Genomic DNA, 144,179 nt, shown 5'->3' on the forward strand with positions numbered 1-144,179 from the left:
TGAGAAAAGCAGCTATTGCCATGCTTTGCTAGGGACAGTATACATAAGCCCAGTATTTCTGGAAAGCAATTTGGCAGTTTATAATATCAAAGATCTGAAATATCTTATCTTTTGATGTGGTAATTCAACTTCTTAGGATTAATCCTAAGGAAAGGAGCAGAAATGAGGAGAGAAAATTATATATGAACATTTTCTTTATAAGGATTATAATATCTTAATGTTTAAAATGGCCTACATACCTAACAAATGAGAAATGGGTAAATTATAATATACCCAACACTGTAAATTTTAAGTAATAAAAAAAAAGTGAGAAGCAGGTTATAAAACCTTATGGACAAGAAGGTAGAACAGAATTAAAACTTTGGAGTCTGAACATCTGAGTTAAAATCTGATGCCACAATTTGCTGTGTGACCTCAAGCAAGTTAATCTCTGTGCCTCGGTTCCCTCATCTGTTAAATAAGCATGAACCCAGTAACTACCTCACTGGGCTTTTGTGAAGGTTCACTGAGATAACACAAAGTGCTTAACTGTCTTTGGTAAGTAGCAAACACATTATTAATAATCTGTATTACATTTGGCATGACTGGCACAAAAAGGAATAGTTTTGGCCGGGCGCAGTGGCTCATGCCTGTAATCCCAGTGCTTTGGGAGGCCGAGGTGGGTGGATCACTTGAGGTCAGGAGTTTGAGATCAGCCTGGCTAACATGGTGAAACCCCGTCTCTACTAAAAATACAAAAATTAGCTGGGTGTGGTGGCATGTGCCTGTAATCCCAGCTACTGGAAAGGCTGAGGCAAGAGAATCACTTGAAGCTGGGAGGTGGAGGTTGCAATGAGCCTAGATCGTGCCACTGCACTCCAGCCTGGGCGACAGAGTAAGACTGTCTCAAAAAAAAAAGAAGAACAGTTTCTAGGTGAAACAATTATGGTGGGTTTTAATTTTCTTCTTTGCCATTGTTTTCCAAATTGATAATCAGGTGTGTGAACTTTTTGATTTTCTTAAAAGTATCAATAAAAACAAAGGGGACTGTTTTTTATTATGTATATGGGCACATTCAGTAATTAAATGCAAGAACATCTGGAAGCCCTTGGCACACTGCCTGGCATACCATAGTTCTTCCAGACACTTGTTGGAATGGCACCATTGGGTGTTCTAACCAAGGGTCAGCAATGCCAAAGTGTAATTCACATCCAAGACTGCTGAGTGCTGCCTGCCCATCGTTACTGTTGGTTTTCTTAGGGCCATGCCTCACCACATCCCCTCTATCACCATCAGCAGATTCTTCCCCAACTTCCTTCTTTGGAATAACTCCATCTTAGTCATCAGCCCAGTGACCACCCTGCTTTAGTCAAATGGCTGGTTGACTGAATCTAATATGATAATTTGAAGGACAACACTCTGTCAAGTCAGCAGCTTACTGTTTTACACAGTTAGGTATTCCAATTTTCAAGGAATGATTTCTAACTCTGCATCACCACTCCAGTTAAACACCATGAACATTTTTGTGGCCTCCACGTTAGGTCCTTGTGGTATGTTTTCCAAACCTCCACAGACTCACATTGATTTATGTCTAAGAAGGAAGCAACATTTTTAAGAACTCAATTATTGTAGGGCTCTTATAGTACTCTGCTTCAAAAGTTAGTTTTGGGCAGAGACTACTCAAAGAACAGATGTCAAGCAACTTCAAAACGGTAAGCCTTACACTTTATTGCCATTTTCCTTTTAATCTTCAGCCTCAAACTCTCAAATACTGAGAGGGTTCCAGTCTTTAGGAAATATTAATATACTCTCACAGTTTATTAAATTGATGGCTCTGTTGTAAAGATTATTATGCCAGATCACTAGTTCTCAAAGTGTGGTCCCCAGTCCAGCAGTCTCAGGACCACCTGGGAACTCACTTTAGAAATGCAAATTCTCGGGTCCCAACATGGCCTACTGAAACAGAAACTCTGAGACTGGGGTCCAGAAATCTGAATTTTAACTAGTGATGCTGATGCAGACGAAAGTTTGACAACTTCTCCAGAAACGTGAACCTGATTAAGAACAAAATATTTAACTGTTTATTAAGTGCTAGTTTAAAATATGAGGCAAAAAAGCTTTGGATATCTGGACAGTAAATTCCCCGGGGCAGAAAATGACCCTTATATGAGCTTCATCTTGCTCAGGGAAGCCTGAAATTGTGGTGATCTGCTGATGTCACTGCCACGTGAAGAGGGGACAATCCCCTCTTGAGAAGTAAACAATCCACACACCCGAGCAGAGAGTTTGAAATGTCACCACTCAACTTCCTCGCCATGATGACAGAGGCAGCAGTCTCTTGAGGGAATTAAACAACATGCTGAAATTAAGAATCTGATCCCTTTCTCTGATCTGTTGGCAAATCTGGGAAAAGTCAAAACTATTAGCAAAAGTGTAATTTTAAAAATCCCCATATGGACTGAGCATGGTGGCTCACTCCTGAAATCCCAGCACTTTGGGAGGCCAAGGCAGGCAGATTACCTTGGTCAGGAGTTCCAGACCAGCCTGGCCAACATGGTGAAACCCCCGCCTCTACAAAAAACACAAAAAATAAAATAAAAATAAAAATCCTCATATGAATGTTCTCAGCTTTGGGGCAGCTGCTATTTACCAGTCACATCTTAAAAGAGCCCATCAAAATCCCATCCATCAGCCACCACAAAAATTAGAATTTATGTCAAACCCCTACCCTATCACCTCACAAACAACAGAAACTTAATGAATGGTAATTATATTGATGCAATATTTTCTTATTATATAATAGGTGCTAGAAACATCTAGCTATGAAAAAAGTATTACAAAACCAATCTCACTAGGACTTTGATTTTTCAACCCAATTCCATAGATGAGTTACATGGTAGAAACATACTTGCAAGGCATGAGTAAAGACTGTGATTTAAAACATCAATATTAAATATATATGATTTGTTGGTAAAGAACGAGGAAAACAAACATTTACATAAATTAGGTTATGAATTAGTGAACACGAACATATTTATACACCTAATATTACATAAGAGTGCTACTTAAGGGAACTGTGCAAATTATAAATATATTTTTTTTGAGACGGAGTATCACTCTGTCGCACAGGCTGGAGTGCAGTGGCGTGATCTCGGCTCACTGCAAGCTCTGCCTCCCGGGTTCTGGGTTCACACCATTCTCCTGCCTCAGCCTCCCGAGTAGCTGGGACTACAGGCGCCCGACACCACGCCTGGCTAATTTTTGTATTTTTAGTAGAGACGGGGTTTCACCGTGTTAGCCAGGATGGTCTTGATCTCCTGACCTCGTGATCCGCCCGCCTCGGCCTCCCAAAGTGCTGGGATTACAGGCGTGAGCCACCGCGCCCGGCCACAAACTATAAATCTTTAAAATGAAATAAAGAGGGAATTTGGAGAACTAGGGGGAAAAACAAAAATCACAGCCCACTCGGCTGGGTGCAGTGGCTCACGCCTGTAATCCCAGCACTTTGGGAGGCCGAGGCGGGCGGATCACAAGGCCAGGAGATCAAGACCATCCTGGCTAACACGGTGAAACCGTCTCTACTAAAAAAAAAATGCAAAAAATTAGCCGGGCATGGTGGCACACGCCTGTAGTCCCAGCTACTCGGGAGGCTGAGGCAGGAGAATGGTGTGAACCCGGGAGGCAGAACTTGCAGTGAGCCAAGATCATGCCACTGCACTCCAGCCTGGGCGACAGAGCAAGACTTCAACTCAAAAAAAAAAAATAAATAAATAAAAATCACAGCCCACTCTATGAAATTTGAAAGAGCACAGACAAGGCTCATGGCAGAACCTGCATTTGGTCTGTCCTGTGAGGCCATGGGGACACAGCTTCCCTGACCCTTGGTTATATGAGGATAATGATAACCACCTTCTGACATTTTTATATGCGAAACTGCCACATAGCTCTTGGCACATGGTGACCAAAGAATCTGAATTTGTTGAAACTTACTTTGTAACTCATATTCAGGGCAAAAGGTATACAAATATTTGGCTTACTAGATCTCAACAATCACATGATTCCAGTCTCCTGGGGGACAGGAGTGGTGACTCCTATGGTCACAGCTTAGGAAGAAATTGCTCTCCCACTTGCACTCGCATTTGTGAGACAGTCACCACTCACAACCCTGTTCTCATACCTACCGCCATCCTCCAGACCCTGAAAGGTAGATACAATTTTTACTGTTCCCATTTTCCAAGTGGGAAACACTCAATTGTCTGGGCAATTTCCTAAGACTCTAACCCTTCTGCAGCTGAGCTTGCACTAGTCATCTCCAGGACTCTTGCCACCAACACAGCCAGAGCCTCTTCCAAAATCAAATAGAAGCGGCTTCATCGATTCAAGATGATCTATGACTTGATAAAAGTTTCAGAAAAATACCGTTACAGAAAGAATGTCACAAGTTTGGGAACTATAAAGTATGAGGGAAAATGAAGGGAGAAAATCCACTAACAGAAAACAGGAGTATCTCTTTAACCCACACACATGCGTCCCCCTTCTCCACGGGCATATGGCTGCAAAGCAAGACATCGCATTTCCAGTCTCCCTTGTGGCCACCGTGTGACAAACTCCCTGCCGATGGACTGGCAAATAAAAGTGATGGAACAAATTCTAGTCACCTGCTTAAAAACACATCCCTTTCCCTGGACTTCTGCTCTTTCCCCACTGCTGGCTGGAAGTGGTGGCAACTAGAGAGGCCTTACAAGTGCAGAGCCGCATTGTGGGCCTGGGTCTCTGGGTTGCAGGTAGGAGGGAGACAAACTCTAATGGTCTTTAAGCTACTTCATTGCTGGTATTAGAGAAAATAGGGAAGTAAAGCAGGGAGGGAGAGAGAACAGAAAAGATAAACACTCCATTACTCCATTAACAAACCATCTGAGTCCGTCGGATAGAAACCTACTTTGTTATACAAGGAAGGGATGACAGCATAATCAGCTTTAGTAATGGGGGTTTGCCATTCACTTAATGAGAAGTGAAAATATTTAACTCAGTACATAAACTTTTTTTTTTTGGCAAAAAGCAAACAAAGTAATGTTTTTGAATATATAAAGAACAAGGTCTTGGTAACAAATGAAAAATATTAAGACAAACTGCCAACAACTCGCTGGATCATAAGAGAACAAGAACATTAAAAATAGCACCTAAGGAATTTTTAAACAGCCAGGAACACTGCCTTAAAATTATTAGGTATTACTTTATAAAATAATAGAAAATAATGCTATGTAATAGTATATAGTATACAAAAAATAAGCCATGTAGCTTTTTCAGAAGGAAACATGGATGGTAACTTATTAAAAGCCCAGGGTTACAGATTTCATCTAATCAAATTAGTAAAAGCATGTCCACAAAGATAAAGACCAAAGACTAATGATAGATAATAATGGCTAGAGCTGCAGGGAGGGCCTTAATGAGAAGAATGCGGAGAAGTGATGGGTATGGTTGGCTTAAGTAAATTAATATAATAGACTAAATAAGTATTAATGAAGACAAAACCAGCTGACTTTCCACCTTTTACAGGTTAATGAACTCTGCAGCTTTCTGTGTATCATAGATCATAACACAAAACCCAAGTGAAGCTTGTGAAGAGAATACAGATTTGAAACTACTGAGGCTGGCATGTAGTGGGTCATGCCTTTAATCCTAGCACTTTAGGAGACCAAGGCAGGAAGATCACTTGAGGCCAGGAGGTCGAGACCAGCCTGGGCAACAAAGTGAGACTCTGCCTCTACAAAAAATAAAAATTAAAAAAAAAAAAAAAAATTAGCCTGGCTATTCAGGAGGCTGAGGTGGGAGGATTGCTTAAGCCCAGGAGTTCAAGGCTGCAGTGAGATGTGATCATGCCATTGCACTCCAACCTGGGTAACAAACAGTGTGAACCCAAATCTTTAAACAAACAAACAAAAAACAACCAAAAAAAAAAAAAAAGGAGACAGAGAGAGAACGAAAGAAAGAGAGAAAGGGAAAGAGAAAGGGAAAAGAAAGAGGAGATTGGGTCTTCCTAGAAAAAGGAATATTTTACCTTCCAATGAATCACCAGAAAAAAGTAGAGCTTTAATTTGTGACCCTGAATCACAATAGTATCATAACAAAAGAACAAATCTTGATGAAGTAATTTTACCTTCCTAAAAAAACTGTCATTAGTAAACCTTCAATTACTCACAATTCCTAGTCTTGAGTTCCCAGTAACTCAAGCTTGTGAAGGATTAGGTTCTAATGCAATGGGAGCCTACCACCAAATATATTTATAAAATAAGCAGTGCAATTCAAAACTTCCTCTAACAAATGTATAATCTTTGCTTATAAAACCCACACTGATGATCCCAAAGCTTTAATAAAAAACAATAAAGAAAGAAAAGGAAAACCACTTATTGGTACTAAAGCCTTTACTGTAATAAACCAAATATATTTACAATTTATACAAATGTTTAACCTTCAACAAAAATACAAAAAAACATTTCACAAGATGCAAAACCAGGTAACAAGTTCATTGGAGATACCACTGCTCTACAAAGGACGGAAAGTGAGGTGAACTGCAAGGAACAGAAAGGTAATCTCACACTTGGGCAAGGCGTGATCCCCAGATCACCCAGAAAGAAAGAATGGGCTGTCACGTGAGTCAGCAGATTCCGTTCCTCAATCCTACAACCCATGGCCCCTCTGTCCGCTTGGCCTTGGTGCTCCATTTGGTCTATGTAGACAGGTGACTTTCTGCTGATGGACTTGTCGCCTCCTCTTTGTAGACTCAAAGTAGTTTTGTGTCAAGGTTTGGAAACAGGTGTTTGTAATTTTTTTTCTCTTTTAAAGTTACAACTTTTCTATTTCTACAAATTCAAAACATTTTGGCCCAATTCAACTATAAACGTTAAACCACATAATGTTTTCAGTAGATGACTTCATAGACTGTAGCCTTCTTGTCCCCTGAGCCAGTGACTATGTACTTATCATCCACAGAGATGTCACAGCTAAGCACTGACGAGGACTCTTTGGACTGGAAGAGAAAACAATGGACATGTGTTTAACGTGGAACAACGGTACTCAGAGGCCCTGCTCCCTCGGAGGCACCTTCACTCCTGGCTTCAGAGGCGACACTGTGGTCAAACTGGGGATCTAGGTGAGGAGTACTTACTCACCTGGAATATGCTGGCTCCGTAGGGGGTCCGCCAAGCATTGAGGAGGTTATCTTTTCCAGTACTCACAAACCATTTACCTAGAATTAGCAAAGGAATATCTAGTTTTCACAAGGTTAAAATTCCTACTATACAATTAGCAACTTGGACTTAATCAAACTAAGAACATTTTTAATATATGAACTATCATGCCCTAAGGACTGGTCCATGATATGAACAGAGGTTTTAATCTGGGCTCCTCAGTGATTTATCAGTGATCTTGGGTATAATCTAAGAGGTATCAGCCTCCTTAGTCACTGGATACAGGACTAGTAGCATCACATCCAACACATGGTAACCCTCAAATATAGAAATCAATGAAGAATGTGTTCTATTTTAGTCAGTCTCCTCATGATAAAATGGGATTAAAGATTCCCATCTTTAATGAGAATTAAAGGATTAAACATCCAACTTAAGTAAAATGCCAGTCACATCATATATAGCATGAAGAAAAATGCTCAATAAGTGATAGGCACTCATCCACCCATCCATCCATCCATCCATCCATCTATGCATACTGTGAACAGGTATCTGCCCATCTGCAGCACACAAGAAGGGTCTCCACATGAACTTCTTCCCTCTTCATCCTCACTGTAGAGTATAACTAAGTGTCTGCGTATACCTAAATATCGACTTCTCTAACCCTGGATTCCTCATCATGGCCAGCTCATAATGACTTCCACTGCCCATGCTCCATTCTTCAATAAATCCCCACCCACCCCTCTTCAGAGTAGAAACTCATTGTCGTCTCCCAACCCCCCACCAAAACAAACTTGTGTCCAAACTGTGCATTAGGCAATCACATTGCCTGCTGACTTTTCTCAAATTAGCAAAACAGACTGAAACAGACATTGCTGTGCTCTGAAGGGCATATTAAAACAATAGAATTATTGCATCCAGCTGCTCGGAGAACAACATTTTTTCCAGATTATGATCTCTACCATATTTTTTTAAGAAGCATTTTCCATTTGGGCCATCAACGGCCTCCAGTTTCCTTTTGCCTGAACTCACCACAGTAAGCAAATTTCAGGGACAGCACGCAGCTCTCGTGCAGGTGCAGCTGGTACTTGTCAGGCTTGTTCACGTGCAGCACCTCCACATTGCTGCTCTCCATGCCCACCGCCAGCCACTCCCCAGTGGGGCAGTACCCCAGGGAGAAGATCTACAAGGAGCAAGACAGGCTCACTCATGATTCCGCCTGATACACTTAGGAAGGGAAGATGCAATGTGAAAAGTGGGGAAATAGCAAGAATGGGGGGAAGTAATCAGCCAAGTCCAGACCGTGGGGAGGTCCACAGGGCAAGTGATCTAATGCAGATGAACCAAGTGTCAAAACCTTTAGGAAACTGGAAACATCTGAACCCCTCTGTCCTTTGGGATAAAATTAAGAAATGATTCCTAATAATAATGGCATTCATCTGTACATTTTAAAGGAGGTTTTTACCTTTTAGAGACACTAACTGAAATATGATCATATATCACCTATCAAGGGGGATACGTTCTGAGAAACGTGTCGTTAGGTGACTTTTTTTTTTTTTTTTTTTTTGAGACGGAGTCTCGCTCTGTCGCCCAGGCTGGAGTGAAGCGGCATGATCTCGGCTCACTGCAAGCTCTGCCTCTCGGGTTCACGCCATTCTCCTGCCTCAGCCTCCCGAGTAGCTGGGACTACAGGCGCCTGCCACCATGCCCGGCTAAGTTTTTATATTTTTAGTAGAGACGGGGTTTCACCATGTTGGCCAGGATGGTCTCAATCTGACCTCATGATCCGCCTGCCTCAGCCTCCCAAAGTGCTGGGATTACAGGCATTAGCCACCGTGGCTGGCCTCGTTAGGTGACTTCATTGTGTGAACTTCAGAGAGTGCACTTACACACACCTAGAAAGTGGAGCCTATCACTCGTAGGCTAGGCTACAACCCTGCACAGCATGTTACTGTACTGAGTACTGTAGGCAACTGTAGCATAATGGGAAGTATTTGTACATCCAGATACATCTAAACATTGAAAAGGTACAGTAAAAATATGGTATTATAATCTTAAGGGACCACTGTCACATATGCGGTCTGCCCTTGGCTAAAAGGTTATATGGTGCATGACTGTGCTTATGGATAAAATGATATGCTGGAGTTTATTTTAAAATAATCCAGTGTTTGGGGTGGGAATGAGAGTTATCATATGGCCAAATAACTTAAAGCTGAGCGATGGGCATGTGGCATTTATTGTACAATTCTCTGTACTTTCATAAATGCTTGGACATTTGCTGTACTCATATGTATTTGAGAATTTCTCTAAGAAGTTTAAAAAAAAAAGGCAGAACAAAAATTGTATCCTGCTTATGTTGGGAAAGAGTGAAAACAGCAAGACTAAGAAACTCAACAAAATGTTAACAGGAATATGAAATTTAGAAGTATATATGCTTGTTTTCTGTTTCTGTCCTAGTTTTCTGAGTAGAATTATTTTTATTACAAAACAAGGTAAAAAATAAATGCCAAGTCATGATCAAAAGAACAATTCTACCACCAGAAAGCATTTGAAATGGCAAACACTGTTTTTTCCAAAACAAGTCTACATTCAGACATTGGACATCAAAATACTTTTCACAATCTACAAAGCTGCCATTTATATATTATTCCAAAAGTCTGCAAACCTAGTCAGCCACCAGTTCATTTTCTAAAGGATGAGGAATAAAACGGGTATCACTGAGGTATCTGTGCATTTTTTTTGAGCTCTCTGGTGCAGGGTAAATAAATGAACTTTCAGAGGAGCTGTGACTTTTCTCTACTCTTAGTGACATTCTGCAGATTTCTCAAGTTCTATTTATTTGGGAATCAAAAAATCATCTCCTACTCCTGCATTGGATGGTGAGAACATGTGCCACAGATCAAACACTGCTGAAGGAAAACTATACATTCTTCAACGTACAAATCCCTTAAACAAACTCATATGTAAATATAACAGAGAACACGCCTTAACCTACAGGATTCTAAAAACCACTCTAGGAGTTTTGGGGAAGGTAGGGGGAGGGTTGTGAAGGAGGAGGAGGTGGTGGTCATTGTTTTAAATTAGTTATCTCAAATTCAGCCCCGATCTGTTTGTCCAGCCACTACCATCCCAGGGTAAGGAGGGAGGGTTGTGAGGAGGAAGACACACCCCAGCCACCTCCCAGACTCCAGGGCAGGCAGAAGCCACTCAGTCACCTGGGAGGTGAAGTCGTGCTGCTGCAGCTGCCGCCCCTCGCGCAGGTCCCAGGACCTGACTGTGTTGTCCAAACCGCCCGTCCAGAGCTTGGTGCCATCATTAGAAATGTCAATACAGCTGGCTCCGTCTGTGTGGCCCTGGAATTGCCTGATAAAACAAACCAGATTGAATAATGATTTCCTGCCAGAGCTCAAGGTAAACACTGTTGTGTTGTTAGTTTTGGACCGTGTGTGTGTGTGTGTGTGTGTGTCATCCCGCCAGTGTCTGCTGATGTGCAAGATCAAACTAACCTTCCCCTGAGGAGGAGGGGAAACAGCACCTGCGATTGTCTTTCCCTTTTTTCACGATCCAAGTGCTAAAGAAATGGAATGCCACTGCAGGTCACTACCCAGAACTTAAATATGCTACTCTGACAAATCCGTCTGGAAGGTAAAATTCTTCCCCAGGTCTGGAAAAGTGTTTAATTGTTAAATAGAAAATAAAAGACAAACACACAAAATCCCAATTGTATTCCTTATGGGAAGATAAAGGTCTTTTCTTTAATCGTGCAGGCCTGAGTCTGTGAGAGAAAGAAATGGGGACGTTACAAGCACAGGGTGTACAGAAGCATTCCTGTTTCCATGAGTGAATCAACACAGCAATGCCCTACGTGCCAACAGAGCATGAGCTCATGTATTTACTCAACCTTGCTTTCTGTGTTAGAAAGAGCCCTGCATTAGGAAATCTGGACCCCCAGAGACAAAGGGTCACGCATGCTGGCCTCCTGACCTCAGAGGCATTGGGCAGAGACAGAGGTAATTGCTCAGGCAGACCCATGGGCACCTCAGCAAGACTCTGCCTCCAAGCGGAGCACAAGGTTGTTCTTTAAAGAACCTTGTGCTTCATTCAAAAATTGCCACCAGAAACGATCAGCCAACAGGGATCTGCTGAGCACAGATGCTGTGCAAGGCAACAAACAGAGCTGCTGAGGGGAGGTCAGTGTATGCCCCAGGAGGAACGGTGACTGGTGGACTCAGTTCTGCATACTGAGAGGGAGCTGGTGGGGGAGCGGCCAGAAAAGGCGAGCAAAGTCTAGACCCACCCTCAGAACCAGGCGGGATCCAGTAAAGAACTGTGTGGGAATTTCAACACCGAGAAGAAAGTTACCATGCTGCTTCTTCCACCAGGATGCCCACACCTTATCATTCCTGTAGAGCTCCAAACTTTTAATCTGAGCTTGGATTTTAAAGAGTGCAAGGGAAGGAAAAAGCACCACACTGCCCTAAATTCTAAGCCAAGACGTGAACCATCACTTTTAAAATCTTCTCTCTGCAAGCCATCCCCAACTTCTGCACTTTAGGATCCAGGTTGAGTCCTCTCCTGCGGCCATGCAGGTGGACCTCCAGTGTTTCTGCTTGCTTCCCAGATGTCCCCACAGAACACCCAGGCCTGGAGCAGTCCCTGCTTCACTTGGTCAAAGTGTTGCTTTTCTTCCCTTCAAACAGCTCTGGAAATCTAGTGACCCTCTGACTTCTTTTGACCTTTCTAACTCATTAAATGCTGTTCCTCCTTGACTGAAAACACCTTCCTCTGCTGACATACAGTACCTGGGGGCTGCTCCTCCATCCCTCTGCCTTCTTTCCATCCATATACTTCAGCATTACTCTCAGGCACATCCTATGACTGTTCAGAACATGCTGGGTTACAGTGGATACAAAGACATTCAATAGGCTGTACATGGCCCTGTTACATGCAGCAGCCACTAGCCACCTGTGGGTGGTCCAGAGAAAGATTTGTAAGACGCTACCCCATTCTATCCAACAGGTATTTACTCCCCAGGAGCCGGCACGGAGCAAGGGTTCAGAGCACAGACAAGAGAGCAGAACGCCTGGGCCTCAACTTGGCTCCACCACATCTGACTGTGTGACCTGAAGCCAGTAACTTACCCTCTCTGAGCCTCAGGCACTTCATCTATAAAATGGGGCAAATAGCAGGGCAGATGTTATGAGGACTAAGTGGAGGAATATTTGAAAAGTGCTTAGAATTGATATTTTGAAAATGCTACTTATGGAGTTTAAAAAAAAGAAAAAAACAAGTAACTTGCTAGGATAAAAGGTTGAGAGGGCGTTCGGCTCTGGCTCCATTATTCCATTTTGCTCACCTACACTACCCAGCAAACAGAAGAGGAAAGTAACTGCCGCATTGTCACCCACACGCAGGGACCGGGCCCGGCTCAATGACACTTAATGGATTTCTACAGCGGAGGTTTGAAGAGAGTGAGCTGTCATGATGACTTCTGGAGCCCGTCCCTTCTCTGTGCAGCATGAGAGGGGACTTACCAAACAAGCCACAGACCCCAAACTGTGCCATCTGCAAGGATGGCTTCCCAGCGAAGATGAAACAAGAGTAAAACACATGCTCATTTTACCTTTCATGTTTCATTCGTGCTTACTTTAAAAAGACTTTTTGAGAACAGCTCTGGTGTGAGCAATGACTTCTGAAGGGGGCATTTGGTGGGGGAGCTGAGGAGAGACACAAGGGTACCAGAACTGCAGCTGCTGCTATGGTGATGGGGCCGATGCCAGGACGCCAGGCAGAGGCCTGCAGGCTCCTGGGTGGAACCACCGCTGGGCAGGTCTCCTATTTCATTATTGAGATACTTTAAAACCATTTTGTGGGCAAAATTCATAGAATCTCCTCTTCTCATGTCCCTTTGTTGATTTTCTGTTATCTTTTATCAGCTGGCTCTTGTCTGCACCAAGTTCTAGCCAAAGCCCAAAACATCTAGTATCAAGGGCCTTTTGTGCTGCTGTGTCATCCACATTAGGCCACTCCTTGGCAAAAGCCAGAAATATTTTTGGAACAAGTTTGGAGTCTGTATGTGGGCTGAAGAATTGGCACATTAACAAGATAGAAAGTCTCGGGTGACACCAGGCATAGTAATAAGACTGTAAGCCCCCCAAAGGCAGCAACACAGTTGTCTTTGTTCCCTCATCACCTAGCCCCATGCCTGGCATTCAAGAGGCTCTTACTGTGTGGGCTGCGGGCAGCCAGAGAGAAGCAGAGGTGATAGGCCCAGCTGCTAAAGAAGCGAACCCCTCCTTAGACGACCATCTCTGCTCACCTCACTAGTGTCTGGTTGTGCAGATCCCACACAGCGATGTTGCCGTCGCTGCAGCATGAGAAGCAGACCTTGGAATCGGGGCTGATGGCCAGGGCGTAGCAGGCGGGGGCCGAGGACGTCAGCTCCGCCTTGATGCGCGGGGTCGGAGCCGCCAGGTCCCAAATGGACAAAGTACTGGCTTCCCCTCCCACTATGAGAGTGCAGCCATCAGGTAGCAATTTACAGGAACGGATATAATTGTCTCTGTTCTGCAAAATAAACATAATCCATTGCTATAAGGAATTACCAAGCAATCATAGCACCATGTTCTCTAATGGCTGTCTTGGTTTTTTGAGTTAAGAGTGGCGTTTCATGGACACTCTAACAGAGCAAGAGTTCTCTAGTCAAGATTGGAGTCCAAGTACAACTGTCTCCTTCAAAATAGTAAACAAAACAAATTCACAGGAGCTTAGGTAACTGCTTCTGGTGTCCTGCATCACAGAGCTGAAACCATCTAGGTATGAGGTACAGGTGTACACATAGTTCCCTGAGAAGAAACCACTTTTCCAAGCTACTTTATAAATCTACCTCATCGCCCTGCATTATTTACTGCTTGGAAACTGCAGGCCCACCCTCTATGTTTCGGTCTTCGTTATGCTGAGCACATTACCTCATTAGTCAGATGGATTCTTGCTAAGAATTTACCAGAGCTGCTTTCTCAAGTTGTCATGTGGCTGCTGTTATATTTAAGCCCCTCAATGCAAAGGCCAAAGAACCTGATAAAAGCAGGCATCTTTCCATCAAAACCAACACATATGAAGGGGCTAGGGGTGGGGGGCCCTCATATGATCAACCCCTGAAAGATGCAGATATGGCTGAAGTTTGCTTACATGCTTTTAACGATGGACTATCTTTCAAAGATTAAAGAAACTTTAAGCACGTGACTTCAACAAAGGATACTCCTACTGCTATAGAATATTGGGCCATATTTAAATACGAATTTCATGAATGAACATATTTTGAAGTTATTTGGTTTTTTTTAAAAATGCGCTAATAATTACTCTAAAAAAAGTCTGTGTTTCAAAAACACTGCCACTCTGCTTTTTGGAAACACTTTCTCCAGAATCCTTACAATTTTCCAGGCAGGCAGTGGGTACGTGGCACCATCTGCAACAGCAGAGTGCAGGCAGATACCACGCCAGGGCAGGGCAGGGCAGGGCAGCTCAGAGTCTGCTTAAGGCCAGTAGTATGTGCTCTGTAAATCCTGGGGTTATGGTTTAGAGATCGGAACATGGCCGGGCGCAGTGGTTCACGCCTATAATCCCAGCACTTTGGGAGGCCGAGGTGGGCGGATCACAAGGTCAGGAGATCGAGACCATCCTGGCTAACACGGTGAAACCCCATCTCTACTAAAAATACAAAAAATTAGCCGGGCGTGGTGGTGGGTGCCTGTAGTCCCAGCTACTCGGGAGGCTGAGGCAGGAGAATGGCGTAAACACGGGAGGCGGAGCCTGCAGTGAGCCGAGATCTTGCCACTGCACTCCAGCCTGGGCGACAGAGCGAGACTCCATCTCAAAAAAAAAAAAAAAAAAAAAGAGAGAGATCGGAACATGTCCCAACATGTTTTATGTCCCTGAAAAATGCTAAATGGTATTCTCAGGCTCTGAGCGGACGTGGCTTAGGTACTCTGGGAAAGCCTTCTCACTGCTCTCTTTCGTTGATGGCTGCCCCGGGTCTTTGCAGTGACAGCCTTTAACCCTTTCCTGAAGTTAAGGTCATAAAACCTAACCAGCTCTCTCAGGTCTCCCTTAAAAACACAGACCCTGTTCAGAATGGTTTTTATGCCATGTTATCAAATATTTACTATTCTATATTTATCTAAAGGCTATAGGTCAATTAAAAACCGAGTGGATGGCAGAGATCAGAGTTCAGGCCAAGGTGTGCTTTTGTCCATTAAATGGGAAACTCTCTTTTGTAATACACATCCATACATGAGGAGAGCCTCTGTAAACCACTGTAAACTATTTTTTAAAAAGAAATCCATCAACTCTGGGATTTAGCCAGTACAACAAATGAAACCTTCGCATTTAAATGGGAAGCCGAGGGGGTTAAATACCCAACACAGGAAACAGAAGGGGCTTCTATTTCCTTATAATGGGAATAAAACCCAGGCCCACACAGCTATTTCCTTATTGAATCTCCAGGGAGAAATTGCCCTTGTGCACCAGTTCCTGTTCACTCACCAGACAGTCAAGCTGGGAGACAGGACTCTTATTGCCAGGGTGGCTGATGTCCCAGACCTTGACACAGCCCTTCCCGCCCGTGTACACGTGTCTCGTGGGGTTGCTGATGGTCACTGCGCACACCACCTCCCCGTGGTTGAGGGTGTTGATCTGGCGAGCATGCCGGGGGATTCCGGGTCCGATGAGGGCGTCGGGGGGAAAAGGGACAGGCTGCATCTGACCGTCTGCAGTAACGTGGAAGGAGTATGCACTTTTGGAAAAATGATTGGAGAGAAGACAGAAAACACATTTACAGAGGAAGCAGTCGTTATCTCGGCAATGTGCTACAACTATGAAAAAGATGAGAAAAAGGAAAGATTCTCTTGTATAGTTTCCTTTGAAATCAATACAAATTGAAGTATTTACTGATGGTGTAAATTTAAAATAATTAATAGCAGAAATCTAGCGTGTACCAAATGACATATATATTGAACTGTATTTAAAAATTTTTTAAGGGTTTTAAATTGTTCTTACCCATTCTGTAAAGCATTCCCTCAAATCTCATTATAAGACACTTAATGTACTTCCAAATGAACATAAAATACCTCCTTCCATGTATCTTGTGTAATTGTATGATTTCTTAGTATAATTTTAAATGATTACTTTCCCTGCTAAAGATGCACTAATAATAACTAAACAGAGTAGATAGTGTATTTCAACAGCAAAAACAACCCCCCATAAAACAGCTTTCTAAAAATACCAGTTTATGGTTTGGACTTCAACTTTCTTCTGCTTAAGGAAGAGAAAATAAGATATTATCTTATATGGCTTTAAACAGAGATTCTAGGTTTCCTACTCAACAATCTTCCTTGCCTACCTTGGTCAGGAACGCCATCATATAAAACAGCAAAGTGCCCAGCTAAAAAACTACTCTTCCCTGGTCTCCTTTAGCCTGGCCTGCCTATGTTCTGACCAATGAGGTGTAAGAAGAAGCTGTTGGATGGCAATTTGAGGAAGTTCTGAACTTGAAAGAGGGGAGAGGGATGGGGGATATGGGAACTCTCTGTAACTTTCCACTCTATTTTGCCAAGAACCTGTAACTGCTCTAAAAAAATAAATAGGGAGAGAGCATACCTGCCCTCTTCTCTTCTTCCTTCCCACTGCCTGAGCTAAGAGCAAGACGACTGGTACTCCTATGGCCCCTCTGGGCCACAAGTTGATTTCAAAGACAGAAATCAATTGCTGGATAGCAAAGACTTGGAATCAACCCAAATGCCCATCAATGACAGACTGGATAAAGAAAATGTGGCACATATACACCATAGAATACTATGCAGCCATAAAAAAAAAAAAAAAGGATGAGTCCATGTCCCTTGCAGGGACATGGATGAAACTGGAAACCATCATTCCCAGCAAACTAACACAGGAACAGAAAACCAAATCCTGCATGTTCTCACTCATAAATGGGAGTTAGACAATGAGAACAATGAGATCGTGCCACTGCACTCTAGCCCAGGCGACAAGAGCGAGACTCCGTCTTAAAAAAAAAAAAAAAAAAAAATTATGCACATTCTACTTTGAAGACCACTACTTCCACTTTCTTAACTTGAAATCACTAGGAGAGCTAGAAGTTCAAACCATAAACAATAAGTGAAGCACGCACTGCTTCCTCCTTCCCATTACCCTCGAGAAAGTCTGGGCCCTTTCTGGAGCTTGTCATTGGCAGCTTTAAATATAATGTAAACACCATGAGTACTAACACAGAGCTTAAATTTTCATTTTAATACAAACTCAAATTTTGTAAAGTAACTTAGCAAGCACAAAACTGAAAACCGATTATGCCAGGTCTCTACCACCCTGCACTTTAAACCCACATACATTTGCTTGAAAATAAAATGCATGCTATTATCTTCCCTCCATAAAAGCAAAACATCAGACACATGAAGACTTTTAAACTTCCCCTCCACTCAACCACAGGACACAATCTCAATCTGTTATCTGCTGGCAAATTGGTTCCAGTAACTAATAGTAAATAGCTTTTTGGCCCAAATCCTTAATGTTACTCTTAATTTGAATGAATAAGCACATATAATGGGAACCATGGAGACAGTCCTGGGAAATAAATACACATATAAAAACAACATAGCTCAAAGCTCTCACATCACCAAACCACTCAATCTCATTTTTTATCCAACAGGATTATTTGGTGTCCTTAGCAATATATCGGGTCCACATGATATTTCAACATGCACATTATAGTTAGTTGAACAGGAACCTATGACACTTACTATGGGATATTTGGAGTCATAATCAAATAGCATTTTGTTGCCCTTGAAGACTGCCACAGAACTATGGGAGTTTAAGTCTATTCATATCCTACAAGAATTCTAGGCTTTGAAGAATACTCAACGAACAAAGTCCAGTAGCCAAGTTCTATGACTCAGAATCAGGCTCCATGCTCTGGGTCCAAAAACAACAAAAAAATAGCTAGGTGATACTGAAGAAATGACAAGTAAATTTCCATAAAATTAAACAATTGAGGCTGGGCGCGGTGGCTCATGCCTGTAATCCCAGCACTCTGGGAGGCCAAGGTGGGTGGATCACGAGATCAGGAGATCAAAACCATCCTGGCTAACAGAGTGAAACCCCATCTCTACTAAAAATACAAAAAAATTAGCCGGGTGTGGTGGTGGGCGCCTGTAGTCCCAGCTACTCGGGAGGCTGAGGCAGGAGAATGGCGTGAACCCGGGAGGCGGAGCTTGCAGCTTGCAGTGAGCCAAGATCGTGCCACTGCACTCCAGCCTGGGCAACAGAGACTCTGTCTCAAAAAATAATAATAATTTTTAAAAAAAAGTAAAACAATTGAGTTGCACATGATTTATAAGGATGGTGGTTAAGATGGAAAAACTGCTTCTCAAAGATCTCGGTGCTATGAGAGAAATGACACATGTGAGGATTAGTTTTTCTCTGTGTACCACAAATCAAGCTGGGCGCCTCCAGGTAAGGCCAGGTTTTCATGAGGCACCCTTTCAGCAATCTCAGATTTTTCAGAGAAAGGAAATTTTATCTTCCTCCAACTGGAAGCCTGCTTATCATAGAGTTAAATGTTCCAGATTAAATAGATGCACCGAGTAACAGACGGGAGATCTGTCTGCTGATCTTTGGAAGACACCCACTTCTCTCCCAGGTGTCCTCTTCTTTAAACTGCACAGGAGGCCTGCGATCATCATACGGAGGCAATTTAAAATTGATTCACAATGCAGCGAGCTGCTGTCAGAAGCTGTGAACACTCATCCGTCCCACGGGAAACCCATATGGATGTTAATACATCAGTCAAAGGGGGCCTTGCAGGAAGCTGGTGCTGCCCACTGTGCTGGAGAGCCAAATCAAATGAACACACCAGAGCAACACAAAGGGCGGGTGGGTCTTTAGGAGGGATCAACTGGAAGGAAAAAACCAAGGGAGGAAATTATTCACCTACAATAATAACAGAGCTTTTTCAATAAAAGGCCACACTGAGGGCTCATCATGACAATGGTGAAGGGATCCCAGAAGGAAACTTAACTTTCTCTACTGGTTGAGGAACTAGGAAAAGTAAAACCAATCAGAAAGAGGAATGTATAAACAGATAGTGAGCATTCATGAATATCGCTCACACCTGAATTCAGAATGAAGCCAGATACAAAATAATGGACATGGAAATGACTGCATTTCTAGAATTTTGAACACAGGCAAAATTCATCTGCAGTACTGAAAGTCAAGGTGGTGGTTAACCTTGGTGACTGCAAGGGGCATGGGAGGGGTTTCTGGGCAATGATCCTGCTCTGTTCCTTGATCTAAGGGCTGGTTACACAGGTGGCTGCCTTTGGTGAAAAGTCACTGAGCTAGACACGTATGATTCATGCACTTTTCTGTATGTGTATGGTATTCCAATATTTAAAGTTTAGATTCATTTACTTATTCAAGAGAAAGTTGAGGGGAAGGCTCTTAACCAGTTAACACATTAGATTAGGTCCACAGCCAAATCAAGTGCCCAAACTTTGCTGTTAAATGAACCTCTCTCTGGTTCTCTGGCCACATCAACTGCAGTCTTGCCAATCAGCCAGCCTGCAGTCTAGAATGTGTCCGTTTCGTGATCCATAAGATAGGAATAATAATAAAACATAGAGGTCGCAGGGGTTGCTGTAAGGATTAAAGTGGTAACAGCTGCAAAACAGTTAACACAGCACTTGACACCTGCAGTGAGTCTTCAGGAAATGACAGTATTGTTATCGCACCACCACGACTTAAAAAAAAAGCCAAGTGAAGATACGTTGAATTGAGGGCTTTATCTCAACCAGTGGACAAGTATGTGGGTCAGGGAATGCGGAAAGGGAGGAAGACGCAGGGTGGGGATCAGGAAAGCACAAGGGCAGTGACGAGGCAACAAAAAACACAAAATTCTTAAGTCATCAAAGGTGAGAGTGGGGGAAATGGCACACGGCAAAGACTAGAACAAACGCCCAAAGAGTAGAGATGGATGTTTGGAAAGAATCGTGGCAAACTGCGGGGCAGAAAGTCAGTCCTGGATCCCTCCTTAGGGGCCATACAGCGAAGCCCACCTGCATCTCAGAAAGCCTCAGAACTGAGCCCCAGCCCCCACCTAGCTTTCTGAATCAAGCTCCTACAGATCAGGATCGCTTCTGCTTCTGAAGTCTGGTGTCAGAATTGAAAAGAATAAAGCCCACTCGACTTCACAGATGTAAAACGTGAATGAAATAAAAACCTATTAAGAGCAAGGGGCTTTTCATTTACTGGGCACACAGCAGAGGTGAAGGAACTAAAAGCAAAGAGTCCCCACCGGGCTCCTTCGCAGCTGCGGTGAACTGGAAAACAAGACTGTGTTCCAAGGGGGCAGGTTGTTTTTTCCTAGCAGACCAGGCTCCTGTTAATAAAACTATGCTGTGTTCTGTGGTCAAAGGAAAACAGGTGTTTACAGGGTTGTTGGTTTCCTGGAAATAGGAACTGCAGTGGCAGAATCAAGTAAACAATAACGAAGAACCACAGACCCCAGAGATGACAGCTGTGGTCAAGCCCTGCTGCCTATGGACTTGGCACTCTGGATGTGAAATTGTTAGCTATATTAACAAGGATCAAAAATCCGATCGTGTCAAAAACCTTCATTCGCTCTTCAAGCTCTTTAGGGCTCATGAAGCCCTTTACAATTTAGTGCCAACAAGTCTTACTTCATGTGACCTTAAACTCCCAGCCACACAGGACAACAGGCCAGTCCCCTAAAATATCACATGCTGTCACATCTCCAAGTTGCGCACAAACTGTTCCCTCCTGCCAGAACAGCACCGCCTCCCTCCCAAGTACACACCGCTTCCTCCCTCCCTCTGCCTGCCACGAACTCCCCAGCCTTGATGATTCTTTCCCAGGGTCCTAACCTCTCCTATTAACCTCTCTAATAGTATTTCTCATATGGTGAACATTTATGTCTTTTCCATTCCAGAGTTCTTCAGGGGCAGGCAGAAGGTTTCACCAGCCGGCACTCCATCAAAGGATCAGAACACCACAAGCTGTCTACTGTTACCTAATCACTTACATATTGAGGAAAAGTTGCCCTGGTAAGGAAAATCTGCTAAAATAAGGTGGGCATTCCTCTCTAAGCCCCTGGGTTATGCCAGCCAACTTTTCCCAGGCAACGTCTAGCAATTATACCAAATGTCACTAAGAGATGGTAGCAGTTTTCCTAAGGGGGAAAGGCAGTCTCTAGAGAGCTGACTTAGACCACAAAAAAGACAATGAAAGCAATGACAATAATGAAGTGAAATCCACAGCTTTCCCCTAAGCCAGCTAAATCCAGTGGATGCTGGGCCCTTCCCAAGCAAGCTGTGGCAGAAGCAACCAGAGGTCACATGGAACAAGCTCCATCCTGCATCTGGGCCCTGGAAAGCAGGACCCACACAGTCAAGTGCAAGAAGTCAGAAGGCACAAGCAACTGCTTCAGTTTAATGACCAGTAATACGTGGGCACCAAGCCTAACTAACTTGAGCCTCATTTCCCCATTTTTACAATGTGCCCTGACAAAACTTAGCCTATGAACAGGACTGCTGAGGTGTGAAGTAATGAAGCCACATGGGAAAGTACTTCAAGAAAACTATGAAGCGCAATATAGTCAACCTTTGTTTGCCACGTCACAGGAGGGGGCTCACTATCCCTTACTGTTTAGAGATGAGGGAAGGTGGCATAGGAGAGGCTAAGTAACTCACCCATAACCACAGCTAGTAAGCTGCAGACCAACTCCAGCTCAGCCCAGCTGCAAAAGTGGAGCTGTTAATCTTTACTTTAGCTTCCACATCAGCACTACCTGTGACGTTATCCCCTCAAGAGGGATATCATGGGACCCACCAGGACAAAGACACCTACCCCACACATCGTGAGCAACATAAGGCATGTCGACATCGTGAGTGTGACTGTGGGGGCTGGGGGAACCGGGCTCCTTATAGAATGGATGAGAATAATGTAATTTATGATTCCGGAGGATACTCTTAGCCTGAAAACTAATAAAGGTGGTGGCTGGGAGGAATAGTGACATGGGGCTCATAAGAAAATCAGTCTTATTATTCTAAGATTTTAGAAGAAAGTATAATTTACTTGCTATGGGTAAAACCTTCCTCTGTCAATTTTTTTTAAGGGTCTGCACATCTAACCCATAACATCTACAAAATTTTTCCAGTTTGGCCATTCGCATATTCTTCCAAATAGAAAATATGCAGAACAGGGTATAATTCCCACCTTATTTGGAAGACAGCATTTCTGCGTTAACGGAGGGCTTTATTAACAACTAACTTGAAAGTAGTAAACTTCAAAGCATTAAGTTGGGAGACTCTTTGTTTCCTTATTTAGATGCATACACTCTATTTTCATTTATTTTTTTTAAAGGCAAATACAAAACTTCTTAAAATGGATGTGTAAAAGAAGATTACAAGCAAAGAAAACAAGAAACAGATGACCTAAGTTGATAAATGAGGAAGTATTCCAGCCAAAGTCAACATTTAAGATTCTGAGTTCTAGGACCTAACTTCCTCTATCAATTACACGTTTCCAAACTTCTCAATGTGCTGGGGCAGGAACAAGGCTCCTAAACAGGACAAAGATACAAATGGAGAAATTCTTGGATGGAAAGTAAAACAAAAAGAGGCTTAATATATTGCTATTTCAAAGCTAAACTAAAAAATTCCAGCAAAGGAACTATCACTACAGACAAAAATGAGCATTATCCAAGCAAGAAATATACACACTATATTTATATCCCATAAACCAAAAGTCATTTCTGACAAGGTGAAGACGGAGAGAGAGAAGTAAAGTGAGGAATTATTATAGCTAAACACAACTGACATCAAAAGGAAGGTCCTCCCACCTACTCAGGAGGCTGAGGCAGGAGGATCCCCTGAGCTCAGGAGTTCGAGGTCACCCTGGAGATTCCCATCTCATTTTTCTTTTTAAAAAGGAAGGGCCTCACCTCAACTTAATTTCAAAAAATTAAGCTACATATTCCTATATCAGAAGGTAGAAAAACGGAAATTAAACTAATACCCATATGGCAATAATAAGGAACAAAACTGGCATGTTATTTTTAGCATTTAACAGACCAAAAAAAAAAAAAACCTACCTAAATATCACTGTGATGGTCAATTTTATATGTTAACTTGATTAAATCAACTAAGGGACACCAGGGTGGCTGATAAAACTATTTCTAGGTGTGCCTCTGAGGCTGTTTCTAGAAGAGATTAGCATTTGAATAGGTAACCTGAGTAAAGAAGGTCCCCTCACCAATGCAGGTGGGTATCACTGAAGGCCTGGACAGGACAGAAAGTTAGAGGAGGGGCAAATGTGCTCTTCGCTTGAGCTGGAACATCTACCTGCTGCTCTCGATTATCAGTGCTACTGGTTCTCGGGCCTCAGCTTGGAGTAGAATTACTCCAGCTTTCCCGGGCCTCCAGCTTGCAGACAATAAATCATGGGATTTCTCAGTCTACACAGTCATGTGAGCCAATCCCTCCAAATAACTCCTTCTCCATATCCGTATCTATAGTTTATTGGTTCTGTTTCTCTGGAGAACCCAGAGTCATACAACCCCATCAAATAAAAAGAAGGCTGAATCAATTTTCAAGTTCACTAAATAAGCGAGCTGTGGAATCTAGACAAAAACAGAGAAACCAGAAGATCAGAAACAGAAAAAGTGGGGTGAAAGGGAGAAGCCCCTGGCCACTGAAACTTTTTCTTGGCTAAAAGCCTGGAAAGGGTCTCTAATCACTGCTGCAAGTGTTTTCCTATGAGGCAATTTTACCCCAAATATAGTTAAGATTTTTCTTTTCCCTTTAGGCTCTAAACCAAAAAGGTACTTTAAAGATTTATTTAAACACTAAACAAGTGGGTAGAAGATTTCTAAATTACATGTCTGGCATTAAAACATAGGGTGAAAGGACCTGTAACTACCTTAGACTCTTAAGCCAAACTATTATTAGCCTGAGTTATTACTGACCTCTAGGTGCTAATATATAAGGCAGGTAGAGCACAGCCCCCAGGTATTTATAGGGAGAACAGCAGTGCTACAGTGCCAGAAAAAAAAAAAAAAAAAAGACTAACTAAACTTTGGAATTTCTCTTACCAATGATCTCCACAGAGCGCAGGGGAATAAATGTCCTAAAACTAAAACTGAATTCAAGTTATGCTGAACTAAACAATACCAATTAAATCCAGCCTTGAGGGTGTGAAAACAAGCTCAGGGTTACCTCTTATAAACCAACACTACTTAATAATTCGAAAATGCGAACCAAGATCTCCTTTAGAAAAGAATGAATCACGGGGTCTTACACAATCCTGGACCTGTCTCCCACCTATTCAAGGCAATGAACATTTGTTTCCTGGGTGTCTATGCTCAAGGGACAAGACTTCGGGAACTTCCATCCTCCTGGGGAGGAAGCAGATAGAAACACGGCTTGTACACGACTATAATCCAAGCTCTCAAAGTGTGAGAAGTGTCATAAGATGTTTCACAGTGCAACTGGAGGGAGACCATAGATGGGAAGGCATCCATGAAGGCTTCATGAAGGAGGCAGCAACTCAAGTGGGCTTTGAAGGACAGAAAATACTTCAACAGGAAGAGACCAGTGAGAAGGGAAGCTGCTCCAGGGAGCAGGGGCTGGAGTCATCAGGGAACAGAGGCTCATCCCACTGGGTTAGCACAGGATGTAAAGCACACAGGACATGGCACCGGAAAAGCAGGCTGGGGGGATATTACCAGCGCGGCCTTGAGGGGCACGTCGGTTTATACAGGTCGAACATCCCTTATCCAAAATGCTTCAGGACCAGAAGTGTTTCTGATCTCGGATTTTTTTCAGACTTCAGAATATTTACATATATATAAATGAGTTATCTTGGGGATGGGACCCAGACTAAACACAAAATCCGTTTCTGTTTCATACAGATCTTATGCACTTAGCCTGAAGGTGATTTTAGTTTTCCCTTGGGGATGCCAAATAAACTGTGTGTTTTGTGTTTTGACCGCACCTTGTCACATGAGGTCAGGTGTGGAATTTTCCATGTGTGGCATCATGTCGGTACTCAAAAAGTTTCAGATTTTGAAGCATTTTGGGTTTTGAATTTTCGAATTAAGATGCTCAATCTGTATTCAACTTTTGAAGATCTCTGTGCAACACACGGACCTGATAAGTGCTTTACAATAAAGAATACACTGACAGCAATTTGATGAGGAAGGAAGACAACACTCAGCTAGGACCTTACTGACAAAACTGGGCATGAGAAAGGTGAGAATTTTAACAAAGAATAAGACTGTTGAAAAGAAAAAACGAGTTAAATGGGGAAGAATCTAACACTAAAGTTTGGGCTCAGATGTCAGAGGGAACGGGAATGATGCTTTAACAAAGAGAAGAAGTTTGGGGAGGCTGGAATGGGTATGAGAGAGGAGGGAAGGTGACCAGGGTGGTTGGGAAACCCATCTTGTCATCTTAACACCGGAAACAGGAGTGTGGAATGGTAGCACTACAAGTCATCTTGCTCTGTTCCACTCTGATTGACAACAGTGTGAAGCCACCGGGCCTTTGCCCATGCTGGACTCTCCACCTAGAGGTTCAGCCTCTTCCCCTATTGGGTTAGTGCAGCTCTGAAAACCCTTCTGCAGGGAATCCCTGCTTGACCCTTCCCAATGGGATCAGTCCCCCATGCCGTGTCATAGGCTTTCTAGGACACTGTTCCTCTGTAATAGCTCTGTGGTAGCCTCAGGGTCTACAATTCTGCCTTGGATTTCGTGATTATTTAACTCATGTTCCCCTTGAAGGATCCTGTTCGGGATATGCCACACCAAATATGCCCTTTCAGTATACTGGTTATATTGAGCTGAAAACACTTGAGAAATGAGAGATCCAGGAAAGACTTTCTGACCTCTCTCTTTCTATACAAAAACAGGCCATGAAATTTCCCATGAGAAAGGTGCCCTCCCTGTATTAGAAACAGAAGAACAGCCTTATCACCAGAGTCTGGGAATCAACACTAAAAGGGATGTCCACAAATAAACTTACCAAAATAACCTTTGTCTCCCACAAGTTTTCCCCCAATATATCTATCTCTTAGTTACTTCCCCACAATTTACTGCCTCCAGCCCAAAACTCTTTTTCTTGTCATGTCTTCGCAAATTTGTCATTTCTTTGTATAAAAGTGATACAAGGTCAGGCGTGGTGGCTCATGCCTGTAATCCCAGCACTTTGGGAGGCCAAGGCGGGTGGATCACCTGAGGTTATGAATTCAAGACCAGCCTGGCCAACATGGTGAAACCCCGTCTCTACTAAAAATACAAAAATTAGCCAGACATGGTGGTGTACGCTTGTAATCCCAGCTACTCGGGAGGCTGAGGCAGGAGAATCGCTTGAACCCAGGAGGTAGAGGTTGCAGTGAGCCGAGATTGGGCCACTACACTTCAGCCTGGATGACAGAACGAGACTTTGTCTCAAAAAAACAAAACAAAACAAAACAAAAAGGTGATACAAGCTGTCTGCTCTGGTCACTTCTTCGGGTCTTCATTTCCTTGTGAAGACTCCCATGTACACCTAAATTCTTAATAAGACTTGCCTGCATTTCTCCTGTTAATCTATCTTATGTCACTTTGATTCTCAGGCCCAGCAGCAGACTCTGAGAGGGCAAAGGAGAATTTTTCTGTCCCTGCACCCCATCCTAGGCTGTGAGCTCCCAGTGGGGTCCCCTATGCCTATGCAGGAGGTCTCAATAAAATCTGTGAAAGTGTGGATGGAAAGGAAGTGACAGGGTCTGGATCTCAGTGAGCAGGTGATGTGGGAACCCTAAACCATGGCCCACAAGAGAGGGCTGAAGCGACAGACAAATTCTAGCCAGAAGAGAAGCCTCAGGGTGGTGTGGAGGTCTCCAAACACTGAAAAGCTGCCATGAGGATGATAGATTAGCAGTGTGCTGTGTGGTCTCAGCGGGTAGGAAAGAGCCAGGATTGATGAGTCAAAGTTCCAGGGAGACAGATTCAGCTCAAGGGCTAGAAGAGTTTTCACACAGTCATGGAAAATGCATTGTTCTGGGCAGCAGTGGGTCCCCCATCCTTGGACACGCATGGTCAGAGGCACACAGTCACTGCACAAGGCTATCTTAGCAGACTTGAACCATGGATGAGCATTTATACTAAAGGGACATTAAGGTCCCTCCTGCCCCAACTGAACTCTTCTGGCTGTAACACTCAGGAGGCACTCATCCACCTGCACATGGATCCCTCAAGCTCTCTCTCTGTGCATGACACAGACTGTGCCTCCCCAGTTCCCTGGGAAACTTATTCCTTCCCGCATGCGCTTCAGCTTCACCCCACGAAGTCTTTCTGACCCTAATTTTGGTCACTTCTTTACATGTCTCCCTACCACCCACTGCTCTGCCTCAAGAGCACATATCACAAGTTAAACTAGGATATTTACTTTTCTTTTAATGACATCATCAAGCCCCCACGGGCAGAGAAGGCTGAGAGCACCCTCTTTCCTGGAGCACGCCTGGCATCGCACACAAAGCCTGACAGTTCACACTCAGTCTATGAATGGCAACTGTGCCTTCCGTCTGCCTCACCCAAGCATTCTTTCCATGGGTTTTTTTCAGAGAATTATTTGTATAACTTTTAGTGCCTTGTTCACTCTACCCTGGACACATGAGTTTGCCCTCATTTCTCTTAAGTGCCTCAGACCAGCCCTACTCAACGTGTGGTCAGCAAACACTGGCTACTGTTTGCAGTGAGATGAGTGCAGTCATCAAGAGTGAGCAACAGCAACCTGAGGACTTAGGGCTGTTGACTCTTGTAACAACAAAAAACGGACTTGGATTTTGTATCTTTTTCCTCCTATTCATTTGTATTGTATGTTACAAATGTATCTATCTTTGACTTACTGGGGGGTCCAGGAACTGGTCTGTCACCATAAATAGTTTGAGCAGCACTGCCTCAGGCAATATTACTTTACTAAATAGTAAGAACAAGTCCTCTCATACTAATTAATAGATAAATATGGGCAGTCATATGTAGAAAGCTGAAACTGAATCCCTTCCTTACACCTTATACAAAAGTTAATTCAAGATGGATTAAAGATTTAAATATTACACCTAAAACCATAAAAACCCTAGAAGAAAACCTAGGCAATACCATTCAGGACATAGGCATGGGCAAAGACTTCATGTCTAAAACACCAAAAGCAATGGCAACAAAAGCCAAAATAGACAAATGGGATCTAATTAAACTAGAGTTTCTGCACGGCAAAAAAAAAAAAACTACCATCAGAGTGAACAGGCAACCTACAGAATGGGAGAAAAATTTTGCAATCTACCCATCTGACAAAGGGCTAATATCCAGAATCTACAAAGACCTTAAACAAATTTACAAGAAAAAAACAAACAACCCCATCAAAAAGTGGGCAAAGGATATGAACAGACACTTCTCAAAAGAAGACATTTATGCAGCCAACAGACACATGAAAAAATCCTCATCATCACTGGCCATCAGGGAAATGCAAATCAAAACCACAATGAGATACCATCTCATGCCAGTTAGAATGGCGATCATTAAAAAGTCAGGAGACAACAGATGCTGGAGAGGATGTGGAGAAACAGGAACACTTTTACACTGTTGATGGGACTGTAAACTAGTTCAACCATTGTGGAAGACAGTGTGGCAATTCCTCAAGGATCTAGAACTAGAAATACCATTTGACCCAGCCATCCCATTACTGGGTGTATACCCAAAGGATTATAAATCATGCTGCTATAAAGACACATGCACACATATGTTTATTGTAGCACTATTCAAAATAGCAAAGACTTGGAACCAACCCAAATGTCCATCAATGATAGACTGGATTAAGAAAATGTGGCACATATACACCATGGAATACTATGCAGCCATAAAAAAGGATGAGTTCATGTCCTTTGCAGGGACCTGGATGAAGCTGGAAACCATCATTCTCAGCAAACTATCACAAGCACAAGGACAGAAAACCAAACACCGCATGTTTTCACTCACAGGTGGGAGCTGAACAATGAGAGCACTTGGACACAGGTGGGGAACATCACACACTGGAGCCTGTCAGCAGGTGGGGGACTGGGGGAGGGATAGCATTAGGAGAAATACCTAATGTAAATAACAAGTTGATGGGTGCAGAAAACCAACATGGCACATGTATACCTATGTAACAAACCTGCACATTGCACACATGTACCCTAGAACTTAAAGTATAATAATAAAAAAACATATATATAGAGAGAGGCAGTAAGATTGTATATAACCCAGATCCTGGCAACAATGGCAAAGTTCATTTTTCCTTCTGATATTAAGTCTATCTTCCTCACATAATATGGCTCAAACATGAAAGAGAATCCTAAAAAATATATTTTAGGCCGGGCATGGTGGCTCATGCCTGTAGTCCCAGCACTTTGGGAGGCCATGGCAAGAGGATCACTTGAGCCCAGGAGTTCGAAACCAGCCTAGGCAACCCAGGGAGACCCAGTGTCTCTTAAAAAAAAAAAAAAAAAAAAAAGAGAGAGAGAGATTTTAATTATTTTAGAGAGAGCAATGATTGCCAAAGGCCAATGGCGATTTTGACCAAGATGAGAAAAGTACCCTGACATAGTATCACAGCATTGGCCACTGTGTCCACTATCCTTGTCCTTAGGCACATTGTGATTCTAGTTTGCATGGCTTTGAACACAAAGAAATGCAAGGTGCTCACAAGCCAAGGACATGAATACTTAACTCTAATAAGCATGATATTACTTCTGTCTTACAACTGACCCTGTTAATACACACACACACATATAAGGAACAGGGTCCAATTTAACTGTGCCCACCCACCAGCCTTCCACCCTAGCATCACAGCTCACAGCTCTGCTCACCCGCCTTTCTCCTCTGCATCTTCTATTACACCCAAGGTGGGGGCTTAGCAGCTGAACACATGCCCCGTACCTCTAACTCTTGAAGCTAGCTTTTTCCCTAAGGGTCAGCTGAACTTGGCCTTATTTGCCTATTATTCCACCAAAGGTTCATTGGTTACTGGTATTACTGCTTCTCATCACAACTTTACTGGTTTGCTGTTTATCCACTCACCAATCAGTAGAACACAACAGCTATAACACCGCTGGCAACCACAGATAGGAAATGCTCACAAGTGCCCCAAGGACCTCCCAGGCTGGAAGCAGGGGGGCATTCCCAAATTCCCAAGAAAACATACCAGGTAGTAACTAGTTCATGGGTACTCAACTGGAAGAGAACCACCAGCTAAGTGAACATTAAGCAATACTACCCCTGACTCCCTTCATTGGGCACAGATGTCATCATAAATTCGTAACATCGCTACTGATTCCTAGTGTAGACAAAAACCTCATTTCATAATCAATCAAATTATTGTGAAAGAGATATTATAATATATGAAAAGTTGAGCAATGGGAATCAGCTTTCCTAAAAAGCAGGTGACAGGGTAAGAAATTCAATTTTATCTCATGCTGGTGGTTTATTTGAAACAAGGCTCTTATCAAAACCACACAAGGATGACCGGGCAGCTGAGTGGACTGCTCAAAATAATTCACCATGCTGGGCGTGGTGGCTCATGCCTGTAATCCAAGCACTTTGGGAGGCCAAGGCAGGAGGACTGTGTGAAGCCAGGTCCTCACAACTTTACTGGTTTGCCCTTTATCCACTCACCAATCAGCAGAATACAATAGCTACAACACCGCTGGCAACCACAGATAGGAAATGCTCACAAGTGCCCCAACAACCAGCCTGGGCAACATAGGGAGACCCTGTCATTACAAAAATAAATTTAAAAATTGGCCAGATATGGTGACACACGCCTGTAGTCTTAGCTACTCAGGAAGCCAAGGCAGGAGGATGGCTGGAGCCCAGGAGGTCGAGGCTGCAGTGAGCTGTGATTGTGCCACTGCATTTCAGCCTGGGCAACAGAGCAAGACCCTGTTTCTAAAAATAAAAAACTCACTAATGTGACATGCAAGTGACGTACTGATAAAAGCTGAAAGCAACCACATGAAGGCAAGGGTATGACAAAAACAAACTGAAGGCCTAAGACATGTAGCACCAGTACCTTTATTGAAAAAAAATCAGCTGGGCACTGTGGCTCATGCCTGTAATCCCAGCACTTTGGGAGGCTGAGCCGGGCAGATCAGCTGAGGTCAGGAGTTCAAGACCAGCCTGACCAATATGATGAAACCCCATCTCTACTAAAAATACAAAAATTAGCCAGGCATAGTGGCATGCACCCGTAATCCCAGCTACTCGAGAGGCTGAGACAGGAGAATTGCTTGAACCCGGGAGGCAGAGGTTGCAGTGAGCCGAGATTGCACCACTGCACTCCAGCCTCAGCAACGAATGACACTCCGTCTCAATAAAAAAAAAAGAAAAAGAAAAAAAGCAACAACATTTGCAAAGACCTGCTGCCTTAAAGAAAAAGAAAAAGAAAAAAAACAACATTTGCAAAGACCTGCCCCCTCCCCTTCCCTCCCCTTTCCTCTCCTCTCCTGTCCTTTCCTTTTTGAGACAGAGTCTCCTTCTGTCACCCAGGCTGGAGTGCAGTGGCATGATCTTCACTCACTGCAACCTCCGCCACCCAGGTTCAAGTGATTCTCCGGTCTCAGCCTCCCGAGTAGCTGGGATTACAGGCACATACCACCACGCCCAGCTAATTTTTGTATTTTTAGTAGAGACGGGGTTTCGCCACGTTGGCCAGGCTGGTCTCGAACCCCCGACCTTAGGTGATCCACCCGCCTCAGCCTCCCAAAGTGCTAGGATTATAGGCGTGAGCCACTGCGCCTGGCCTCTGCTATTTTCTGTCTTAGGAGAAGGCAGAGTTTTGCTGCTAAGCAAAACAGACCTTCACATTTCAATTCTGCTGTTTAAAAAATTTGAGAACTTTAGCAATTCTTTGAAATCACACTTCTAATTACTAACATTATGAAAATGAGGCAATTTTTAAAGTGACCCAGGAAGAACAGCCAATTGAGTTTTTTTTAATTCCAATTCTTTTGTGCACTGGACACAAAATGAACATTAACTTTTCCTGCTTCCCCACGAAGCCACTTTGCTTTTTATAATTCTAGATCTCTTGGAGCACTCATCAAAACTTTACTTGGGGGTAAACCCGGGGTGCTGGCATCCAACACAACCTACCCTTCAAATAATTCTTGTTTCCACCAAAATAAGAAAAAGGTGGCACAGAGCTGGTTAAAGAGATGACACATTTCAAAAAAGTGTCTAAGCCTGCAAGAGTTCGTGACAGCTGACTGCCCACAGCACAGCACTGTTGGGAATCTCCAGCAGCTGCCCTCTAACCAAATGGCAGAGCAGAGCAGCTTTCTGAGGGGTCCGGCAAAGAGGGCCAGCCACCTCCAGCGCTTTCCTCCCACCTCGTCCTCATCTCCGACAGTTTCTCTCCAGAAATAACTAAACTTAGGAGATCACCCCCAGGGAGAAGACAGAGGCATGACACCTACAAGCTGCCTATTTATAGAAAGTGTTAACACTCCTCAGGAAAAGACACCAGAAATCTCCTTGGAAACGCCCAAGCCTGTACTCCCTTTGGAATTCTAGTCTGCTAATACCAATGACTGAGTAACCACCTTTAAAACAAAACCAAGGTCTTTGAGGTACTTACGGTTTCCCCCCAGGGATTCCTGCCAGGTTTGGAGGAATGGTAGGTACTCTCATGTGAGGGGGAGGATCAAACCCCACCTGGAAACAAAAATAAGGCATTGCAGACTCAGTTTATTGCAGCAGGCACTTTGTGAACATCAGTACCATTCATTAGAAACTCACAGATCCCCAAAGCAACATAAATGGGAACAGTAACATGGCCTAGTATTTTTCTTTTTAATTACTATGCAAGAGGTAATATAAGCACCCTGAACGCCACAAGACCCACTTCCTTTTTGGGAGGTAGAGAGGAGATGTGATCTATTTGTGCACTGAGAACCACTTCCCCATGGTAAATACTTCCCTCAGACTTGCAAGCAAGTTCACAGAGCAGTATGTTGTATTAGGATTTCTCAACCTCAGCACTACTGACATTTGGGGCCAAACAGTTCTTTTCTTTGTTAGGGGCCATCCTGGGAGTTGAGGGATGCTGAACAGCATTCCTGGCCCCTACTGTTCATGTGCCAAGAGGAATCCACACCTGCCCCCCTCCCACCCCCAGTTATGATAATCAAAAGTGTCTCCAGATATTATCAAATGTCCTCAAGGGACAAAATCATCCCCAGTTGCATACCATGGGTCTAATTTAACGCTTAAGGGTTCACACATGGATTCCCTACTTTGTGCAGTGTAAGGACAGCATGCAGTCTCTCAGCTGACCACCTTACTTTCAACACTTTGCCCGCCACTGCACAGCCTCTCCTACAAGTGCAATATCAGGAAAAACAAATGAATCTTAATGTCACTGCAAACTAGTAGAGGTAATGCTATGTGAAGAGGGGACAAGAGAGAAAGGTAGCGGACATTTTTCAAACAGCCAAGAGAAATGACGGTGGGACTTTATACCCTTAATGCAATCAACGATCACAGAGCCAATTGTACCCTTCAAATGCAGTTTTGTTTCTTCTTGGTCAAAAATTAGATCATTTGCACAGTGGCAAGAGGCAGGGCAAACAGACGAGAGACAGCCTGCCCCCGTGGTTCAATCTGTCCAGAATTCTACCTGTTTACAGAGACCGCTGCTTATATATAAGTCATGCTATTGGGTTTAAAGTGTAACATCCGCATAGAAAGAGAAAGCGATGGCTTCTCAGACATTTTTTCCTAAGGTTTAATGAGAAAAAAAAAAGTTCAAGAAAATGAATGAAAAGGCTTCTGTGAGCCACTTGAATCATTTCATCGCCTTCAAATAAAAAAAAATCGACTTTGGTGGGAGAAAACCAGATGTCCCCTGAACCACTGAAGGAGCTTCTAAACACTGCCTTTTTCATCCACAAAAACAGTAAAACAAAAAACGTTTGGCCCTCACTTAATGAAGCAGCATGCTGATGAAAGCTGACAAGAGGAAGGCGAGTGTGTGGCTGGGACACTGGGCGTCTTTGTCTCCGAGGTGTGTGGGGCTGGCTGCTCCTGCCCACGCAGCGCAGAGAGGCCTGGCCCCAAACCTGACAGTGCTCAATGGAGCATGCAGCGTTCCTACCCCAACCACAGCCCACCCGACAGCGGCCTACCATGGGGGAGCGCCCGTAGGCCACCACGGCGGCTGCGGCAGCTGCGGCGCTCATCTGGGGCGACATGTTGTGTAAACTGGCATAGGCAGCGCCTGGGCTGGTCAGCTCGCCATTCATGCCAGCGTGGGGGACCATCCCAAAAGGAGCAGGGTATGGGCCGGGCACTGCCAGGGGTGTCCTCAAGCCAGCTGCTGAAAGGAAACACAAGCCGCACATCACTCAACTGACCCACTCCCTCAAACCTGACCAGCAAGTCTGGCCTCATCATTTGTTAGTGTCACTCATGGGGAGAGAGAAAGAGGTAAGGCTTCTATGGGAGGGGAGAAATCACCTCCAATTTATACACTGGATCCCTCCTTCCCCAGAGCGAATTCATCTCCAGGAAAGAAAAAGACTCCAGGGGAAGCACAACCCACACATTTTTTCATTCGTGTAAATGGCAGCACTGGGAAGCCAGGGGAATTAAGCGTATTCCATACCCAATTTACAGAGGGCAAACCAAGGCACAGCCACTAAGTGTTTACCTGACTTAATCTCAGAAGAAGATTTTCTCGATAAAATCCAAGATTTCTCTTTCAGTCCGAACTTTCCATTCCCTGGTACCAATTCCAAATGAAAACCCAATCCTGGATTTACGTAAACCAAAGCACGGGTTTAGGAGGAATATTCTGTTGCCCATTTTCCTTTGGGCCCAGGTTGTTGCTTTTTTCCTTTCCCACTGGGGAATGTCAGGTTGCAAATTACAAGTTTTTTAAGGGCTGGAGTCACAGAGAAACCCTCCTAATTTCTACTGAAGGAGAGACCACTGATTCCTGAAGCCTCCCCTAGCAGAAAACCAGTAAACTATAGTCTGCAAGGAGCATGGCTGGGCCGGCCAAACTGCTATTTCAGCCAGTATTAGCAAAGTCAGACGCACAATGCTAGTTAGGTAGGGAGGCTTGTGTTCAAAATAATTATCAGAAACTTTACCGAAGTCCCTAGGATTTGAATTATTTAAAACTAAAAGAAGGCTGGGCAAGGTAGCTCACGCCTGTAATCCCAGCACTTTGGGAGGCCAAGATGGGCAGATCACCTGAGGTCAGGAGTTTGAGACCAGCCTGGCCAACACGGTGAAAACCCGTCTCTACTAAAAATACAAAAATTAGCCAGGCGTGGTGGCAGGCGCCTGTAATCCCAGCTCTTTAGGAGGCTGAGGCAAGAGAATCGCTTGAACCCAGGAGGCAGAGGTTGCAGTGAGCTGAGATCCCGCCATTGCATTCCAGCCTGGGGGGACAAGAGCAAGACTTTCGTCTCAAAGCCCAGGAGGCAGAGGTTGCAGTGAGCTGAGATCGTGCCATTGCATTCCAGCCTGGGGGGACAAGAGCGAGACTTCGTCTCAAAGAAAAAAAAAAAAGCAAGCTGAATGTAAACAGTTGGAGACTGAACAGAGTGCAGCTGCTGAAACCCAAGGACAAACATCTGTTTCTTATCATGGCTTTTTCAGGGATAGGAAGGAGGGTGGCCCTAAGTACATTTCATATTTGTAGGGCAATTGCGTCACAACATTAACAGACAACAAATCAAGCTGGGAATGGGAGAAACCAAACAAAGCACAACAAGAGGCGATGCTGTACCCGCTTGGTTAACGAGGGGGTCTATGGCTGGAGGCTTGCCGAGGCCTGGACGGAGGCCTGGAGTGGCGCTGGTGCCCGGCGTTGGCATGTCGCTCCGAGGGGTTGGTGTGCTGGATTTCAGAACAGGCGTGCTGGCTTTTTCATGCTGGTGTCATTAAACAAATTAAATGAGTATTATTTTTAATCCGAGCCATATTACACAATTTATCACAACAGCAGCTGGGGCACTGGGCACCTTCTAGCTACTCCCTCAGCCAATTTTCATAAATCCACACAATGTTGACAGCATTAACTTGTGAGCGAGAAATGTTGACCTTTCCTCTTCCTGCCAGAATTAAAACTCGAGCTAGAGACACAGAACATGATCACACTTCTTCCTCCGCAGATTTTATTTTAAAAGTATTTTCCATTAGCCTTGTGGACTTTGGGTCTACGCCAAGTTAGAAAGATGACCACCCAGAGAATATTTCCCAGGCACTCAGAAACACATGCCCTGGCCGCCAAGAAAGTCCAAGGAAGACCCCTTTTCTTTTCTTTTTTTTTTTTTTGAGATGGAGTCTCGCTCTGTCACCCAAGCTGGAGTGCAGTGGCACAATCTCAGCTCATTGCAAGCTCCGCCTCCCGGGTTCACGCCATTCTCCTGCCTCTGCCTCCTGAGTAGCTGGGACTACAGGCGCCTGCCACCACGCCCAGCTAATTTTTTGTATTTTTAGTGGAGACGGGGTTTCACCATGTTAGCCAGGATGGTCTCGATCTCCTGACCTCGTGATCTACCCGCCTTGGCCTCCCAAAGTGCTGAGATTACAGGCCTGAGCCACCGCGCCCAGCCAGAAGACCCCTTTTCAAGTCTCCTTTTTAGGTAGCCCTGGGATTGAAACAAATGGTGAGAGTGGGGCCAGTATCTCAGAGACAAAAGCCCCAGGGCTAACCTTACCAATACGCCTAAAAAGAACACCACTTTGGAGTTAAGTGTCACTGCCCACTTGCCTACATAACCAAAGTGGACCCACCAGTGCAGACCAGAGACTGAACACCAGCAAGGGGCCTTTCGGAGTCCAGACAGTAACAGGGTTACAGGGCACCTTCTCTGGCCTTTCAACCTTTCATGTGCTTTACAATACAGTCCAAGAACCACTACAGTGTGGCAAAGAGCACAGGCTAAAGAGAACTCTTTCTGACCTTGGATCATGAGCCACGGCTGTGTAGCCTTGTTAAGTTATTCATTCCCCACAACCGGTAAAATAGGATAATGCCTACCGGGACCAGGTAAGGATTAACTGCAGGGTTGTTATGAAATGTTATTGTTAAAAGATGACGCAGTCCACAAAGTTTGATTGAATGAGTGACCACATGAGTGGGTTCTGATGCACCAGTTCCTGGCTTCCCCTGGAGCCTCCCTTGTGCATCACTGATCTGATGAGCTCCATAATATCGGGGCATGCTCTACGACATGCCCCGATATTAGGGATCAGTCTACCAGGTAAATGGCCAGCCTAAGAAAATGAAGACTTAAGAATCTCGGAAGTTTGAGGCCAGGTGCGGTGGCTCACACCTGTAATCCCAGCACTTTGGGAGGCCGAGGCGGGCAGATTGCCTGAGGTCAGGAGTTCAAGACCAGCATGGCCAATATGAAACCCTGTTATAAGCCAAGACTGCACCACTGCACTCCAGCCTGGGTGACAGAGTGAGACTCCATCTAAAAAAAAAAAAAAAAAAAAAAAAAGAAGAAGAAGGCAATGAACATGGATGCGTGTACACCCTCACCCTCTCTAATGTGTGGTAGTACCAGGCGTGGTGGTGAGTGCCTGTAATCCCAGCTACTGAGGAGGCTGAGGCAGGAGAATTGTTTGAACCTGGGAGGTGGAGGTGCCAGTGTGCCGAGATCACACCACTGCACTCCAGCCTGGGCAACAGAGTGAGACTCCGTCTCAGAAAAAAAAAAAAAGAATCTCAGAAGTTTGAACTATTTGTCAACTGGGAAGTTTCAGAGAGCTGTGTGGCAAGAACATATCCCCCAAGTAAGAAGGCAATGAGGCTGGGCTTGTAATCCCAACACTTTGGGAGGTTGAGGCGGGTGGATCAAAGAGGTCAGGAGTTCCAGACCAGCCTGACAAACATGGTGAAACCCCATCTCTACTAAAAATACAAAAAAAAAAAAAAAAATTAGCTGGGCATGGTGGTGCGTGCCTGTAATCCCAGCTACTCAGGAGGCTGAGGCAGGAGAATCGCTTGAACCCAGGAGGCAGAGGCTGCAGTGAGCTGAGATTGCACCACTGCACTCCAGCCTGGGTGACAGAGTGAGACTCCATCTCAAAAAAAATAAATAAATAAAATTAAAAAAGAAGAAGAAGAAGAAGGCAACGAACATGGATGCGTGTACACCTTCTAATCATGGCCGAACAGAGATGACCGAGAGGAGAAAAAGTAAACCCTGAATGGTGACAAAGAACAGAAGGATGAGTTTCACTATTAAACTCTTAAAAATACAACCCTCAAGCAGCAAAACCCCCACATTTCCAATACTTCAGGGTCCTCCAGTCCACAATGAAAAACACACTGCCAAATAGGCAAGTGTCCGTTTTCTTTACCTACCAAGCTCATTTCTTTGGATTTCAAAGAAGTGGAACTTGCCGAGGAGGCAGTGGAAGCTGGACTGCTAGAAGCATCCTTCTTTAGCAGGCGATTTTTGTCGATTCCATTTTCCCGGGGCGAGTGGGCAGGGCTTGCTCGCGGAGAAGAAGGGTCCTCAACAAGCATAATCAAAAGTTTTCGTGATTTAGCTTGTAACAGACAGACTTTTCTCCTTCCACACTCATTCTCTAAATTTAAGGACAGAGCTGAAAGTCCTTCGGGTTGGGGTTGTACAAGGTGACCAACACCATGTTATAAACGAGCAATATGGTGTCTACAAACATACCTGCAAACATGCCATAGAAAACAACACCACAGTCATATCCCTCTTTGTGCCTCAGGCTTAAGAACTTTGCCTAGAGGGCACTGGAAGGAAAGGGGAGCCAAACATCCAACTTAGGCATTCAAAATGTCTAGAGAAATATGTTTTTTTAAAGGAAATAAAACTTTATGTCAGTTAGACCATTATTGCTCCATACATGAGCAACCATTAACTTCTTAATGTAAAAAGTTGCAAGAGGTCCCCCCACCGAGGGGCTCTACTTCCTTCATTCACTGTTAGTTTTTTTCATAACATTATTCAAATCATTCTGAAGATAAACTTTGATGAAAAGAATGGTTACCTCATTAGACACATCCACAACTAAGTTGTCATCGCTTTTGTCACCATCACTGTCCTGGAAAAAAGAAACATTAACGCCATTTACTAAAAGCTAAGAATAGGTTTGAGGCACAGTTAGATTTCTTCCTATAGTTCTTGGTAGCAGACAGACTAAAAAAACTACCTGGGACAGGCCTGCAGGCTCTCTATCAGTTTGCCAGCCCTAGTAATTATCATCATCTTCCCCCTCTTCTCATCTGACCTGGGGCTAGGCAAAGCTTCAGGCAGGAATTCTGTAGCAGTAGCAAACCAACTATCCAATCACAACTTGTTTACAGGTGACGGCAAGTTGCAAATACTTGGCAGATTGTAAGAGCTCAGTAAATGGTTGCAACAGCTGAATTTCTCTTGAGGGCTGAAATCTCTAATTTGAGATCTGCACACCCTCGTATCAGAGTTTTTCCATATGATTTCAAGGGAAACCATTTTCCCATGGGATTACTAGTTAATGCAAAAAAAAAAAAAAAAAAGAATCACGCAAAGCTAGCTGGTGGATCGAATAAGCAAACAAAATCCAATCTTTTTCTCTTAAGTAACAAAAAAGTAAATTAAAAATAAACCTTTTTAGCAATCAGCTTGAAGTATTTTTGGAAAGATAATAGATGGCAATATTTGAAGGGCACTGGCATTCTGCAATAGGGCTCTCATTGTCCCTTCATAAAGCTATGATATTTACTAATCAGAGGAAACTCCAAGGTAGCACTGGGTTTGGAAAAGATTCAGAAAAGCTGTTCAGCCAGGCATGGTGGCTCACGCCTGTAATCCCAGCACTTTGGGAGGCCGAGGCGGGCAGATGGATCGCTTGAGGCCAGGAGTTCAAGACCAGCCTGGCCAACATGGTGAAACCCTGTCTCTACTAAAAATACAAAAATTAGCCGGGTGTGGTGGTGCATGCCTGCAGTTATAGCTATTCAGGTGGCTGAGGCACAAGGATCATTTGAACCCAGGAGGTGCAGGTTGCAGTGAGTTGAGATCGTGCCACTGCACTCTGGCCTAGCCGACAGAGCAAGACTCTGTCGCAAAAAAATAAATAAAGACTGTTCAATTTAATGATGCGGGCTGGGTGTGGTGGCCCAAGCCTATAATCCCAGCACTTTGGGAGGCCAAGGCAGGTGGATCACGAGGTCAGGAGCTCGAGACCAGCCTGGACAACATGGTGAAACCCTGTCTCCACTAAAAATACAAAAATTAGCTGGGTTTAGTGGTGTGCATCTGTTAATCCCAGCTACTCGGGAGGCTGAGGCAGGAGAATCGCTTGAACCTGGGAGGCGGAGGTTGCAGTGACCCGAGATTGTGCCATTGCACTCCAGCTTGAGTGACAAGAGCAAGACTCTGTCTCAAAACAACAACAACAACAACAAAAACAATTCAATGATGCCATCATCCCTACATCAAGTTTGAGGCAGGCTGAAAAAGTCTACCTTCTTAGCCAAAACGTCTCATGTCCTTTAGGGCAGAGTAATACATTATACAATGTAGGCATATGGAAAAAGCAGGACATCTCAATGGGTTCGAATTCTTGGAAAGGAAGAGGTCTTGAATTTATGATCTAAACAATTCTTTTACTGATGTTGTTGTCAGTGAAGAATATAGAAATAATACCTGAAAAATATTAGTACAAACAAGTGCAAATATTATCCACATTGGCCTTCTGAAGTAGGCCCACAAATCTAGTCTAGAAAGTTTACCCTCAACTCTAAATTCAGGTCTTCAATGATTTGTTTCCTAATCATACCCAGAGCACTACACGTGGGAGACCCAATTTATTTTCTTCAATAGTGTGTTACAAGATATATTTTAGCCATGGTTACAGGACCATGCAATTCACTAGTAACAACTTCAAATTACAACGAATGAGGAAGCCTGGGTAATCCTAAATAACAGTCTACTGAAATAAATATTTTCATGCAATAAAGAACAAAACTAATACTAACGAAAATTTGTTTTCTCTTGGTAAAGCCCACAGCAAAGCACAAATGTTTCCAGGTATTAAGGGTGGTGGTGGTGAAAAAATATAAACTAAAAGAGTTTCTCTTCTAAAAAGAAAATTATGAAAATGGCTAATTTAGTACACAGAAGGAACTAGCAAAAAGTAGCAAACTATTCCTTTGTTACAATGGAACTCTGAAGTGAGTTTACTGTAATTTAAATCTTAGCTTTGTACTGGACCCTTCTGCAAATATAAACCTTCACAGGACAGTACATGTCTATCATCAGTGATCTAAAGTCTGAGGCCTTTGTTCCAGATTCTCCAACATACTCTCCACACATGGTCCCTAACCATCTATCCAACCAGACAAACCTAGTACATGCAGGTTACAAAACTGCCATGCCAAGCTTTATGGAATCTAGAGCACTCATTACTAAATAACTTACTATACACAACAGCCTCATGAAGGGCAATTCAGAATTCTACATCAGCAAATCTCTGCATGTCATAAACCTTCCAACTTTCTTATTAACACTGAAAGTACACAATGAAAGTACATGCATGGGACATCACCTCTGGGCAACAGGCAAGGGGAGAATGATATGTGCTAAAAAGTGTTGGGCTAGGGTGGGGAGAACCAACAGCTTTGTTTCTTAGTATGTTATTAAAGCATAGTGCAAAGTGTGAACTAATTTGAGGATCTCTGGTAAAATAATCCAATACTGGAGCTGGGTTTGGGCATCTTAGCATAGTGCCGAAGAGCAGAGATACTACAGCTGGCTCCAGCAAATCACTGGGATGTTATAAGAGTTAAATGAAATAATCCATGTAAAAATCACAAGGTACCTGGCACTAACTCCAGGTGGTACTCAAAAAGATGTACCTATCGTCAGCTATAGGCTTAGGCCAGCCAGCAGGAGACACTATCCTCTGTGTAGTGTTTAGACCTCCACATAGCCTGCACAGTAGACACCTCTTCCTCCAAGGGCATCAGGGACGTAGCCCCAATTCAGCAACTTTACTTTCATACTGTTCCTGAGAATGCAACCATCCTGAAACAGACACTCGGGGACACACAGGCAACTCCAAGTCATACATCGGCTGCAATGTTTATAACCCTGAGAACAGAGCCAATGGCCATCTGGCTTGGTTTGGTTTCCTTTTGGAATGTGGTTTTAGCTGGATCTGTGACAAGAGCCCTCACTCCATCAACCAGTAGAGTGATCTCATCTACAGAATTTAAACGAGATGCCTCTGGGGTTTCTTCCATTTTGACCATGAACTTAGATCACTAGAATGCTCACTATGGAAGACATTGAGCTCTGCCTTGAGAAGTAGCATGAGCCTATATTATCAGAACAGCATCCACAAAGCTTTTGTGACACTATAATTTTTACTCTATTTTAGCAGGAGTGGCTACTAAATTCACAGAGTCCAGGACAAAATGAAAAATGCAGAGACCTTATTCAAAAATTGAGAACGCAAAGATGGTGAGATCAGAGCATTACACTAAGGGAGGAGGGGGGCCGGGGGGACTCCTAACAAGAGCAGGGCCCTGAGCAACCGCACAGCCCACAAAGCCAGCCCTGCATTTTCATATTCCCTTTTGAGTAACAAAGGCAGGAAGTCTAAAGCTTAACACTGAGCCCGGCAGAAGCATAATTTACAGCCCCAAAGGGAATACTATCCTACAATGTAAGAACCTCTCCTCTTTACAGTATTATTTTTAAGGACATGGAATTATCACTAAGATCTTAGAGTACACTTGGATACTCAGGTGAGCAGTAAGCAAACAAATATTATTTCAAGTCCTTCAATTACTTACATAGTGGCTGGAGTCCTTATCATCCACCTTCCTTTTCTTGATGTCATTGGAGAATTCAGGCCCATTTCTGCGTTTATCTGTGCCTCTTAGACTGTCTGGGACCAGGAGGGAATTACTCTGCAAGACAAAAAAATTAATCAAAGATTTCTTCCCAAGCCTCTTTGTACACATGAAAACCCAACCTCGATGTGAGAACTATTTTTGAAAGGTGATACCTACACAGCCTTTCATTCCATTTAATTCATCTCATCTAAAGACTTTGATGGCAAACGTATCTACAGGTTTACACACTTAAAAGGGAGACCCTGACTTTGCAATCAAACCATCCAAAGCTAGGTGGATTCTTCAGGCCTCCTTGGAAATGTGCTTCTGTTCTATTTACTGTTTGAGAAATAGGAGCTTGCTGTGTTGTATGTGGATGTGTTTTTATTCTTTCCCACTGCGACTTCCTGGTCAGGAATATGAATGGCCTATGAGCAAATCTTGAGATTACTCTATTAGACATATTCTTTAACTGTAAGAGTCAATGTGTACCACTCTAAAAAGGCACAAAGGAAGCGGTGGGATTAACAGCATGGTTTCCTAAAAGGCAAATCACATTTTCCACAGCAACAATGAAGGAACTCTTTTGAATTCTTTTAATTTATTGTTGAAAATAAGACTTGGTGTTCCTCGCCAATAGCACTGAAATTTAAGACCCAAGGGGGGAATTTCAGCCAGTGAATCTTCAATAGCAAGGCCAGCTCCCACACACAAAAGCAGGAACAAGGACTAATCTTTTCCACAAACCACACAGGATACTTTCATTCGCATATGCCGAGTAGGAACTGTTGACCCAAAGAAAACAGGCATTTTAGATATTTTGGGGTCACATGACATGATCTGACATCTCTTCAATTCCCATCTCCCCTCAGGCTAAAGCATCAGAACATGTTACAATGAGTTCTTTTAAGTGTGGGATTAGCATATGCAAGGGGGCAATTTGTTCAGTGATGTGTTACTGCCCTGAACAATGTTGAATGAGCTGTGCAAAAACCTCCTTTCACAAAGCCCAGATAACCCCAATCTCTGAAAGATGTTTGAGAACTAAGAGGACAGTCTCCAGGGCCAACAGACAATTATGTTACCTTTCTCTGCCGCAATTTAAAATAGAAGGGGCTGGGGGATACCTTTAAGTTAGACCACATCTAATGCAACAGTATACAACAGGAGCAAATATTTTATGGTACCTTTTTAAAAGCCGTGAGTTTCATTCCTAACCAGCCAGAGGTAATCAGCCAGGTGGCCAGCCCTCAAAGCTCCCCTGAAAACCATGGACCCCACCATGGGAGGATTGTTCCCAGCTCAACTATATGCAGGAGGAAATCAAAACTGGGGACCAGAAGGCAATCCCAAGCCTCTTGGCCCGCCTCAGGGACTGACTCTAAAGGAGCTGGGCTCTTTTATTCATGACTGTTCAAGCTACACAAATGCCAGGAGGCTTAGATAAAAGCAGCTGGGAGGGACCAATGCAATTCAATATAGAGAAGCTCAAAGTAATGTCTTTACCACAGTGTTTGGGGCTGAAAGGTGAGCCGGCTGGATCCCTGAACTAATTACCTAGATACATGTCCGCTAAAAGCTAACCCCTCCAACCCAGACCCACAGCTGACAAGGCTGCAGGAGACCTAACTCTTGCAAAGTGCTAACACGCCCTCTGAAAAGCTGGGCCGGGGCAGCAGCTGCTTGTTCACACATGGGAAACGTGTTTAAATACACCCCTCCTAGTTTACTTCAGACCCAAGATCTCCTCCTCCAGACTCTGAGCAGCATCCAGGGCAGGGCTGTATCTTATTCAACTTTAAATCCGCCCAAGTGCCCAGCAAAATGGGGCACAGAGTCTGTGTGTGCTGACCAGTTTTAAGTTCAAGTCTCTCTCCCCAGCCTTCCAAGCCCTCCTGCTGTCATCAGCACTGCGCATCCACGCCACAGGGCCATTCCAAGACAGCTTCTTAATGTCTTGTTTTTTTTGTTGTTGTTTAATGATGTCAAGCGGTACTGTGAACGTAAAAGTAAACTACACTTCTGTTAGAAACAATACAATTTCTGTTAGAAACAATAACCTTTCCGTGGCTGGACCTTTAAGACTGTCAAGCTTTGAGGCCTCTGTGTCTATGTGTTCAAAGTTACTACTGTAATTTCCACTTGAGCGGCTTAAATGAAGCTTATAATCTGAATAGGTTTTGAAAAGCTCTGAAAGTTCCTCCAAATGTGGTGGACAGGGCTAGTAATTAGCACCCCTGCTTATCTGAAAATGGGCCCCATTAACAGCAGACTTCAACAAGTTACAAAACAAGATGCCTCATCATACCTTTGATGCTGTAAAACTGACTCAAGGCAGCAGAGTGTGGGCTGGAAAGGCCCAGAAACGCCACACTCAGACCCAGGGATCCCTGGCCCACACAGCTGCCGGACGCCCGGCAGGCTTTCTACCTAAAGGCTACCCCACCAAAAACAGACCGCTTCCTTTTACTCTTGCTCCCATGAACCCAGTTTTCTGTGTATAATTGCCCCTGACTTCTTCCAGCCCTGACGCGGCTTTCATTGTTGTTCTTGATATGAGCAAACAGTTCCAGCCTAATGAGCTTCACTGGCAGCAACAGCAAACATTCTGGTTTTTAAACTACTGCCTGGGGGACCCTTACCTTCATGATTCCCTCATTTGTTCCCAGAAACCTAAAATTGACTTTGTGGGTACTGCATTTCTTGAGGTGTTTTTCCCTCATGTTGTGATTTCTCCTCGTGCACCCCCTACTGTGTGTTGCTTATGGCTCCAGGGTAGAATACAGTCATTTTGATGGCCATTAAGAGGTACTTTATACATATTTTGAGAATTCAGAGATTAAACCTGGGTATTGACTAAATTGTCATTTTGATCCTCCAAAATTTTGAAAGCTATGTTGTCTGGGTCCAAGTCTAACAAATCGAGGCAACATTTATGAGGACACCATTTGCAGAAGAATGAAACAGAGGTTGCTTTGCATTAAGCTATTTAAAAATGGTCATGAGGCCGGGCACAGTGGCTCATGCCTGTAATCCCAGCACTTAGGGAGGCCGAGGCAGGCGGATCGCCTGAGGACAGGAGTTCGAGACCGGCCTGGCCAACATGGTGAAACCATCTGTACTAAAAAAAAAAAAAAAAAAAAAAATTTAGCCAGGTGGTGGCAGACACCTGTAATCCCAGATACTCAGGAGGCTGCAGCACGAGAATCGCTTGAACCTGGGAGGTGGAGGTTGCAATGAGCAGAGATCGTGCCACTGCACTCCAGCCTGGGTGACAGAGTGAGACTCTGCCTCAAAAAAATAATAAAATGAAAAATAAAAATCAAAAAAATAAAAATGGTCATGCATTCTAAACACAGAAAATAACTGGAATCAAACCTGAGAAGAGGCCAAAGCAACCATTGAGACATTTCGTTCCTCCTCCTCCTCCTGCTCCTTTAATCTGGAGGACTAGGATGTCCAGAGACAGAGGTGATTTGCCTGAGGCCAAGCGGCTCTGTCCACCACCTGCTGATTCCTATTACAGCCAAAGTGCCTCCCCTCTCAGAAGAGTGATTTTTAAACTCAAGTTTACATACATGGAACACTTGTACCCAAAAATTTATTTGAAATCCACCCTGGCTCTTTCAACTACTGCACTTAACATTCTAATGTGACGTAATACCTGACGCATGGTTTCTCTGACCCACCTCCTAACCAACAGAATGCCTTGCTTTAATCAGGTTAGATACCTTCCATACCAAAAATAGAAACGTGTAATTTTTAAATGAACATTTTAAAGTCTACTTTAAAATGAACCAGGAATAGTCCCAAATTCCTGCCTTGACACTCAGAACCCAAAATTAACACTGAAAAAGGCCTCAGCAGAGAGTGACAAAGCAGCCCAGGTACACACAGGCTTCATGGCATGCCAGTCACCACAGGTAATCATCCTACAGACCTATTTGCCACTGCAGACACCTCTTCCTAGAGTCTACATTTTGAGAGATTTTAATCTACCAAATAGGATTCATCAAGTAGAATTCATTTTTCAAATATTTATTTGCCAAATAAATATTTAATCGAGAATCAGCTTTTTGATCAACATGAGAACCAGTGTTACTATACTGACTGATATACTCTAATTCCAGCCAAGAAACCCAATGTTTTATTTCACCTTGCAGCTGGTAAAATGTAAATATCTGCCAGGATTTTTTTAAAGACTGTAAATGTTGGACAGACTTCTATTACAAGTGTCCCAAGGACTGAGGTTTCTAGACTGTATGTAAGTTTTCCTTTATTTAAAATTAGAAAATAAACAAAATCACCTTATTTACGTCTTCTACAGAAACTCAAAATAGGAGTAATAGAGCCCACGGAGGACATTACAAACCTGGGCAAATCAGCTGAAAACACACTGTTCAAAACAAACTAAAATTCTAAAACCAAATAATTTTCTACACCTACGTGTGGCATACACTTGTGGGTACAGGGTCAAGTACCCTGTACATAAAGGGAGAAGCATATCTGAGAAGTCTAAAAGAAAAGATCCTCCTAGAATGCTCAGTATCAGAAACATAAAGAGGGTCCAGAAATGGGCAGAACTGGCATAACTTTTATATAGAAAGTACTTGAGATGATTAGATGAGGTGCAAGAACAGAGAAACCATATACTCCATAAGAAGAGACTCTCTCTCTCATGAAAATCTGGAATTCTGTGAGAACACCAGATCTCAAGAGGGCATCTTCACTGGCAACAAGCAAATTGCTATTTATTAATATATGCTTCCTAAGGGTTACATCTAACTTGCACTGATAGGATGACAGAATAGAATGGCTATGACAGCAAAAGAGCTGGTCAGAAGAAAAGAGGAATGGCAGATCTTCTGATATTACAGCCTGTGTGCATTCTGAGACAAATTCTGAGCACAATTTCCTAACTGTGGGAACCATGTTTTATTAAACACACACCAGGATCTTTCCCTGTGGTAGCTCAATGGCCTCAAGGTAACCAGATAATTGGCGAAGTGTTTGAATTTCCTGGATGTGAGAGGCCAATATATTCTTTTAAAATAAAAAAAACTAAACATTCCAACACAATTATGAAACCATACCTTCATGTAAGAACTTACAATGTAAGTAGGTGTGTTGACTGAACCTCAGAGAGCACCCAGTGGCATCAAAAGAAAATGTTAAGATTGGGACTCTGTATTACTTTATCCTGACCATTCAACACAAGTGATGTGTCTATTTCATGCTCCAAACACCTATTCAAGACCAAGGCAGCAAAGACCCAGCCACTTCAATAAGGATAAAAACCGGTCTTTATAGTCTTGTTCCAAGAATTTGACTTTTCTTTAGCAATTTAACAGTAATGGTTGTTCACATCTACTATGAACTATCTAGTATCACCATAAACTATGGGAAAAAAAAAAAAAGCAACTTTAATAAAATGCTGCCCTGTCAATGCTATCAAACACTAGTTACAGAGGCCTTCATGAATCCTAAGACCTCCAAGCAACTTCTCTGCCAGCAAGTTCGAACCCTGAAACCACCAGCAGCAAAATGGAAAAGAAAACCCATTCATGCATACAGCAAAAGCAAGACAGGTTTCCCTAATGCAAAAATAAAGCACATTATTCAAATGGATTTTTTTAGCTGCCATGCTGATTCCCCTTGGGAACTTCCTCCTCCCCGCAGGAAAAGTGTTTGTGTCAGAGGTACAGATTGGAAACTCGTGACACCTCATTTATCCTCAGTTACACTAAGGCAGTAGGAACCTAATTTACTAGCACACTCCACACTGACAATTAACTTCTCGGTGAACATTAAAACAATTAGGTAACGACACACCCCATCACATCTGTGTGCCTTCTCCATCTACACCTGGTGTCAATTAAGCCATCACCCTGCGCTGTACTCTTTGCTACGGTCCAATTGGTCATTCACGTACTCTGCCTAACACTTCGACTAATGTATTTTTAACCCATAAAACTAATGAGATCCCCACTTGTTAACAACATGGACAAAGTTGAAAATCTGTCCACTGGCAACCATATCATATCTCAGAACCCTGCCTGTGCAGCCAGTCTGAAGGGCACACATTGATGTTTCACACAGTTTAAATGCAAACTATGGGAAAGAACCAGCGCATTCCTGCAACTCGATTTTGCAACTCATCACTGTAGAATGCAGGTGGGTGACTCAGTCAGGAGGACTCATGGAAAGATAGCCGTGCAGGTGACATACAGGGCCGGTTAATGTTGAGGCTGGACAGGGTGCTAAAACCACGATGCCTTCGTCACCACCCTCTCATTTGTAGCTGGCCCTTCTCCCTCCTCCAGGCAAAGCAAAACAAACTCTGGAGCAGACAATAAATACAATTATTTAAAATTAATTTTTAAATAACCTCATGACACTGCCATTCCCCAACTCAGGACCTAATCACAGCAAAAACAAAATCTCTATGTCAAAGCTTTTTTGAAAGCATGGTTTCTAAGAGCTGCTTAGCTGTTTCTGTGCCTCTTTGCTCTCCAGCCCCTTTTGAGATACTTGCTAATGCAAGAAATGGCCCTGAAACTAAAAAACCATTAGATCAGAGCTTGACTAAGTCATCTTGTGTATCTGACAGCACTTACAATTTATACCTCCTCATCTCAGATGAGGACACAGAGTTTTTGTCCACCCATGTCCCAGTGAGGAAATGATAAAAAGATTATAGGGACAAAAGAAAAAAACCTGCTCACAATTGTAGGTTTTCTAATTACAGAGCACAAACTCAAGTCAAAAAGAGGTTTTGGAGGGAAAATTTTTTTTTTTTTTTTTTTTAAAGATGCCCTATTTTCACCGTAATCACAGTGAGATAAAACCTGAACGTTAATCCAGTCCCACCAAGGCCCTGATATCCACCTGACTTATTGCAACCACAGTAAACAGACACCTCTACCTGGTACAGGCTCCTGACAATCTAGAAACCACTGGGGCTTTCAAGGGTTCACCCTACTCACAGCAGTGATGCCAACTTTCTCAAAGAAGAACCATTTTTTTAAGCAGTTTTAAACTTGGCCAGAAGGGAAACCTGCCCAGGAGACTGCTTAAGAAAACTTAAGTGTTTTCCATTGTGCCCAAAAATTGAAATTTTAGGTGACTCATCTCAGTTTTAGCCTTTATTTCCAGGCAATCTCTTAACATGTCAGGTCAAGATTAATTCATAAATATTTAGGCAAAAACAGCACCTCCTAGGCTGTGTCTACTTTTGAGAAATTTGATTATCAGGAAAGTGATCACGTTAACAAGCAGCTGAGATCAGTTTCACGGTGCTGACATGCTGAGAACCATCAGTAACTGCCACCTTGGTTCGTGGACCCTTATTTCCATAACTGCCTGTGTAATGTGTATTTTAAAAAGGAAGAGAAAACCAAGGCTGGGTGCGGTGACTCATGCCTGTAATCTCAGCACTTTGGGAGACCAAGGTGGGAGAATCACTTGAAGCCAGGAATTTGAGACCAGCCTAGGAAACATACTGAGACTCTGACTACAAAAATTAAAAGAAAATTGTTTTAATTTAAAAAACAAATAGGAGAGAAACCCAGAAGTAACTGCATTGAGTGTAATGAATGATGCATTCACTGCTGTCGTGCTACTCTGCAAACGGCAGTGGGAGGAGGGCATTCCCTAAGCACCTTCTATGCTGTCTGCTACCCTCCCACCTGAGGCCTCCTAACCCCCTCCCTGTGAGGCAACCACTACTATCACCATTTATAGATGGGACTAGGAAGGCACAAAAGGATGAAAAAGCCTTGCCTGTGTAGCCAGAATTCCACTGAAGTCTGCCTTTGTACAAAACTCATGTTCATTCTACCATCCCTGATGCCACCATGGTTCCCATGGTCCTCTGGGAATGAATGTGATTTTTCTTTTTTTTCCAGAAAAAGACCAACAGTATTCTTTTCCAAAGCAAGTCTCACATCTGAACTCCTCCTTGCCTTCTATAATGTTGTCATTTTGAGAAAAAGTGATGGATGGGTGGTCCTAACTAGGATTTGGTCCTGCCTCTGACAAAATTAACTAGTCAAGAACAGCTAGAGAAGAGTAACAAAAGAAAGAAACCACTTTATATAAAACAAGGTGATGTTTGTGATAATTATCTCTAGGCAAGTTCTAAATACAAACTCCTGGTGATTTTAGAAGTCAATTACAGAGTGACAACATGGTCCCTCAGATTACTAACTCTCAATCTCTGTTAACTAAGTAACTATGTGACCGGATGCACCCAGCCTCCTTGATAAAACCATGGTGCTGTGCCATGTGACCTGAAAGACAGATGAGTGGTGCTTAGACTGTTCTGAGTTAGGAACCCCTTTTTGAGAATTTGATGAGTTATAATCTCTCCCCAGAATTCTGCAAATGAGCACAGACCCACCCAGTCCATCCATGAATACCACTGCGTAGGTCTACACACCGTCTGTTCTGGAGTCTCCCCCAGAGTCTCCTCCCTTTTCCAAACAGTGATCACACTAGCTAGGTATTTCAGTGCCTTACATTCAACATATGTTTAACTGTGACATAAAACGGATCACTGAAAAATGATAGCAAACATACGCAGTACCTCAAACAGTACTTGGGCACATAGTCAGGGCTCAACAAATATTTGTCAAACGACTCAAAGTATTTAAAAGCATGCCCTATTATAAATTTTTTTAAACCATACAACTTTTTGTCAATTCTTTCAAGCAGATAAAAATAGCATTCCCTTCAGCCAAAATTTAATGTAATTTATCCTTAAATTAATTAAAATATCTAAAGTTATGTTTTTATTACTACTGAATGCTACTAAGAAATAATGGCCTTTCTTAGGTCATTTCATATTTCTCTACTCAAGAGCTGCACTTATATAAGAAAAAACAGATATCAAAATTTTAAAACAGCCAAAATAATTTTTTAAACCAAAGCCAAACCTCTATAAAGTTGCTAGCTTTATCATTCATCCCTTTCAGAAATAAGAAACTTTAAGGTAGTTTCCATAAGAACTTTCACTCTTAGAACAGCCACGTGTCACTAAACAACAGGGATACTTTGTAAGAAAGCCATGTCAGGCAATTTCATCATTGTGCAAATATCGAATAGTGTGTTTACACAAACCTGGGTGGTATAGCCTACTACACACCTAGGCTACTGCTCCTAGGCTACAAACCTGTACATGTTACTGTCCTGAATATTACAGGCAGCTACAACACAATGTAAGTATTTGTGTATCTAAACACACCTAAACATAGAAAAGGTACAGTAAAAATACGGTGTTATACACTTATGGGACCACCATTATATATGCATTCCACTGTTGACGGAAGTGTTGTTATGCAGTGCACTGATTGCACTTCTATTTCCTAGGCTTCACATTAAAACAGATTGCTTATTTAAGGCTCATTTGTTTTCCTACCATAAAATCTTTAACTAGCAAATTAATTTCTGCCACTAAAAATAAACAAACTACCTACCAACCAGTTTTAAGCTCACAGATAAAAATCCATACACACCCACATTCTCTGTGGATCCCATCAGTCTCTGATTTCTGCACTTGGTATAAATAATATGTTCAATATAGAAAGACAAAGAAGAAGAAAAAAAAAAAACAGTAAGGAGTTTGTCTTATTTATGGCCAAGGTTCTTAGACTTTGGTCCAAGGCTCCCTTAAGGGTCCCAGAGACCCTCGCAAATCTATGAGGGCAGATTTTCTTCCTAAACGTCAACTAAATACCACAAAAGAGCGAATGCAGAAGATGAGAATCCAGCTATCCTCTTTAAAACTTTATAATAAACTACAAGGCATTCAAGACATTTGTAGACATACATAACAATGCCACTCTTCCCACTATAATTTTTTTTGCTTTGGAAAAGTTATTTTTCACTAATAATGTTATTTGTATTAACACAATTTAAATTAAGTAGCTCTTCATCTGTTTAAGTGATTTACTTTTTTTTATTTCTTACCCAGTAAATATCAAAAATCAAAATATTAACCCAGTAAATATCAAAATATAACCCAGATAAACAAAAAGTTCTTCAGGGTCCTCAATAATTTGATTTCAAGGGTATCAAGATCATGAGGCCATAAGGCTTTGAAAATCACTGGCCTGTAGCAACCATCCTTAACCTTTCACTGGATTAAAAAACAGCAGCAAACAGCAATTGGCTGACTTAATCTGCCAAGTAAAATTAGACTTTCTAATTCAACCCACTTTATTAAATAGATAAGTACTATAGTATTTTAGGCACTAATAGTACACATCATCTCATTATCCACTGCTTTTCATACTCATTTTTATACAAAGTTTGAAGAGCTACTTAATTTTATATAACTGTAGCAAAATCCCACTTATGTCGACAGTGAACAATTTAATTCCTCTCTATGGACTGAATTAAATGTTTAGGTTACAATTAGTGTAGTTTTCCCATTTTAATCATCACTGCCCAACAGTTTTCTGCAGTAATTAGGCAGGAAACACAGCATATATACTTGTTCTGAAAATATTCATTGAAATGATTAGAACTTGTTAAAAATTTGATATAAAAAAGGATACATGTCCAAAACACATAAATCCACATTTGAACTAGAAAGTTCGTTGACTGCTAACCCTAACTTATAGACTTAAAAATAACCCACAGTTGCCTGTAACTCAAGAACTGCTTCATACTTCTTGAAGGGGCAACCAATAACCCTCCCTCCACCCACTCCAATGAACCCATGAATTAAGTACTTGCATATATTTTTCTGTCAAAAATACCAACAGGAGGTTATCGGACACATTCGGAAATTCAGAAAGACACAGAGGTATAAAATACATCTCTACTAGCTTAAGCATACAAACCTCTGCCTATTCACACCCCTGGCATTTCAGAGAGGCACATACCATGTGGTATCACTTCCACAATTCTGATACCAGTAAGTTATAGAACTTTTGCTGAAACTTTCTCCAGTCTTGCTTCTTTTAGTAATTGTGTCACTCACTCCTCCTCGATTCTCTGGGAAAGGGCTTTGTTGCATGCTTACATACCTCGAATTGCAGATGCGTGTCCCATAATGCCTTACATATATGGTATGCACTCAATGAACATAGCCATTTAAGGTGGAACAAGAGTACTGAAGAAAACATGTTAAATTGAAGTCCCAAAGCTAGAATAAGTTCAATAGATTTAGAACACATAACAGCCTAAAGGGCATGGGGTTTCCCCAAATTTCTTCTGTGATTTCATCCAGGGTTAGGTTTTTTAATTTGACACTCTACTGAACAGACATAAAAGATGACTATCTCACCGGGCATGGTGGCTCAGGCCTGCAATCCCAGCACGTTGGGAAGCTGAGGCAGACGGATCACCTGAGGTCGGGAGTTCCAGACCAGCCTGACCAACATGGAGAAACCCCGTCTCTACTAAAAATACAAAATTAGCCAGGTGTGGTGGCACAGGCCTGTAATCCCAGCTGAGGCGGAAAAGTCGCTTGAACCCAGGAGGCGGAGGTTGCAGCGAGCCAAGATAGTGCTACTGCACTCCAGCCTGGATGACAGAGCGAAGACTCCATCTCAAAAAAAAAAGACTATGTATAGGAACCCTGGAATGGCAAAACAATAAGGCTTCCTCCATAAACTAAAGCCAGTTTACTTATCTGTACTCTGTGTGTAGAATATTTTATTTCCTAGCTATAATTTTTTGTCCCCCCAACCCCCTCTCAACATTTTCCAGAGCAATTTATAGGACAAGAATTTTAAAACTAGCTACCTTTTCCTTCAACCACTCCCCACTCCTCCAAGCACATCCAGATACATGAAATATACCAAGATCTGTCTCAAAGACAATTTTAAAAGTAGCTACTATTCTACACAGAAGAGGGGGAAAAAAAACCCCTGAACTTTTATCTTCCCCCCAAAACTTATACCAAAAAAGTTATCAGAATTATTTAAATGTTCAGTATCCCGGTGTTTTTTTTGTTTTGTTTTGTTTTTTACCATATTAAACACGGTCAAAATACTGCTATGTTCACAAAGAAGGAAAGGAGGCAAAACCTGTAGGCTATCCCAGCTGAAAAGGGGCTGAATTCTATTTGCTACACAACATTTGAGACACACTTTAAGTACAGGTCTCTCCAGAGCTAACTGGCAGATGCATGTACGGATCAAATGTACACATGAAAAATGAGTGTGACTTAGGCTGGTGAAAACATGAACTCTATGCACACAGCCCTGTCCACTGAATTTCCTTCTTTTTAAGAGCTTACTGGTACGCTCAGTTCTTATGTCTAAAATAGACATAAGATCAAGTTCACATTCCAAGGACAATTATGCAAAGAAAACAAGATATGGAAACCTAGCAACCAAGATGCATCCGCAGAGGATAATGACTGGTTTAAGTAGAAATAGTACATTACTAACCAACTTGACAAAGGGATTGTGATCTCTTGCCTCTAAAACTGATTTAAGATATAAAAATGAATATTCTTTTAAACCACAGCCAACCAGACTTAGAATGCAACCATTAACACTTTTAAAGTGAGGCAGGGGAATATACAGATCAAAGTGTATTTCCAAGTAAGTAATCACAGCAAATAGTGTTGCCTCCAAATTATGCCCCTCTTGTCTGATGCAAGTTTTATAAAAAGACAAGAGCAGAGCAAACAGTCATATAAGAAAAAGAAATTTTACAGGAAAAAAAGTAAAAGAAAAAAGCCAGGTCACTGAGAGAGACAGGGAGAGTATGCATGTCTGTCTGTGCCTGTGTGAAGAAGTGTTGTCAGAAGGGGACCATATGGGCGTGTGTGTGTGTGTGTGTGCAGCAGGCGTTTGAGTACTTACTGTGCCCGGCTCTCTGTCTGCTCCCGAGGTTACCAAGAAACGCACAGACATGCCCGTTCAGACACAGAGGCAAGAACAGAAATAAAAAAAAGGGGGGAATAATTAGAACACAAGCCCCAAACAGTTTTAAAAATGGCTTTTATTTATATAAGTCATTGCACATTCCTAATACAGTGATTTCCTGAAAATTACAGTATTTTGTAAACATAAGATTTACAGTTTAACCATACACAAAGCCTATTTTTTTATTTCTTGACAGAATAAATTACTTTTCTTCAAAAAATTAGTCAAGTGCAATTTTGCCCAATATTTAATGCATACTAGAATTAAAGCCTATGAAACTAAGTAGTAACAGATGCAATTATCAAACCTTTCATTTGAACACATTCACTTTCAAATTTAACTTCTTATTTCGCCCCATTTAACAACATTACTTTCTTTGAAAATTACCCAATTAAGCAGTTAACAGTTTTCCATAATATGGTACAGGCCACTGGCATTAACTAGGCAGTTGCCAAGATGTCAAGATGCCTGCAATCTAACGAGATCGAGAAATCTACAGATGCCCACAGCAAACCCTGCAAACTTCCAGGGTGACCTGTGTTTCAGTGGAAAGCTTTGCGACAGTTCCTCTTATCTCATTGTTTGCTCTCTGTATAGGTTGGGGCTCTCTTTAGCGATGCACACAACTTTGCAGCACTGTAAGAGTATGAGGACAAAGTCCTAATCTGGCTTGCCCGGCCTCTCACCTCTGTGGTGCTCTGCATCGTGGTGCTTCTTGTCATCTTTTATTGCCAAGTGAGACTGCCCACTCAGAGCACTAGACAGTGCAAGAAGGCCGGCACTGCCCCCGAGGGGCGGGATTCCAGGAGGCTGAAGTCCCGAAGGGTGAGGCGTAAGGGGAACTGGGGGTCCGTGGCCATGAGAAAGATGCTGAGCTTGCAACTGCTGCTGCTGTTGGTGGTGATGAGAGAGAAAAAGGAGGAGGAGGAGGAGGTAGTGGTGACAGTGATGGCGATGGAGGCGGCATCCAGGGGAAAACAGACATGACAGGAGGGGAAGGCGGAAACAGAACAGGAGGTTCAACAAACACACAAAAGGAGCCAAGAAAGAGAGGAAAGGGAAAAAAATGCAATTAGTGCTTTCAGTTCATCAAAAGCTTTCACCTGCTCAATTACCTCTCCCATCTTCCCAAAATATAATCCTCACATCTACACTGTCACTTTCTGGTATCACTCACCCCAAGAGGGGAGCTGTTTATTATTAAGCAAGGCTGGCTACATCAGTAAGTAAACATGAGCTAGTTCTGTCTTCATGCGCCTCCAGGGATGAGATCCAGCATGTCACTGAATGTAAGATGCCACAGATTTTCAAACTCACGCTGTTTTCAGAGGGTTTAAAATGGGGGTGGGGATGCATCCCACAATATAGTAGCCATACTCTCAACCTGTCACCAGGTAACTCCATTTCACCCTACACCCTTGCATTGACTTACCAACAGTAGTATGATGAGACAAAACCAAAATACTATCACTAAGGAACAGAATTTGGAAAGGAAGACACAGTAATCTGGGTGGGTGTTTCATGCACCACCAAGGCACTTGTGCCCCCTTATTCCATCAATCCCTCTCAGTACTGTGAGGAAGTATGGCAACTCCCATTTCCCAGAAGGAATGAAGGCTCAAAGGCATTGACTAAATTGCTGAAACTCTATCCCTAGGCGACAGGGGACTGCAGTCAGTACAGGAGCAACTCTTAAGACTGCTGTTTACCATGCCGCCATAGACAGGGGAGAGGATCTCAGGGAGCCAGGCTTGTGGCCGCTGGAAGAAACATTAGAGACGAAACTCCGTTTATCCTTTCCTTCCTACCAAGCTCCACACCTCAAACCCACTCTTTCATTGTGACTGATGAAAATACTGAGACCTAGAATGGGTAGGACCGTGGATGAGGAAAGCACTTATGTGTGGGACTCCAGCCAGTGAGCCAAGCCCCCGTTCCCAAATGCCTTTTCCATGACTGCACTCTGCCCCCATCACTTAGCCCATTCCAGAAGTTCTAAGTCTGTTCTCATTACACAGTATCATTGCTCTTATACATTATATTTAAAAGCACATTGTATGAAATGAAAAAGTGTCCAAGAAATGGCCCCTGCACCATGAATCTGGCCACATTTCAGCTGTCCAATATAAAACTTATTTTTGATGAGACAGTAAAAACGATTAAGGCTCAATTTCTAAGGTGTAATGTTAGAAAATTCTTCAGATTCTGATTTGTGCTCACTTCCTTGGGACTCAATTACTCATTTTATTTATTATCCCTTTGCGTGCACTGAATATATTAAATCTTCATGCCAGATCTTCAGTCATTTCTACCCAGCCCACTGATTTTTAACGGAATCCCAAACACAGTTCCTAGCCTCAAAAGTTAGAGAAAACACCATCTTAAGGCCAGAAATCAGTGTCTGTGGAAATTTTACAATGAATTTTCAAGCACTCCAATCTTTCTAAAAATGTTTAGGGTCAGGCACAGTGGCTCACTATAATCCTATAATCCCAACACTTCGGAGGCCAAGGCAGGAAGACCACTGCAGCCCAAGAGTTTGAGACCAGCCTGGGCAACATAGGGAGATTCCATCTCTATTTAAAAATAAATACATAAAAATGTCTAAGAGCTAGCCAACCATCTTTATAAACTTTCATTCTTTTCAAAGAGAGCACAGTTCTAATTAGAAGCAAAATGGAAAAGGGGGTGAGGTCAGAACAGGCAGCATTCATAGCATTCTTGGAAAGTATAAACTACTCATTCACCATTTGAGATCATAATAATTTCTTTATGCATAAAATCACCTTCCTGTCATCCCAAAGACACTAATTCTTGCTCTGTCACCTTTTAAGAGCTTGGCAATAGTGAGACATAAAACTGAAGGAGCTTGCAGTGGCATCACGGTCCACTAGGCATGCTCATTAGCACTTAATTAGGAACTAGACACCTGCCATAAGAAATGTGCTTGGAGAAGGATGAGGAACAGGACTGCCCTACCAGCAATTACTATCATTACTTGGAGAGTAAGAGCTATGTCCGGCTTCTGGGGGGGGAAATGCAATGATGCATACACAAGCAAGTGCAGCGGGTAATTAAGCACAGCACTAATTAAAAGAAGATGAGAGAGGCTAAGCAGAGGGGAAGGAATCTAACTACAGGGTGGAGGATGCCACCCTCTCACCCCTCTCCCTGCTTCCCCCACTCCCCTAAAAATCTAGAATGGAGTCACCAGAAGATGACTTCAGAGGTGGGATTCTTATGTCAGACCAAACATACTCTGGTAATATTTAGATACTAAGAAAGTAAAGATTTCCGGCCAGGCACAGTGGCTCACCCCCATAATCCCAACACTTTGGGAGCCCAAGGCGAGTGGATCACGAGGTCAGGAGTTCAAGACCAGCCTGGCCAAGATGGTGAAACCCTGTCTCTACTAAAAATACAAAAATTAGCCAGGTGTGGTGGCGGATGCCTGTAATCCCAGCTACTCGGGAGGCTGAGGCAGGAGAATCACTTGAACCCGAGTGGCAGAGGTTGCAGTCAGCTGAGATCACGCCACTGTACTACAGCCTGGACGACAGAGTGAGACTCTGTCTCAAAAAAAAAAAGAAAAGAAAAAAAAAGATTTCCCCTCCCATAAATCCAAGCTAGCTTTCAGAAAGATGAACTGGGGAAGGTGGGTCATGTCTGTAATCCCAGCACTTTGGGAAGCTGAGGCAGGTGGATCACTTGAGGTCAGGAGTTTGAGACCAGCCTGACCAACATGGTGAAACCCTGTCTCTACTAAAAATAAACAAATTAGCCGGGCGTGGTGGTGCATGCCTGTAATCCCAGCTACTTGAAAGGCTGAGGTGGGAGAATCGCTTGAACCTGGAAAGCAGAGGCTGTAGTGAGCTGAGATCGTGCCACTGCACTCCAGCCTGGGTGACAAGAGTGAGACTCGGTCTCCAAAAAAAAAAAAAAAGATGAACTGGGAGCAGATTCTGATATCTTACTGTGAAGAGGTGTTGGCTTGCATAATGGGGCTTTGCCACAGCTGTGAAGTAAACTTTTGTGGTTAAACCCAACAGTTTGACTAATATCTATCAACAGCAACATTCAACAGCCTAACTGGCCATGGGTAACTTCCACCTCTACCCTAATCTGACCTTCTAGGTCCCCTGAACAAACAGCTCACTGTCTGTTATTAGAGGTAACTGGGTTCTTCCATCCATTGCTTGGCTACAATGAAAGCTTCTTTTTTTTTATTAAGCAAAATCCTATCAAATTGAAAGGAGTACTAAGTAACAATCAAATGGACCACAACTGCTGAAGATGTCGTGATTCTAGGAAATGTGGCCATTCCACCTCATATTTGACTTCTTGTTTCTGCAGGGCAGTGCTCCTAGATAATATCTAAGTGTCCATCGTCTGGCACAAGCTTGGAACACATCTGAGGCAGGAAGGGTAGGTATCATGATACCTACCCATTTCACAGATGATACTGGCTCAAAACCAAGAGGCTTGCTACGGGGCTCAGAGCCAGAATGAGGGCTACAAACCTTTTGTTTCCTAGGACATTTCTCCTGTAACCCCAGCAGCTCAATCATGTTCTCCAGAATAGGAAAGGAAAAGGGCAAAGTCGTTCTCTACTGAAGACTTCGCATTTCCCCCACTGCTCAGCTAACCAAATGCTCTTGAGAACGCCTGATACTACATACACAGAGACAAATCCACCCTCACCAACAGGCCTAATGGCAGTGATGGGGGAGTCTACGCTTAGACTGCGTTGAGTACCATCTCCTGTCCCCCCTTCTCAATGCCTGTCCTATATCTGCAAAAGGACACTATCCCTTGCCCCCAGCTCTCTTCCAAAGAAGCATGTTAAGAAGAATCACGCCTAACAGTGTCGGCTCTGGCTTTTCTCAGAAGTAGATGCTTAACATTATAAAGTGTCATTCCTAAGATAAAATATATATTTAAATGAGTAGAGGGGCCAAATCTAGAAGAATAAAACAGCTATCTCCAAAAGGACAGTGCTCCTCTGTCCCATCTGTCTTTGGAAGCCCATTTTCTCTCAACAAGGCTTACCTGAGACAATCTTGTACTTATCACCTTCAACAAAAGGAAAAAGTATGGATGCTACTTGAATATATTTTAGGAAAAAGTGATACTGATACTACTATATAGCCAAAACCCAATAGCTCTGCCAATCAGGAGAATTTACGCACACTTTTTTTTTTTTTTGAGACAGTCTTCACTGTCGCCCAGGCTGGAGTACAGTGGCGCAATCTTGGCTCACTACAATCTCCTCCTTCTGGGTTCAAGCGATTCTCCTGCCTCAGCCACTCAAATACCTGGGATTCCAGGTGCACACCACCACACCCAGCTAATTTTTGTATTTTTAGTAGAGATGAAGTTTTACCACATTGGCCAGGCTGGTCTGGAACTCCTGACCTCAAGTGATCCTCCCACTTCGGCCTCCCAAAGTGCTGAGATTACAAGCGTGCGCCACCACACCAGCCGATACATGCATTTTTTTTGAGGCAAAGTCTCACTGTGTCACCCAGGCTGGAGTGCAGCAGTGCAATCATGGCTCACTGCAGCTCAAATGCCTGGGCTCAAGCAATCCTCCCACCTCAGCCTCCTAAGTACATACTTAGCTGGGACTACAGGTGTGCACCACTACACTTGGCTAATTTTTTTTATAGAGATGGGGTCTCACCATGTTGCCCAGGCTGGTCTGGAACTCCTGTTTTCAAGCAATCCTCCTGCCTCAGCCTCCCAAAGTGCTGGGATTACAGGTGTGGGCCACTGTGCCTGGTCATGACTTGGCTAATTTTTTTTTACAGAGATGGGGTCTCACCATGTTGCCCAGGCTGGTCTAGAACTCCTGGCTTCAAGCAATCCTCCTGCCTCAGCCTTCCGAAGTGCTAGATTACAAGCATAAGCTACCATAGCTGGCCTGCATCTCTCCTCTCTAACCAAAACCTGCCCCTATCATTTGGAAAACTGCAAGATGTTTTTTTCAACATGACAGGAAGGATGAAGAAATTTATTCTTCTATCTAGGCATTAGTTTATAGTAATTAGGAAATTTGTTTAAAAGTCAAAATGCTTGTAGATTTATACAACATAGAACACACATGCAAAAGTTCTTAAAGTGATTAGTAAAAGGTTTTTTTTTTTTTGAGACAGTCTCGCTCTGTCGCCCAGGCTGGAGTGTAGTGGTGCAGGCTCGGCTCACTGCAACCTCCACCTCCCAGGTTCAAGCTATTCTTGTGCCTCAGCCTCCATAGTAGCTGGGATTACAGGTGAGCACCAACACACCCAGCTAATTTTTGTATTTTTAATAGAGATGGGTTTTTGCCATGTTGGCCAGGCTAGTCTCGAACTCCTGGCTTCGAGTGATCAGCCCACCTCGGCCTCCCAAAGTACTGGGATTATAGGCATGAACCACCGCGCCCAGCCGAGAAAAACATTTTTGATAAGCAATGACAGTTTCTAGCAATATAGCTGGTTTCTCAGGCTATGATTCTAGACCACTGGTTCTCAAGCAGAACCAATTTTGACACCCCTCCCCTCCCTGCTTCAGGGACATATGGCCATGTGTGGAGGTCACTGCGGGGGAGGGAAAAGAATGCTACTGGTGCATCTAGTGGGTGAAGGCCAAGGATGCTGTGAACATCCTACAATGCACAGGACAGCCCTCACCACAGAGAATTATCCTGCCCAAAATGTCAACAGTGCTAAGGTTCACTAACTTGAATTTAGACCTAAGCTGAGATTCTGTGCCATTAATTAGAATTCATGTTCTTGTATGCTAAGTGACTTGCCAAATTCTTGTTTAAAAAATAAAAATACTATTCAACATTCAATCACATTCACTGTCCCTTCATCGCCATCTGAGTACACTGTCACAACACAAAAAAATGAACATCTGCTTTCTTAAGCTGATTCCACTAACAATTTCAAAAATTAAAAAAAAAAAAAAGCCTTGTATTTTACAAAGCAATCTGAGAAAGGACTACATTGGGAAATTTTACATACTGGTGTTCTGGGGCCCTAAAGGGAATGACAAACGTTCAGATTTGGGGATAAAGAGATCATTGCACTTGTTCTAACCAAAATCATTTGAATAGGCTGAGAGTGAGACAAATAAAACAAATGCCAAACCCTGAGTTAATGATACTGAAAACCCACAAGGAATAAAGCGACCTCATCCATGTCAAACAACAGCCACGCATTGAGAATTTTAATTCACATTTTACTTAGTGCAGCTTGGGTCAATTATATTACTATAATGAAACTGACTTTGCTGTTTACATTCAGAGTGTTACTGTAATGGTATAGTTTCTACACACAGTCACAGCACATGGCTTATCACCATGTTGTTGTAGCCTCTAACAACTGGGAAGGACACCCAGTATGAAAACACAGGCCAATGCCCACCTTCTCCTGACCGGAAGCTAAGCTCCTTACCACCAACCATGGAATCAACTTTAATTTCTGAAACTTCACCTGCTTTGTAACCCCAAGAAAAACTATGTCATAAAAATCACAGACTTAACCCAACCCAAACTAAAACCATGCCCCTAAACGGCACCTCTGATGCTAAGAGTGACAGTAAGTGGCATTTATAGCACCCGGTATTTAAACACTTTTTTTAAGGGGACAAAAACGTGAAAAGGAGCATTTGTTGACAGTTCTCTCCAAATCACTCTTCCTTCATTTCTGCTATTTCCCTGTTCTTTAAAACACTCAATTCCTATCCTGGGAGACAGCAAAATAAATAAATAAATAAATAAAAATAAAGAAGAAGAAAACTGGTATGCTACGTAAACACGTGGAAAAGAGCTGTCTGGCAGCAGAAAACATCAAGGACACTACTGCAGGAGTTATCGCAAAACCTCCCATTATGTGAATGGCCTCTCACGTAAAGAGGAGCAAGGGTGATAAACAGGGAGAAACTGCTTATGGGGCCAAGAATTCTCCAGCCACTTGAAGACAATAACAAAAACTAAAATAACAATCCACTAAAGGCCCCATTTCAATGCAGGAGCACACAGAAAATGATGCATGGGCAACCTAAGGAATGGGAGGAAATATTTGCAAACCATACCTCAAATCAGAGGTTAACATCCAAAAAACTCAATAGTACAAAAATAAAAAAAAAAGTATCCTAATTTAAAAATGGGCAAAGGACCTCCCGAACAGACATTTCTCAAAGAAGACATACAAATGGCCAACAGATATACAAAAAAATGCTCAATATCATTAATCATGAAGGAAACGCAAATCAGAGCTACAATGAAATATCACCTCAGGCTGGGCACAGCGGCTCACGCCTGTAATCCCAGCACTTTGGGAGGCTGAGGTGGACGATCACCTGAGTTTGGGAGTTTGAGACCAGCCCAACCAACATGGAGAAACCCAGTGTCTACTAAAAATACAAAATTAGCCGGGTGTGGTGGCGCATGCCTGCAATCCCAGCTACTCAGGAGGTTGAGGCAGGACAATTGCTTGAACCTGGGAGGCAGAGGTTGCAGTAAGTGGAGATCGCGCCATTGCACTCCAGCCTGGGCAACAAGAGCAAAACTCCATCTCCAAAAAAAAAAGAAAGAAAGAGAAATATCACCTCAAACCCACTGAGATGGTGGGTAACAAAAAGACAAGATATGTGTTAGTGATGGTGTGGAGAAAAGGAAACCTTTGTACACTGTTCTTAGGAATGTAAACTGGTACAGCCCTGATGCAAAACAACAGTATAGAGGTTTCTCAAAAAGTTAAAAATAGAACTACTTTCTCAAAAAGGTTAAGTATCCCTTTTCTGAAGTGCTTGAGACCAGCAATGTTTGGATTCTGGATTTTTTTCAGATTTTTAAATATTTGCAATATTCTTACTGGCTGAGAATTAGCGCTGCTCAGTCTGTACATGATCCAGCAATCCCACTTCCGGGTATATATCTAAAGAAAATGAAATTGGGGTCCGGGGTCCGGGTGCAGTGGCTCATGCCTGTAATCCCAGCCTTTGGGAGGCCGAGGCAGGTGGATCACCTGAGGTCAGGAGTTCGAGACCAGCCTGGCCAATGTGGTGAAACCTTGTCTCTACTTAAAAAAAAAAAAATTAGCCAGGCATGGTGGTGGGTGCCTATAATCCCAGCTACTCAGGAGGCTGAGGCAGGAGAACTGCTTGAACCCAAGAGATGGAGGTTGCAGTGAGCCAACACAGTGCCACTGCACTCCAGCCTGGGTGACAGAGTGAGACTCCACCTCAAAAAATGAAAGAAAGAAAGGAAAGAAAGAAAGGGAGAGAAAATGAAATCAGTATATCAAAGATACATCTGCAATCCATGACCACTGCAGTGCTATTCACGAGAGCCAAGATACCAAACAACCCAAATGTCTGTTGATGGATGAACAGATAAAGAAAATGTGGTACATATAAACACAATGGAATACCATTCAGCCTTGAAAAAGAAGAAAATCCTACCACTTACGACAACATGGGCAAATCCGCAGGACAGTAGGCTAAGCAAAATAAGCAGATTCAGAAAGACAAATAATGCATAATCTCCCTTCTATGTGGAATCTAAGAGTACAACTCACAGAAGCAGAGAGTAGAATGGTGGCTGCCTTGCGGGGTACAGGAAAATGAGGAGCAATTGGTCAAAGCGTACAAGGTTTCAGTTACCCAAGATAAAGAAGATCTGGATTTCCAAGGTACAACACGGTGACTATAGTTAATAATACTGTATTGTATACTTGAAATTTGCTAAAATGGTACGTTGTGGTGTTTTGTTTTGTTTGTTTTTTGTTTTTTTGATGGAGTTTCGCTCTTGTTGCCCAGGCTGGAGTGCAATGGTGCGATCTCGGCTCACGGCAACCTCCACCTCTCCACCTCCTGGGTTCAAGCGATTCTCCTGCCTCAGCCTCCTGAGTAGCTGGGGTTACAGGCATGTGCCACCACGCCAGGCTAATTTTGTATTTTTAGTAGAGATGGGGTTTCTCCATGTTGGTCAGGCTGGTCTGGAACTCCCAACCTCAGGTGATCCGCCCGCCTCAGCCTCCCAAAGTGCTGGGATTACAGGCATGAGCCACCGCGCCCGGCCCTTTGTTTTGTTTTGTTAGAGACAGGGTCTCATTTGGTCACCCAGGTGGGATACAGTGGTGTGATTTTATCTCATTGCAGCCTTGAAGTCCCAGACTCAAGCAATCCTCCCACCTCAATTTCGTCAGTAGCTGGGACTACAGGCACGCACCATCACACTCAGCTAATTTTTTTTATTTTTAGTGGAAAAAAAGTCTTGCTATGTTGCCCAGGCTGGTGTCCAACGCCTGAGCTCAAGCAGTCCTCCTGCCTTGGCCTCCCAAAGTGCTGGGATTACATGTGTGAGCCACCATGCCTGGCCTGTCTTTATTCTTTCTCCATTTCGGCTAATCCACACAGGCCAACTCCTCCTGCATGACCACTGCCTTGCTCATCCCATTTCCCTGGAAGGCCATTAAGGCTATGACAAGCCATGTGAAGGTGGACCCACTACAAAAACTATACAGGTTTTGGTTGAAAAGATGTTCAACATCATCAGCCAACAGGAAAATGCAACAGGAGATGCATTTTAACAGGAAAAAACAGGAGATGGTGCCTCACACCCATTAGGATGCGTAGAATAAAAAAGATGGACAGTAAATGCCAGAGATCACGTAGAGAAATTGGAATTCTCATACGCTATTGTGGGAATGTAAAATGATGCAGCCGCTTTGGAAAACAGTCTGGCTGTTGCTCAAAAAGTTACCATAGACCCAGTGATTCTATTCCCAGAGACAAATCCAAGAGAAAACATGCCCACACAAAAACCTATGCACAAATGTTCATAGCAGCATTATTCATAATAGCCAATCAGCGGAAATAACCTAAATATCCATCAACTTATGAATGAATAAGCAACTGTAGTATATTGATGAAATGTTAATTGTCAATAAAAAGGACTAAAATACTGGTGCATACGACAACATGGATAAACCTTGAAAACATGCTAAGTAAAAGAAGCCAGGCATACAAGGCTACATATTATATGATTCCATTCATATGAAATGTCCAGAATAGGCAAATTCATAGAGATGGATAAGCACATTGGTAGCAGCCAGAGGTTAGGGGAGGAGGCATGAAGAATAAATGGTAATGAATATGGAGTTTCTTTACAGGGTGACAAAAATGTTCTAGAAAAATTTTATAGTCGTGATGGTTGTACAGCAATGTGAATATGCTAAAAACCACAGAAGTGTATGCTTTAAAAAAGGTGAATTTGGCCAGGTGCAGTGACTCATGCCTGTAATCCCAGCACTTTGGGAGGCAAAGACAGGTGAATCACCTGAGGTCAGGAGTTTGAGAACAGCCTGGCCAATATGGTGAAACCCCATCTCTATTAAAAATGCAAAAATTAGCCAGGCGTGGTGGTGTGTGCCTGTAATCCCAATTACTCAGGAGGCTGAGGCAGGAGAATCGTTTGAACCCAGGAAGCGGAGGTTGCAGTGAGCCGAGATCACACCATTGCACACTGCACTCCAGCCTGGGTGATAGAGTGAGACACTGTCTCAAAAAAAAAAAAAAAGGTGAATTTGATGGTATACGTATCATATCTCAATTTTAAAAATAACACACAATAGGCTGGGTGTGCTGCCTCACGTCAGTAATCCCAGCACTTTGGGAGGCCAAGGCAGGTGGATCACCTGAGGTCAGGAGTTCCAGACCAGCCTGACCAACATGGAGAAACCCTGTCTCTACTAAAAATACAAAATTAGCCGGGCATGGTGGTGCATGCCTGTAATCCCAGCTACTTGGGAGGGGAGGCTGAGGCAGAAGAATCGCTTAACCCGGGAGGCAGAGGTTGCGGTGAGCGCCAAGATCGCGCCATTGCACTCCAGCCTGGGCAACAAGAGAGAAACGTCGTCTCCAAAAAAAAAAAAATAATAATAATAATAATAATTTAATTGTAATTTTAAAATAACTAAAAGAGTGTCATTAGATTGTAACACAAAAGATAAATGCTTGCCGGGTGTGGTGGCTCACACCTATAATCCCAGCACTTTGAGAAGCCAAGATGGGTGGATCACCTGAGGTCAGGAGTTCTAGACCAGCCTGGCCAACATGGAGAAACCTCGTCTCTACTAAAAATACAAAATTAGCCAGGCATGGTGGCACATGCCTGTAATCCAAGCTACTTAGGAGGCTGAGGCAGGAGAATCACTTGAACCCGGGAGGCAGAGGCTGCGGTGAGCTGAGATCAAGCCACTGCACTCCGGCCTGGGCAACAAGAGTGAAACTCTGTCTCCAAAAAATAAAACATAATAAAATAAAAATAAATGCTTGAGGGGATAGATACCCCATTCTTTATGATGTGTTTATTAAACACTGCATGCCTGCATCAAAACATCTCCTGTACCTCATAAATATATACACCTAGTATGTACACACAAAAATAAAAAATTTAAAAACACACAGGTGTAACTCCTATAATGGGGTACTCTATTTTCTATTCTGAAGCTTTTTTCTCCTTCTGGAAAAAAGAAGAATATATAATGCTTTATTCCAGGGAATCAAGTAAAAATCACTGGAAACTATGTGGGTGGGTTGATAGGTGCAGCCATCACGGCACACGTTTACCTATGAAACAAACCTGCACATCCTGTACATGTATCCCAGAACTTAAATTAAAATTTTTTTAAAAAAGGAAAGAAATATGTGGGGAAATTAAAAAGTAAATGCTTCAACACTTTTCTAATAACTATAAAGCACGATGACAATAATCCAGACACTGAGGAAAAGTTCTGCATTTGTCAGGCGCCTAGTTGTGCTCTCAGTAAAAACAAACAAACAAACCTAACCAAAGGAGAAATGGGCTGCGAAGACTTCTTTGCAATATTGCTCTTTCCCTTTGGAAATTTAATAAAAGGGCTAGACTGTTGGAATTTAAGTAGAGAGTACGTCACTAAATACAAGTTAGTAGAGCTAGAAGATCCATGTTTGTTGTAGCTATTTAGTCTTCTCTCGGTAGCAGGATATGCATTATTCTCCTAGGGAGAATTTGTTTTATAAAGAAACTTACAGCTGGGTTACTGATGGCTTTCCAGGGATTAACTGCATACTCATAAGAATAAGAGGCTAACCTCATCCTCTTAAACTTCACACACTACAATCCCATAGATAGCTGACAGCTATAGCCAAAGGAGAAAAATAATCCAACATTTTACTAATCCTTAAACCAATCATCTCATGCAACAGTGGAGAGCCCTTTAGGTCTACAACTCAATCTCTTAGGGACAGACAGGCTCCTTCTACAAATGTTTTAGGAGTTTGAATTCACAGCCATCGCCTACACAAAAACATCTAGTCAGACATCACAAAATACCCTAGACTTATTTTTAATTTTATACTAAGTTGTTCTAAAATATACAGAATCAGATATTTGCCTATGGAGAAGGAATATAGAAATCTGACCAATAAACAGATTCCCATATAAGCCCCATATGCCTTGACCAAGGTTATGTTCATGAAAAATAAGTCAGACTACATCCAAATAAGTGAGAAAGAAAAATGAGGTTGCCTAAACCCGAATTTCATGTTTTTTTTTCTCTTGTGCATAGGTTATATGTAAACAAACTCAAATTTCTTGATCTCCTAAAGTTCACAGGCATTACTATGGGAAACTGCTCAAACTTTCTTGCACCCAACTGTCAGCTCTGAGGCCACAAATAGAAACCTGGCATTTTGTGGACGGGAAGGACAGTCCCCACTGGTCACCTGACCATGTCTTCTAACTCTCTCTTCCCTCCCAATTTTATCAGAATGATTCCTATAACCTCTTGGGCCAACAATGACACTATCTGCTTTATTATTTGTGTTAGGTAAGGAAGCCAATGATGTCTTCACATTTTTGCTCTCAATTCTGTCTCCATCTGTTCCCCAAACTTAACTTTTTTCTTGTGGTTTTGAACTTCTAAGTTTGCACATCAAAAGCTAAATGGCCATCCTTTTTCACTATTGTTTCCTTATTAAGAGTCATTCATGCACAACAACTTAATGGCAGGAGCAAAGCATCTGGCTGGGTCTAATCTCAAACACCCACATCCCTGTAACCACTAAAGACAAAGGAGGAGGTGCACTGCTGCTTGGTGCAACCACCACCGACCAGGGCTTGACCAACTGGACCCACAGATCTGCTACAAGCACTTAGGGAAACCAGGCAGACAAAACTGCAGTTCAAGGAGTCAGGACCACATGTTCAGGGAAGGCTGCCAGCCAGGGTCTTATCTCCACAAAGGCCGGGAAGGTAGATGTATTATCATCTACAGATGGGGGACATTGATAGAGGTTAACTGACTATATGAGGTCATAAAGCTAATAGATGGCAGCTAAGCATCCTCCCCAAGTCCATCTGATCCCAAGGCCCATGCTTTGTCCAAGGCAACACAATGTAAATATTCCTATGTGGATTACCAAAAACACCATGAAATGGAGCAACAGGTGGTTAGAAATAAAATATACAACTGTGCCATTGTTTACTATTAATATTTTTTAAAATGCAATTAGCTGATTCTTTTTTAACTTTTCAGTTAAAAAAACAACCATCTTTATGGGCAGGCACGGTGGCTTGCACCTGTAATCCCAACACTTTGGGAGGCTGAGGCGGGTGGATCACCTAAGTTTGGGAGTTCAAGACCAGCCTGGCCAACATGGTGAAACCCTGTCTCTACTAAAAATACAAAAATTAGCTGGGTATGGCGGCGCATGCCTGTAATCCCAGCTACTCGGGCGGCTGAGGCAGGAGAATCGCTTGAACCTGGGAGACAGAGGTTGCAGTGAGCCGAGATCACATCACTGCACTCCAGCCTGGGTTACAGAGTGACACTCTGTCTCCAAAAAAAAAAAAACCCCAAGCATCTTTAGCTCTTCTTTCACATGCCAAAAGAAAGGAAAAAAAAAAAAAAAAAAAAAAGTAAACATCTTTCTTCAGGAGAAGGGGAAAAACTGTAAGAATAATGGAATTCACTGGGGTTCTGGAAACCACCCCCTTATTGTGGAATGTGGGTTACCAGGTATACACAGGTATCAAAAATCAAGCTGTGCATTTCACTATATTACAATTATACATCAACTGAAAAAAACAAATATATGTGTGTACAGATATGTATCTCTCTATATTATCCCTCGATTATCTGTGATGTAAAGAGAACACTAATTATTTAAAATCCCAATCCCAACTGAAATCAATTATTCAATATCTATCAGAGCAGGTAGAAGAGAGCTTTTAGTTCCAAACTCCCCAAATAATAAAGTGGAGAAGTGGTTTTGAAGAGTCTTTCAATCAATTATCCCTGCATTCAGGCAGCCATCAGCCATTCCACAAAGAAGATGTTACAACATTTAATAACCAATTTTGTTTTGATCATTCTTAATAGAAATTTTAAAAAACAAAAATGTTGCTTATGGTGTAAAAACGATCCTGATCTAAAAACTCAAGGTCTCAAATGAGTAAGTTCCCTTCCCACAATGCGACTTGTTTTCTAAGGCCTAAGTGAGCTGTGTGTCAAACCAAATAAACCTTGTACATATTTTGTACACCTTTGCATTATAAATTATCCTTTTCATTGTGACAAGACTACAACACATTTAATAGGAAAAGAATTGGTAAGAAGCAAAATTCAAAAAGTAGGGCTGTAGTTATTATTCTGCCAGTCATCAAATTTGCTGTCAAAGCTGTTTAAAAAAAGTCTACAAAAATATTTCAATAGTCTCTCCAGTATCAAATACCTAAGAAGCTTATTTTTCTTCAATACCGATACTCTATGTAAGTTGAAGGCAGGTGTTATGGTGAGGAAGAATTAAAATTCAGTATTTTCTGCCAGACAGGAGAACTACAATTTCTATGCTGGTGAGAAATGGGGACTGTTAATTCACTCAACAAGCACAGAAAAAATACAACCTCTCTCTGCCTCCTCAAAGAGCACCCACAGGCCCAAGACACACCTTGAACTAACCTAGAAGCTGGATGTCCTTGAGAAGATTTACTTTTTCCAGGTTTGATAAAGAGAAATATCTTTAGCTTGTCAAGCAAGCAGCAAGCAAGCAGTAAAGCTCCTTGATTGTACCTTAAAGGGAATGAGAATGTTTCGGCTCATTTGCATTTTAAAGAGTACTCTTTCATGATCTTTCACACTTGTAATAGATGTCTAAACCGTTAAATTACTATTTCTTTTCTTAGCCTGAAAGTGGATGCAGACTGAGCGTGGCCTCTCCCATTGTTCTTTACCCTAAGTCGGCCCCTGAACAATACTGACAGCTGCTATCAAACCAGGCTGCATTTACTCTGCGCGCAGCTGCTGCTTGTAGGAACAGACAGTCTCCCGGTACCTCCTCCCCTCTGGGGAGACAGGTTGACACACTGCATGTTCAATGAAGGGGTGCAAAGGTCCACTGAATTGTCAACCCAATTTTATGCTACTTCGATTTTCCAGGACGCACACAATTCCTTTCAGGCAAAAATCAAGCATATGCCACAGCATGAAACTTAAGGTGTGGGATAATTATTGATCACTACAAACTTGAAAAGAGCCTTCGGACATAAATTCATATACTAATCCAAAAATTACAATGATAAAAACCGCACATGCCAGTATGCCCAAGACACACAATGGGCGTAAGCCTCGCTTGCATTGCGCCTGATTCACCACTTTGGTTTACTGTTGCCAAGGCATCCAGAGCTAACCTGCCTTTATAATAACCTCCACAACATTTTTCCTGGACTAAAACCATTCGTAAAATTAGAAATTCATTTGCCCTTCTAAAAAGATCTGCTATTTTTATTCTCCGATTCAGCTCAAAATGGGTATTACCTATGAACATCTGGTTAATGCAATTGCCTCCTTCGTAAAGTGTAGGTGCAAAGGAGATTTACAAGAGCTGGGCGGTGCCTTTGAGAATTTAAACGTCAGAGTTTTACCATCAAGAAATTATATGTTGTAATGTAGAGTCTATCAGAAAACAAACATGTTCCACAAAGTTTAACTGGGTACTTGAGAACTGCTTTGCATATGTTTTCCTTTAATCAAAACAGGCTTTTCCATCCTCACTCATTTCGGTGAAAAAATTCTGTGCTTGAGCTACAAGTACAATTCACTATTAGTCTTTGCTAATCAAACACAGTACATGCGAAAGTACCAGTGAATATTTGATTTGATCTCTGAAATAAAGCAATTCATTACACAAGAAAAGGGTACAGAAGGCAGCAGACAAATGCAGATGTAATTGTGTTTTTTGTTGAATGTGATTAGAGAGCCCACTAAGTAACAGTCAAAAATGTGATACTGAAGGAGGGGAAAGGCAGTGCCTGGATCTGAGGGGAAGAGGAGGGAGAATTGTTTATGCAGAGCTAAGCTGTCAAGTGTAATAAAGCAGCTTGAATAAAATTTAAGCTGAAAATCCACTGAAGCTCCCCATTTCAGGGAGGAAAAAGCTATTAAAAGGAAATGAAGGTCACCCTCCTAGTTTATTTCACCTAATTGACTGCCAATAGCTTACCACAGACAACTCAACTGCAGATCTGCAATTGAGAAACTGATGAAAGGAGAGTTTTCAAGCTGAGGCTCATTCTTTAATCCTCCTTGGCTCTTATGTTTTTTCTCCATCTCCAGTTGGGATGTAATTTTAAGCCCTGATGGATTAACTGGTTCCATTGTCTGTGGCCGTCATTGGACTATGGCACTCTTAATCCGTACAGCAGCATGTCTAATTATCATTACAAAGTGTCTGAGCGAACTATAAAGACCAGCAGGGCATCATCTCACAAGCAATTAACATAAATTGATAAATGAGTGATTTGAATCTGCTCAAGGCACTCACATATGAATAAAATCAGAAAGGACGGTCCCTTGTTTCAGCTCCTTCTTTGGCTTAGTCTGGAAGGGGACGAACACATGAGAACCATCCCAGGTCCTGCAGTGGGGGGCGGGGGATGAACTCATGCAGGGGATGGAATGCACGGTTCACCAGATTCATTAATGCAGAGCAAATGACTTGTGATTGACAACCAGTGGCCAGCACGGAGCACTAACTGAACTCAACAGAGGAGAGCAGAACCCCGGTGAAAGGCCAGGGAGCACTAGGGCAGCAATGAACACTTCTTCCATGGCAAGAGAGCGCTCTTTTCATTGGTGTGTGACTTAAAAATTCATGAAAGAGGCACAAGAAAGAAGAGCCAACAGTTACATAGGTTCGAATACCCCAGAAAGCAAAAGGCAAAAAGCAAGGATAACTAAATGAAATGATAATTCAGAGACCCATTTTGACCTCACTGTGATCTAACATTGTAAGACAGAAGTGAGGAAAGTATTTAAAATTCTAACCTAAAGCTTTTACTAGACTAATGAAGCAAGGGTGGTTTAGGTGTCACAGGATGAACCACATTTATTTTCCTACTTAAAAGTAGATTTAGGGCCGGGCAAGGGGGTGCTTGCCTTTGGACCCAGCTACTCAGGAGGCTAAGGCAGGAGGATCACTTGAGTTCCAGGCCAGACTAGGCAAAATACCAAGACCCCGGTCTGTATAAAAAGAATTTTTTTAATTAATAGATTTATTTTTTGTCTCCTCCTAAAATGCTTCTCCTGTCATCTTCCTTATGCTAAGCCCTCTTCCTCCATATACCTTAGCACACCCCAAGCCTCTTCCTCCCACCCTTATCAAATAGGTCAACGTTAAGATACACACACACACACACACACACACGTAAAGCCATCAAATTAATAAGAAATGAAAGCTGGTTATACACACTGTAGGAGGTAGACCTGGTAGGCCACGTACCCCGATGATGGCATTCAGCTCTGCCATGGTCACCTGTTTGGCACGTTCGACAGCCTGGGCCACCTGTTGTTGATGCTTTGAAAACAAGGAGAAGAAACGGCATTAGCAACAGCCAAGAACTTCACTGTATATTCTAACAACAAAAAGTCAAATGCTGTGTGCAATGCAGGCTGAAGTAGAAGGGTTTAAATGCAGAATTTCTCAACCACACTTTATTTTCACAGAACATAGATAGGGAAAGAAAAACTGAGAATGGCGCTGTCCTTTATTTCTAAACAACACCAGTCACTACTTCTGACTGTAAATTTCGGCTTGGAATGGTAGAAAACAAAAAGGGACATAAAGAATGATAACATAGGACCTTAAAAAATAAATAGAACAGAATTTGGAAGATCGCCCTTGTTCACAAAAGGGGTTCACAAGTTTACAACAATTTTAAAATATTCATTTTACAGCCAGGTGCAGTGGCTCATGCCTGTAATCCCAGCACTTTGGGAGGCCAAGACGGGGTGAGCCCAGGAGTTCAAGACCAGCGTGGGCAACATGGCAAAACCCTGTCTCTATTTTTAAAATAAATAAATAAATAAAATACCCATTTTAATACCTAAAACTTTAACATTAAATCTGTTGATCACTTGTCTGATCAACCAATCTTGACCCACCAGTCATTTTCGGAAACTCCTGGAATTCCTCTCATTCTTTTATAGCCTTTTGATTCTTTATCCTCCTCAAGGCAAAGGAAGGACTCCAGCCTCAGTTCAGAGATGGAAATTCACCCCACACCTCCCAACTCCCAACTCCACCCACAAATAAAAACAAAGCCATAAATTTACTTTGGGAGGCATGAGAATGTAACATAGAGCCCTGGATCACTGAAGTCTAACAACTACTAATACATTCAAAAGGCAGACAAACCTATTGTCATATCGGACAGACAAAGGTTATGCTGGAAGAAGCTGTTACAACAATAATGAGATGGTGACCATCTGTCATGGAGCAACAGGTGCCAACCAGGATACCCAGTATTCCATCTCCTAGGCCAATAAGCTTTCCACCCTGCGTGAAGATGCATTCATCCCGTGCACACTTAGAACACATTACAGAATTTACTAGCTTATATCCAGAAGGAAGGTAAACTTTTCAAGGCAAAGCTAAAATACAATAGTCTTGAGTCAATTTCATAGATTACTCATATAAAGAGATTCCCCCCTCAAAGAATGTTAAGATTAAACCTCTATGACTTTGTAACTAGACAAAATAGCTTATACATGCATATGACTCAGTAAGTTAATGTATTTTGGACTATTATCATCCACCCCTTCAAGGACAGCATTAAGACAACTGCCTTGATACATAAGTACAAAAGAACTATCTGCTTCCATAGTAAAGTTCACCTTGATGGAACCATTTGTAAAAGTCAGTATGAGAACAGCTTTCTATTTAAAAGATATAAAAGACACCTGAATTTTCAGTAGCTCTCAAGCTTATGCTACTTAAAGCAAAAGCTGTACATTGGATAGTAATTTTGCAGTTTTCCACAGGAAAAAAAAAATTAATTTGGGGGTTGAGCTATTGTCACCATTTCTAAAGTGTGCCCCTCAGATGTGTTGGATAGACTAGCAGGGAGGTTACACACTTCAGCTGTAACAGATGTTCTTCACACTTGTTCCTTGTGATAAAATTAACATCTTAAAACTAGCTAATTTGCAAACAGAGAAGCAACATAATTGCACTTTAACAGCTGAACAGTTTTACTTACTTCCTGAGACAGAAATGGGATGACTTGTGCACAAATCGTATTCAATCTCTTGGCGATTTCAGTCTATAAAGACAAAGCCATACAAATGTTTAGAATACTTCACAATCAGTTCAGAAAGGTAAAACTTCATACCTCTAACACTTCAGTCCTCCTCTCCCTTGCTCTGGAAATGTGTATAAAATGGTTTCCCCAGGTTATGTTACTAATACTTATCTTGAAATAAACAGTAGATATTAATCCCACTTGCAAAGTAAGCCACAACTGCACACTTCATTGTAATAAGAGATGAGTAGTTTGATTGAGTTGGAAAATCTAGGTGGTTTAAGGCTACATGATCATTTAATATGGTGACTATATATATATATATATACATATATATATATTTTTTTGAGACAGAGTCTTGCTCTGTCGCCCAGGCTGGAGTGCAGTGGCACGATCTCGGCTCACCGCAAGCTCTGCCTCTCGGCTTCATGCTCTTCTCCTGCCTCAGCCTCCCAAGTAGCTGGGACTACAGGCGCCCGCCACCACGCCCGGCTAATTTTTTTGTATTTTTAGTGGAGACGGGGTTTCACCATGTTAGCCAGGATGGTCTCGATCTCCTGACCTCGTGATCCACCCACCTCGGCCTCCCAAAGTACTGGGATTACAGGGGTGAGCCACTGCGCCCGGCCAAGTGTAGTTTTTCAATGATGACACACCATGACACATTTATGTCATTATTGCAAGTTCATTCAAGTGGGTGTCAGAAGCCACTGCAGCTGCAGCACTGTCAAAGCAGTCCACCTTTCAAAGATGAGGCCTAAGCTGATGGAGTAGAAGAAAGGCCTGCTGACCTCTTTGCCACTTGTCCCAGCTCTTGTCCCACTGAAAAAGGATTTTATTGTTCATAGGCTTCCCTAAGTCTCAAACTTTCAAACAAACTAAGAAAACATGACTAAAAACATTCCAGTCTAGAGGGTGATGGTCAAGTCATGATATCCTGAGTATTCTGAAAGTTTCGCCACAGTTCAGTATCAAACTCAAAGACCTCACCAACAGGGCCCAGGGGTCAGCTGAACATAATAAAAGCTGTCCTCATTGTCTATAGCACAGGCTGTTTTAAAGAAGGCAGGAAAGGCCGGGTACGGTGGCTCACGCCTGTAATCCCAGCACTTTCTGAGGCCAAGGCGGGTGGATTATGAGGTCAGGAGTTCAAGACCAGCCTAGCCAAGATGGTGAAACCCCGTCTCTACTCAAAATACAAAAATTAGCCAGGCGTGATGGTGGACTCCTGTAATCCCAGCTACTCGGGAGGCTGCGGCAGAGAACTGCTTGAACCAGTGAGGTGCAGGCTGCAGTGAGCTGAGATCACGCCACTGCACTCCAGCCTGTGCGACAGAGTGAGACTCCATCTCAAAAAATAAAAAAAATAAAGAAGGCTGGAAAAACCTTTGCTCCGCTCCACATCCACAGCAGTCCCTCTGCTACAAGGGACAAAAACTGGCAAGAGAGGGAACAGAGGGTACTCTACTTCTAGCCTAGGGGAGGGTCCACCTGCAGCACCTCCAACACCCTACAGCAATGCAAAGCAGTTCTGCTTTCCTCTACCTGGGAAGAACCAGTTCTGCTTTTTTTAAAAAAGAAAAAAAAAAAAGTCATCTGTAAAAAGGCCCATCCTTGACCTTATTTATTTCATCATTTTGTCGATGCTTACTAAATGCCACCTATATTACTGAATTAAGCAACGAAAAGGATCACAAGAAAAAAACTTGAAAGCAAGCAGTCCATGACCTTGAGAAATAGAGAACGGAAAAAGACAAAGTAGAAACCCCAGGAACAAAGTCGAACCTGCGGTGAGCTGAGATCGCGCCACTATACTCCAGCCAAGGCGACAAGAGCAAGACCCTGTCTCAAAAAAAAAAAAAAAAAAAAGAACAAAATCCCAGGAACTTTACAATCAAGCATATAAAAAACAGCAGCCTTGTATCTTCTAAGACGATTTGAATTAACTAAGCAAAGTCTTCGGTTTTATAAGATTGGATTTAGTCTGACCCAACCCAATTCTCCCTGACCACCAATGAGACAAGGTTACAGACAGACCATGCCTTGGACAAAATGTACTAGAAGGGGAAATGACTGGTAGAGAGAGGAAGCCCATGCATGACCTTGCTTTAGCCAGCGAGGCAGATATATGCAAAAAGGGTGCAGCTGTACCAGGTACAAAAACAGAACTGGGTCAGCCCCACCCAGTTCATTTGATCACAGCCACCCACTCAAGCTACCTCAAGGTCATGGCTCTCCTCGAAAGCATGGGCAAGGCTTTCCTTTGCAACAGGGTTCTGCACTATCTATTTGAGTGCATGTAAAGCAGTAGAGATGCCTTTGGTAGGTATCCTACTTAGGTCCTTGCTCCCAACTCCCTACCTACCACACATTCCTGCAACATTCTGTACATTCCTCTTCTCGGAAATTCACGTTGAAGGTTTCCAATTTTAAAAAAGATATATGCTCACTTTGAACTCATACACATGCACACAGATGTATGCTCACTTTAAACTCATACACATGCACACAGATGTACATACAGAAATATAAAAGAAAGTTAAAATAACCCTGAGCCCATCATCCAAGGATAAGCATGGGTAACATATTGGTGATTTTAGGATACCATCATTCCAGGTTCTCACTTATGTGCACAGAAGCCCAGAGTGAGAGAGACACATTTTAATACCAAGGGGTTTTCGTTAAGTACCCTGCCTTTCTATAATTTGTTAATCAAACATGTGTCATGGACACCATCCCAGTCAATACAGATTAACAAGTACCTTGAAATATTCCACCATACAAGCATATAGATGTTTAAGTACTATTGACACCAGTGAATATTTATGTTTCATTTAATTTTGCACAATTAACAACTCTGTGTCAAATAAGCCTCCACACAGATCTCTAAAAGGAATCCCTAGATGTGAAACTGCTGGGTCAAAGTGAATGCATATTTTAAGTTGCAATGCATGCTGCCAAACTGCCCAGCAGAAAAGCTGTACCAATTATTGTGAGTTTAGGAGGGTTCCTGCTCTCCCACCCAGTGTCAATATTGGGTTTTGTTAACCTTTCTTTAATCTTCATCCATCTAGCGGATTAAAAAATGACCTCATTTTTATTTGCATTACTTGAATTCTTCCTCTAGTTAAACATCTTTTCATGTATTTATTGCTCCACTCTATGTTTCCCTTCTCCATTCTTCCATTGTTGTTTAATCATTTTTGTCCTTTGGTGGTGCTTCCTTGAATGGGACAAATATTAACCCTTTATCAGAGTTTGCTCAGCTTGCCACTTGTCTTTCAACTTTGCTTAATATGAATTTTTTGCTGTATAGAACTTTAAGTCTTTATGTGGTCAAACGAAAGCATTTTCTTCCTACGCTCCTGGCCTTTAGGTAAAGATTAGAACACACCAATATCATAAAAGCCATTCTTACTTTTCTTCTAGTGTGCTATGGCTGCACTTTTTATACTTAACTATTTGATTTAAGTGGAATTTATTTTGGTTTAAGAAAAGATGCCCTCATCTTTAACTATGATAGCAACTATGTGTTACTACCTAGAATGGCATCAAAGTAGACTTGAACATGGTCAGAGGACAGTTAAGATCCAGTCTGAATGAAATGAACTTGTAAACCTTTAATAATACTGAAGTTATCAAAAATAAAATAAAGAAAAGAAAGACATATGAAAGCAAAGGCAATGAATACAGTGGTCTCTCGGTATCTGTGAGGGATTGGTTCAGAATCCCCCATGGAAACCAAAATCTAAGGATGCTCAAGTCCTTTATATAAAATGGTATATTTGCATATAACCTAAGCACATCTATCCATACACTTTAAATCATCTCCAGATTACTTAAAATATCTAATACAATGTAAATCCTAGGTAAATGGTTGTTGTATTATTTAGGAAATAATGACAAGAAAAAAGTCTGTACATGTTCACTACAGACACAATTTTTTTTTTGTTTTTTTTTTTTTTTTGAGACAGAGTCTTGCTCTGTCACCTAGGCTGGAGTGCAGTGGCACAATCTTGGCTCACTGCAACCTCCACCTCCCGGGTTTTAAGGAACTCTCCTGTCTCAGCCTCCCAAGTAGCTGGGATTACAGGCATGAGCCACCACGCCTGGCTAATTTTTTGTATTTTTAGTAAAGACGGGGTTTCACCATGTTGAACAGGCTGATTTTAAACTCCTGACCTCAAGTGATCCACCTGCCTCAGCCTCCCAAAGTGCTAGGATTTATAATCCTAGCATGAGCCACTGTGCCCAGCCGACACAATGTTTTTTAAAAAAAAAAAAAAAAGTATTTTCAAACCATGGTTAGCTGAATTTACAGATGCGGAACCCACAGATACAAAGGGCCGACTGTACTATGTAAGTTGGGTTAGACTGGATAAGCCTGAAACAGGAGGAGAAAAGTTAGAAATCAAAGCTCAACCTGATGAAAAACATCAAAAGCCATACCATATGTTCTGGAAATTCTACATAAATGGTCTGGAGAAGAAGCAAATAGGAGCAATAGAGGAGAGTCTTATCCAAGACTTCCCCTCCATCTGCCAGGTCTCTAAACCCTAATCTTAAACTATCCTGACAAGCCAGCTTGACTTTTGACCCAGAAAATCTAAATCCAAGTCTTGGACTGTTCTACTAACAAGCTGGTTTACCCCAGAAAAGGTGCTGACGTCCTCTGAAATACCCTGGCTCCTTCACCTGCACAACCTACCTCCTGGCAGGTGAGGGTACAAGCTTACCCAACAATGCTCTGTGAGTCCTAAAACATCACTAGCTCCCCAAGAGGACTTCATGAACATCTTCCCTTCAAATAGTCTGGATTGCAGCAGCATACAAACTGGCAATAATTCTTAGTATTATCTCTTGCTTCAACAAAAGGGTATTCTGGTAAGATTCTTAATTTAGCACAAATTAACAAGCCTCGTAGTGACTTTATTTTATGTATGTATTTATTTATCTATTTATTTATTTATTTATTTATTTTTAGATGGAGTCTTGCTCTGTCACCAGGCTGGAGTATAGTGGAGCCATCTTAGCTCACTGCAACCTCCGACTCCCTGGTTCAAGCAATTCTCCTTCCTCAGCCTCCCGAGTAGCTGGGATGGCAGGCACACGCCACCACACTCGGCTAATTTTTCTATTTTTAGTAGAGATGGGGTTTCACCACGTTGGCCAGGATGGTCTCGATCTCCTGATCCTCGTGATCCGCCCACCTCAGCCTCCCAAAGTGGTGGGATTACAGGCGTAAGCCATCGCGCCTGGCCTCTCGTAGTGACTCCTACCCATGCTTCTATTCTTGATTGGAGTGTGCTTGCAGGTTAACCTGGGTATTTGACCCTGCTGCCTTCTACCTCTTGCAAAGGCTAGACAACTCCAGTGAAAAACTGAGGGCTAACTGTATTTCCCACCTAGAAATCATTTTCCTACCCAATGATGAATACCTATTTGGTACCCACTAAGTCATAGTGCTTATAAACTTTCCCTGTGCCTAGATTTTTGATACTGTGTAAGGCAACAACAATAAATCTGCATTCAAGAGCTATCCACAAACCAAATCTGCATGAAACCCTCCACCCAGAAATGTAAGCAGCAGGATGAAGGCTCCAGCAACAAGCCTTTCTTCATGGATGGCTACCGCCTACTGAGGCAGCAGGAAGCAGGAGTCCAAATTACCTGTCTACAACAGTCTTTCATTCTCCTTACCTATGCCAACTCTCACTGATTTGCATATGGTAATACAATTAGCCCTCATCATCCAAAAATTAGGTTTGCATCTTGGCAAACTACTGCTAGGTGTTCTATGTTAAGTCAATTAAACCACTGGGTCCCAACCAGGTCTCTTACTTAACAGGATTACCACCAATCTACTTCAGAGTTTCATCAAAATCGAGTGAGCTGATGAGCTGGTATGTAAGGTAAGGTATACTATTCCAAAATGCTGTACAAATATGAGAGATCTTCCCAATCCTTCAAGGCCTGCCTCAAATTCACTGAGAAGCTGCCTTTCCCCCATAACACCAATAAACACACTCTTCTCTAGGCCCTTCAAGATCCTCCACAGCACTTACTGTCATTTGGTAAACTAAACCTATGTGCTTAAAAATCACCATGTCATACAAAGAAAGCTTCCATACAGTTTCTTAACAGCTTTCTACATAAAAGCCTTCTCAACACAACAAGATGGGAAGCATTAGGAGAACACGACTCCTACTAAATACTGTGACATATTTCTTTGCTGTACCTCCCCTACTAAAACTGATGCCAGGGTACATATTTAATATACTTTCAGAGTCATGCCTCAATGAACCAAAACTTAATCTCCTAAATTCAATAGCCCGTAAATTCAATGGCCAAGGTGCAACCAGATAAACCATTACTAAACAGTGCTACAGAAAGGCTGTTCACAAAAAAATAAAAACAAAATCATACGTTGGTAAGTATACAATTCATGCACATGTATGGTTTTTTTTTTAATTTTATTATTATTATTTTTTGAGACAGAGTCTCGCTCTGTTGCCCAGGCTGGAGTGCAGCGGTGCGATCTCAGCTCACTGCAAGCTCTGCCTCCTGGGTTCATGCCATTCTCCTGCTTCAGCCTCCTGAGTAGCTGGGACTACAGGCGCGTGCCACCACGCCCAGCTAATTTTTTTGTATTTTTAGTAGAGACAGGGTTTCACCGTGTTAGCCAGGATGGTCTCCAACTCCTGACCTCGTGATTCGCCAGTCTCAGCCACCCAAAGTGCTGGGATTATAGGCAGAGCCACCATGCCCAGCTACATGTATGTTTTAACTGAGCGGAAATACGGCCAAGGACCTCAGAGACAAGCAATCAATCAAACTCTAGTGTATTCTGCGACTTTTAAATTCAAGATATGGCCGGGCGTGGTGGCTCACGCCTGTAATCCCAGCACTTTGGGAGGCTGATGCAGGAGGATCACGAGATCAGGAGGTCGAGACCATTCTGGCTAACACAGTGAAACCCCATCTCTACTAAAAATACAAAAAAAAAAAAAAAAAAAAAATTGGCCTGGCGTGGTGGCACACGCCTGTAGTCCCAGCTACTCAGAAGGCTGAGGCAGGAGAATTGCTTGAACCTGGGAGGCAGAGGTTGCAGCGAGCTGAGATGGCGCCACTGCACTCCAGCCCGGCAGAGTGAGACTCCGTCTCAAAAAAATATATATATATAAAAATGTATATAAAATATATATATTATATATAAATACATATATATAAAATATATATACAATATATATAAATACATATATATAAAATATATATACAATATATAAAATACATATATAAATATAAATATATATAAAATATATATGTATATGTGTGTGTGTGTGTATATATATATATATATATATATATATATATATATATATATACGTATTTTCAAGATATGGTCTTCTGAGTAGCTGAATTTAAGAGTTTAGGGTTCTATAATTCCTAAAACCACCTTTCCTACTTCTCACACTTTGTCTAACTGCAATACGGAAGAGCCCACTCCTCAGCGCCCGCACACTTCCCCACTACACATACAGTAGTGCCTAATGAGTGCTGTTTGAAGCTCAAAACAGGGTGAGGACTGCTTAAGAGTAATTGCCCATGGGCCTCAAAGCAATCCAATGGCACCTTGCCCAAAGTCAGCTTAGGGAGGGAAAACTCCACCAGCATTAAATTGCAAATTGATGGATCATAAAAAAATTGTGCTTATGCTGAGGGCTGGCAAACTGATCTTCTGGTTTCTTTGAACCAAGTGGGAAGCCAAGATAAAAACACAGTGGAGTGTTGGTAAGAAGTGTCTGGCAACAGATACATGGGCAAGAACATGAAAACAAAGCAAACAAAGGAAATAAACAGATAACCTCTAAATCCCTTCTGACTAGAAGTTTCTGAGTCTGTGAAATGACAACCTTAAATCCCCCCCCCAAAAAAATGTACACAGAAACCTCACCAGCAACCAAACAAAAATGTAAATTTTGTTGTAAGTAAGGTAGGTCATTCAGAAAGTTAAGGCAGTTTTTAAAAAATTAACAAAATCCAGTGATGAAGCATCCTCAGGGAAAGTGGAACAATCATACGTTACTGATGACATTAAATTGGTAGCTCTGTCTTGGAAGGCAACTGGGCAATGTGTTTCAAGAGCATGAAATTATTCAAACCCTTTGGTAAGGCTTCCTACAGCTAAGAATTTATCCTAAGGAAATAGTTCAAATGAAAAGCATTCCATGCATGAAGCTGTTCACTGCAGCACTAGTTTCAAAGCGAAAAGAGAAAAAGCCAGGTAAAGATTTAACAGCAATTCAACACATCACAACCATCTACCAAGTTTTTGAGAAAGTTAACATTTGCCCTCCTAATAAATCAGTTGTCTAATACTAAGAGAACAGTTACATACACTACACACCAACCCACAGGCATGGCAAGTAGCCATTAAAGTCGTACTTTGATAATGATGCTAAAATGACCAAGACATTCACTAGATGATGCAGGAGGGGAAGAAACAAAGACACGGTGTTAGTATTAGTGTGCCTGTTTTGTGTGTGTGTGTGTGTGTGTGTGTATGTGTGTTTTAAAGGGCCAGGCGCTGTGGCTCACGCCTGTAATCCCAACACTTTGGGGGGCCGAGGTGGGCGGATCATCTGAGGTCAGGAGTTCGAGACCATCCTGGCCAACATGGTGAAACCCTGTCTCTACTAAAAATACAAAAAGAATTAGCAGGGCATGGTGGTGCATGCCTGTATCCCAGCTACGTGAGGAGCTGAGGTGGTAGAATAGCTTGAACCCATGAGGCGGAGGTTGCAGTGAGCCAAGATCGCACCATTGCACTCCAGCCTGGGCGACAAAAGTGAAACTCCGTATCAAAAAAAAAAAAAAAAAAAATTTGGAAAGTGGCCAAGCACCATAAGTTGATATCCAAAATTAAGAATAATTATGCTGAGGTGGTAGGGCTTTTAGTGACCTTTTTTTCCTCCCTCCAGTGACTTGGAATCATTGCCCTTGATTTACTGTTTAAATGTTTTTGTTGTTGTTTTGAGACAGGGTCTCATCCTGTCGCCCAGGCTGGAGTGCAGTGGCATGATCTCAGCTCACTGCAACCTCGCTTCTTGGGCTTAAGCGATTCTCATGCCTCAGCCTCCCGAGTAGCTGGGACTACAGGCGTGCACCACCACGTGCAGCTAATTTTTGCATTTTTAGTAGATGGGGTTTCACCATATTGGCCAGGCTGGTCTCAAACTCCTTACCTCAAATTATCCACACGCCTCGGCCCCCCAAAGTGCTGGGATTACAGGCACAAGCCATTGCACCTGACCAATTTACTGTTTAAATTTAATATTTCATCAGGAAGGGAGATAAGCGCCATCAGGCTCACCACGTTTGCAATCAACAGTGGTGCTGAGACACAACAATGCTGGCAAACCTGGAACCATTTGGGCACCCAGCCCTCTTACAATCCTCAAATCACACGTAGAGAAACAGAGGTCTAAAGGAAATGATTTGTCCAAGATCATAAAGCAAGATTAGAAGCCACATATTCCCTGCCTAGTTCTTTCTCCAGAAAGCAGAAGTTGAGAATTGGGAGATAAAACAAGAAAGAGCTGATGAACTCGGCCCTGTCTGCAAAGCAACGCAGCTGCTGAAAGGCCATACAGCCCAAACAGGGCTGCTGCAGCACAAGGACAAGTCCGCATGATCCCTCAGACAACAAAGGGACTACAGAAAGTGCCTCTCATCTGTCAATGACAGGGTCACCGTGCCCTTGCTACCCTAGCAGAGGTATCTGCACAGAATAGACATTTTTTTTTTTTTTTTTGAGACGGAGTCTCGCTCTGTCGCCCAGGCTGGAGTGCAGTGGCACAATCTCGGCTCACTGCAAGCTCTGCCTCCTGGGTTCACGCCATTCTCCTGCCTCAGCCTCCCGAGTAGCTGGGACTACAGGCACCCGCCACCACGCCCGGCTAATTTTTGTATTTTTAGTAGAGACGGGGTTTCACCGTGTTGGCCAGGATGGTCTCGATCTCCTGACCTCGTGATCCACCCACCTCAGCCTCCCAAAGTGCTGGGATTACAGGTGTGAGCCACCACGCCCAGCCAGAATAGACATTTTATAAGGGACCTCAATTATAAATTGCAAACCTTAAGTAAATGAGTTGCAGCCAAACTCCACTTTAATATTCTTCTTCACAGGCAGAAAGAATGATGCATCAACCCTAACATCAGACCATCTGGCCTACCAGTAGAACAAAATCCACAAACACATCTCTAGTTCCTGAAGATGACGTCTTATTTTTATACCTAAAGAAAGTTAGGAGCCAGGCGTGGTGGCTCATGCCTATAATCCCACCATTTTGGGCGGGATGGATCACTTGAGGCCAGGAGTTTGAGACCAGCCTGAGCAACACAGCAAGACACTGCCTCTACCAGAAGAAAAAAAAAACTTAATTAGGGATACATGAATAAAAACTGTGTACCAAAAATGATACACACAAAACACTGCAAATAATCTTCCAATACTCCCTTTCCCTTCATAGGAGAGGAAGAGTTCTTTGCCAAGAGGCCTCCTTCAGGATATCTGCTACTCAGAGTCTTAAGATTTCTCCCATCACAGTGCGTTGCTCACCAATAGCTCATGAAAAGGTAAATTCATCTTTAAATCTAATGTGTCTGAGTAGCTTTTGTTTAAAATATAATTACACCGATAAAATGACTAATCACATTTTGGGGAAATCCAAATTTTAAAAATGTGGGGAGGTCGGGCACAGTGGCTCACACCTACAATTCCAGCACTTTTGGGGGGCCGAGGCAGGTGGATCCCTTGAGCCCAGGAGTTTGAGACCAGCCTGGGCAACACATGGAAACTCAATCTCTCTTTTAATTAAAAAAAAAAAGTGAGGTACCTTTAAGTTGATCTTATAATGGTTAGTAAGGTTATCAGTGGTTCTCAAACTCCAGCGTACACTAGGATGGTCTTGTGCTTGTTAATACACAGATGACTAGGCCCACCTGCAGAGTTCCTGTTGGAGTCTAGGCCTGAGAATATTCATTTCTAACAAGTTCCCAGGTGATCCTGAGGCTCTTGGACTGGGGAACACGTTTTGAGAAGCACTGCCATCTATTTCAGCAGCATCTACTGCTTAGCACCTGCCAGGTGCTCTGACACCCACTCTCTAATCTTCATGTGGACACCAGGTCCCCTGGGAGAACAGACTAAAAGGTTAAAATAACTTGCCTAAGGTCAGAACAAGACAGTGGAGAGGAGAGGTCAGGCCTGTCTCTCTCCAGAGCCTTGCAGCAACATGAAAGCTGCCCTCTCACACATTTTTACAAAACACTGAGGCAAGAACACAAACCGGGGGTGTAGGAACACATTTGTCTTCTGTGGAAAACCTCGCACAATATTCACTTAAGTTATTCCACCCATGGCAATGTAATCTCGCCCCTTCTTCAAGCCTGTGATTAAAACAAAAACAAAGAGTACCAGATGACAGAAACCCTTTAGTGGCTCAACTAATCAGAACACAAGTCACCAATTACTGGCAGATAATAACTTTTATGTTCTATCTCCCCCTCACTTGGCAGCTCCTGCAGCATTCTAAATCTGAGCTCTCTCCAACCGGGCCCAGATACTATCCTTTCACTCCTCATCTTTCACACCCGCAGTTCTCTGAAAACAAGGAGGGGTTAAAAGAAAGGAAGGAAGAAAAAAAAAACCGTGCTGAAGGCTGCTCGGGCAGAGATAGCAACACTAATTGCTCCCATTCTCTAGCTCCTCGTGAGGCAGATTGCAGGGGCCTGCATCTCCGGAGAAAGCTCTCCTATCTTCGCAGCAGCTCTCAGCAGAGCAACTCAAGTGCCCTTAATTGTTTATGTTCTTAATGCAGAGGCTCTTGAATGCATTCATTTTTAATAGCAGGCTTGAGTGTGGGGCCCATCAAAGAATGACAAAGCAACTCTATTCATTGGTTCTCCTTCCTGCAATGATGGTCTTTTGATTTATTTGCAAATGACAAGCTTGCCAGGCCCCACTTGAGGGCTGCCCTCTTTTTTTTTTTTTTTTTAAAGAATTCAGTTGCATTTTCCAAGATGAAGTTGAGTCTGCAATGCTGTTTGTGTAAATTTTTCCCCCTTCAGTTCCTTCTAATTAATGACTTAAATGTTTTGACCCAACTGTTGCCAAGCAGAGCATTTGGGCTTTAATTTGTCATTTTGGTAAAGATGCATCTTTGACAAAAGCATCACAGCTGTTTTAGTTCCTAAATAGCACATTTCCATTATTCAGAAACCCTTGTTGTGGAGTTCAGAAATGGCCTGTTCACAGGAAATTGTATTGACTTGTCCCAGGATGGAAAAAGGACAGCTTTTGGTGGGCTTAAAGGAAAATGCACTCTGTGGTGGAGAAAGAAACCTTTCTCCAAACTCTGCAGAGTGAATCACAGATCCTCACCGTGAAGTCATCACCTACTCTCCTGTGGAAAGCAAGCAAGCCTCTCTCCCTGGGCCACACCCCAAGCAAGCCAATACCTTTAAACCTCTTCACAGATCTTAGTCATTAGAGAGCTCATAAGAAATTAGGTAATACCATACAATGGCAGGATTAGTGGGAGGAAAAGCAGACTACATCATCATCATCATTGGTTGAAGGTTGAAATTACAATTAAGAAACTAAAATATGCCTGTGTAGCCGGGCGTGGTGGCTCACACCTGTAATCCCAGCATTTTGGGAGGCCGAGGCAGGTGGATTATGAGGTCAGGAGTTCAAGACCAGCCTGACTAACATGACGAAAAGCAGTCTCTACTAAAAATACAAAAATTAGCCAGGCGTGGTGGTGCACGCCTGTAATTCCAGCTACTCAGGGGGCTGAGGCAGGAGAATCGCTTGAACCCGGGAAGCGGAGGTTGCAATGAGCCAAGATCACACCACTGCACTCCAGCCTGGGCAACAGAGCGAGACTCGTCTCACTAAATAAATAAATAAGCAAATAAAATAAAATAAGCCTGTGTAAATAAAGACAAAGGCCTGAAGCACTGGCTCACATCTATCAGCACTTTTGAGAGCAACGTAGGAGGATCACTGGAGAGCAGGAGTTCAAGACCAGCCTGGGCAACACAGTGAGACCTCATTTCTACAGAAAAATTTTAAAAATTAGCCGGGTGTGGTGGTGTGGCCTATAGTCCTAGCTACTGGGGATGCTTAGGCAAAGGATCACTTGTTCGGAGTAATCCTTGGTTTGGAGTTTGGAGTTATGATTAAGCCACTGCACTTCAGCCTGGGCAACAGAGTGAGATAAAAATATGTAAAAATCAGCCGGGCACAGTGGCTCACACCTATAATTCCAGCACTTTGGGAGGCCGAGGCAGGTGGATCACTTTAGGTCAGGAGTTTGAGACCAGCCTGGCCAACATGGCTAAAAATACAAAAATTAGCTGGGTGTAGTGGTGCACACCTGTAATCCCAGCTACTCAGAAGGCTGATGTACAAGAATCGCTTGAACCCGGGTGGCAGAAGTTGCAGTGAACCGAGACATCACTCCAGCCTGGGCGACAGAGAGAGACTGTCTCAAAAAAAAAGCAAAAATCAAGTTACCTCTGAATGTTTCCCTAATACACTGAAATCTTCAGCCAATCTAGATGGTAGAAAAGGAACTTTCTGCACATGGGCCATGCTACAGCTGAATGACCCACATACATGAGTAACAGCTGCCACTCTCCTTTCTGAGCAACTTCTTAAGGAAAACAGCTCTCTACAAGGAGATCTAGGCCCCCAATGCCACATAATGCCTCCAAGTTTGATATATGTATCAAAGCCATTCCTGGCCCCTCAAACTCAGTGCTGAAACTTCAGCGGGGAAGTCCCAGCCCTTAAGCTGTATTCCTGCTCCCCCAAGCTGAGCTGCTGGGGAGAGGTGGTCCTTTGGGAAGGAAGATAAGGTTGCTGCCTTCCCAGATGGAACCTGGAATTATGTTTTTAATCAATATCACATGCCAAAAAACCTGCAATGCTCCGCAACTTACTCTCAAAGTAGCCAGAAGGATACTCAGACCAGGTGTGGTGGCTCACACCTGTAACCCCAGCATTTTGGGAGGCTGAGGCGGGTGGATTGCCTGAGGCCAGGAGTTCAAGATCAGCCTGGCCAACATGGTGAAACCCTGTCTCTATTAAAATTACAAAAATTAGCCGGGCGTGGTGGCACATGCCTATAATCCCAGCTACATCAGGAGGCTGAGGCACAAGAATTGCTCGAACTCAGGAGGCGGAGGTCGCAATGAGCCGACATCGCGCCACTGCACTCCAGCAGCCTGGGCAACAGAACAAGACTGCATCTCGGAAAAAAAAAAAAAAAAAGAAGGATATGTAAAGGAAGTTGGAAGTTGTGGTGGGCAAGGGTAGGGATTAAAATTTGGAGCCACTGAGGCAGAAAAAGAACCTGTGAACAGTTAACAGTCAAGAAGTTTTATTTTCTCAAAAGCATTTTAGTCATGATTAAAATGAAATCTGGGATGCTAGCTAAATTTTTCAAAGCATAACCTTTGGAAAAGATTATTTTAAGTATTTAGAAGAGTAAGCAAAAGGATCCTAGATGACAGGTGCCATGGTGTATGGATTCACAGAATATTGACTCAGCCATGCATGTGGAGACAAACAGGAATAACATTTTAAATACAAATTACTTCTTTACCAAAAAAAAACCCAATCACTGCATCATTATACAATCCACAGAGGAATCTAAGTAAGAGAAAAATAATCACCATTCCTCCAAGATAACAATCAACCTACTTTCAGGATGAGAAAAAAAATGTCGTATGGGACAGAATCTATTCAGGGTTACAGGGACTGACCAAAAATACACATAATTAAAAGTATGCCAAAAAAAAGGCCTTCATCCCCTTATGCTCAGTCATGTCAATTTATAATTTTAAAATTATAAAGCCTTACAGTATTGTCTAAGATATACTAGGGAAGCATTAAATAAGGAGAGAGGAACTGAAGATAGTGGAAACAAGAACAATTTATAAACCAGGGGCCACCAGAAGTTACCACTCCTGTAATTCACAAGCTATTTTACAAGTGGACAAATCAATGTATATGCTCCTGTGTGTTTTTAGAAAACATCCTAGATATTCTTCCATTAATTATGTGGGTTCCAGGACATGTCAATTCTCGTTTCCCAGAGCACCAGAAACCAAATTTAACCCACGTATTCCGTTACACTGGCCTGCACTTGTGTGGTTCCCACAGGGCTGGGCTGGCTCAATAATGCTGCACTCCTTCTGGAAGAACAGAATAGACTTCCTGCCATTTGGACTGTGAAACACAGTAATCCACCAGGGAATAAAGGTCAATGTTGCACTTTTGGTCATTACTGAATCATTTGAGATGATCTGTGGTGAGGATGAGAGGAAAATCGAAGGCTGTGAGAACGCTGCAAATGGCTTGACCTCAGACCAATTTTCATCTCCATCTGTCTAATAGACATGTGGATAAAAAGCCCTCCCTCCTTCTGGGCCACTCGGCTGTTTTCAAATCTGTGGCACAAGCCAGGAACCAGTTAAACAATATATTAATGAGGGGAAATAACCTTCTAAGCCACAGACTAATGCTTATTCAGGTTTTAGATCATCAGCTGAAGTTTGGAATGCAATTTTCCAGTCTGTAAGCAGTACTGCAAAGTAGAAATTTTAACTAATACAGAGAATCATCTGCAGTGTAGGGGCATGTGCCAAAATCTCCTCACTTGTACATGTAAATATATGCATGCTTACACCTCCACCCCGCCCCGCCCCCCCCACCAAAAGACATGCACACAAAGAGGAAGGGCAGTTCCAAAAACTGCGTATTGCTGCTAAATAAATCTTTTTTTCCCCAAGTGTCCAATTAAAGCTGCTTAATCATTATTTAGGCATTTCAATCCTTAGATACAAAATATTCTTGGGAACCCAGAATCTAATCATCATTTAAGCCATAGAATAAATAAATGTTAATATCCCTGACTTTATACCAATACTCCCCTTTGCTGGTCTGGCCGAGCTACTTTTTAAAGATAATGTTGTGCCACATATAAGTTTAGGCCCCCACAGTATATCAATGTCAAACAACATCGTGTCAAGCTAAGATTCAATTCAGGTAAGTGCCACTGCCAAATTTTCTTGTTCCCAGACGGGCTTTAAGATTATTTTATTGCTTAAAATTTAATTTGTTCCAACTCGTGTCTCCATGACAACGTTGGCCAACCCTGCAAATCATTTGGGTAATTGGATATCTTATCTTTCTATTGCTCTCAAATCGAATGATTCTGCTAGAATTGTAACAGCCAATCAAATTTACAGTCCTCCTGAGTAATAGACTTGGAAAAGTAGCCACATTCATCTCCTCTTTACAGCCATATTAACCAGTATGCAACAAACAGTAGAATCTGGTCTTCAAACTCTACTCCAAATTATAAATGGTGTCAATACCAATATTCTCACAATGTAAAGTCTACACAAAAGTCCCTTCCCTTTTTCTTTTTTTTTGAGACAGAGTCTGGCTGTGTCGCCCAGGCTGGAGTGCAGTGGGGCAATCTTGGCTCACTGAAACCTCTGCCTCCCGGGCTCAAGTGATTCTTCTGCCTCAGCCTCCCAAGTAGCTGGGACTACAGGCGTGCGCCACTATGCCCAGCTTATTTTTGTATTTTTAGTAGAGACGGGGTTTCACCATATTGGCCAGACTGGTCTCGAATTCCTGACCCTCCTGACACCTCGTGATCTGCCCACCTCAGCCTCCCAAAGTGCTGGGATTGCAGGCATGGCCACCTTTTATATTGCTTTAATTTAAGAAGCAACAATTGTTACTTATTCCTTATTAACTTTGAGCAATTGCGGCACTTTGAGAGTTCCAGAAGCTAATCAGAAAAAAAAAAAAAAAAAAATTAAAAAAAAAAAAATCACAGCTTTTTTTGGGTATTTGATCTTGCGATAAAATAATAACCCAAACAATGGCTGCATAAGACCAGTGATACACTGACACTGATCTGTCTGGGACCCTTTCGGTAGGTAAGCCATACTTAATAAATTAGTCAATAAATAAGGATGGGCTGGGTGCCGTGGCTCATGCTGGTAATCCCAGCACTTTTGGAGGCCGAGGCAGATGGATCACCTGAGGTCAGGAGTTCGAGACCAGCCTGACCAACATGGCAAAACCCCATCTCTACTAAGCTGGGCATGGTGGCGAGCACCTGTAATCCCAGCTACTTGGAAGGCTGAGACAGGAGAATAGCTTGAACCTGGGAGGCAATGACTGCAGTGAACTGAGATCACGCCACTGCACTCCAGCCTGAGCAACAGAGTGAGACTCTGTCTCAAAACAAAAAAGAAACAAGGATGAATACAGATTTAACAACCAGTTCAAAACTAATGTATTCTTAGGCTAGGCATGGTGGCATACGCCTGTAATCCCAACACTTTGGAAGGCTGAAGCGGGCAGATTGCTTGAGCCCTGGAGTTCAAGACCAGCCTGGGCAACATGGCGAAACCCCGTCTCTATTTAAGAAAAATGAAGGCCAGGCGCAGTGGCTCATACCTGTAATCCTAGCACTTTGGGAGGCCAATGCGGGCGGATCACAAGGTCAGGAGTTCAAGACCAGCCTGATCGACATGGTGAAACCCCACCTCTACTAAAAATACAAAAATTAGCAGGGTGTGGTGGCATGTACCTGTAATCCCAGCTACTCGAGAGGCCAAGGCAGGAGAATCGCTTGAACCCGGGAGGCGAAGCTTGCAGTGAGCCAAGATTGCGCCACTACACTCCAACCTGGGCGACAGAGCTAGACTCTGTCTCAAAAAAAAAAAAAAAGAAAAAAAAAACTATATACTCAGAAAAATCCAGTCAGTATTTGAAACCTCCTTATACTTCCATTTAATTCATAAATATCATAGCATCTAGGGTAGTCGATTATAAAATACAGATAGATTTCTTACAAGATTCAAATGTCAGCAGTTCCCCTCCTAAGTTAGTGGTATGATTTTGGCCTTTGGTCAGCTAAAAAGTACAGAAGTTGGATACATTTCAATGGTCCAATTCCAATCTCCTCAGTAGCTGTGCACAGACATTGGCTCAGGGAGCTCATGGCTCAGGCACTGTAAAAGAGTCAGCCCACTTACAAATGGAAAAGGTTCTGGGACCCAGGCCAACTGGCAGGCTAGGGGTTTGTCAAGAACCTAGTGCTTCCCCTACAGATCTTCAGGGTGTCAGGGCCACTTCTCAAGCTAAGCAGAAAGAGCCATGAACGCGGAGCTTCTCAGCACACCCAGATCAGAAGGCAGCCAACTTTGGAGCTTGTTTGAGAGCAGGTACTAGCACAACTTGTCTGAACTGTGCCCTGCTTTATCTCAAATACTTACAAAGACACACAAGAAGTTTCTACTGCATTGTGCTTGGGATTAAGAGTAAACAGCCTAAACCTCCAGTTTGACCAATCCCAATGGCTCTGCTTTTCTCCCTTGCAATAAATTATTATTATTATTATTATTATTATTATTTGAGATGGAGTTTCACTCTTTTTGCCCAGGCTGGAGTGTGATGGTGCGATCTTGGCTCACTGCAACCCCCGCCTCCCAGGTTCAAGTGATTCTCCCGCCTCAGCCTCCCAACAATTTTTTTTTTTTTTTTTTTGCTTCCCCAAATATTAGTACATAAGCAGCAGCTGTGAACCTTGACTGTCAACAAAAATCTCAAGCCCATGGAGTAGATGGAGAAAGACAGCACCACAACTACTCTACTCACAACTTTTGTGCAGTACTTTACAGAGCAAAAAGAAAACTACATGCACACGCTCCCCACAGGTGTACATATCCCTCATCAAAATGAAATTCTTTCTTTCTGTAACCAAGCAACAACTTGACCCTCTAATTCCATACCCTGCTTGTTTTCAAAATGACAAATTTTCCATGTTACATTAGAAAGAAAAACTCTGAAATATACCTCCTAGTCCTTATTCTGCCAAAACTTACTTTGATAGAATGAACCAAGTCCTTTGTTGTTCTTCCATCTCTTTAAATGAAAAAACTCAACACAACTTTACTCTCACTGTTACACTGCTTAAAGCTCTTGCCTTCCAAGGACACATTCTGCTGTTTGGCTAAAGTAAGACATTTTACATAGACAATAAAGACTGCCAACAAGGCCGGGCGCAGTGGCTCACGCCTGTAATCCCAGCACTTTGGGAGGCTGAGGCAGGCAGATTACTTGAGGTCAGGAGTTTGTGACCAGCCTGGCCAACATGGTGAAATCCCGACTCTACTAAAAATACAAAAATTAGTAGGGCATGGTGGCGCACGCCTGTAATCCCAGCTACTCGGGAGGCTGAGGCAAGAGAATCGCTTGAACCTGGGAGGTGGAGGTTGCAGTGAACCGAGATTGTGCCATTGCACTCCAGCCTGGGGGACAAGAGCGAGACTTCATTTCAAAAAAAAAAAAAGACTGCCAACAAGTCCTTTTTTTTTTTTCTCCTTTTAAGCCTAAACATAAATGCTTATGATCTTAAAAAGAAATAAATAAAACACTGTAATGGGAAAATCAATTCAGAGGTAGGAAGGAAGCTGGGTTTGCAAAAACAAAATGGAAGTATCAGTGAAGCACGGCCTAGAAGTCCAAGAGCAGGGGTAGAGTTTTAAAAGGACTGCTATTTAGATCACAGCTATCCCTCAGAGTGCCCCCACGCCAGGAAACTATGCAACTGCTCCTGCATATGGTAACTCACTTAATCTTGGTAACTACCCTATGGGGTAGGTGCTACTGTCATCCCCTAATCCCACTGGCCTGTTTTCTCTTTTTCAAGGTGGAATAATTAGTATCCACACAAAGGGAGGCTGGGAAGGTTGACGGGGGGCTCCTGGCGGAACAATTCCTAGGGCATATGGGAGCTCCATGGATGGGGGCTATGACAACTCTAATGTTGTCATTGGAAAAGCTTACTGTAATAATAAACCCAAAAAGCCGAATTCTGAAAGCCAAAGAGCAGAGAAAGATAACTATGTGAGAATGGAGTGTGCACCTATATCTGCAGGCTGCATGGGGACTGGATGCCCTTTCTCCATCTGGTGGTCCATCCTTTATTCTCTCCATACCAGACCAAGACGCAGATCAATGTTAAGACCCTCTTTCCTAAACCGAAAGCAACCTTTTTATTTTCACTCACTAATCCATAGAGGCCTTTCAAATGGCACAAATAACGGCGGCTGCATTTTGTTCTATAAATCAATTTTCTCCCCAGCCATCAACTAGATGTTCCTACACAGAGAAAGAACAGCCCTTCCCTTCTAATTCAAAAATCCATACTGCCATTGCCCTTGCAAACTGCTAAACAAGCAGTATTGGCAAGTCACTTGTGTTCTGTAATATATTTACTGCAAATCCCAATGCCTTGCCTTCTAATTCAGTTTTCTATTGTGTCTGTGCGTGTCAATACACTGGCTGGCCACTGTACTTATAAGAAGCTCTGACCAGCTGTTTGCTCAAGGCATCAAGAGGGCACCGAGAGGAAACAAAGACTGTGCTCCTGAGGAGCAACCGGAAGGCCACAGCATTGAACGGCCTGGTTCCACACACTGGGGCCCTCAATGAGGTTTTGTTTCTGGTCCTTTACACCCCCTTACCACCCAAGGTCCCTGAGGCCAACTGAAAATCTCCATCATGACAATTCCATACACACAAAGTTCAAGATCAGAGTCCTTCTGCAAAATTATTTCTATTTTCCTACCTATCATTGCTAACAATATTTCCCCCAGCAAATATACGGGTTACATCTTAAAGGTAAAGTATAAGTCAAGTTTCATTAAGGGGTCAGAACGAAGAGAGGAGGACTTGGTAAGGGGAGTCCAGCTTTTCTGCGTTAAATAAAATCTCAAGTGACAGCTGAGAAAGAAATCACCTAAAAACCATGTAATGGTGGATCACCTAATACAACCACGCCAAAAGTACAAAGGGCAAGTCTAGGAGGATAAAAACAGGTGAAGACAGAATTCTTAAAATGTACATGGACGCCAGGTGTGGTGGTTCACACCTGTAATCCCAGCCCTTTGGGAGGCTGAGGTGGGAGGATCACTTGAGTCCAGGAATTCGAGACCATCCTGGACAACATAGTGAGACCTCATCTCTACTGAAAAAAATCAAAAAATAAATTTTTCAAAAAGTACATGGAAATCCCTGCTTCATGTTATCAGTCTAAACCAAGGTCGGTAGCTAAAGAAAGGCCTGATCCTCTATCAAGTCCTTCCAAATTCCCCATATAATTAATTTATTTCTTGATTTTGGGGGAAGGAGGAGCCTATGGAAGATATATCACAGGTAGATATTATAAAATGTTAATTTATAGACTCCAGGTATCATACAGATGGGTATAATATGGGTATTGCTGTGTATTTCTCTTTTATTCTGTAATTTGAAATTTTTCATAATAAAATGTTTGGGAGAATGGAAGACACTATGTAAAGACTAAGTAAATAATCAATGGTTATACTCATTATTACTAAGAAATCTGGTGACAAGTCAAGTTTAATGCCTTGAGAGACGCTTGTCATGCAATTCATCTACATCTACTGGCAGCTGAAGTTCCAGGGACAGTAATGCCTGCACATGCTCAATTCACACCAAACCTAGGCCCCAGCAACGTGCTAGTTTTGTTTATCTCTCTTTTTCAGTCCAAACCCAAACATATTACTATAATAAAACTCCTCACTAAAAAGTCTCAGTGGTTACTGACTACAGATCACTCTTCCAAAAGAAAAACTGAGCAAAACTGGTTAGATAATGTTATTAGAACTGAAAAGGTTTCATTTTTAATTTTAGCATAAGGACTCACACGAGTTTTCTTTTTTTTTTCTTTTTTGAGACGGAGTCTCGCTCTGTTGCCAGGCTGGAGTGCAGTGGCACGATCTCAGCTCACCACAACCTCCAACCCCCTGGTTCAAGTGATTTTCCTGCCTCAGCCTCATGAGTAGCTGGGATGACAGGTGCCTGCCACCACGCCCAGCTAATTTTTGTATTTTCAGTAGAGACAGGGTTTCACCATGTTGGCCAGGATGGTCTCGATCTCCTGACCTCGTGATCCGCCCGCCTCGGCCTCCCAAAGTGCTGGGATTACAGGCGTGAGCCACCACACCAGGCCAACCCACACTAGTTTTCTTGATTTGAGTTTTTAATCTGAATTCCATGGACTTGTTGAAGGATCTTGAGATGCACACAAACAGCCAAAATTGTTGGGCAAAGCTATCCTGGGTATTTGTGTGTAAAAACATGCACAAACTTTTCTTGCAAAGTAGCTTTCACCTGATTTTCAAATGTTCAGGGCCCAAAATGGATACAACTACCACTACACATAAGGAGTACCCAAAACACAATACAATCAATGCCTACTCTGGATAACTCATTGGGAAGGGTAGATGGAAGTCCCTAACTCAGCTTCAAGCAGACTGCAACCTAGTTGGAGTAAGGAAAGAAGCACATGAAAAACCATTATTACAGGACACTGAGCAAAACAAGTGCTGTGACAGCCTGCCACCGGGCAGTCCCCGGCCGCCTTGAAGTAAACAGGTGGTGGTGTTTGAACTGGGACTTGAAGGAGACTAAGGAAGGCCATCTGAAGGTTGATACAAAAGCCTGGACTTTTTATAAAGAAAACAGGAAAACCCAAAACATACTTTCAGCAAGAAGAGGCCTATTTGGCAGGATAAAAGGAAATGCAGGAAGAGAAAGAGGCAGTGGCCAAGACAGGAAGGGAAAGTACTCACGGGTAGACACAGCAGGCTATGAGGGACAAAGAGATCATCACAGGGGGAAGTCAAAATTTAAAAGAACACATATGCAGGATAGGATGGATGTAATCCCAAGACCCTGAAGACAATTTGCATCTGCTATCTTAAAGATGCTCCCTTTCCAGGGCTGGAGTTCCCAGGGTGCGGCCAGGTTTGAAATATGGGCTAGCAGTCTCTGAGCAGTGGGGACACTGGGCAAGCCAATGGAATGTGTGCTGGGAATAGGAACATTTCATTTTACCACTGTTTAAAATGTTCATTTATTTTAAATGTATACAACAGTGTAATACAACAATGTATGTATATAACTTACAAATTTGGCCGGGTGTGGTGGCTCACACCTATAATCCCAACACTTTGGGAGGCCAAAGTGGACAGATCACTTGAGGCCAGGAGTTCAAGACCAGCCTGGACAACATGGAGAAACCCCATCTCTACCAAAATGTAACAATTAGCTGGGTCCGTGGTGACACGTGCCTGTAGTCCCAGCTACTCGCAAGACTGAGGCAGGAGAATAGTTTGAACCCCAGAGGCAGAGGTTGCAGTGAGCTGAGATTGTGCCACTGCACTCCAGCCTGGGAGACAGAACAAGACTCGTCTCCCCCCGCAAAAAAAAGACCTTACAAATTTAAAAGTAAACAACTCAGGCCAGGCGCGGTGGCTCACACCTGTAATCCCAGCACTTTGGGAGGCTGAGGTGGGCGGATCATGAGGTCAGGAGATCGAGACCATCCTGGCTAACACGATGAAACCCCGTCTCTACTAAAAATACAAAAAATTAGCCGGGCGTGGCGGCAGACGCCTGTAATCCCAGCTACTCGGGAGGCTGAGGCAGGAGAATGGTGTGAACCTGGGAGGCGGAGCTTGCAGTGAGCTGAGATCACGCCACTGCACTCCAGCCTGGGTAACCAGAGCGAGACTCCATCTCAAAAAAAAAAAAAAAAAAAAAAGGAAACAACTTAGGTAAACGCACTCAAGCTTTTTACCAAGAGGTTGTACATATACCTAGACTAGTATCATAGACTAGTAACCTACTTGGATCAGTCATGGTGCTAATACCAAACCCAGTCTCATGGTACATGTATTTCAGTAGTTTGACAAACTGCAAGATTTGGACGTGCAAGTTCAAACACACCTGCAGTCTCAAAGACTGATTCCACTTCATCTAATGGATAACAAATATCCTCCCCATTAGTACACTGGGAATAGATTTCAGGGATGATCAGCAAGCTACATATACAACTCTATCCCTTCCAGCATACAGTGGTATATATATCTAGCACACTTAGTTTTTTCTCTGTTTGGAAGATGAAAAAGTTAATTCAACGGATAGAATTTTCAGAATTTGTTTTTTCCTCCCAGCTTTTTCCTTCTACCAAAAGTGACTTGTATCCTACTCTTTTTCTGCTATTTTGTGGTCAAAGAATGACTAAGTAGCAAATACTACTACAAGAAAAACTAAAATAAATAGCTGTTTTTTATACCTACTATGACAGCTTACAGGAGAGGGGATAAACAACTGTGCCCACCATTATGATTTTTATATTGCTTCAAAGAAGGTAAATAGAATACAATTTATTGCGTGTTCTGAGACAGGGTCTTGTTTGTGTCATCCAGTCTAGAGTACAGAGGTGTGATTACAGCTCACTATAACCTCCCCACTCCTGGGATCAAAAGATCCTCCTGCCTCACTCAGCACTAGTACTAGCTAGTACTACAGGTCTGTACCACCAGGCCCAATTAATTTTTTTAATCTTTTATTGTAGAGCTAGGGTCTCGCTATGCTGACCAGGCTGGTCTCTAACTCCTGGGCTCAAGTGATCCTCTGGAGCTGGGATTATAGGCATGAGCCACATGCCTGGCTTGCAACTTAGTAATTATTAAAAATTTAGGGGCTGGGAGCAGTGGCTCACGCCTGTTAATTCCAGCACTTTGGGAGGCTGAGGCACGTGGCTCACTTGAAACCACAAGTTCAATACCAGCCTGGCCAACATGGCAAAACTCCGTCTATACTAAAAACACAAAAATTAGCTGGGTGTGGTGGCACGTGCCTGTAATCCCGGACACTTGGAAGGCTGAGGCAGGGGAATCACTTGAACCCACACACCTGTAATCCTGGCTACTCAGGGAGGTAGAGGTTGCAGTGAGCCGAGATCGAGCCACTGCACTCCAGCCTGGATGACAGAGCAAGACTCCATCTCAAAGAAAAAAAAAAATTAGGGGCTGGGACCAGTGTCTCACACCTGTAATGCCAACACTTTGGGAGGCTGAGGAAGGTGGATCACTTGAGGCCAGGAGTTTGAGACCAGCCTGGACAACACGGAGAAACCCCATCTCTACCAAAAAATAATTTAAAAAAAAATTAACCAGGTGTGGTGGTGCACACCTGTAATCCCAGCTACTCCAGAGGCTGAGGCAGGAGAATCACTTGAACCCAGGAGGCGGAGGCTGCAGTGAACCAAGATTGCGCTACTGTACTCCAGTCTGGGCGACAGATTAAGACTCTATCTCCATTAAAAAAACAAAAAACGAAAAAAAATTAAATGTTAAATAATGAAACATGTAATTTTGCTAAATCACAGGTTATCTGATAAAATCATGTATCAACACTTCCTGGATTTTCATTAAAAAATATTATGGTGACTGGGTAGTCTACAAACAGTAATTTTAAAAATTTTTCTCCAATTTTTTTCTTTTTTTTCCCCCTGTGGACCCTGCTCAGGAAGAAACACAAGCAGCAATTCTGAAATCATTCCTTTGAAAACAATTTTAGAAACCATACTTTTGTTAAATCAACTGAATGGCAATACATGAATATCTTAATTTATGTTAAAATTTCAGTGCAAATGTATTTCACTGTTCAGATCAAACCACACCTCAGGGGGGAAAAAAAATCAGAAAACCTCTCTCCCCCTGCCCACACCTGCGCATCCTAGCTCCACTTAAAACATCACACTGTATTCACAGAACAATCCTCTGGTGAGGAGTATTTTGAAGGTACAGATGCCTAGTCTCGTCAAATAAGCCCACCGACAAAAACAGCTGTCTAAAATTTACTTAAAAACCACTATACTAAATACCCTGCAGTAAAGGTACCAGTTGTGAGAATTTCCATTTTTAAAAATCAGAGGCAACAATAAGCAATGGGGAGGGGAGAGGGCAGGAAACGGAATCAATCAAAGCTTTGAGGAAAGCAGTAAGTTTCTCAGTTTCCTCCCCTTTAATCCACTTCTGGAGACCACAAAAGGTTTAATAATAAAACAGCAAAGACTCAGATCCATGGAAACTTAAAATGGGTTCCATGAGCCAGTAACTGAATATATTTTTAGTTTAACTACCACTCAAGATGATTTATTTAAATATTTACTAAAGAAACAGATTTTCTTTCTGTTTCTTAATAAACAGTATTTGGGAGAACATCTTAAGCCCTCTGGCGAAGGACGCTCCTCAATTTGCACGCACGAGGTGCTGGGTTCTGCGGGTGTATGCTGGGATGGCTCCCACCATGTGAGGGAACAAACAGACTTTTGTCTAGTCTAACCCTCATTATACAGAGAGGGGAACTGAAGCCAGGGAACGTGTTCATGACTTGCCCAGTCCCGAATGGAAATCCCCAATTAAATGACTTCAGTGAACTACAACGGAACCAAGTCAGAGCCTATAGTTCATGGCCACTCCCCACAGGACAGGTAACCAAAGGCAGAAAGAGGGGGAGGCAAGGGAGGCGCTGTGGCTCTGCAATGGCCTGACTCTACCTCCTGTCCTCACCCTATTCCCAACTCCCCCTGTTGGATCCTGCCCTAATACAAAATTTGGACATTTTGTTCCTTGAAGATTTGGGGGGCATTCCGTTTGAATTTTCAAAATATTGATCATGATAACTATGTTTTCTGATGGTGCCCCCTTAAAATCCATGCCCAGGGCCTCCCTTGCCTTACTCCAGTGCAAGTCCAGGACAAAAACAGGCCACTGGCCCACTGCTGAAGGGTGGGGAAGGTGACTGAGAGGTGAGAGATCAGTCCTGCTTGCTGATAAGAAACAAAGGCTAATCTTGCACCTAGGAATCTAGGCTCTAAATGCAGAGAGCTTTATCTCTTTTAACTTATGCTTGCAAAGAACAGGCCTGGCTAATGAAGTTGGGGACCACTCCAATCTTGATTGACAGCTACCCTCTTTGTATGACAAGATTATTAACACCTGCTGGAGCTTAACTCTAAGTGCCTATACTCTAGCTAGTCATTTCCCTGTGTGAGATGTTGACTTAGGGGGAAAAAAATCTCAAAGTGAGAAACTGTAGACAAAAACACACATGGTTTAAAAAAAAAAACAAAAAAACACTAAGGTAAAATTTGCAAAAGAGTAAAAGAATCACATCTAAGGAAATATCCCACAGGTGAGTCCCTAACAGTCCCATCTAAATACTTTTTTAAAAACCCACTAAAGAACAACGCATTTTTCTAAGAGAAATTTTAAAGCACACATCAAAACTGTAAAAGCAGTTTCACTCCAATATTTACATGGCCTGAGACGTTGCTTGCTGAAATATCACATGGAGCTCTTTCCCCTTCCCAAACCAGGATTGCAGAATATATCATCCTTCCTTTCAGAGCTAGTCCTTTCATTTATTTTTAAATGCTTCGCCATCGGCCAGGTGCAGTGGTTTACGCCTGTAATCCCAGCACTTTGCGAAGCCAAGGTGAGGGGATCACTTGAGGTCAGGAGTTCGAGACCAGCCTAGCCAACATAGTGAAACCCAGTCTCTACTAAAAATACAAAAATTAGCCAGGCGTGGTGGTGGACTCCTGTAGTTCCAGCTACTCGGGAGGCTGAGGCAGGAGAATTGCTTGTACCTGGGAGGCGGAGGTTGCAGTGAGCCGAGATTGCACCACCACACTGGGTGACAGAACGAGATTCCGTCGTGCAAAAAAAAAAAAAAAAAAAAAATTCTTCACCATCCTGGAGAGCCCAGTGCTCTCACTCTGCCCACTCTTCAGCAGAACACAGGCACAGAGTGACTGATCAAACTCCCTCCCCATCACTGGGTCTCCACCAGGATTCCTGACTTGTTTCTTCTTAAACATACTTTAACCTGAGGACAGTACTGCTCAGTAGTTTTACCTACCCATGGCCTGTGACTCTCCTCTCCCCAAAAAGACCAGTCAGCGGCACTGCTGATTTTCCTAACTTTTAGAACATACATCCAGCCCTGACATGTCTTATAAATCATGAAGTTCATCAGCACGAAGAGTCAGAACTGAAGAGGCAGGTACTAGGGAGACATGGTCCACCTCATCTTCCTGATGGCAGCATGAGGGGACAGGAAGAAGCACAGACAGGCTGGGTGTGGTGGCTCATGCCTGTAATCCTAGCACTTTGGGAAGCCAAGGCGGGTGGATCACTTGAGGTCAGGAGTTCGAAACCAGCCTGGCGAACATGGGTGAAACCCTCTCTCTACTAAAAATACTTAAAAAAAAAAAAAAAAAAAAAGTTAGCCGGGCATGCTGGCGGACACCTGTAATCCCAGCTACTCAGGAGGCTGAGGCAGGAGAATTGCTTGAACCCAGGAGGCAAAGGTTGCAGTATGCAGAGATCGTACCACTGCACTCCAGCCTGGGGCACAGAGCAAGATTCCATCTCAAAAAAAAAAAAAAAGAAAGAAAAAGAAAAAAAAAAGCAGCAGCAGCAGCACAGACAACCCTGGAGGAGGCAACCCAACTCAAGCTTCAATAGATGCGTGGCCTTGAGCAAGTCCTAGACTCTGAACACGTGCACACAGCTGTGGGTAGAGCAAAACACCTACCCAATCTACTCTGGAGGATGCCTATGGAGGTCACAGAAGACAAATCACATTGAAAACTTGTTCATTACTGTGCAAATTAAAGCCACCAATGACAATTTATAGCATGGCTTCATCAGCATGCTGAAAAGATAACATGAGTGGGCTAAAATAAGGCTTATGTGTGCATTTACAGTACATCTTGTTCCCAAAAATATCAAATGAGGTAATATCAAACCATATGACAGACAAAAACATTTAAAGATCACGCCACCACACACACTAGGCACAGCTATGCAAACCACCAGGCTCACATCAACTTTCTGTTTTTTAATGCACCCTAACACTCTGATGGTATCAGAACTGCCTCAATTTTCCATGAGACACTGTCTACCTCTACTGTATAGAGATATCTAGAGTTTACCATCCACACAGATAAAGACGGGCAGGCAAGGATCTATAAAAGGCTCTAAGAAAAAAATATTGTTAGTGCTACCATGAAAGACTTAAGTATCTATTACCATTTCTGTTTCATTGCCTTTTCGGTAACCCGCCACAAACGGGAGCAGAGAAAGTAAGGGGAAGGCTTATCAGGAAGTGTTGACACAACCTAAATACGGGCTGTGGGCACCACACCAGGGAAGGAAACCACAATTATACCATTCTTGATTTGGATGCACTTTCATTTTAAAACTTCCAGACAGGAAAGTCAGCAGTGAGATTTGACACTGAAATCTCTAGAACTCACTCCTTCGACAAACCCGTTGAAAGGTGGGAAGGGAGAGTGGTCATCACACTGGAGACAAATCTTAACAGCATTAAAGCTCTCTGTACGGAAAGTTTCCCCATCACTGCATTTTTTTTTTTTTTTTTTTTTTTTTAGTAACAAAGATGTTGTCAGAAATGACAATTTTTTGTGTCCCCTGATGATGCCTTGCTAGCATTTGGTTATAAGCCATAAAGCAGGAATAATTTCAGCCTGTCAGGAGTCTCGCTAATGCCCAGTTTCCCCCTAGAGAGTATTCCTGTCAAATCTAATGAGAGCTCCAAAGGCCCTCTCTACAATATAATGAGCACTTAGGCCATGCTGGTGATCAGGCGGCAAAAAGCATCAATTTGAGCTTGGCTACACCCTGGGGGCCAGACGTCACCAGTTTTAATAAGAATTATGATTACTAGCTGCACCAAATGCCTCCTCAGAACTTATTATTAATGTGTGACATTCAGAAGGATGTTTTTCAAATGTAAGGCCACTTTAAACTGAATTATAGCACTACTTTGCACAGCACTTTAGTTAAGGGTCTGTCAGCATTTCCAATATCAACTAAATTTCAGGAAGCTCAGTACCCTACTATGAAGAACATGGTGTGTCTCAGCTTTTCACGTTTTTCAAATTGCTAAGCCAATTACACACAGCATATTATTAATGCATACAGGCTCACGGACAGACAGTACACAGCCACAAATGCCTCATGCTGTATAGAAACTCATTAGAAAACTATTCTCACACCATGGTGCTACTGACCCACGTCACCCCTTCTCCCTACATGATAAAGAAGAGGTCATCCCGCCACATAACCTACAGGAACCCAGAAGAATTACACACCTCTTTTAGCTCCTCCAATAAACCCAGCACCAGCATATAGCATCACACTGAGGTGGTGTTCCCTTGTAAAAGAGTCAATGAGGTTATTAAATCCTTTGAGTTTCTGGGTTTAAGAAAAAGCTCAGTCTCCTCTTACTCTTCCATAATATCTGTTATCCAAAAAAAAGTGCCCTTCAGAGTAACTTTAAAAAAAAAAAAAAAAGATTAAACCGCCTAGGCCAAGTTTATTTGCATAATTCACTTAAATGACGATAGATGTTAGCCATAGATCTTCTAGCACATTTACTATCAACAAGTTACAAGTGCCTGAATAAGGCACTAGCCATTGAGAAACACACAAAAACAAAGGCACAAACCCAACATAAAGTAGGCTACCAACTTTGTAAATCATAGTAAAATCTGCATTTTTCAAGGCCCAATTACATTATTAATAAAAGGCCCTGAACATCACAATCTCTTTCCAAACACAAATCTGAGAACAGATCTAATTTACACGATAACTTAACATTATGAAATCTATGATGAATTAAAAATCAAAGACTGCAGAGTTACAAAAGCAGAATTCAACTCTGAAACACACTTGCTTAATGAAAGTCTTTGAATATAAGGAAGATCTGAAGGCTGAACTAATCAATTTCTCCACTGTGCCCCAGCCGGTCAGCCATGCTCTTTAATTTAATGAAACAAGGGTTTGAGATGAAATAGCACATATACATCAAGTAAGAATTGTATTGTTGCACTTTGAAATGTGTCCAACTGTGCAACTTCATCTGATGATAATTTTTTAAGAGGCAATCGATTTTTAAAAGACTTATTGTACCAGCGTCCTGATGAAAAAGTGAATGTCAGCATATCTCCAGAATACTTACACCCTGCCATTAATGCTTTCTTTGGCAGACAATGACTACTCAATCGAGGGTCCTTTGGGCTGAGCAATCATTTAGCTTTTCTTCTCTTATGAGGTCCTTAGTGCCTTGTTCCAGCTCAATACTCTTTTTATACACCATTATAGTAGCCATAAGTGTGAATTTTATGGGAACTTGCAAACTCATAGTCATTGCTAGAGCTTTCCAGTCACTAATCTTTTCATGCTTTTAAAACCACTACGACTGAAGCAACTCCCAACATATGCTCTGGCCATAAAAAGATGCTTTTTTCACATCCAAACCTGCAACAATTGAGAAATTTTTCAAAAATTTGTTTGCTAATAAGCCACTAATCCTGACTGTTGCTTCATGCAGCCCCAAAGCATAAAGAATACTCCACAGATAGTCATATACCTTGATTACTATGATTAAAAAAAACTCCTGAATACCCTTCTTTCCCCTCAACAGGTCCACACTTCCTTGCAAAACAGCACAAAAACATTAACTATTCTAAACTTCAGCAACTCTAGAAGATACCCAGCCCTTTCAAGAGGATAAATCTACACAGGTGGAAAAGTAAACTCAAGTCTTAATTCCTATCTGCCAATAAACAGGCTAGTTTATATTTCCAAAACACCTCTCCCTCTCCTAGTCATTTAAACACTTGTAATTATCAAGAAGCAACCCTTGCTACAGAATACTACCATCAATCCACAGGACAGGAAACCAAGGCAGAAAAATAGCATACAAATCCCCACCCCTAGAGCCCACCACTGAGAACAAAGCCAGTATTATTAAATCATATGAACGGATGTCTCATTTCAGCTTGAAGTTCAACTAAAGCTTACCTGTTTGTGCATTTCAATGTTTAATCCATATGACATTTCATAATACTGTAAAGAGAAAAAAGAATCAAGCATTTCATTAACTCATGTTTTTTATACTCTAATACGTTTGCTAATATCATATGAAAAAGGAAAAAGTCCAATCTTTGATACCTACCATCACATAGTGCCTCTGCATTTCTGTCTTTTCACTTGCCAGTTTCTCACATTCCAATTTAAGGCTACGAAAACAAAACAGGCAACTTAATGTAAACATTATGTCACTTGTTTTAACATCTGCCTCACATATTTGCACTTCAAGTAAAAACACAGACCAATTTGGAAAAGCCATAAACTATCTAGGTAAACACCCAAAAGCTTTGTCCCTGCATTTAATAGGGAAAAGGAATAATGTGAACAATACAAGGTGTCCATTCAGCTACCATTCTTCTTGGTGCCTATCTGGTTAGATGACAAGAATGAAAAAAACCTGTCAGAACCTCTAACTGATTCCTCCTCATGGTCATCTGCTCCCTACCTTCCTCCATCAGTTTGTTTCTCTGGACTCCACCAAAATCCGGCCCTTGCACAATCTTCACTCTTAGGCATAGGCTGTGCCATCTTTGCCAACTCAAACAGTCTCTAGGTTTGAAAATCCTATCTGTTAAGTTACTCCTACAATTGCTGGTCCCTTTCAAAACCTTTGGTTTTTAAATCCCTGCCAAAATATGTCAAGTCGCTACTGCAATAAAGTGGGTTGAAGTTCTCCCTGCTGGGTAAACACCGTGTGTGCAAGTATGCCTCAAGCTGCAGAGATATTATCTACAAGTAGACAAAAGGTCAATAATGAGAAAGCCCCTGACAAAGTAAGAAAATTCACACCCAAGCCACTTCGCCTCATCTGTGTGCTTTTTCTCAAGCATGACAAAAGCAAAATATGTCAATACAGTTATTTCTGAGTTAGAATCAGGTAAAACTTCATAGGAGCAAGGGAAAGAAACTAACCTTTCTGGGAAGTTCACTATTGGCAGAGTATTTTACAAAAATTTATAAGTCCTTTGAAGGTAAGTCTCACTACTTGAAGAAACTAAGACTGAGATGGATATAAATGTGACTCCACTCTCTCATCCTACCCAAACCAATCCGAAATGACGCCAAAGCAGGTGAGCTTCCTTCTGCATACTATTATACCCACCTCCCTCACCATCACCAATGATAGGCAATGTTATAAGCATCCTTAATGGACTTTGCCTCAGAAAACCCAATTTTCTAGTATGGCAAACAGCGATTTCAACATGGCTTTGCTTCCCTGAACCCACACTCCAGGACTGAGACATCGATTGAACCAATGTTTCAGCTCAGTCTGTTGAAAAATAAATACATGAAGTGCAAATATTGACGATTCTCATGCAACTCCCAAAGACATGAAAAAGGACTCCCTGGAACAGTGCAAACCGGCAAAAGGGAAACAATGGGAGGAGGAGGAGACAAGAGAAGAGGCGGCCCGGGAAGAACCAGGAAAGGGGGTAACTTGAATGACAGGTCTTAACTGAGACTCCACACGCCACCGCCTGGACGCAAGAACTAAGTACAGGCGCCGCCGCCACCCGGCTGGGTGCAAGGGGCACCTGGACGCCCGCGACCACTCGCCTGGCGCGGCCGGACACGCACCTGTGATACTGCGCCTGCAGGAACTGGAATTCCTCTTTAATCCGGTCCAGGGACTCCGGGATAGTGAACTTGAAGGGCTGGCCTGCAGCCTGGTGCGGCGTCTGGGGGCGACCAGCGAGGGGGACCGAGGGACGGGAATGCGGGCGGATGAATAAAGCAGTAAGTGAGAGAAGGCAAGAACGGGTGTGACATAAACAAAAAATAAAGTTAGAAGTGGCTGAAAACGAGGCCCCAAACTCGAGTTTGCCCTTCACTTTGGGGAGGGGGAAAGTGGACCCTCCCCGAGCCCCGGCTTCTAAAGAGGCTCGGAAGCTCTTCCCAGTCTCCAGGGCGGATTGCGCTAAGTGCGCCCGGGTCACCAGGCCAAAGGGAAGGGGGCTCCCCGGCGGCCAGGGAAGACCAGGCCAGATTGTCGGTGTCGCCGCCCCTTCCCCCACGGGGGCGATAATGACCCCGGGGACCAGAGGAGAAAAACAACTCCTTTAAGCTCCCCATTCCCAGAGTCGCCGAGGCCACCTCCAGACGCACCGGAACCGGGGCCGCATTGACATGTAAATAGGCGAGAGGAGAAACAAAGGGGGGGGCGCCCTGCCCCCACTCGGGGAAGGTCGGGGGGATATGGCTGCAGGAGAGAAACCCCAGCCTTCCCCAGCGCCCCTGTCCTCTCGGTATAGACGTCAAGTAGGAAGGAGCCCAAAGGGAGGGAGAAAATTAAGAGTTTCGGCCCACTCCTCACCCCAGGAAGAGAGGGCCCCAAACCTCCCCAACCTTACACCGCTGAGGGCGAGAGGGTCCGCCCGGCCGCAGAAGCCACCAGTCTCCCTACCGCCCGGGAGAAGCGCCTCCCCAACGGTCCTGCCCCCCCACCACCCAGCCGCGCCTCACCGGGTGCCGGCTCTGCGGGAACATCGCTCTGGCGGCGGCCGGGGCTCTGTTCCCCGGCAACTCAATTCTTCGGTCAATTTCCAACTTTAATCCCGCCGAGGAAAATTAAGCCGGAAAGCCAAGCAGAAGCGGCGAGCGCGCTGGCCACGCACGCAGGCGCGCTCGGCCGGGCGCACTGGCCACTCGGCGTCCGCAGCTGCTCCGGCTCCCGCTCCCGTCGGTGCGGGCTCCGGCCCTCAGGGCCACATTAGTGGGCGCCCCAGGCCCAGCTGCTTCAAGAACCTGCGCGGAGACGTCGGGCGCTCGGGGACTGCGCGCGGGGGCAGCACTCCAACCCCCCGGCCTCAGCCGCCCGGGCAGGGAGGCGGGGGCGCGGTGACTCCGACCGCACTCCCCTCGGCGATCCGCGTGCGCGGCGCCAGTCCTGGGCAAACAAATCCAGACGGGCTGCTTTTCTTTGCTCTTCTCCTGGTCCGCCTCCTCTTCGGGTTTTCCCCGAGGCGGCGGCGGGCGAGGTGCAGGTGGCGCGGCGGCCCCCGCTAACCCCACACAAACCCGACGCTTTCGGGGCGACTCCCGCAAGATTCGGCTGCGCCTTCGGCCGGGTGCTCGCAGGCTCCCGGGACGCAAAGGGGAGCGAGGTTGAAGACACGGCGGAGGCTCCTGGCCGGGGAGCGAGGGATGACGAGGCGGGGAAACTGCGGAGGGCGCGCCGGGAGGCGGCTCGGCACGCCCCGTGCGACCAGCACTCGGTGTTCTCCGCGGTTGCACAAACCCTCCGGGCCCGACGGGGCTACTCCACCGAGAGCAGTCCCGCAAGTGCCCGCTGCTCCTCGAGCCCGGGGAGCATCAGGGCGCCGCGCCTCGCGCGCACTCGCCCTGCACGGCCGGCCCGGCCGCTCCGGACCCTTCTTCCAAGCCCCTTTCTCCTGGGTCTTCTTTCTTTCCTTCCTTCACCTTCGTGTGCTTCTCCTCAAAAGGCGCTCCAGCCCACTGCAAAGTTCTCTCACCATCCGAGGGACGACATCCACGAGATGGTGGGGAAAACAGCAGGAGTGCGCTCCGCCAATCGGCCACCCTCCCCAGCGGGCAAACTCTGCGGGCGAGTCCGGAGTAGTCACAGCGGTGGGGCTAGCGGGGGTTTTGGTCGCCGCGGGACGACGGAGGTCCGGGCTGGTGGCGCGGGTCCCGCCCGGCCGTGCGAGGGTGGGGTGGCGCAGTCGGCTGCCTCCGGGACGCGGGGCACAGAATACCCGCCGCTGCTTCTGCTGCTGCTGCTTCTGCAGCCGCCGCTCCCACCGCCGCCGCCGCCCGCGCCTCTCGCGCCGGTTACATTAACACGCGGTTTCACACTCCGGAGCTAACCAGCGCCGGCCCCGCCCAGCCCCGGCTCGGGCGGGGGGCGCGAGCGCGGAGCCGGCGGGGGACGTGGGCCCGGGAGGTTGGTGGGGGGGGAGGGGTGGGCAGGAGGCCCACATCAGCCAATCGCGTGCGCTGCAACCAACGTGGGGCACTGACGCGCTCTTCCCCGGAGCCTATGGTAGCGCAGCGCCGGACGGGGCGTTCTCCCTCCCCCCTCCTCTTGCTTCCATCTCCGCCGTCTCCTCGGTCTCCCCTCCCACCCCGGCCCCTCCTCCGCCAGCCGCGTCCTCCCGGGCTTGGTGAGGAACTGTTCCTGGAGGAGCCGCGGGACGCCAAAACCAGCCAATGGGAAGCGGCGATTCGCGGAGATTGGCACTGATGATGGGAAGGTCGGTGGGAAGGAGAGCGGCGGGGCTGGGCTGTCAATCAAAGTAACGTGGGGCTGGCTAGAGAGCGCGCGGGCGCGCGCTAGCGGGAGGGACTGGCGAGCGTGCAGCCGAGGAAGCTGGGGGCTCGAGTTAGCAAAAATCCTGACACTTGCTCACTTTTCCCTTTAATGAAAATCCTCAGATCTAAGTGAAAGTAACTCAAAGACTAGCTGCGGAGTTTCTTATTGGAGGTGGAGGGGGACTTTTGGCAATTCGAGCAAATGTGTTTTTCAGTGTTGGACCCCTTGTTTGATGCTACTCTAAAAGTGAGGCCACATTCAAAAATTTATCTGAGGTTTGTTTTTCCTTGAGCTGCCTTTTTACGGATTTACGAGAGGGAATGGACTGTGCACTTAGGTGGAAATGCGCAAATGAGCAACGCCACGGTTGGCGTAGGTACACCAGCAAAGACGACTATGATTTCCTCCCACCGCACCCACCCCCTTTGCACCCAAAGTGGTAGGATTTGATTTTTATTGCAGGATTTCAAGCCACTTTTCAAAAAGATCGTCCTGTCCCGTTTGGCGGGAAGGATTCCCAGGGTGCTGCCAGAACAAGGCACGCGTGTCCGCTGATGAGACGTTTTGCCCGGGGCGCGAAATCCCAGGTCTTCGTCTTGAAAGTCCTGACTTCGCTGTGTTGGGAGAGGAGGGGAGCGGCTGAGGTTTTTAGGAGCCTCTCAGCTGCAAGACCACGAGTCTGTTTCCAATTCCTGGGAACAAAGAGAGACAATGTAATAAACCAGCACTGAGACCTGAAAAACCTGTCCCGCACACCCCACCCCCGTAGTCTGGGTGGTACTCCTGAGCTGAGCTGTGTGAAGAGCTAAATGGGAAGAGTTAGGTAAATGACGTGGCTAAGGTTCTTATGAAGTGGAACTTGAGTTAAAAGGGATTTTGAGATTGTAATAATCAAGACATGCTGTATAATTAATGCTGAGAGTCTTCGGTTTTTGTGTATGTCTCTAAATACACAGCAGAAAACCGTCAGTATTGCCGCATTTATACTTTTGTTTGAAGAACACTTCCACATGAGCAGTGAGTGAATAATGCTGGTTTAGCCAAACGGTGGTAACTTCTTCCACAAGGGCACATCTTGGACAAGTATTTATCTTATGTTGGAAACTAGTTAAGTTTTTGGTATTAATAACGCCCACGTTACTATTTTATTATTTTACCTTCAAGAGACTTACGGGAAGGAGCTTATTTCAACAGACATACATTTTATTTAAAGATGTGCTTTTACAGAGATCTTTTTCTTGAAATAGTTTTATAAGTCGTTTTAGACAATACATTTCAGTGTTGGAGTTGTTTTTAAATATGTATGATATTGATTTGTCTATAATTGCATCACTCCCAAATATCAATTATAAATGAAAAAATAAAAAAGCGATTTTAGCCAGTCTGTACGAAGCCATAGTAAATTCTTAAACAAGTTGGGCATTGTAGCTTTGTGGTGTTCTCATTAAGTACAGTTGGGAAGGCGGCTGTATTATTCATTTTGCTAACATGGAGAACAAAGAAGAAGAAAGCACTGCCTCACTTTCCTTGGTTAAATTTGGTGATGATGAGAGTTTTGCTCGACATACAGGACTTTTTGGAATCATAGGATCCCAGGGCCTTAGCAACCTGTTTTCCTTGAAATCATCTAGTGATTGAGCCACATATACCAGTCTGCGGCCAGTTCATCCCATAATCAGCTCCAGGACTGGATAGAAAGTGCTTGGATGCCACAAGTATGCTTGTATACATGCTGTGACAACTGGAGCAACTGATACTCCTCCCCGGCTTACCCAGGCTTTACGTGGTGCCTGTATCTTGAATAACTGGCACACTCCCGTTAAGTTTAAACAGAGCCATTAAAATATGCTTTGAGACGGGGCAAAAGTGTTGCTACTTCTCTTCTTTCCCCACCCCGCTGCCCTCAAAATCAGTTCTAAGGCATCTTTAAATGTTCTCTAATATAACTACTCACAGACAATGTGTCTGCTCACCATATTTCCCAGTTTGCCATGAGTAAACACTAGAAATTCTCTTTTAACTAGTCTTTCCTTGCCAATAGAGTTTGAAACACCAGGCCTTCTGATTTCCTTATAACGTAGTATCTATATTATCTACAGAGCATTATGAATTTAAAATTGAAAGGCCTTTAATTGTGTGCATAAAAATGGTTGGTTTTGGTTTTTGAAGCCTTTTTTTCCCCATTTAGAGCATCATCTGTCAGAGTGGGAGAAGGCTCTGCCCTTTTCAAGGTCATATTTTCTCCATGATTGTCATGCTGTAATAATTATACTACAAAACTCTCATCAAACTGCATTACAAATGATGGTGTTTAAACAGTCAAGTAGCTTTAATCTTATGTTTTAAATAAATAATATATGTGCAGATTGCCTACAGCCTGTTTAAAAGAAAATAGTCCTCCTCATGAAATCTATAATTTTGGTCTTCCATTTAAAGCCTGTTAACCATAATCTTCTTTACCTTTAACATTCATATGTCAATGATGTTTTTACGTGAAATGTACGATGCTTCCACTGGAAATTTTCTCTGAAAAACACAGTACCTTTTTTATGCTCTGCAGAGAAACAGAAAGATTGTCAGCTTGTTCATTTTCTTTTGATGCATATGTGGGTATATTCCCATTCATTTGTTGCTGATTATCAAATTTTCAACTCAGCAATGGCCTAAGTAATTACAAAAGCTAGATATTATCTAGTACAGATACTAAACAAAAAAGGAAAACTTATGGATGCTGACCGTAGCAACTAGACATCTTTTAAATCTATTACTTTTTTATTTGAAATAATAATTGTAATTTTTTTTTTTTTTTTTTTTTTTTTTTTTTTGGAGATGGAGTCTCACTCTGTCCCCCAGGCTGAAGTGCAATAGTGCCATCTCAGCTCACTGCAACCTCTGCCTCTTCGGTTCAAGATTCTCCTGCCTCAGCCTCCCCAGTAGCTGGGACTACAGGCGTGTGCCACCACACCCGGCTAATTTTTATATTTTTAGTATAGATGGCGCTTCGCCTTGTTGGCCAGGCTGGTCTCGAACTCCTGACCTCATGATCCGCCCTCCTCAGCCTCCCAAAGTGCTGGGATTACAGGCATGAGCCACCACGCCTGGCCAATAATTATAGTTTTTAACAGACCACTTTTGTTGTGTTCTCTTCCTTTTAGCTGAGAATTATTGCTCATACATTTCCTCATTTGACTTTTTTTTTTTTTTTTTTTGAGTCAGAGTCTCGCTCTGTCGCCCAAGCTGGAGTGCAGTGGTGCAATCTCAGCTCATTGCAACCTCCGCCTCCGAGGTTCAAGCGATTCATGTGCCTCAGTCTCCTGAGCAGCTGGGATAACAGGCGTGTACCACCACGCCCGGCTAATTTTTGTATTTTTAGCAGAGACAGGGTTTCACCATGTTGGCCAGGCTGGTCTCAAACTTCTAACATCAGGTGATCCAACTGCCTTGGCCTCCCAAAGTGCCGGGATTACAGGCGTGAGCCACCCCGCCCCACCTTTTTTGTTTTTTTTTTTAAATTGAGAGTTTTCTTAAACCTAAGAATGTAGGGTCCAGAAGAATTTTTCCCAGCATTGCTTTGTAATCTTTTTCTCCCCCACTCCTTTACCAAAGAAAAGGGCGAGATGGATGTGGAGGTGAAGGGAAGAAGGCAGAGAAGGAAAAAAAAATCAGTAGCAGATCCATGCAGCAGTAAAACCTCAAATAAAATCACTTCCAAAGAATCTCTTGCAGTTTCACACAATATGGTAAAATTAGAGATTGCAGGAAACCAACTAAATTAAACTGGCAGCATTTGAAGAGAAATGAGCAGACTTTATGAAAATGACACATTGACTGACCAGTATGCTTTTTTATCAACAATTTCTTTGTTAAGACGAAGATCAAAGGAACCTGCATATGTTTTCATTTTGTTCTAACTAGAAAATTACATCCAGATGTTTAATAGGCATTTGGTTGGTTTTTCAGCATTGATTAGATATGTTGGTTCTGTTTGCTTACAAGTGCAGCCGGATCATTAGCTAATGCAAAGAAATGTTTGCTGTGAGTTGCTAATTAGGGCTTTTGGAAACCCTCCATGCTCAAGAACAATTTGTACAGTGGCCAGAAGAACTTGAGGGACTTGGGGAAGTTGTTTTCCCTTCTCTGTCAGAGTGGGGAGAAGCAGACAGCCCTATTCCCTAATCTCCCTTTGCCTAAGGGGATTGCGATGAGATCCCCAAGGATTGGAGTGCAAATAAATTAGGAAGAGACCACACAGGCACTCCCAAACACGGAGAGATAAATGTGCTCTTTCTGGAACCAGCACTGTGCGGTCTTTTGAGGTGGGGGGAGCGAACATCTAAAACGCTGGATATTAACATGTGGAAGATGCTTGGTGCTAATGTTATCAAATACACAGCATTTTTAAGTATACTTTAGAGACAGATGGGAAAGCCCTTTATGATAAACGAGTGTACTTGAATTCATTACTGTAGTACTTCTAATTAAAAATGTCTCCTTTGCAATTTCAGTACTTTTACAGGATACGAGAGAACAAGCTTGGGAACTAGAAGGCTGGGGAGAGTGAAAGGAGTGAGGGAGAGGAATTTTGGAAGCTAGGGTGAGCCTGGGAGGAAATGCAGTGTTTACTTTCACAGCCCACCCATTAGTTTACCTTGTTAAAGCCCCAGAACTTGTACAAGATTAGCTATTCACTCAGTATTCAAATAAACTGTTTGGGAATTTGAGGAACCAGGTGGATAAACTTCTTAGCCCACCAATCACGTTTTTAAAAACGCTTGACTGTGTCTGAGGCCTGCAGAAGAACACCACCTCAGCTGCGGCCGAACTTTTGTTTATTTAAGTCTATATTTCGAGAAAGATATCAGTCCAAAATAGCATGTGTTTATAAGCAATCATAGCAGTGCAGATATAAATCCCATTGTACCACGTTCTTCTGCCTGTTAATGCCTCTTTTAAGTCTGTTTACATCTTTTTTTCCCCTCCCCCCACGATGGAGTCTCGCTCTGTCACCCAGGCTGGAGTGCAGTGGTGCGATCTCAGCTCACTGCAACCTCCGCCTCCCAGGTTCAAGCAATTCTCCTACCTCAGCCTCCCGAGTAGCTGGGATTACAGGCGCCCACCACCACATCCGACTAATGTTTGTATTTTTAGTGGAGACGGGGTTTCACCGTGTTGGCCAGACTGGTCTCGAACTCCTGACCTCATGATCCGCCTGCCTCGGCCTCCCAAAGTGCTGGGATTACAGACGTGAGCCACCACACCCGACTAAGTCTGTTTACAACTAATGCACATGTACGGCACACTCCTATGTGTTAATGTTACCTGATTAATTTGGGATTTTCACACCAATAGTATATATTCATGATTAGTTTCTTTGAAGTAGTTCAAGCAGAGGGCCTTTCTGCCAGAGCTTTCCCTGTCTGCCAGCGAGATGCCCCGGAAAAGCAAGAACAGTATTTTGGGGCTTGATGAAACACTGCCTGGAGTTCAGACCATAATAAAAGATCTCAGTGAAGTTTGTCCTCCCCCTCTTTGAGACGGAGTCTCGCTCTGTCGCCCAGGCTGGAGTGCAGTGGCGCGATCTCGGCTCACTGCAACCTCCGCCTCCTGCGTTCACACCGTTCTCCTGCCTCAGCCTCCCGAGTAGCTGGAATTACAGGCGCCCGCCACCACACCTGGCTAATTTTTTGTATTTTTAGTCAAGGCAGGGTTTCACCGTGTTAGCCAGGATGGTCTCGATCTCCTGACCTCGTGATCCACCCGCCTCAGCCTTCCAAAGTGCTGGGATTACAGGCGTGAGCCACCGTGCCCGGCCTTCTTTTTATTTTTTAAACCAGTTCTAAAGTCTGAGAAAAGTTGGGATCATACACTTTTTCAAAAAATTCATTCAGTTTAGCATTTAGCTCGACTGAAGCTGAAGAGCATTTGGTAGAAAAAAGAAAAAAGTAAAGGAAGCACCTTTGATGCTCTTTCCTACATATTCACATAACAAGAGCAGACCTGGGCTCCTTAATGTTCTCTGTTTGAGCCACCTTTGCTGCAGGCCAAAGACTTGCTAGGAAATCAACTTTAAACTGAGACATCTTTCCTTTTCCTTTAAAAGCTTTCACTTTGGCAGTATCATTTAAATAACTTTTGTTCCTGAAGCCAGCCATATCATTGAAGGGTTAAAGCTTGAGTTCAACTAATTGATGATCTCTAGATGTTCTTCAGAGCTGAAGGCAGGTGAACTCTCGGGATGGGAAGGGGACTAGAGTGCAAGTGTATGTTCCAGATACCTTCACGTTTCCAGAATAGAAAGTTTAAGTCTAGATGAGCAAGTTAAATAGAATAAATACAGAATGTTGGGACATTCTACAAGACAGCTAGCCTGAGCTATTTAAAAAGTTAATGTCGAGAGAGACAGAGAGGAGAGAAGTGGGGAAGGATTATTCCTTAAAAACAAAGATATATAATGAAAATGCAATGTGTAAATCTTTATTGGCTCCTGGATTAAAAAAAAAAAACACGCAAGATGTCTTGGGGAACTTTAATTTGGACTGGATATTTATAGATAGTATAGAATTATGGTTCTCTTTTTTTTGATGTTAGAATATTGTGGTTATTTGGAGGATGTTATTCTGAGAAGATAGACGGTGAAGCATACAACTTCAAATAACACCTGCAACTGCAAATAAAAAGTGTATATAGAGAGAGAAAAAGAAAGCGAATTTGGCAATGTGTTAACCATTACAGAATTTCAGGATAATGTCTATAGCTATTCATTTTACACTATTCTTTCAATATTTCTATGTTTGAAAATTTTTCATGATGAAAAGTCTGGGAAAACAATTCTAGGTTCATTGTCTACATCTCTTTTTTTCGTGTATTATAATGGAATTCACTTCATAGTTAAAAGATTTACTTGTAATGTTTCTAGTAAAAAAAAAGTATGAGGCCAGCCGCAGTGGCTCACACCTGTAATCTCAGCACTTGGGAGGTCGAGGCTGGTGGATCACGAAGTCAGGAGTTTGAGACCAGCCTGGCCAACATGGTGAAACCCCATCACTACTAAAAGTACAAAAAATTAGCCGGATGTGGTGGCGGGTGCCTGTAATCCCAGCTACTCGACAGCTGAGGCAGAAGAATTGCTTGAACCCAGGAGGTAGAGGTTGCAGTGAGCTGAGATCGTGCTACTGCACTCCAGCCTGGGTGACAGAGCCAGAGCAAGACTCCGTCTCGGAAAAAAAAAATATATATATATATATATATATATATATATATACATATGTATGAAAAAATGATTTTTTCCCCTGATCATGGGAAAGCTGTCATACTAATAACCAAAGTATTACCCAGTGTTTTTGCTCTGGATCTTTTAGTAGTTTTATTTTATTATTTATGATATTTTATTTTTGTTTGGTTTTCTTCAGGAGTCCCAAATGTCCATTAGTTACCAATTAATATAAAATGAAAATCTTTAAATACATTAGGTTATTACATTAATAATCCTCTAAAGCATTGTTTTATGATCCATAAATCTCAGAATCACTAGAAAATCTATTATAAAATAAAGAGAAAAACTGTTTTATGTTAAGAATAAGGCAACAGCAAATAAATGTTAATTCCTTTATTCTTTTCTTTCTTTCTTTTTTTTTTTTTTTTTTTTTTGAGACTGAGTTTCACTCTTGTTTGTTGCCCAGGCTGGAGTGCAATGGTGTGATCTCGGCAAAAACCTCTGCCTCCTGGTTTCAAGCAATTCTCCTGCCTCAGCCTCCCAAGTAGCTGGGATTACAGGCATGTGCCACCACACCCAGCTAATTTTCTATTTTTAGTAGAGACGGGGTTTCACCATGTTGGTCAGGCTGGTCTTGAACTCCTGACCTCAGATGATCCACCCATCTTGGCTTCCCAAAGTGCTGGGATTACAGGCGTGAGCCACCACGCCCGGCTTTTTTTTTTTTTGAGATGGAGTTTTGTTCTTGTTGCCCAAGCTGGAGTGCAATGGCACCATCATTGCAACCTCCTCCTCCCAGGTTCAAGTGATTCTCCTGCCTCAGCCTCCTGAGTAGCTGGGATTACAGGTGTGCGCCACCACACCCGGCTAATTTTGTATTTTTAGTAGAGACGGGCTTTTTCCATTTTGGTCAGGCTGGTCTCGAACTCCCAACCTCAGGTGATCTGCCCGCCTCGGCCTCCCAAAGTGCTGGGATTACAGGCATGAGCCACCGCACCCAGCCCCTTTATTTCTATTATGAATAATTGTTTTGCTAGCCTTTTCATCATTTGACCTAGCAGTGAAACTTAGAAATTGTTAGTTTGATTTTTAAAGTTCCTTAATATTTTGAAATGTAATGCCAATGCAGATATTGTGTGTACCAAGCTTTAAATATTACTCATGAAAAGAAATGAAAATGGCCAGGCGCGGTGGCTCATGCCTGTAATCCCAGCACTTCGGGAGGCCGAGGCGGGTGGATCACGAGGTCAGGAGATTGAGACCATCCTGGCTAACATGGTGAAACCCGGTCTCTACTAAAAATACAAAAAATTAGCCGGGTGTGGTGTTGGGCGCCTGTAGTCCCAGCTACTTGGGAGGCTGAGACAGGAGAATGGCATGAACCTGGGAGGCGGAGGTTGCAGTGAGCAGAGATGGCGCCACTGCACTCCAGCCTGGGCAACAGAGCGAGACTCTGTCTCAAAAAAAGAAAAGAAATGAAAATAGCACTAAATCTTGGACACTGAAGTTGTGCTCATGCAGAATCACAAGGACACATATTCATGATGTGCTAATAAATAAGCAGTTTTGCAGAAAAGTTGTGAAAAACGACAAGGCATAATCTGGGAGATGACAGCTGGGATATCCCATCTATTGATTTTTTTTCCTTTAATCATAACTATTTAGTATGTTGTGTTTTTCCTATCACTGTTATGTTTATTGAAGGGAAAACTTTCTGCGACATTAGTAAACAAGATTCTAGTTAGCGAGTGAACAGATTAAATCCTCTATTTGTGATGTAAAATTTGAGTGTTTAGGGAGGCAAATATGAAAATACTGGGAAACCAGGACTTTTCACACACGGTGATAATCCAGCCATCCAATACTTCGAGCCACCATCCACATAACTAATTATTATGTAAAACGAAACCATGAAAAGAATTGATGCTTCTCCATGGCAGTAGATGCCCCAGGGGAACAGAGTTCCCATCCTGGTTTCCCCCATTTGCAGCCTCCACACTTCAGAAGAACTAGCAAGTTGCAATTGGCACTTGAAAAAGCGTTACAAAACACTGACAAGTATTAGAGAAACGTTGATTAATGTAAACAGCCTGCCTCAAGGAATGATACCTTTCTTAAGAAAAGCAGTTTTCAATTCGCATTTCTATGTGCAGGTAAATGCAGTGCGTGTTTGAAGAGAAGTGATTTTTGCCTTTGCTGGAGAGAAGAGAGGATTATCATATTTACATCTTAACTTTCTGAAAATTTGAAAAAAGAATTGACAGATTAAAAGTCAATAGGCCCAAAAAATGAAGGAAATTCTGACACATGCTACAACATGGATGAACCTTGAGGACATTATGCTAAGTTAAATAAGCCAGTCACAAAAAGAAAATGCCAAATGCTGCCACTTACATGAGGGGCCTACAGTAATACATTCTTGGAGGCAACAGTAGAATGGTGGTTGCCCAAGGCTGGGAGTAGGGGGTAACGGAGGGTTCTTGTTTAATGGGTATGGAGCTTCAGCTTTGCCGGGTGAAACAGTTCTGTGGATGGATGGCAGTGATGGTTGCACAACAACGTAAATGTACTCAGTGGCACCGAATTGTATGCTTGAAAATGGGTAAGATGGCCGGGCGCGGTGGCTCACGCCTGTAATCCAGCACTTTGGGAGGCCGAGGCACGATCACTTGAGACCAGGAGGTCGAGACCAGCCTGGCCAACATGGCGAAAACCCGTCTCTACAAAAAAAAAAAAAAAAAAAATACAAAAATTGGCCGTGCATGGTCCCAGCTACTCACTCGGGAAGGCTGAGGTGGGAGAATTGCTCATGCCCGGGAGGCAGAGGTTGCAGTGAGCCCAGATCACACCGCTGCACTCCAGCCTGGATGACAAAATGAGATGTCTTTAAAAAAAAAAAAAAAAAAATTAGTAAGATGCCAAATTAGGCTGGGCGCGGTGGCTCACGCCTGTAATCCCAGCACTTTGGGGGGCCGAGGTGGGCGGATCACGAGGTCAGGAATTGAATACCAGCCTGGCCAACGTAGTGAAACCCTGTCTCTACTAAAAGTACAAAAATTAGCCTGGCATGGTGGCGCATGCCTGTAGTCTCAGCTACGCGGGAGGCTGAGGCAGGAGAATCACTTGAACCCAGGGGGCAGAGGTTGCAGTGAGCCAATATCACGCCATTGCTCTCCAGCCTGGGCAACAAAACCAAAACTCCATCTCAAAAAAAAAAAAAAAAAAAAGTGAGATGGTAAATTTTATGTTATCTATATTTTACCGCAATCTAAAAAAAAAAAAATTGGATTCCTTTTTTCATGTGCCAGTTTTATTTTGGATTCTCATCCAATTCTTTTTTATTTATTTATTTATTTATTTATTTATTTATTTATTCATTTATTTATTTTTGAAACGTCTCACTCTGTCACCCAGACTGTGCAGTGGCATGATCTCGGCTCACTGCAACCTCTGCCTCCTGGGTTTAAGCAATTCTCCTGTCTCATCCTCCTGAGTAGCTGGGATTATAGGCACATGCTACCATGCCTGGCTTATTTTTTGTAGTTTTAGTAGAGACGGGGTTTCACCATGTTGGCCAGGCTGGTCTCGAACTCCTGACAAGTGATCCACCTGCCTCGGCCTCCCAAAGTGCTGGGATTGCAGGTGTGAGCCACCGCTCCCGGCCCCTATTCATTTTCTAAACTTATGCATGGCATGACTTTTTTTTTTTTTTTTTTTTTTTCGAGATGGAGTTTCACTCTTGTTGCCCAGGCTGGAGTGCAATGGCGTGATCTCAGCTTGGCGCAATCTCCGTCTCCTGGGTTCGAGCGATTCTCCTGCCTCAGCCTCCCGAGTAGCTGGGATTACAGGCGTGCACCACCATGGTGGCTAATTTTGTATTTTTAGTAGAGACAGGGTTTCTCCATGTTGGTCAGGCTGGTCTCGAACTCCTGACCTCAGGTGATCCGCCCGCCTTGGCCTCCCAAAGTGCTGGGATTACAGGCGTGAACCACTGTGCCGGGCCTGCATGACATTTTTAAAAGATTTATTTTATTTTATCTTGTTTTGTTTTGTTTTTGTAGAGATAGGTTTTCTCTGAGTTGCCCAGGCTGATCTGAAACTCCTGGCTTCAAGTGGTCCTCCTGCCTCAGCTTCCCAAAGTGCTAGGTTTACAGGCATGAGCCATCATGCCCAGCCCCTGGCCTATAATTTTTTACTGGGCACTTACTATGTGCCAGATGCCGTTCTAAGTAGTTTACATGTTAATGTGATGTAATTTACTGTACACATCTTTTTTTTATTATACTTTAAGTTTTAGGGTACATGTGCCCAACGTGCAGGTTTGTTAACATATGTATACATGTGCCATGTTGGTGTGCTGCACCCATTAACTTGTCATTTAACATTAGGTATATCTCCTAATGCTATCCCTCCCTCTTCCCCCCACCCCCCAACAGGCCCCGGTGTGTGATGTTCCCCATCCTGTGTCCAAGTGTTCTCATTGTTCAATTCCCATATCATTTCTATTAGGTAGGCACTGTTATCATCCCTATTTCACTGAAAAGGCATGTGGGGCCCAGTACTTTTGTTAGAGTCACAAGCAGGAGAGCTGGGTGTCCCATCCTGGTGCTCTAGAGAGTTCACTAGCAGCCAGTAGCCACAGCTGACTTCTTAGCTATTCTTCCAGTGCCATTTCTTCCTCTGTTCTCACATTCCCTATGGATCTACTGATAGAAAAATGTGTATATGTATTTTGCCCACAAGCTTCATAGGATTTCTCTTGGTACTTTTGAGGTGAAGTTGATACTTTAAGAATTCATATTCCTGCAAATAGAACTAACAGCTGCCTCAGGGCTCTAGAACTGTGTCTGCCAGTGGAAAAACATGGCCACCTTCAGTTGTGTGCTTTCTGGCAACATCCAATTCATCCCCTAAATTGCAGTTCCACAAAGAAAGGAAGGCTGATTTACAACTTGGTAAATGCTACAATTAAGGGGGGAAAAGCAGAAGATTATCTGTCATCTATCTATCTATCTATCTATCTATCTATCTATCTATCTATCTCTATCTAAAGTTCTGTAATTAACAATGGTTTGGGATGATCTTGGTAATAGTAGACATGTAGTCTGAGTACTAATGTCACATTTGGAAACATTTGGTCTGCTAAATGTCAATGGATGTGTTTCTAGCCTGCAATGCCCTATTTAAATCAATAGTTTTAAAGATCTTTAACCATGAACTGTAGTAAGAAGTAAATTTTAGGCTGGGCACGGTGGCTCACTCCTGTAATCCCAACACTTTGGGAGGCCGAGGCGGGCGGATCACCTGAGGTCAGGAGTTCAAGACCAGCCTGGCCAACATGGTGAAACCCTGTCTCTACAAAAAATACAAAAACTAGCCGGGCATAATGGCAGGTGCCTGTAATCTCAGCTACTCCGGAGGCTGAGGAAAATTGCTTGAACTGGGGAGGCGGGGGTTGCAGTGAGCCGAGATCACGCCATTGCACTCCAGCCTGGGTGACAGAGCCAGACTTAGTGTCAAAAAAAAAAGTACATTTTAAACATCTCAAACAAGTCTTGTGCACATATACACACACAGGTTGCAACACACAGTTTTAAAACATTGCTTTAAATTATGCTATAGGATTTTTCAATTTGATTATTAACCCTCTAGCTTGGAAAGTTATTGTCCTCAAAACCATGTTCTCATGAAAAATGGCAACATAGTCTGCTCAATAATGTCAGAACAGATTTTTCTTTCCTTTATCCCTTTTGCAATGAGAAGTCGTAAACCCTGCCTTTGGTGAAGTTAACCTTAAATTCCAAATCAGTAGGATTCAAAGCTCTTCAGAGAATTTCTGAATAACTCTGTAGTCGCTCCCTTCCCTGCTGGCTCTTTTCTGCCTTGAGGCCCCCACCTGAACCCCCAATCTCAGCACCCCTATCCTGTCTGCCACATCTCATGGCATCTCTCAGCTGCCTCCCTGCCCATCTACTCACCCCAAGCCTAGAGTGGTCCAAAAACAGAGAACCAGGCTTGGAGACAGAGGGTCCTGAAGGGAATTCCTCCCTACCCCTTACTAGATTGACCATGGGCAAACCACTGCTGCTCTCTGGGCCTCAGTTTCCTCACTTATAAAATGAGGATAATAACACAGTCTCTCAAGGTGGTTTCTTGGACTGAAAGAGGATAACTGAGATAGGGTAGTAAAGTAATTAACACAGTGTTTTAACTTTGTGAACATTGTTCCCTTTCCCTTTTTTGCCTGAGGCATGTTGAAGGCCCTGTCTGAGGTCAGCAGGTGCTGGGAAAATAACACCCTGACTAGAGATGCATCCTGGACAATCACAGGGCAGCATGGACTCCAAATGTTCTGTGAAACTCTAGTCCAGTCATGGCCCAAAACTCCAGGGTCCAAGAAAGACATCATCATGGTATTTCTAGGGGGCAGGATAAATGGATCTCAGGGAAAGGCAGGAGCCAATGACCTTGAATGCCCTCCCACCCCCTACCCATTCATCGACTGTTTCATACTCATGAAAAAACAGCACTAGAGGCCAGGCGCGGTAGCTCACGCCTATAATCCCAGTACTTTGGGAGGCCGAGGTGGGTGGATCACTTGAGGTCAGGAGTTGGAGACCAGCCTGGCCAACAGGCGAAACCCTGTCCTACTAAAAATACAAAAATTAGCTGAGCGTGGTGGTGCATGCCTATAGTCCCAGCTACTTAGGAGGCTGAGGCTGGAGAATTGCTTGAACCCAGGAGGCGGAGGTTGCAGTGAGCCGAGATCGTGCCACTGTACTCCAGCCAAGGCGACAGAGCCAAGACCGTGTCTCAAAAAAAAAAAGAAAAGAAAAAGAAGAAAAAAGAAAGAAAAAGAAAAAGCAGCACTAACATATCTTTTTGGAACTAGAAATGCAAACTTTCAAACTTTGGGTGAGAGGGCTATGAAAACAAATAATGAACAATATACATCAGCTGTTTTTGGTGGCCACTGCCCTGAGTTGCCCATTTAAATAATAAGAACAAAATGGTGCTAATCGGTGAGAGGTTAATGGAATCAGGTCTCACATATGCTCTCCTTGAATGTCATGCCATCCAGTGAATATTGGCCATCCAATGAATGTCACCCAAGGAATGTGAAGTTGTATGTTAGAAAGACCTTGAGAAACACATATAGAAATTAGGAAGTCAATGAGATATCAGCTGGATTCTTTTCAGGAATATGATCTGAGGCCGGGCATGGTGGCTTACGCCTGTAATCTCAGCACTTTGGGAGGCCAAGGTGGGCGGATCACGAGGTCAGGAGATCGAGACCATCCTGGCTAACACGGTGAAACCCCGTCTCTACAAAAAATTAGCGGAGCGTGGTGGTGGGCGCCTGTAGTCCCAGCTACTCGGGAGGCTGAGGCAGGAGAATGGCATGAACCCAGGAGGCAGAGTTTGCAGTGAGCCGAGATCGCGCCACTGCACTCCAGCCTGGGTGACAGAGCGAGACCCTGTCTCAAAAAAAAAAAAAAAAAGGAATATGATTTGGTCTAGTATTAGTTTTGAACTGGGAACTTCCATTTTTCCTCCTGGAGACTTTCCTTTCACATCAATTTTATTAGTGATGGCTGAGGTCTCTCAAATCTGTGGATAAGGTTTAGTGAGAATTGATGAGCCCCGGTTAAATAAGAATTCTAATGGCTATGGGTTGCTGCTATGTGGTAGAAGTCAAACTCAATTATCTTTTTTTTTTTTTTTTGAGACAAAGTCTCTCTCTGTCACCTAGGCTGGGGTGCAGCGGTGGGATCTCAGCTCACTCAAACCTCCTCCTCCTGGTTCAAGCAATTCTCTTGCCTCAGCCTCTCAAGTAGCTGGGATTACAGGCATGCACCACCACGCCCGATTAATTTTTGTATTTTTAGTATAGATGTGGTTTTGCCATGTTGGCCAGGCTGGTCTTGAACTCCTGGCCTCAAGTGATCCACCTGCCTCAGCCTCCCAAAGTGCTAGGATTATACGTGTGAGCCACCACGCCTGGCCTAACCCAATTATCTTTTAATTTAACAATTCTCTGTCTACCAGGAGACTCCTAGAACCTCTTCTGTGTGTCTTTTTTCATTTGAAATCTTTCCTTTGAAATCAGGCCTACTTTAGAAAGACAAAAAAAAAAAAAAAAAAAAAAATCAAAATACAAAACCTTCATTTGTGAAAAATGAAAGAAAAGGAGAAGGGATTTTTCTCTCTAGATTTAGCTTTTTTTCAGTAAGGAAATATTAGACCATCAGGTAATCAATCTTGGCTACACAGTTCAAGCAAAAAACAAAACAAACAAAAACCATAGATTACTTAGCACTGCTGTATCCCTAGACGAATTCTACCAGCTTTTACATTGCTATTACTCTCCTTCCCCATTGCAGCCATTTAAGAAAAGTTCTATTTGGGAAGACAGAACGAAGCCTATCTTTATGCTGTAAGCAGCGCCCAGCTCTCAGAGCTGGAGGAGGGGAGAAGAGAAAGGAATAATGAACAAGGAGGAGGAAAAGGTGGTATTTAGTTTCTTCTTAAATTTCACTTACTAAGAATTTCTTCAGTGTCAAATAGGGAGGCATCCTTAGGATTTGCAGTTTGTTAAATGTTATCCAGTGTTTTCAGATACATTCTTTGGAATATATTCCTTTTTTTTCAATATGTATATTCACATAATAATACATTAGCAGGCATTAGGAACAGCATGGACTGGAAGGTCCACGATTGTACCAGGCTAGAACTAGGAAACTTTTTTTATTTATTTTATTTATTATTTATTATTTTTATTTTATTTATTTATTTATTTATTTTTGAGACAGAATCTTGCTCTGTCACCAGGCTGGAGTGCAGTGGCACAATCTCGGCTCACTGCAACCTCCGCCTCCCAGGTTTAAGCAATTCTCCTGCCTGAGCCTCCCAAGTAGCTGGGATTACAGGCACGCACCACCACACCCAGCTAATTTTTGTATTTTTAGTAGAGATGTCATTTCACCATGTTGGCCAGGATGGTCTTTATCTCTTGACTTTGTGATCTGCCCGCCTCGACCTCCCAAAGTGCTGGGATTACAGGCATGAACCACCATGCCCAGCCTACTTTTTAAATATATATACAGGGTCTTGCTCTGTCACCCAGACTGGAGTGCAGTAGCACAATCATGGCTCACTGCAGCCTCGACCTCCTGGGCTCAAGCGATCCTCACACCTCAGCCTCCCAAGTAGCTGGGACCACACGTGTGTACCACCATGCCTGGCTAATTTTTTTTGTTGTTGTTAGAGTCTCACTCTGTAGCCCAGGCTGGAGTGCAGTGGTACCATCTTGGCTCATTGCAACCTCCGCCTCCAGGGTTCAAGCAATTCCCCTACCTCAGCCTCCTGAGTAGCTGGGACTACAGGCACGTGCCACTACGCCCAGCTAATTTTTGTATTTTTAGTAGAGACAGAGTTTCACTATGTTGGCCAGGCTGGTCTTGAACTCCTGACCTCGTGATCCTCCCGCTTCAGCCTCCCAAAGTGCTGGGATTACAGGCATGCGCCACCGCGCCCAGCTTAATTTTTGTATTTTTTATAGAGACGAGGTTTCATCATGTTGTCCAGGCTGGTCTCAAACTCTTGAACTCAAGCAATCCACCCACCTTGGCCTCTCAAAATGCTGGGATTACAGGTGTAGAGCCACTGTACCCGGCCTAATTTTTAAAGTTTTTGGAGAGATGAAGTCTCACTATATTGCTTATGTTGGTTTTGAACTTCTGGGCTCAAGTGATCCTCATACCTCAGCTTCCTAAAGTGGTGGGATTACAGGTATGAGCCACTGCACCCAGACCTAGGAAGCTCTTTCATAAGGAGGGAATATTCTCTTCCCATCATCCTTTTGGGTTGAAGATAGCAGCCAAGATGGTATTAGGAAAAGGTGGGAAGGTAGTGATGGTGGTAGTGGTGGCAGGTGGAAGGGATTAATGTTGAGAATTGTTATTTCCATTGCAAAAAGAGCCTGATGTGTTTTGTGAATACTATCATTCTCAGTTCTTGAAAAATACTCTGATAGGACACTGCCTAGTTCTACAGTCTCAACAGATAATTAGTAAGAATCCCAAGTTGGAATTAGTTTCACTGAGTTTAGCTCAGAGGTCTGTATAGAAAAAAAAAAACAGTTCTTTCACAGGTAAAAGGAATGGTAGGGAAGCAGCCTCTTCTTAAGTTGGCTTTGGGACCCAGAAAAGTGCAAATAGTTTGCAGTTTGCTAGTGGCTAGATGGCTTCCAGCAAGCCTTTAAAATAAATAGAATAAATAGTCCATACCATCCTGAATGCGCCCGATCTCGTCATAAAATAAATAGAATTTCTTTGGTGAAGCATTTTCTCCCCAAAAGCTATGACAATTCTTTTAGGGGCTAATGGCCTTCTCATCAAAGTCCAGCTGTACACCTCTCATGGTCCTCATAGAATTCAAACTCTTGGGCTGTTGGTCCTTAGTAGGTGGACATTGTCTAATCCCTTACTTATCAAGATTTAGCTGCCCCATATCCACTTTCAAGGATGGGCATGTGTGCGTTAATGAAAGTTAGTTTTCAAGCATAATCTGTTCCAGGTAACAAGTTATCAGCCAATATGTTTATTTAGATCTACCAAAAAATACAGTTCTCTTCTAGGTATTGAGGACATAAGGAACTATTACGTAAATGTTAATTCTTCTCTCAAAACATACAGGATAGCTTGGAATCCAAAACTCATACTTTAAATTATAAGTAATAGTAAAAGACTATCACAGAATATATGCTACGGCTCAAATAAGGGTTAGCTTCAGAGAGCGCTGGATGAACTAGTGAGGCCATGTGACTTGAAATGGTGTCACGAGTGTCACTGAGTCTTGATGCTGTGCTCCTGGAAGAGCACAACCAGATGAAGACAATTTTACTCGTGGAAAATGGCTCTCCTATCTACGCAGTCTAAAATAAAAGCCACGGACATCTTCATGAAAAATAATCTGGCCGTTGTGCTAGGCCTAAGCAACTGTTTCTGAACTTTTCCAATAATACTTGTTTTCTACGTATTAATTCTTTCCAAATACTTATTAGCACTAAAGGTATAAAAACTTATGGCATGAAAATTTAAATTTAAAATTTCTATTTGTTAACCTAATTTGGGCCAGGTGAGGTGGCTCACACTTGTAATCCCAACACTTTGGGAGGCCAAGGCTGGAGGATCACTTGAGGCCAGGAGTTCAAGACCAGCCTGGACAATAATAGAGTGAGACACTCATCTCTACAAAAAGAAAAAAAAAAATTAGCTGAGTTTGGTGGCACACGCCTATATTTCTAGCTACTTGGGAGGCTAACACAGGAAGATGGCTTGAGCCCAGGAGTTCAAGGTTGTAGACAAAGTGAGACCCTGTCTCTAAAATTAGATTATAAATAAATAAATAGAATTAAAAGAGAAGGTCAATCAGAAGATATTAGGATCTCTATTATCCAGGAGCACCAGAAAAGCCTGGGAAGGAAGCACTCTCTCTCTTGAGCTCACAGACAGTAGAAGCAACATAGTATTAGCACATTTTAGATAAGTACAAGATTTGTCAAGTTGAACAATATATGCTCTGGTTCTTACCTAACATCTTTTTCTTCACTTCTAGTCCTTAAAGATGTTGAAGCAGGCCCGGTGTGGTGGCTCACGCCTGTAACCCCAGCACTTTGGGAGGCCAAGGTGGGTAGATCACAAGGTCAGGAGGTCAAGACCAGCCTGGTCAAGATGGTGAAACCTCGTCTCTACTAAAACAAAAGTTAGCCGGGCGTGGTGGTGGGCGCCTGTAATCCCAGCTACTCGGGAGACTGAGGCAGAGAATTGCTTGAACCTGGGAGGTGGAGTTTGCAGTGAGCCGAGATTGCAACATATACTCCAGCCTGGGCGACAGAGCCAGACTCCTTCTCAAAAAAAAAAAAAAAAAAAAAAAAGGAAAAAGATATTGAAACAGCTTGAAGCAAGACCTGTTCTTTCTAGGGTTCTCAGTCTCTTTTGGAGTTAGTTTCGGTGGGCTTTACCGGAAGGGAGAGGTAAACATGGCTGGAGGGTATGCCTGGCAGTAGATTTGGGAGAGGGAATTTCTTCTCCTGCACATCTAAAATGGCTGTAGCAGAGCCCTCTTTGCCCTCATACTTCTGTCCCCTTTGTACCTTCCTCTTGACTACTCCCTCACGACCCTGCATTCCCCTCAGTATACTAATCTGGGCCACATTTATCAGCCTGTGTCATTACTGTTCGTTAAAGTTGAGAAACCACATTCCATTTTACTCTTTCTTACCTCCTGCCACCCCAAAGGATCAGGCTAGCCTTCCTTGTACATTCTGATGCTGCTTAGACTCAGGAAAGAAACAGAAGTGGAATGCCCTGCTCAGGAGTTCCGGCCTTGGCCATATCTTCTCCTAAAAATTAACCAGAGTTGGCCGGGCGCAGTGGCTCATGCCTGTAATCCCAGAAGTTTGGGAGGCTGAGGCGGGCGGATCACGAGGTCAGAAGTTAGAGACCAGCTTGGCCAACATGGTGAAATGCTGTCTCTACTAAAAATACAAAAATTAGCCAGGCGTGGTGGTGGGTGCCTATAATCTCAGTTACTCAGGAGGCTGAGGCAGGAGAATCGCTTGAAACCGGAAGGCAGAGGTTGCGGTGAGCCTAGATCAGGCCACTGCACTCCAGCCTGGGTGACAATGTGAGACTCTATCTCAACACACACACACACAAAATTAACCAGAGCTGCACTAATTTGGGGAGGAGGTAGAAGTCGAGCTGTTTATACACTTACCAAGCTAGTTCTTTCTTCCCCTCTGGCTCTAGTTCAGAATGCCTCTCTTCAGCAAAGATCCCTAGAGGACCAGAGAAGGGAATGACAGGAGCTGTGCATCAGAACTCTTCTCTGAAGCTCTCATATTTGAGGACACTGTCAGCCAATGCTACTGCTTTAATATTAGCGACTGACACTAATAGGCGAAGGAGAGACAAAGGAATACAGTCCCAACAGAGCCCAACAGTGGACTGGCTGTACCTTTGTCAATATTGAATTAAGAGCCATAAAATATTTTACCTTTCCTAATTCAATAATCCCACTGTTGGAACTGCATCCTGAGAAAACAATTCAAATTAAGACAAGAGAATTCTAATGATTCCTAGTGCCAATATCTTAGTATCTGAATGCCATTACCCATGAGAAGGTACCAGAGCTCCTTGGAGACATGGCTGATTCAGATCTGGGGCAAGGAAACCTCATGGTGTGTGTCAGAAAGGAAAATGATACTTAGAGGAGGAACAGTTTTGGGTAGAGAGGTGTTGAATTCTGTTTTGGATTGAGCTGTAGGTACCAGGGAGATGTACAGCTGGAGATGATCAGTGGTACTATACAGATGTGGATGTCGATTTATACCTATGTATCAAATCAGATAATCAATGTTGAAAATTTTCTTGTGCCACCTTGCAGAATTCTCTCTGATGCTTGGTGAAAATGCAGATTTCTAGGTCCCACCTCAGAGGACGAGGCAATTGCATTTTAAAGATGTTCTGATGTTCTCCAAGTGACTTTTTTTTTTCTTCAGACGGAGTCTTGCTCTGTTGCCCAGGCTGGAGTGCAGTGGCGTGATCTTGGCTCACTGCAACCTCTGCCTACCGGGTTCAAGCGATTCTCCTGTCTCAGCCTCCCAAGTAGTTGGGGTTACAGGCACCTGCCACCGCGCCCAGCTAATTTTTGTATTTTTAGTAGAGACAGGGTTTCACCATATTGGTCAGGCTGGTCTCAAACTCCTGACCTCAGGTGATCCACCCGCCTTGGCCTCCCAAAGTGCTGGGATTACAGGTGTGAGCCACCGTGCCCAGCCTCCAAGTGACTTTTTTTTGGAGACAGAGTCTTGCTCAGTTGCCCAGGCTGGAGTGCAGTGGCGTGATCTCGGCTCACTGCAAGCTCCACCTCCTGGGTTCACGCCATTCTCCTGCCTCAGCCTCCCGAGTAGCTGGGACTACAGGCGCCCGCCACTACGCCAGGCTAATTCTTTTGTATTTTTAGTAGAGATGGGGTTTCACCGTGTTAGCCAGGATGGTCTCGATCTCCTGACATTATGATCCGCCGGTCTCGGCCTCCCAAAGTGCTGGGATTACAGGCGTGAGCCACCGCGCCCGGCCTCCAAGTGACTTTTTAAAGCACACATTAGCTTAAGAAATACTTACTTTTCTTTTTTAAATCTTTTTTTGAGACAGGGTCTCACCCTGTCACCCAGGTGCAGTGCAGTGGCAGGATCATGGCTCACAGCAGCCTCAACTTCCTGGGCTCACACGATCCTCCCACCTCAGCCTCTGAATAGCTGGGATTACAGGTGTGTACCACCACACCTGGCTAATTTTTGTATTTTTTGTAGAAATGGGGTTTTAACACGTTACCCAGGCTGGCCTCACACTCCTGGGCTCAAGCAATTTTCCTGCCTCAACCTCCCAAAGTGCTGAGATTGCAGACATGAGCCACCGCGTCCAGCCCAAAAGACACCCACCATGGTGTCACATGCCTGTAGTCCCAGCTACTTAGGTGGCTAAGGTGGGAGGATCTTGTGAGCCCAGGAGGTCGAGGCTGCAGTGAGCCATGACCCTGCCACTGCACTATAGCCTGGGTGACAGGGCGAGACCCTGTCTCAAAAAAATAAATAAAAATAAATACTTATTTAAGGGATTGTGAAATGCAAGAGCCACTATGGGAAGCTGAGAAGAGTTGGAGACGCAAGAGCAGAAGAGGGAACCAGGGCATTCTGTGCTTCCCAGGAAGGAACAGCACTTCCCTGCAGAGCCCTGTGGAGTGCCACTGAGAGGACAGGAGAAGTAACAAGGGCATAAATGTAACAAGGAATGCCAACAGTCACACGTGATGGGCCCTCCTGTAGTACCAGCTACTCCTGAGGCTGAGGCTGTAGAATCACTTGAGGCCAGGAGTTTGAAGCTGCAGTGTACCATGATGGCCACGATCACGCCTGTGAATAGTCACCTAGTCACTGCACTCCAGCCTGGGCAACATAGCAAGAGAGAGCACCATCTCTTAACACAAAACGAAACAAAACAAAACCAAAAAAGAAAAAAAAAATTTGGAGAAACCGTAAAATAACAGAAGAATATATAAGTACATGGCCAGGCGCGGTGGCTCACGCCTGTAATCCCAGCATTTTGGGAGGCCGAGGCAGGCGGATCACCTGGGGTCAGGAGTTCGAGACCAGCCTCAACATGGAGAAATCCCGTCTCTACTAAAAATACAAAAAATTAGCCGGGCGTGGTGGTGCATGCCTGTAATCCCAGCTACTCGGGAGGCTGAGGCAGGAGAATTGCTTGAACCTGGGAGGCGGAGGCTGCGGTGAGCTGAGATTATGCCATTGCACTCCAGCCTGGGCAACAAGAACGAAACTCTGTCTCAAAACAAACAAAAAAAAGAATATATAAGTACATTTTTCACCTGTTCACAAGAGAGAGAACTTTGTTTCTATTTATTTTTTATTTACTATTTAGGGACAGAGTCTCACTCTATTGCCCAGGCTGAAGGGTGGTGGCATGATCATAGCCCACAGCAACCCTGAATGCCTGGACTCACGCTATCCTCCCATCTCAGCCTTCTGAGTAGCTAGGACTACAGGCATACACCACCACACCTGGTTAATTTTTCTATTTTTCATGGACACAGGGTTTTGCTGTGTTGCCCAGGCTGGTCTCAAACTCCTGGGCTCAAGTGATCCTCCTGTCTCAGCCTCCCAGAGTGTTGGTTTTACAGGTGTAAGCCACCACGCCTGGCCCTACTTATTTATTTTTAATGTTTAAAGTTTTTAATTTTTAAAATTTGAGATGGGGTCTCGCTATGTTGCCCAGGCTGGTCTTGAACTCTGGGTCTCAAGCCATCCTCTCACCTTAGCCTCCCAAAGTGCTGGATTACAGGCTTGAGCCACCATACCTAGCCAGTAGAGAATTTTGTAAGCTTAAAAGCAAAGGAAGAAAACAAAGCATTTCCAGATCTGACTACGTGAATGTTAAATACTTCAGCATGTCAAAAACACCGTGAAAAAAATTAAAATGAAAAATTAGAGGGAAATCCTACAGCATATATGAGCAAGTAAAGTAGTATCATTAATATATGAAGTTTCTATAATCCGTGCAGAAAACTACTGCTATTTCACTAAAAAATATGTGCAAACACATGAATACGCAATTCCCAAAGAAAAAAGAAAAAACAATTTTCTCTCTCTATATATATAGAACATGAATATGAAATACTTATTAAAACAAAAATGGAATGCCATTTTTAGCTCCTCAGATTGGCAAATACTTGTATGAAAAAGTATGGCCCAGGGAATCAAGGAAATAAGCAAAGTCATTCTCTGTTAGTAGAAATGAATTTGGTATCACTTTTCTTTTGTTGTTGTTGAGACAGGGTCTCACTCCCAGGCTGAAGTGCACTCCCAGGCTAGGATCTTGGCTCACGGCAGCTTGTACCTCCCTGGCCCAGGTGATTCTCCTAACTCAGCCTCCAAAGCTAAGACCACAGGTGTGCACCACCACACCCGGCTAATTTTTTGTATTTTTAGTAGAGATGGGGTTTCCCCATGTTGCCCAGCTGGTCTTGAACTCCCTGGGTTCCAGTGATTCGCCAGCCTTGGCTTCCCAAAGTGCTGCGATTACAGGCGTGAGTCACCGTTCCTGGCCTAGTATCACTGTTCTGAAAGGCATGTGTAAGTAATGTCAAAAATTTTAAAATATTCCTACCCTTTGAAAGCAATTCTGCTTCTGGGAGCTTATTTTTTACACTTATGTAAAAAAAAAATTGTTCCAGGCCAGTTGTGGTGGCATGCACCTCTAATCCCAGCTACTCGGGAGGCTGAGGCACAAGAATCGCTTGAACCTGGGAGGCAGTGGTTGCAATGAGCCGAGATGGTGCCACTGCGCTCCAGCCTGGGTGACAGAGCAAGACTCTGTCTCAAAATATACATATATATAAAGGCTCGCTGGCCTTTGGCAACCTTGCACTTATTACCATTGCCAAGAAGTGTGTGAAAGTGTGAACCAGTGAGAGTTTCCCAGTTCTACGTTTTGACAGAGTTTTATATCTTCTGATTTGTAGATGTGCACTTTAATACAGCTACATGATGAGCATGTAATACTGACTCAAGGCTCAGCAGCTCTCTTAGTTGAAATAGTACACATCTGTACCCTCTACTTCAGTTGTTCAAATGTCCTTATAAAAATAGTTATGAAAAAGTGGCTGTTCTCACAGGTACACAGGCAAACTTAAACATCAATGAGTTGGCTGTTTTCCCCTTTAGCCTAAGAACAGCCAGTCACACTTTGGAAGTTAGGCCAGCAAATCTGGGAATGCAAATAGAGTCAGAAACCTGGAGTGCTTTTATTCCCTTCACAGATTCATCTAGCAAAATAGATTGCTTTGCAATTGTGAAGAGGGAAAAAAAGAATAAGGAAGAAAAGAAGAATGTGTTGGCTTTGTGAGCCCTGGTTTGAGTATAGGATGATTTCTTTTTTTTTTTTTTAATGAAAAGTGGGATCTTAATGGACGCTCACAGTCGGCTCAGGCAGCCTCTGAAAGCTCCCCTTGTCAAACAGCACCCGAGATAGAAGGACCCATTGTTTTCTAAAACTAGTTACCACTCTTCCCTTTATCCTTTCTTTTGTACCTTTAGCATTTGCTTAATCAGAATATTTTAATCCCTAATGTGGTGACTCGGTGTAATTTATCTCATTAAACCTCTCCTATTTTCTCCTGTTTACATGACTAATATTATTGTGTTTTATAGAGCTTATACCAATAAGCCACTCCTTTGTCCCATTGTTTCAGCTCCAGGCCAAAAACCAACAATGAAGTTTTATCTTTCCAATCTTGGACCTCACCTACTTGTCATTCAGATTGTATAGATTGCATGAAGAGCATGTTCCTTTGAAAACAAAGCAAGGATTCATTTTTATGACCTAAAAACAAACAATTACCTTTCTCAAAGGTCCTGGTCATCTCTTTTTATGAGTATAGACTGGCAAAGACTCACCTTAGAAGAGGAAAAATGTATATACTTCCTTGTGGGCGGAAAGCCCAAAGTCCCCTAGCAATAATGCCCTGCTCCCTAACTTATATTTCTTTCCTAGAGCATGGAATATCCAGAAGCAGAGAATCTGAGCAGTGGAGGGCATGTGGCAAGGTTATCTCATCCAAACCCCTGCCCTTCAGCAAGACCACACCCAAGCCAGACAGAGGAGACTCTATCTTGTTTTTCAATGCTTACAAAGCAGAGCCTTCTTTGAAAGTCCCATATTTGAAATACCATGTCAGAAAATTTCTTTTCTAAAAACCCAGCCTAGTAAAAGCTTTTCTTGTCATTTTCTCAGTTACTCTTTTTCTTTTCTAGGCTGAAAATAACCAGTTACCATCCTCAGGGAATCAACAATTTAATGAGCAATAACTTCTGGTGAGGCCGTGGTTCTCAAATGTTAGCCTGCATCAGCGTCACCTGGAGGGCTTATGAAAGCACAGATCGCTGCACGCCCCCAGTTTCCGATCTCAGAGGTCCAAGGAGGGCTCTAGAATTTGCATTTCTAGAGAGTTCCCAGGTGATGCCGATGCTGTTGGTCTGGGGACCCCACTTCGAGAACTGCTCCTATCAGTGCTAGGAAATCTGAAGGATAGAAATATGCAGATGCCTAAGAGGTGGGAATAAGTGGAGTTAACAAGTAAACGGGTTAACCTCCATATGGAAAGTGCCAAACGCCCATCACATAAGCCCTTTGCTAGCTCAAGGTGCAATGTGGGAGGCCGACGTGAACAGTAGTTTAGGATGTTAGCCATTCACACCAAGAACTGTGTGGGCATTGAAGGGGAGCACAGCTTCCTGCAGACCTGGAAGCATCAGAACCATTCCTGGGTGAATTTGTTTGTTTGTTTTGTTTTGTTTTTGGTTTTGGTTTTTTGAGATGGAGTTTTGCTCTTGTCGCCAAGGCTGGAGTGCAGTGGCACGATCTCGGCTCACTGCAACCTCCACCTCCTGGGTTCAAGCAATTCTCCTGCTTCAGCCTCCCAAATAGCTGGGATTACAGACAACTGCCACCTACCTCTGTCTCCCAAAGTGCTGAGATTACAGGTGTGAGCCACTGAGCCCGGCCTCCTGGGTGGATTCTTTTTTTTTTTTTTTGCTTTTTTTTGCTTTTGGAGATTCCTCTTTGAAGGTTGTTTTGTTTTGTTTTATTATACTTTAAGTTCTGGGATACATGTGCAAAATGTACAGGTTTGTTACATAGGTATACACGTGCCATGGTGGTTTGCTGCACCCATCAACCCATCATCTACATTAGGTATTTCTCCTAATGCTATCCCTCCCCTAGCCCCCTACCCACCCCCACACAGGCCCCAGTGTGTGATGTTCCCCTCCCTGTGTCCATGTGTTCTCATTGTTCAGCTCCCACTTATGAGTGAGAACATGCGGTGTTTGGTTTTCTGTTCCTGTGTTGGTTTGCTGAGAATGATGATTTCCAGCTTCATCCATGTCCCTGCAAAGGACATGAACTCATCCTTTTTTATGGCTGCATAGTATTCCATTGTGTATATGTGTCACATTTTTGTGGATTTTTCAAGAAGAGAAGGTTTCCAGACAAAGGGCGAGGCGAGGCATGTGCTCTTCCAGCAGCAGAACAGCGTGGAACTGAGGAGGGGATGTGGAGTATTCACAGAGCAGCAAGCCGTGCAAGTGTCCCCAAGGGGAGCGTGCAAGTGAGGCAGTGAGGACAGGGTGCAGAGGTGGGCAGGGCGAAATCCAGAGAGCATGGCAACGCAGGGGGAGGAGTCTGGGTGATATTCTGAAGGCTTCTTTGACATTGAGGACAGAGGAATCTTTGCTAAGACTCCATATAAGGGGTCATCAGAGAAAAAAGGAGAAGCAGGAACACAGCTCTCCCCAGACCTCTAGGTCCTCCATGGTAGGACTTATCTGCCCAGTTCACTTTGGTTTCCCGCTGGTACCAGGGCCCTGCTAGCCTCCTAGCCTAGGTGCAGGACTCGGCTTTCTCTTTCCTTTTAATTTCGTTGAATGATTTGGGAATTTCATAGAGGGAAATTTGTAAAGACACTGGGCAAACACAGAACCAAAATGAACACTAAGAGAATACATGGGTCTAGAGATAAGGCTCCTAGCTCTACCTTTTGCAGGCTACATGGCCTTGAGCATGTTACTTAACTCCGTGTGCAGCTGTCTCTGTATTTAAATAGGGACCTTATCCCCTAACAAGACCCACAAGATCTTATAGGGCCCGGCACTCCCTGCTGTTTTCAGCCTGAGCTCACACTCACTGACTCTTTCTGCCCCAACTACATAAACCTCTTTTATTTATTTATGTATTTATTTATTTGAGACGGAGTCTCACTCTGCCACCCAGCCTGAAGTGCAGTGGCAAGATCTCGGCTCACTGCAGCCTCTGCCTCCTGGGTTCAAGCACTTCTCTCGCTCAGCCTCTGGAGTAGCTGGAATTACAGGCACCCGCCACCACGCTCAGCTAATTTTTGTATTTTTAGTAGAGACGGGGTTTTACCATCTTTGCCAGGCTGGTCTTGAACTCCTGACCTTGTGATCCACCCGCCTCAGCCTCCCAAAATGTTGGGATTACAGGCGTGAGCCACCGCACCCGGCCTATAAACCTCTTTTAACTTGGGTTTACTGTGCTCCTTTCTGCCCCAGGCCTTTGCACACGCTGTTTCCTTTGTCTGCAATAGTCTTGCCCTCACCTCACTAATTAACTACTACATTAGATCTAAGACCTACTCCTTCAGGGAAACCTCTGATCTCCTTGAATAGGTTAAATCTCTCTGATTATAGTGTTTTTTAGCATCAGGAACTTCTACCTGATGTCACTTAATGATTGCTTTTTGTGTAATTATTTGCTTAATGTTTGTCTCCTACTAGAACAGGGGTCAGCAAACCATAGCCAGTTTTGGCCTGAAGCCTGTTTTTATAAAAAAGTTTTATTGGCATGCAGCCACACCTACTTTTTTACATATTGTATGTGGTTGCTTTTTCACTACAGTGGCAGAGTTGAGTAGTTGCAGCAGAGGCCTTATGGCCCACAAAACCTAAAATACTTACAATCTGGTCCTTTATGGAAAAAAAATTGCCAATCCCTGTATAATTTCCATGAAAGCAAGCACAAGGTCTATTTTTGCTTACTTGCTTATCCTCAGCATCTAGCATAGTGTCTGCCACATAAAAGATGCACAATATTTATTTTAAAAAAGTGAATGCAAGAAGATTTTTTAAATGACTATTTTGCCAGAGTGTTGAAAGAGTTAAATGAGAGTATTATTTTTTAAAAACCGGCAACGTATGCCTAGAACACAGTAGGTGTTTAACAAAAAATAAATGTTAGCAGTTTGTTGTTGTGTTGTTATTCTCAGCCTTTCCTTAGTCAGTGCTTTTTTGTTTTTTTTTTTTTTTGAGACGGAGTCTCGGTCTCTCGCCAAGGCTGGAGTGCAGTGGCACGATCTTGGTTCACTGCAACCTGCACCTCCCAGGTTCAAGCAATTCTCTGCCTCAGCCTCCTGAGTAGCTGGGATTACAGGTGCCCGCCACCACGCCTGGCTAATTTTTTGTATTTTTAGTAGAGACGAGGGTTTCACCATCTTGGCCAGGCTGGTCTTGAACTCCTGACCTCATGATCCACCCACCTCGGCCTCCCAAAGTGCTGGGATTACAGGCATGAGCCACCGCGCCTGGCCTCTTTTTTTTTTTTTTTTTTTTTTTGAGACAGAGTCTTGCTCTGTCACCCAGGCTGGAATGCAGTGGCGCAATCTCAGCTCACTGTACCTCTGCCTCCTGGGTTCAAGCGATTCTCCTGTCTCAGCCTCCCTCCTGAGTAGCTGGGATTACAGGCATGTGCCACCATGCCTGGCTAATTTTCGTATTTCTAGTAGAGATGCGGTTTTGCCATGTTGGCCAGGCTGGTCTCGAACTCCTGACCTCAGGTGATCCACCCGCCTCGGCCTCCCACAGTGCTGGGATTACAGGCGTGAGCCACCACGACCAGCTGTCAGTGCTTTTTAGTCCTCTCTGTGGTACTAGACCTAAACTGTCCTCTGACCCTGGTGTACTCCTGTCTTCCATATCTTGTCCTCTGGCCTTGGACTCCTGGAGGAGAAAGCCATTTCCATTTCTGTCTTCAGGACTCCTTCCTTGGACCCAGATTGTTAGCAATGTCTTCTCCACCTTTCCTAGAGATTTCCTTTTATGATGTTCAGTCTATTTGAAGCATATTATTTGCAAGCCTTGTCATAGTGTTTGGGTGATGCCCTTTTAACCTGTCCTTGGGGCTTTGCTTCACCAGGGTCGTCTAAATGATGGCAGTTCCATCTTTCTTTATGGCCACCTTCTGCAGGGACAGCAGAACAACTGCTTGTGGTTGGTCAGGAGATGCTGGAAGACTGGAGGAGAGCTCCTGATGGGGCAGTGATGAGCAGAGGCTTGTGGACTGGACCTGTGTGGTTTCGTAGGTGAGAGGAGCAGGCAAAGGAGAGCAGGCTCAAAGCCCGGCCTAGAAGCTGTTTAGTCTGGAGTTGGCCCAGCTGGATGTAGAATCCAAAAGAAGGGAAGGTTTGGTAAAACTAGAGTCAGCAAACTGTCACCTGCAGGCCAAATCCAGCCTGCTTCCAGTTTTTATGTAACTTTTACACTAAGCATGGTTTTTACCTTTTTATATGATTGGAGAAAAAAACAAAAGAAGAATAGTATTTTGTGACACATAAAAATTTTAGGAAATTCAAATGTCAGTGTCCATCAATAAAGCTTTATTGGAACACAGTCCTGCCCATTCACTTATGACTATGGCTACTTTCATGTTACAACAGCACAGTTGAGTAGTTGGCTACAGAGACCATATGGCCCGTAAGCCTGAAATATTTACTGTCTGGCCCTTTACAGAAAAAATTTACCAACCCCCAAGTTATACTATTAGTCTGAGCTGTGACAGTGGCTTTGACCCAAGCCCATCAGAACACCTTCCCTGTTCAGTGTTGCGTGACCTCTGCAAACCCCATCAGGTCCTATCCTACGAGCGGTAGGGAGAGAACAGGTTAATTAGATGGGTTAATTTGAGGAACTATTCTTTCAAGAGGTGAAAAGGGATGAGATGAGAGAACGCAATGGAGTTAAGACCATGGGCTCTGATTCAAATGTTGATTTCACCACTTATAGCAGTGGGACCTTGAGCAAGTGTCTTAACCTCTCTGAGCAGCAGTTTCCATATAATAAAATGTGAATAATTATATGGTCAAATATATAATGTCGTTGTGAGGAGCAAATGAGCTAATGCATCAACAATGTCTGGCATATGGTAGACACTCAATAAATATTCACTGCTATTAATTACTATGATTAGATGGAGTACAACAGAGGAAGAGTTGGCCTGGGAGAGGAAAAAGCTATCTTTCTTCGAGCAGCACGTGGAATAGAGTAAAAACAATAGGCATTCGAGATAAACAGACCTGGGATCAATTCCCTTTGTTAGTGATGCTGTGTGAATTTAGTACAGTTGATTAACTTCTGAACCCGGTTTTCCCCTCTCTATGGAACTCAGATGTCAAGGGGTGGGGGTGGGGGGCCTTCCTGCTCTTGAATTTAGGAAATGTACTTCCTTTATGGTACTGCCTGTCACCATCTCAGGTGAAACACATGTGGCTTCTGTTTCACCCTATGCCAGAAAGCCCATTCAAAAATTCTCTTTCAGCATTTCATGAGCTTAGTAAATTTACTTGAGATTTTAAGACTTATGCTTTTGAGGGTAGGGGCATATTGTGCCACACAAAGCCTTTCTCTAAAGCTCCTGCTCTTTTCTTGCCTCTGCCCCTCCCCTCTTCTTTCTGAGTGAGGAGCCCACCATCCCCTCACCCTGCCCATTCCACACATATTTCCTCATCTCTCTCCCCTCCCCCCACATTGTCCAAAGAGGCTGATCAAGGCATTTTCCCATGAAGATGATTCTCTCCCCAAGATAAATTTTTTTTTTTTTTTTTTTTTTTTTTAGACAGTCTTGCTCTGTCACCCAGGCTGGAGTGCAGACTGCAATTTCTGC

The 144,179-nt window shown here is 43.4% G+C and overlaps 1 protein-coding gene across 8 annotated transcripts; it reads right to left on the reverse strand.

The window, feature by feature from the left end:
- Positions 1-6,383: 6,383 nt before the first annotated feature.
- Positions 6,384-111,334, reverse strand: TLE1 (TLE family member 1, transcriptional corepressor). Of its 8 annotated transcripts, none has more exons than XM_024252190.3 (20): positions 111,062-111,334; positions 110,177-110,277; positions 108,684-108,747; positions 108,530-108,574; positions 76,604-76,666; positions 74,845-74,919; positions 56,718-56,922; positions 55,969-55,985; positions 43,103-43,219; positions 39,310-39,363; positions 38,648-38,800; positions 36,056-36,200; positions 34,443-34,630; positions 32,894-32,970; positions 15,705-15,954; positions 13,483-13,730; positions 10,379-10,526; positions 8,196-8,346; positions 7,149-7,225; positions 6,384-7,006 (listed from the first exon to the last, which is right to left on the reverse strand). In XM_024252190.3, the coding sequence occupies exons 1-20, from the start codon at positions 111,083-111,085 to the stop codon at positions 6,899-6,901; spliced, it is 2,310 nt and encodes a 769-aa protein (XP_024107958.1). In that variant the 5' UTR covers positions 111,086-111,334; the 3' UTR covers positions 6,384-6,898. The 8 variants fall into 8 exon arrangements, with proteins under 8 accessions (XP_024107958.1, XP_024107956.1, XP_024107955.1 ...); XM_024252188.3 differs by having other exon boundaries at positions 34,443-34,633; XM_024252187.3 differs by having other exon boundaries at positions 74,815-74,919.
- Positions 111,335-144,179: the final 32,845 nt, after the last annotated feature.

This window comes from Pongo abelii, chromosome 13 (assembly GCF_028885655.2).
Source record: "Pongo abelii isolate AG06213 chromosome 13, NHGRI_mPonAbe1-v2.0_pri, whole genome shotgun sequence".
Classification (NCBI taxonomy): Eukaryota; Metazoa; Chordata; class Mammalia; order Primates; family Hominidae; genus Pongo; species Pongo abelii.

Excerpts from the sequence above, each read along its gene's own strand:
- TLE1 (XM_024252186.3), bottom strand. The coding sequence starts at position 111,085 with ATGTTCCCGCAGAGCCGGCACCCG. Across the intron at positions 110,278-111,061 it reads TCCCGCAGAGCCGGCACCCG|ACGCCGCACCAGGCTGCAGG; the intron begins GTGAGGCGCGGC and ends GGTCGCCCCCAG. Across the intron at positions 56,923-74,814 it reads TACCAGGTCTACCTCCTACA|CAGCAGCAGTTGCAAGCTCA; the intron begins GTGTGTATAACC and ends CACCACCAACAG.